Raw genomic sequence first — 140,181 nt, forward strand, 5'->3', positions numbered from 1 at the left:
TACGTGGGGGAGTTCAGGCGTGGGTCACTCGAGACAGCAATAATGATGACAAGGTTTCCCAGCAAGACAATGATGTAGAAGGTCAGGAAGAGGAAAAAGAGGATGAGCTGGATTTCCTGAGTCTGAGAAAGACTCAGGAATATGAACTTTGAGAACTTCGTACTGTTTTCTTGCTCCATCCCACGCCCAATACCTTGGGCACAGAGGGCCAGATGAATGCGGTGGTTTAAGATTCCCAGGCTAGAAGAGCCAACTCCAAGTCCCTGCTCAAACACGAAGCTCACTTGGTGAGGTCGAGACCATTACACTCTCTCAGAATCCCTCACAGGGTTGTTGTGAAGCTGAAAAGGAAGGAACTTTACAATGTAAGTTGCCCTTACATAAGAATCCAAAAAACAAGAAGGGGGATAGAGACGGTTGCTTTTTATTTATAACTGTCAGCCCAATCCTAACTAAACCTCCTGCCCACGCAGCCTTGCCAACAGAGCACATGCTGCATATATGGGGGGACAAACATGGAGGTCTCCTTATGGTAAGGAAACATTCATTCTCTTGCCCTGCGGCTGGTCTGCTGTAATTGGTCTTTTAGGATCTGTGCCAGCCATTTGCTGATGCAGAACAGAGGAGGGTAGTGGCTTCGCTGGGGGGGGGGGAGTGCAGGCCTCAACAGGTGGCACACACATGGGGGGTGTACCACTACTGGGCATAATTTTTAAAATCTTGATGTTTTCGAATAATGCCATCTTGTTATATATCATTTGATGCGTATTTCATGCAGAATTCCCGTCGGAATATCTGTATTCTATCAAAAGTTATAGCCAAAAAACCAGCAGGGCGCTGGGCAATGATGCGTCACCATGCCCACAGCCCAGGGCATTGCCCCACCCCCTGCAATGGAGGAGGTGATGCGCTGGCCTCCACAAAACCCAGCGACCCCACTGGAGGAGAGCAAGGAAGAGGGAAGGGGAGAATGGGGGATAGGATCCTGGCACACATGTCAGCACTGCTGGGATCCACTCCTCCCTCCACCGGTCCACCTGCTGTCCACACCACCCACCCACCCATTGCCCTGTTCCCCTCTGTCATGAATATGTACAGTTCAGGCCTAGTAGCATTGCAAGGCCTGAACCAAGCTAAAACAGTAACACAGAAGTGGCTTGCATTTCCTAGCTGCTAGGATTTACAACTCAATGGAAGGTGATTATGTAGCACCTAGGCAGCCAGAAAGACGCCCATCAAGGATGGAATGCAGCTGCAGATCTCCAGGGGGGAGGGAAGAGCTGAGAGGGCCAGCTTCCAGCCCCACTTCTGGAGGACAGGGTCTTTGTTCCTTGTCAGAGGAAGAGAGGTGAGAGAGGTGGTGGGTGCACATCCTGCCCCACCAGGACCATGTGGCCTCTTAGGTAACTGAGGATCTACAAAAGAAGCTGACCCAGGTGAGAGTCAGGGATTAATAGAGTTAGCCAGTTAGCTTTGTTGTTTTATGCTGATATGTTTCCTAGAAGTTTTTTATGGCTCTAGCATTTGCTGCCTTTTTGTAACTTTTTGTAACCTTATGTATTTAATAAAGTAGAAAATCTTTTTACCATGTTGGTTCATTGTCTGTTGGGGACAAAGGTTCAGAATCCTGCCTAGCCATTCAGCAAGCTACCAAACATCCTCATTGTGGACTAGTAACTTGAGGACTGAGACTTTAAGTAAAGAAAGTGCTCAGTGCCTACAAGGGATATAGTTAAGCCTAGAGGGTCTCGGTTCCCTGGACTGAGGCACTGGCTCTTATAGGGTGGTGGTAGTACTACCGAACAGGGATCTTTGAGGGCTCTAGGGTTCAGAACCAACAACTCTGAGCACCCCAAAACCCTGGGAGTGTGAGACCAAGTCTACGACACCCTCCTCCCCACCCTGTCCCTCCCACTGCCCATCTCCACTTCCGGGCACTGGTGGAGGGTGGCACCTCCAACAGCACTCAAGGCCACCAGCCATGTGGTCTAGCAGCCATTCCAGCAATACTTCCACTAGCAGCTTGGCACTTCTGCCGACAGAAATGCGTTCCGCTGGTAGATCCGTTGGTTAGGATTTGTGTCTAGGAAGAACAAACATGAACTGTTCCAAATTCTGACAGTAGCCAATGCTACATCATTAGGTCTTCAGCACCCCAACTTTGTTTAAAAAGCCTTTTAAAAATGTACCAGATTGCCCCCAAAGAAGAATATAGAAACAGGAAATTATACATATAACAGTGGTTCTCACCCTTTAGCACCGGGACTCACTTTTTAGAAGGAGAATCTGTCTGGACCCACTGGAAGTGATGTCATGACCGGAAGTGAAATCATCAAGCAGCAACATTTTTTACAATCCTAGGCTGTAACCCTACTCACACTTACCCAGGAGTAAGTCCCACTTACTATCATGGTTAAAAGCATATACACAGTAGCCTGTCAAAAGTACAGATCTGTGACAATTCCCCAAATGCAGTCACGTACCAGGGTAGCATCAAGTCTAACATATTAAAAATAAAATATTGAAATGAATATTCAATAAACGACCCATTTAGTGGGTTCTGATGCACATTTTGAGAAAAACTGATAAATACAAGAATCTGTGACAAGAATCTGTGACAAAAACTGATAAATACAAGAATCTGTGACAGAAATCATTTTCTTTAATGCACTTAAAACAAGCAAACAAACAAGAATCGTTTAAGTAGCTGTAAAAACAGGAATTGCTGATTGCTCAGTTAAAAACTTTTTAATGTTAATTGGCTTCTGGATGTCTATGATGGTTTCCAGGGTCATGCAAGTGGGTGGAGAGGCAGGTGTGGCAGAGCCTCCCCACCAGCGTCCTTCACAAAGTGCCATGGCTGGGTGCACGACCCCACATGACCCACGCACTGTGCTCACAACGCGGTGGCACTTTTTTGAAGGGCTCTGGTGGGGAGGCTCGGCCTCACCTGCCTCCCCACCCACCGCCCATCCCCGATCCTATCTGTTCTGTGCTGTTCTTTTCTTGCACATGCTATGTTATAGCTTTCTTTGTCATGGCATGTACTGCCTGAGAAACAAAATGGATTTATCAAATTAATGAATGAATGACTAGGGTTTGTTCCTACTGGTCTCCATCGGAAGGTCACTACCCTTCATTTTCAGGCCAAGAGATGGTTGGATAACCTTTTCTCCTCCACCTTGCAGTAAGATCTGTCTTGTGGTTCTCAGCCATCTGCTGCTGACCCACCAGTTTGACTTGGGGGACCCCAGATCTCATACCTGCCTCTCTTGTTGCCCTTAGATTCCTTTGCCTATAATCTGGTTTTTACTGGGCTCACCCCCCCTTCCATTACATCTTGCTGTTCTTGCATGAAAGAATCCCATGCCCTGAGAATCCCATGCATCAGACAGTGGAAGGACCTGCTATTGGCAGCCGAGTAAAAAAAAGCCGCCCCCCCAGCTAACTTAGGCACTCTGCTCAGGGTGGGTGTCCTGGGATCAGATTCAGAACCAGCCAAACAGAGACATGTTCAGCACTCACCTGCTGATGGCTCTAGGACAGGGGTGTCCAAAGTTTTTGGCAGGAGGGCCACATTGTCTCTCTGACACTGTGTCGGGGGCTGGGGGAAAAAAAGAATTAATTTACATTTAAAATTTGAATAAATTTACGTAGGTTTACATAAATGAATTTATTAAAGATGAACTTATATGAATGAATGAAGGTCTTGCAATAGCTCAAGGCCTATAAAAGGCCTTGCACAAAGCAAGGCTTGCCTTTCCTTTGCTGCCACTGCTGCATCACAGATGTGAAACAGCAAGCAATGGAGGGAGCCCTCATACCACAGCTCATGTGGAAGGTCGAACAGTTGGCCGTCATGCTGAGAGCAGTTGCATCGGGCCAGTGTGGGCTCCAACAAATCTCAGGAGGGCCAGATGCTCATTGGAGACTGGGGGCTCCCTGAGGGCCACACTGAGAGGCCTCAAGGGCCGCAAGTGGCCCCCGGGCCGGGGTTTGGGCACCCCTGCTCTAGGAGAATAGGAGGTAGTTAGCAAGGGGTGGGGAAAGCATGGTGAATGTGTGGGGTGGAGAGAGCAGGATATGTAAGGGAAGAAGGGTGGATCCTGGAAGGAAGGGCTGAAACAAAGACATTGGGACGTTCTTCAACTGGATTCTTGATTTACCTCCTTTGGCCCTAGGTGGGAAGTTTACCTAAGCAACAAGTGGGGCCTGGGGGAACACTGGAAAAGTTAACACAATTCTGCACCCAAGAGCCTTGTCTGAAAAGACCTGCTCCTTTAAAAAGTCCCATTGTACTCTATACTGGCAATTCTTATTAGTGAAGTTGTTTCCCCAGGCAGTCATACCCTCAGGTGATCCCTCTGCTAACCTGACATTTCTCTGCAATTTTTTTTTTTTTGTAACCCAGCTAAATCCAGTAATCCAAATCTTTCCACCCAATGACTTTGGTATGCAAAACTCTCAGCAGGTAAATTAACATGGAATAAAACCTTCCAAGTGTCACAGCTGCCACCTGGCTCTCAGCCTTACTACTTGGTGGCCAGTCAATGGCTTTTGCTCTCCAAACCTGCCTTGTTCACAAGGTGTCCAATCCCCAAACACCACCATCCTGAGTAGCTGAAGCACTAGACTCTTTCCCAAGGCCAAGAGGTTCTGGGTGAAGATCTGACATGGTTAAGAGCAGTCTGGTCAACTGCATGGTCAACTGCTTTGAAACAGATTCAGTCTGATATGACACAGACCTCTTCCTCTCATTCGCACACACTCTGTGTGTGTGTGTGTGAGAGAGAGAGAGAGAACACACATAACATAAGAACAGTCCCACTGGATCAGTCCCATAGGCCCATCTAGTCCAGCTTCCTGTATCTCACAGCAGCCCACCAAATGCCCCAGGGAACACAACTGATAGCAAGAGACCTGCATCCTGGTGCCCTCCCTTGTATCTGACATAGCCCATTTCTAAAATCAGGAGGTTGCACATACACATCATGGCTTGTAACCCATAATGGATTTTTCCTCCAGAAACTTGTCCAATCCCCTTTTAAAGGCATCCAGGCCAGTCGCCATCACCACATCCTGTGGCAAAGAGTTCCACAGACCAACCACACGCTGAGTAAAGAAATATTTTCTTTTGTCTGTTCTAACTCTCCCAACACTCAATTTTAGTGGATGTCCCCTGGTTCTGGTGTTATGTGAGAGTGTAAAGAGCATCTCCCTATCCACTCAGTCCATCCCCTGCATAATTTTGTATGTCTCAATCGTGTCCCCCCTCAGGCGTCTCTAGAGGCCCAAACGCCATAGCCTTTCCTCATAAGGAAGGTGCCCCAGTGAGAGAGAAGGGGGTGAGTTGCCTGCTACTGAAATAGTAAGAGCAAAAAACAACAATCTAACCGGGTATACGTACGCTCTTGGGATGATCCATCAGTCTGCAATGTGTGAGAACTATCAGTCCAGTCATAGAAACTCTGTATATTTAAAATTTAATTTATGACAATTGGCTCTTGGATAATGCTAAGCAAGCTAGTCCAGAGTGATTGTCCCAACACTGAAGTGAAATATAACATTTATACAGATGAAAAGTACTCAGACATTAGGTTCCTTCACCATTACTCAAGCCCATTCCATTGCCCTTGATTTCATTTCCCACCCCAGATCTTGTTTTTTGAGATCATCTTATATATAGCAAGCTTTATTTCATTGTTCCTCAGAGTGTAGATCATGGGATTCATCAGGGGAAAAACCACAGTGTGAAAGATGGCAACCACCTTGTCCAAGGGGAAGGACTGGAATGGGCGACAGTACATGTAGATGGCAGGCGCAAACATGATGAAGACAATGATGATGTGCGTGACACATGTAGAGGCTGTCTTGCTCTTTCCCTTGGTGGAGCTGGACTTCACCTTGGCCAGCAGAGCCCCATAGGAGATGAGGAGGAGGAGGAAGCATATCAAGGTGGCTAAGCCGCTGTTGAAGAACATGACGAACTCCAGGGCATACGTGTCAGTGCAGGCCAACTTGATGATCTGATTGATGTCGCAGAAGAAATTGTCCAGCTTGTTGGGGCCACAGAAGGGGAGATATACGATGGGGATGAACTGAATTAAAGTGTGCATCAGGCCAAGAAGCCACACGGTCATAATCAGTGCCCAGCAGACCCCTTTGCTCACCACGTTCCCATAACGCAGAGGGTGGCAGATGGCCACATACCGGTCAAAGGCCATGCTGATGAGGAGGAGGAATTCTGCGGCTCCCAGCCAGTGCAGGAAGAAGATCTGGGACATGCAGCCCCAATAGGTGATGGCTTTCTGGCGGGAGTACAAGTCCGCCAGCATTTTGGGCGGCGTCACTGAAGAGTAGCAGAGGTCCAAGAAGGCCAGGTTGCCCAGGAAGAAGAACATGGGGGCGCTAAGGCGGGAGCTGCTCCATATGGTCAGGATGATGAGGATGTTCACAGGCAGGATGAGGGAGTCGAAGAAGAGGAACAGGGCGAAGAGAAAGAGCTGCACCTCCCTCCTCTGCGAGAGACCCAGCAGCACGAACTCTTTCACCATGGTGGTGTGGTTCCTCCACTCCATCTTCTCAGGGTTACCTCCTGCAACACATTCCAGGTTTCACATTAACAATGAAGTTCTCGACCCCAGCTTAACAACAACAACAACAACAACAGGACTCAAGGCAGCTTACAACAGATTAAAAACATAATTTAAAACAAATAAAAACATATTAACACATATCATAAAAACAGCAGTCAGATAAAAAATAGGTAAAAAAAGCATAGAGCAGCAGCAAATCATAAAAGAATCAGGCCTGTAAAAAATATTAAAAGATGTTAAAAAGATGTTAAAAAGGCCAAGAACTCAGAAGGCTTGTTTAAACAGAAGGGTCTTCAGGCCTCGCTGAAAGGTCTCAAGAGAGGGGGCCATTCTTAAGTCAAGGGGAAAGGAGTTCCATAGTGTTGGTGCCACTACTGAGAAGGCCCCATTTCTTGCCGCCGCCCCACGTACCTCCCTAGGCGGCGGCACTTGTAAAAAGGCTTTCTCTGATGACCTAAGAGGCGGAGCCGGATTGTATGGGAGTAGGCGATCTGTAAGATACGCTGGCCCAGAGCAGTTTAGGGCTTTAAAGGTCAAAACCAGCACCTTGAATTGGGCTAATTAATTGAACAATTAATATAGTTAATTGAGTTAACTATAACTCCCATCCTGGGAGACAGTCTAGGATGCTGTCTCACCTTCTCCAAGAACTCAAACCTCAGAGATATTGGACTACCTTATGAGTTTTCCAACCAGACATTCAAAACCCATGCGGAAGATTCCAGACTCATGTATTAAGAATTGGAAAAGGTACTTGGTTCAACATAAGATGAGTCGCTGGATTAGGCCATAGGCCCACCTAGTCCAGCTTCCTGCATCTCACAGTGGCCCGCCAAATGCTTCAGGGAGTATAAAAGACAGCAAGACACAACTTGCGTCCTGGTGCCCTTCCCTGCATCTGGCATTCCGAAGTAGTTCACTTCTAAAATCAGGAGCTTGCACATACCTATCATGGTGGACTTTTCCTCCAGAAATTTGTCCAATCCCCTTTTAAAGGCAACTAGGTGAGATGCCATCACCACTTCCTGTGGCAAGAAGGAAAAGCAACAGATATGAAAGGGGAAGACTGGCTGGCAAAGGTTGGTAAAGAGCTTAAGATGCAAATAAAACAAATATCCTGACATGACTAACTGTATATTCAAGTTTACTCATGCTGGCCCAGGGCTCTGGTCCTTTCACTTGCAAAACAGAAAAGTGAGTGGACATTCCTTGTAGAAAGCAGCAACTGCTTTCAGTGGTGGACCAGGGCAAATTCACTCAGCATCCTTGCACTTGTCCTTAGAAATCCTAAGGTTGTCAATGTCATGGTTCCATGACTGGTGTACAGCCACCTGGGAACCTACCTGCTTCTTGACCTAGTCATGTAGGCTTGGAAGCCCAATCAACGGCTACATGTCAGTCCTGGTGAGGGGCTGGTTAGAAAGTTTTTGCTGGACTCAGAGACGAAGATAAGCAATCCACAAACAGTCTGTCTGCTCTGCCATGTGGCCTCTCCACAAAGACAATGAGTTTAAGAAAAGACTCAGGACCATGCTTAATGATGCCTTCAGACCTGTTGCCTTTCTCCAGTATTGGCGACACTCACAACTAGATCTGATTCTTCAGAAACCACTGCAAGGAGCACCACAACATTTTAAAGATCATAACCAAGAGCCTGGATGCGGCACCTGAAAGGCTCACAGACTGATTCTGGCAGAAATGTTTTGAGGGCTAGAGCAGGAAATGAATCCTCAGTGGGCATCTATCTACACACATGCTCGCACTCACCCATGGACAGAGATTTAGAGAAAACTAATGTTAACAGGGGAGCAAAAGAGCCATGAAATGCAAGAGGTACATGTTATGCAAGCTCAAACGTTGACCATCCCTAGCAGCAGTTATTGTCAATCAACATGAGTTTCCTACCAATGCTGGTAGCTTAGTCAAGCTTGCAAGATTGTGTTCTCACCTAGATTTTATTAACTACAAGTGCTGACTGCCACTGAAACAGCCTGCTTCACGCACCTGTGACCTCTCCCTCCTCAGAGGTTTTCAGGAAGAGGCTGAATGGTCACCTGTCAAGGAGGCTACAGCAATTGCCTGTTACAGACCAGGGGGTTGGACTAGATGATCTTCAATGTACCTTCTAACTCTGTGATTCTGTGAATGGAGCTCCCATCTTTATCAATAAAGCAACTTTGGGGTCCCAAATTGCTTTGGGCTGTAGCACTGGTGAGAGATTTAACCTTGTCTCCCCGCATTATAGTCCTGATCCAAATCCTCCTCTGTAGCTGCCGTGAACTTCAAAGGAACAGGCTTTGCACATCATGGCTGTGAGTTTTGCCCTCTACAGCTAGCAGCTTTCAGGGGGGATGAGGACTGGGGGGTGGGGAATCAGCATGGAGCAATGGGTTAAGCTCTTTGAACTACTGTCCAGATTGATCCAGATCTCTCCCTTCCCATGATTGCTTTTTTTTGGGGGGGGGGACGGGACGATGACTCCCATGTCACATATAGTTTGATTCTGACAATTGGGCATCAGTCTTGTTGAACTCAATGGAACTTACCTCTGAGCAAACATGTGCAAGAGCAGGCTGCCACATGGTTACCCCTCTGGATTTTAACAAGGTCACACTCTGTGTGATGGTGGGAGATGTGGTTAGATACAGAGACACTGTTGTCTCTTATTGCTTCATAGCATTCAGGGTGTGGGCTTCTGGTAGAGTTGATGTCTTTTCCAAGGGGCTGAATCAAGGTGGGAATATTGATGTGACAGGCACGTGTGCGGCATCAGGTGCGGTTCCTGATCCATGCACACTGCAAAGATGGGACAGTTCGACTTGAGTTGTCTGAAAGCAATTCTTGGACAAGGTGGATCTCCTCTTTATCATTTATAGCCTACTTTTTCAGTAGGACTTGAACTGATCCACAGAGCAACCCAAGTTGGTCTCCCATTCATTCACTCACCAGAACCAGTTCTGCAAAACTTCATAGGGTTGTGTCTGGTACCTTCAGATGATAACCCTTTAAAAAAAACCATAAAGCTTAAAAACCCCTAAGTTCAGACACTCTTTCCAGGTTCCGATTGGAATTTAGAGGTAAGGGTCAGAGGAGCAAGTAGTGAAGAGGAACTGAGGGGGAACCAAAACAGAAAACTTACCATTTAGACTCTTGATGGGATGAAATAAACCTTTCTCTGACCATAGCATAGCACATCTCTCTTCACTAAGTCAACTCCAGCCTCAAGAGAAGCCCATTAAAAGGATAACAGATCTGCTCTGTGGTTAGCCCTGGAAGGAAGCCAGGGATTGCATTCAGGGAGTTTATTAAAACAGCAACAATTTACAGGTGGTGAGAATGTAAACCTTGAGGGTGGGCAGGGGAAGATCAGAGGAGGGATCAAGATTTCAATTAGATTCATCTCTGCGCATAACATTAAAAAGGTGGCAGAGCAGCTTTTAAACTGATCCCTGGGGGAAGGCCGACAGGAGCTGAGGGGCATCCGGTTCGGGATGGGGAGGTTAGAGAACAACAAGACAAAGGCAGGGTAGGAGAAGAAATTGGGAAAGGTAGGGAGATGGGATGTGATAGACGGTTTGGCACAATGAGAGGATGCGGGGACAAAGGTGCAAATAAGCAGCCCATCCTAGGGCATTCCGTGTATAAATGCTTTTATGCGAATGCCCGAAGTCTACGAGCAAAGGTGGGAGAACTGGAATGTCTGGTGACAAGGGAAAATATTGACATAGTGGGCATAACGGAAACCTGGTGGAATGCGGAGAATCAGTGGGATACCGCAATCCCGGGCTATAAACTCTACAGGAGGGACAGGCAGGGGCGTGTTGGAGGTGGGGTGGCCCTTTATGTTAAGGAAGGGATAGAATCCAGCAAAGTAGAGATTGAAGGTGGGTCCGACTCCACCGTAGAATCTCTGTGGGTTAAATTACCAGGCTTGAGCAGCGATGTAATACTGGGGGTGTGCTATCGTCCTCCAGACCAGAAATCTGATGGGGACCTTGAAATGAGGAAACAGATCAGGGAGGTGACAAGGAAGGACAGGGTTGTAATCATGGGGGACTTCAATTATCCTCGTATTGACTGGGTCAATTTGTGTTCTGGTCACGATAAGGAAACCGGATTTCTTGACGTGCTAAATGACTGTGGCTTAGATCAGCTAGTCACGGAGCCCACCAGAGGACAGGTGACTCTGGATTTAATTTTGTGCGGTACGCAGGACCTGGTTAGAGATGTAAACGTTACTGAGCCATTGGGGAACAGTGATCATGCTGCGATCCGTTTTGACGTGCACGTTGGGGGAAGAATACCAGGCAAATCTCTAACAAAAACCCTTGACTTCCGACGGGCGGACTTCCCTCAAATGAGGAGGCTGGTTAGGAGGAGGTTGAAAGGGAGGGTAAAAAGAGTCCAATCTCTCCAAAGTGCATGGAGGCTGCTTAAAACAACAGTAATAGAGGCCCAGCAGAGGTGTATACCGCAAAGAAAGAAGGGTTCCACTAAATCCAGGAGAGTGCCCGCATGGCTAACCAGCCAAGTTAGAGAGGCTGTGAAGGGCAAGGAAGCTTCCTTCCGTAAATGGAAGTCTTGCCCTAATGAAGAGAATATAAAGGAACATAAACTGTGGCAAAAGAAATGTAAGAAGGTGATAGGGGAGGCCAAGCGAGACTATGAGGAACGCATGGCCAGCAACATTAAGGGGAATAATAAAAGCTTCTTCAAATATGTTAGAAGCAGGAAACCCGCCAGAGAAGCGGTTGGCCCTCTGGATGGTGAGGGAGGGAAAGGGGAGATAAAAGGAGACTTAGAGATGGCAGAGAAATTAAATGAGTTCTTTGCATCTGTCTTCACGGCAGAAGACCTCGGGCAGATACCGCTGCCCGAACGGCCCCTCCTAACCGAGGAGTTAAGTCAGATAGAGGTTAAAAGAGAAGATGTTTCAGACCTCATTGATAAATTAAAGATCAATAAGTCACCGGGCCCTGATGGCATCCACCCAAGGGTTATTAAGGAATTGAAGAATTAAGTTGCAGATCTCTTGACTAAGGTATGCAACTTGTCCCTCAAAACGGCCACGGTACCAGAAGATTGGCGGATAGCAAATGTCACGCCTATTTTTAAAAAGGGAAAGAGGGGGGACCCGGGAAACTATAGGCCGGTCAGCCTAACATCTATACCGGGTAAGATGGTGGAATGCCTCATCAAAGATAGGATCTCAAAACACATAGACGAACAGGCCTTGCTGAGGGAGAGTCAGCATGGCTTCTGTAAGGGTAAGTCTTGCCTCACAAACCTTATAGAATTCTTTGAAAAGGTCAACAGGCATGTGGATGCGGGAGAACCCGTGGACATTATATATCTGGACTTTCAGAAGGCGTTTGACACGGTCCCTCACCAAAGGTTACTGAAAAAACTCCACAGTCAGGGAATTAGAGGACAGGTCCTCTCCTGGATTGAGAACTGGTTGGAGGCCAGGAAGCAGAGAGTGGGTGTCAATGGGCAATTTTCACAGTGGAGAGAGGTGAAAAGCGGTGTGCCCCAAGGATCTGTCCTGGGACCGGTGCTTTTCAACCTCTTCATAAATGACCTGGAGACAGGGTTGAGCAGTGAAGTGGCTAAGTTTGCAGATGACACCAAACTTTTCCGAGTGGTAAAGACCAGAAGTGATTGTGAGGAGCTCCAGAAGGATCTCTCCAGACTGGCAGAATGGGCAGCAAAATGGCAGATGCGCTTCAATGTCAGTAAGTGTAAAGTCATGCACATTGGGGCAAAAAATCAAAACTTTAGATATAGGCTGATGGGTTCTGAGCTGTCTGTGACAGATCAGGAGAGAGATCTTGGGGTGGTGGTGGACAGGTCGATGAAAGTGTCGACCCAATGTGCGGCGGCAGTGAAGAAGGCCAATTCTATGCTTGGGATCATTAGGAAGGGTATTGAGAACAAAACGGTTAGTATTATAATGCCGTTGTACAAATCGATGGTAAGGCCACACCTGGAGTATTGTGTCCAGTTCTGGTCGCCGCATCTCAAAAAAGACATAGTGGAAATGGAAAAGGTGCAAAAGAGAGCGACTAAGATGATTACGGGGCTGGGGCACCTTCCTTATGAGGAAAGGCTACGGCGTTTGGGCCTCTTCAGCCTAGAAAAGAGACGCTTGAGGGGGGACATGATTGAGACATACAAAATTATGCAGGGGATGGACAGAGTGGATAGGGAGATGCTCTTTACACTCTCACATAATACCAGAACCAGGGGACATCCACTAAAATTGAGTGTTGGGCGGGTTAGGACAGACAAAAGAAAATATTTCTTTACTCAGCGCGTGGTCAGTCTGTGGAACTCCTTGCCACAGGATGTGGTGCTGGCGTCTAGCCTAGACGCCTTTAAAAGGGGATTGGACGAGTTTCTGGAGGAAAAATCCATTATGGGGTACAAGCCATGATGTGTATGCGCAACCTCCTGATTTTAGGAATGGGTTAAGTCAGAATGCCAGATGTAGGGGAGGGCACCAGGATGAGGTCTCTTGTTATCTGGTGTGCTCCCTGGGGCATTTGGTGGGCCGCTGTGAGATACAGGAAGCTGGACTAGATGGGCCTATGGCCTGATCCAGTGGGGCTGTTCTTATGTTCTTATGTTCTTATGCCCTGGTTGGCCATAAGCTAGTTTGCTTAGTGGCAGTGGAATTTGAAAGCTAGTTTGAACTCCAGAGTCTGCTGGACTCCTTGCTTTTCTAAAAGCAATGGCTGTATTGAATAATATATTTTTACCTTGGCTTTCTGTCTCAGAGGATCTCTGCAATAAGAAAATCATCAAAATGCAACAAACAAAATTAAAATAACCAACCCAGCCAAGGAAAATCCTAGTAGCAAAACAAATAACCAGGTAAACAGGTGGTCCAAAGGCCCTCTGGAAAACCTTTGGAAAGGCTTTGATGAGCAAAGATGGAAGCTTCATTGCAAGCTTCATTGCCAGCAAAGATGGAAGCTTTATTGCAGCACCTTGCATTGGGTCCTCTATGGCATTCTCTGACTGATAGCATGCTATACTACCACTGATATGGGGGCTTCAGGGTCAATCAGTCAGGTGGACCTTCTGATGGGTGTGGGCCTTGATCAGAGTTCAGCTTGGTCAACTCAGATGCCACTCCTGCATCAATGATGGAACCTTTCTAGGGAGACCTAGCAATGATGGCAGGCCTCCTTAGGAAGGGCATCCCACAACTATGGTGCAGCAGCTGAAAAAGTCCTGTCACATGTGCAAGCCTGCCAAACTTTTGAATAGCACATACAGTGTACAGATACAGCTCCTTCAGTGTCTTTATTCAATCCAATTTCCACTACTCAGTAGCACAACCATGTCTAAACATTACATGATATCAAAATGGAGCTGAATTGCACCCCAGTTGGTTTCAGCTGAGGAAGGAGTGATTTGAGGACTAGACCACATAATTCTGGCAGGTTTCCAGCCAAGTCAAGAAATAAGACAGTGTGGTGTAGTGGTCAGAGCACTGTATTTCTGCTGCTGAGACTGGAGTTCAAATCCCCATTTGGTCATGAAGCTCAGTGGTGACTTTGGGAAACCCACTTGCTCACAAGGTTGTTACGAGAGTTGCATGGAGCAATTTTCACCCATATGAGCTACTCTGCTTTTCTGGGAAGAAGAGTGGGATGAAATGTGAGTGATGATGACTTGCCTGCCTGGCGTGAAGGTTGCAGACATCACTTCTCGTCTAGACAGGCTGGTAGACAGTGCTGGGGAGGAGGTATCGGTTGTGGTGCATGTCAGCACCAACGACATGGGCAAGTGTAGCTGGGAGGTCCTGGAGGCCAAATTTAGGCTATTAGGTAGGAAGCTGAAAGCCAGGACCTCAAAGGTAGCATTCTCTGAAGTGCTACCTGTTCCACGCGCAGGGCCAGCTAGGCAGGTGGAGATCAGGGGTCTCAATGCGTGGATGAGATGGTGGTATAGGGAGGAGGGGTTTAGATTCATTAGGCACTGGGGTACGTTTTGGGACAAGCGGGGCCTGTACAAGAGGGACAGGCTTCACTTGAACCAGAATGGAACCAGACTGCTGGCGAATAACATTAAAAAGGTGGCAGAGCAGCTTTTAAACTAATCCCTGGGGGAAAGTCGACAGGAGCTGAGGGGCATGTGATAGACGGTTTGGCACAGTGAGAGGATGCGGGGATAAAGGAGCGAATAAGCAGCCCATCCTGGGGCATTCCATGTACAAAAGCTTTTATGCAAATGCCCAAAGTCTACGAGCAAAGAGGGGAGAACTGGAATGTCTGGTGACAAGGGAAAATATTGACATAGTGGGCATAACGGAAACCTGGTGGAATGCGGAGAACCAGTGGGATACTGCAATCCCGGGCTATAAACTCTACAGGAGGGACAGGGAGGGGGGCGTTGGAGGTGGGGTGGCCGTTTACGTTAAGGAAGGGATAGAATCCAGTAAAGTAGAGATTGAAGGTGGGTCCAACTCCACCTAGAATCTCTGTGGGTTAAATTACCAGGCCTCAGGAGCGACGTAATACTGGGGGCATACTACCATCCTCCAGACCAGAAACCGGAAGGGGACCTTGAAATGAGGAAACAGATCAGGGAGGTGACAAGGAGGGACAGGGTTGTAATCATGGGGGACTGGCACTAATTGGGTAAGAGGCACTTTTTCAAGTGGGTGCTCCTTTTTTTTAGCAGGGGAGAGTAACTGGCCCACCTCACCCCAGCAGTGTCTGTTCTAGTGGCTATCTGCTGGTATTCTTTTGCATCTTTTTAGATTGTGAGCCCTTTTGGGACAGGGAGCCATTTAGTTACTTGATTTTTCTCTGTAAACCACTTTGTGAACTTTGAGTTGAAAAGCGGTATATAAATACTGTTGATTGATTGATTGTTGACTTCAATTATCCTCATATAGACTGGGTCAATTTGTGTTCTGGTCATGAAAAGGAGACCAGATTCCTTGACATGTTAAATGACTGTGCCTTAGAGCAGCTAGTCATGGAGCCCACCAGAGGACAGGTGACTGGCTTTAATATTGCACGGTACACAGGACCTGGTCAGAGATGTCAATGTTACGGAGCCGTTGGGGAACAGTGATTATGCTGTGATCCGTTTCGACATGCATGTCAGGGGAAGAACACCAGGCAAATCTCTCACAAAAACCCTTGACTTCCGACAAGCGGACTTCCCCCAAATGAGGAGGCTGGTTAGAAGGAGGTTGAAAGGAAGAATCAGCATGGCTTCTGTAAGGGTAAGTCTTGCCTCACAAACCTTTTAGAATTCTTTGAAAAGGTCAACAGGCATGTGAATATGGGAGAACCTGTGGACATTATATCTCTGGACTTTCAGAAGGTGTTCAACACGGTCCCTCACCAAAGGCTACTGAAAAAAACTCCACAGTTAGGGAATTAGAGGGTAGGTCCTCTCCTGGACTGAGACCTGGTTGAAGACCAGGAAGCAGAGAGTGGGTGTCAATGGGCAATTTCCACAATGGAGAGAGGTGAAAAGCAGTGTGCCCCAAGGATCTGTCCTGGGACGGGTGCTTTTCAACCTCTTCATAAATGACCTGGAGACGGGTGAGCAGTGAGGTGGCAAAGTTTGCAGACAACACCAAACTTTTCTGACTGGTGAAGACCAGACGTGATTGTGAGGAGCTCCAGAAGTATCTCTCCAAACTGGTAGAATGGGCAGCAAAATGGCAGATGTGTTTCAATGTACGTAAGTGTAAAGTCATGCACATTGGGGCAAAAAAATCAAAACTTCACATATAGACTAATGGGTTCTGAGCTGTCTGTGACAGATCAGGAGAGAGATCTTGGGGTGGTGGTGGACAGGTCGCTGAAAGTGTCGACCCAATGTGCGGCGGCAGTGAAGAAGGCCAATTCTATGCTTGGGATTATTCGAAAAGGTATTGAGAACAAAATGGCTAATATTATAATGCTGTTGTACAAATTGATGGTAAGGCCACACCTGGAGCATTGTGTCCAGTTCTGGTCACCACATCTCAAAAAGGACATACTGGAAATGGAAAAGGTGCAAAAGAGAGCAACTAAGATGATTACTGGGCTGGGGCACCTTCCTTATGAGGAAAGGCTATGGCGTTTGGGCCTCTTCAGACTAGAAAAGAGGCACCTGAGGGAGGACATGATTGAGACATACAAAATTATGCATGGGAAGGATAAAGTGGATAGAGAGATGCTCTGTTCACTCTCACATAACACCAGAACCAGGGGACATCCACTAAAATTGAGTGTTGGGCGGGTTAGGACAGACAAAAGAAAATATTTCTTTACTCAGCGTGTGGTTGGTCTGTGGAACTCCTTGCCGCAGGATGTGGTGATGGCATCTGGCCTGGATGCCTTTAAAAGAAGATTGGACAAGTTTCTGGGGGGAAAATCCATTATGGGTTACAAGCCATGATGTGTATGTGCAACCTCCTGATTTTAGAAATGGGCTATGCCAGAATGCCAGATGCAAGGAAGGGCACCAGGATGCAGGTCTCTTGTTATCTGGTGTGCTCCCTGGGGCATTTGGTGGACTGCTGTGAGATACAGGAAGCTGGACTAGAAGAGGCCTATGGCCTGATCCAGTGGGGCTGTCCTTATGTTCATATGACAATATAACTACCAACAAGTCCTGTGAAATCTGGATGCATCTAGAATTTGTGAAATGGGAAAATCTCCTGGTGATTACTGAAGGCAACAGAGGTTTCCCTGAGTTAGGTGCCACCCAGGCAGTGGTGCTTACCTGAAGGAGCTCTGCATCCCAGGAGTTTGGGGGTGAAATGTAATCATATCGGTCCTGACCTTCCAGGCTCTCACACTGATTCAAATGTGAAAGAATGCCTCCCTTTGCTGATCTTTGGTCCACTTCAGGCCCAGTCGCCATGCGCTCTCACTAGTATGAGATGAAAACATGGTGACAGCATGCAGCAGCTGGGCCCAAAGCAGCCTGAAGACTGCTGAAGGGTGGTGTGGTGATGTGCTCCTGTTTGGGGGCATCACTGGGGGTCAGAAGCATCTCTAGGGTTTACATCACCCATCACCATAATGGACCACACAGAATAAATTACAATATCATAAGCAGAGACTAAATGCAGTGCAATCACTAGGGTTGGTGTCATCTCCATTAATTAACTTTATTTATTTAAAAGTGTTTTAGTACAGGTCACCCAACAAATCAGTAATCAACAAAAAACCAGTGGTCAACTTCACTCACACCACTGAATAATAGTTCTAGTATTAGCTCTGATCCTTGTAAATGACAGATGACTTATACTAACACTTATTGGTTCCCTGCTGTGTCATAAAAACACCTTATTCATTCTTGGAACAATCAGTTTCATTGGTCAGTTTTGAGTTAAGCAAATCCACTTCTTGTCATGTAAAGCAGATAAAGTTTCTTTTTCTCATTATTTGGCCATAACTTTTGATAAAATATAGATATCTCAACATCGTTTGTCTCATTACATTCTGCAGGAAATTACCTATCAAATGGTATATAAGTTTATGGTATTATTCATAAACACCAAGTCTTCCACAATTTTGACCACTAGTAGTGTCACTGCCCTTGTGAAGGTCACCTGGTTTGGTCTCCCCTTAGCACTCCCCTTAGCAACGCCACTGGGTGAACTATAAGACTTTACCTGATGGCTCTTCGGTGCTGTATTCTGAATAAACCACTGAATACTGGTGAATTTGTACCTGAGTGTGATTTCCCCACCAAGGTACACAAAGTATTGCTGTCTTTCATGGAGCCCAGGAATCGGCCCTTCCTGCACCCGTGGGGAAGCTTCCAGGGGAGGGGGCTAAAACCTTCTTCGGCCCCAGGTCCAGTCTCTATGGGGGTTGTAGGCAGCCTTCCCTGTAAGCTGTGTGGCTCTGTGGACACACAGCGGGAATGGAAGCCCCTCACAGTTTCCCTCTCAGTGCTCTGGTGCTTGGCCATGATGACATCATTGGCAAGCACTCCAGATCCACCCCAAACTGCCACTGTAGGGCTCTGCATACCTTGAAAAAAGTTCAGGGAACACTGGTTGTGGGCCTGGTTAGACCTGCCCTCTGAAGTCAGTTGCTGGCCCCGTTCAGGCCCTCAGTATAGGACAGAATATAAACCCAAATGATGTATTTTGATTACGAGGCCTCTTCAAACTTTCTTATTGTTAGCTTCCCTTTATGGCACCCAAAATCTGTGCTTGCCCAATAACCTCCTAATGGCTTGTATGATCTCTTTGTTCCTCAGTGTGTAGATCATGGGGTTCATCAGAGGGAAGACCACAGTGTGAAAAACTGCCACAACTTTGTCAAGGGAGAATTCTAAGAAAGGTCGGCAGTAGATGTAGATGGCGGGACCAAACATGATGAAGATGATGATGATGTGGGTGATGCAAGTGGAAGCAGCTTTTCTCTTCCCTACAGAGGAGCCCATCTTCACCTTGACCAGCAGGGCTCCATAGGAGATGAGCAGGAGGATGAAACACATCACACTGGACAGGCCACTGTTGAAGAACATGAAGAATTCCAGAGCATAAGTGTCATTGCAAGCCAACTTGACAATCTGGGTGATGTCACAGAAGAAATTGTCCAACTTGTTGGGTCCACAGAAAGGGAGTGGGACAATAAAGATGATCTGGATAATAGAGTGCATGAAGCCTACACCCCAAGAGGCCAAGACCAGAGCCCAACAGACTGCTCTGGTGATAAGACTGGCATAGCGCAATGGGTGACAAATGGCTACATAGCGGTCAATGGCCATAGCAATGATAAGGAAGACCTCAGATCCCCCCAGCAAGTGAAGGAAGAAGATCTGGACTATACAGCCTTTGTAGGAGATTGTTTTGTGACTGGAGAAGAAATCTGCAAGCATCTTGGGTGGGGTGACGGAGCAGTAGCAGATGTCCAGGAAGGCCAGATTGGCCAAGAAGAAGTACATGGGGGAGCTCAGTCGGGGGTTGCTTCGGATGGTCACGATGATGAGGATGTTCCCTGGCAGGATCAGTGAGTAGAAGACAAGGAAGAGGATAAAGAGGAAGAGCTGAACTTCTCTTGCCTGGGAAAGACCCAGCAGTACAAACTCTTTCACGACGGTCTGATTCCTTTGCAGCATCTTTTAACATCCTCATTCTGCAGCAAACACACAGAATTGCAAAGGCAAGTAAAAGACGTCTGTGACATATCCAATCTGCACTTACTCACAAATCCAGTACTCACTCCTCGTAAGGAAATCAAGCCTGCAAAAGTCTGACCTTGATTTCCTTATGAGAAGTGAGTACTGGTGGACTTAGCTGGCTTTGGCAATACCCGTTTATAAAATGCAGGAGCTAAACAGGTGAACACACAGATAATGCTGCTGTCTAATATAGCAGCAGTCCCTCCAAAATCACAGTCTGCCCTTGCTAGCCCCCAAGAATCTCTTTTGGTGTCCGGTTGTAAAACACAGGCTACAAATTATAAATGGGGCAGTAGGTGATTTGCAGCAAAGACGGAGGGCCCAGTCCTATCCAACTTTTGAGAGCTGGTGCAGCTGAAATGCAGCCTTGAGGAAAGGAAACAAATGTTCCCTAACTTGCAGGAGGCCTCCATGATTGCCCTCCCACCACAGGATGCAGTGCATGTCTCATTGGCACGGTTGCAGCGGCGCTGGAAAATTGGGTGGGATTTGCCCTCAATAGGCATAGGGTATTTCCTATTTTAAAAACACCTTTTATTATTATAAGCATTATTTCTGGAGAAAAAAATATCAATTTGCCGATTAAGGGGACCAAAAATAATTGTACCAGGTAGCTCTGTAATCATGAGCCAAAAATCCTGCTATACATTTTTGACTCCTTGTTAATATATTCTATACCATACTGTTTTTTCAGAATTCAAAATTAGTTTTTCATAAACCAGGCACCAACTTTATATCATCCTTACAACAAATAATGGCTATTTGTTTAAACTGTCTCTGAGGCCTTCCATCTTGACCTTTGTCGCATCCCTCCTCCGTGTCAAGGTTTTGTAAAAAGATTTTTTACACAAAGCCAGATTTTCTCCAGATTCGCTCTCTCTTACAAAGACGGAAGGAGAGCACTAGTGATCAGTGGTGTCACTAGGGTGTACATCACCCAGTGTGGGAGGCCAGCATGGCATCCCTATGATGGACCAACTCACATGCAGTGCGCAGGGCAATGCCCAGGCAACGAACAGGGTGTTGTACCATTGCCCAGCCCCCTGCTGGTTTTTTGGCTATAACCTTTGATAGCAAAGAGATATTTAAACATGATTTGTTTCATCACATTCTGCATGAAATTACACAATGAATGATATATAACATGATGGTATTATTCAAAAATACAATGATTTTAAAAATTTTTGGCCACCAGTGGTGTGTCTCCCCATGCGTGTTACCCAATGCGGCTTGCACCCCGAAGACCCTCCTAGCAACACCACTGCAGGTGATCTTTTATCAACCAGGGACTTATCCCAGTGTGTACGACAGTCATCTGGAATGACCTTCCAACTGGGAAGGAGAATCGGTTCAGTGAAGCTGACTTAGGTTCAGAGAAGAGCAAAGGAAGTGCATGATGTGATCACCTTGATCCACTATTGACTCATTACTATAGTGGGACTGGGTTGGATAGCACTTAAAAATATTAATGGGGAAGTCTGACTTTGCTAGCTCAGTGGAACCTCCATGACAAAGGGTGGTCTACCTCTTTCTTGCAAGGGACAAATAGCAGGGAAAAGCTATTGCTTTCATATCCTATCTGTGCATTTCTCAGACACATCTGACTGAGCGCTGCTGGAAACTGAATACTGGAGCACATGGTGGCAAAGGTGGACTTTGGTCCCATCCAGCAAGGAAAGTCTTACATGGTTGAGCCTTGATGTGCATATTCTTGTCACATGGCTAGACTCTCACTTATATTTTGAACTATATCAGGTGCTCCAGTGTGTCCGGAAGGCATAGAAAAACAGAATAGAAAAATCAATGACCTACCAAAGATTATTAACTACACGTGGAGTCTAAGAAGGAGTACACCTCTGAATGCATGATTTGGGGACAAATGGTAGGAGATGTGCACAACCATTATGCCCTGTTTGGGAGCTTCCAAGGGGCAGCCATCTAACCACAACTGGGCAGACTAGATGTAGTATTTTTGAGAGGTGCAATTGTGCCTTGGCATGCAGAGGTGAACCCACAGTTGCCAAAGGGCTTCTTGTCCTCCTTTGCATGTAGTCACGTTAGGACCAATCAGGGCCAAGGAATAGCATGAAGGGCATCAACCACAACAACATCATACAAACTTTGACTAGAGGGGTAGCAAAGGTTAAAAAAAATGAAGTGAAGATTGACATGGAATCAGAGGAGCCTTTGTGAGAGATGGCATTTGAGCAACTGAAGTTCATAACACTTTGCCTCAGTTCATAAGATGACATCTCCCACACAAAGCAGCTTCTCTGCTCTGCTTCTGTGGAGGAACCGAAGTATGAGCTTGGAGGTATCCATGCCATTGTCCAGCCTCAGGGAGCTCCATTACATAATTTTCTCCTACATGGTGCCTTAAGAGGTTAGTAAAGTCCATTCTATGCAACAGGCAGCTATAAGATACATTTCCTCATGATCATGTACTCTCAAGAAAGGGTAGGGCTGTTTATTAAGCTATCAGAAGGCTGTTTCCTGGTTCGTGCTGAAAGGACCACAATAGCCTTTAGTGATGGTTCAAAAGAAAAATCCAGTGGATGGGAAGGTATCAAATCAACAACCAGAAAAAGTGTGAGGAAGAGCTCTAAAATTTCTAGCTATCAGAAAAAAAACCTTAGAGTCACAATTAGGACAAGAAACAGAGAAAGAGGAAGGCAGGCAGAGAGTGTCCAGAAATTAAAAGACAGGAACAAATGACTTACTGCTCAGTATCTGGATAGGAAAAGAGGCCCTTAGCAAATTATGGTTGTCTGCACATCCCAAAACCAAGTTGCTTCTGGACCCTTAAGGAGCACTGATGATGGAAGAACAGATCCAGTCTGTGGTTAGCCCTGGAACCAAGCCCAGCCCAGCACTCAGAGACCTTGTTAAAAAAGTTAGTGGCTGAGTTTGCAGCAGCCCCTCCGGGGACTAGGAACATGACTTAGTTCACCGTTTAATCAGATGATTCTTTTCCTAGTGTCCTATGATTTGGTTCCTGTACTTGAGCCACCTTGATGTGAGTTGTTTGCCCCCCCACCCCCGAGCCATGCACAAAGTGGGTTTTAAACCCAATCCTATCCACACTTTCCTGGGAGTAAGCCCTATTGACTCTAATGGGACTTACTTCTGAGAAGACATGCATAGGATTGGGCTGTTAGACTCCAGTATTCAGGAGAGAGTATCCTGTGGGGCTTTTAGGCTCGGGAAGGGAGTTCGGATGTGGTCATGATCCAGCCACATGCAAGTCTTTTGAAATCCTATTGATATTAATGGCAGGGAGTGAAAATTTGAACCATGCAATGCTGAGCAGCGTCTGCTGATCACTCTCCCTATTCAAGAAAAGAAACTGGAAAATTCTCCCTCACCTTGAATACTTTTGGTTGGGGCATGATTCAGTCGAAGGCATCTTTGTGTATTTGATGCTGCTTCCATGGGGATGGTTTAAGAAAATTATATGGTGTAATGCAGCTCCTTCTTTTGACCATAGGAACTCCTGCTAAGCCAAGCACCCTCCTCCCCCAGGTAGAGACAAGATTTATTAATCAAATACGTTGATGTTTAAGGAATACTTATTATCAGCAAGCTAGAACAAACTAATATGATAGACAAACAATGCAATCCTACCTGACTGAATCCTATCTGAAACTGTATCGTTCCAAAGAATATCAGAGGCCACCTTTCAATAAACATATTAATTCAATGTGATGGTACAAGTGAACAAACAGAACAGGTTAACACTGGAAAAGGCGATATCTCAGGGTTTTTTTTTCTGTTAAAGTTGGTGAGTCTAATTGACCACATGTATTTTGATTTTTAACTCATTTTATTCTTTGGGCTTAAGAACAAGGAGCAACAACACCTGAAAATAAGTCACGTTGGGCTGACAGTGCAATCCTAGACATGTCTACTCAGAAGGAAGTTCCACTGAGTCCATTGGGACCTACTGCCATGTAAGGGCCCAATCCTATCCAACTTTCCAGCACCAGTGCAGCTGCAATGCAGCCTCAGGGTAAGGGAACAAATGAACCCATACCTTGAGAAGGCCTCTGTGCCTGCCTCCCCAACACAGGATGCAGGGCACGCCCCATTGGCATGGTTGCACCGGCACTGGAAAATTGGAAAGGATTGGGCCCTAAGTGTGTACAGGCAACCATGATATCCCCAGATCCGGTATCTGTGGATCCAGTGATCCACGGTTCTCCATGACCTTGCATCCCCCCCCCCCCCCGGCACCAATTCACTTTTATTCTTACCAATAGTGCTAAGAATGAATGTATCTTGCTTTTACAGGGTATTATAAGACTGAACCTTATAGACAACAAGCAGGCAGGCACCCTGCATGCAAGGGGGACATAGGAGAACATTAACAGAAAGTAGAAAGCTTCCTGTTGAAGGTGCAGACTGGGTAAGGCAGTTTTCTGCGATTCTGCCAGGTCCACACTGTAGCTGTCATGCCCAAAATTAACTTGAATGGTTTGTTCTCAAGCTAGACCACTGGTATCAAATTTGGTTTGATAGGCAGAAAGGTTCTGTTGTTTAGGCATGGGCTCAGAATGGCAGAGTTTATACCAGGCTTGGCCAAGCAAGAGGTCTGTGTTTGCCCAACAACCTCCTTTTGGCTTGTTTGATCTCCTTGTTCCTCAGTGTGTAGATCATGGGGCTCATCAGAGGGAAGACTGTTGTGTGGAAAATAGCCACCACCTTGTCAAAAGGAAAGTCCAAGAAGGGATGGCAATAGATATAGATGGCAGGACCAAACATGATGAAGATGATGATGATGTGGGTGATGCAAGCGGAAGCAGCTTTTCTCTTCCCATCAGAGGAGTCCATCTTCACCTTGACCAGCAGGGCTCCATAGGAGATGAGCAGAAGGATGAAACATCATGTTGGACAGGCCACTGTTGAAGAACATGAAGAATTCCAGAGCATAAGTGTCATTGCAAGCCAACTTGACAATCTGGGTGATGTCACAGAAGAAATTGTCCAACTCATTTGGTCCACAGAAAGGGAGTGGAACAATAAGAAGAACTTGGATGATGGAGTATACAAATCCTAAGCACCAGAATACTGCCACCATGGCACTGCAGATGGGTCGACTCACCAGGCTGGCATAGTACAATGGGTGGCAAATGGCCACATAGCGGTCAATGGCCATGCCAAGGAGAAGGAAAACCTCAGATCCTCCCAGCCAGTGGAGAAAAAAGAGCTGAGCCATGCAGGCCTTGTAGGAGATGGTCTGTCAGTTGTAGAAGAGGTCAGCCACCATCTTGGGTGGGGTGACGGAGCAGTAGCGGATGTCCAGGAAGGCCAGATTGGCCAAGAAGAAGTACATGGGGGAGCTCAATCGGGGGTCGCTTTGGATGGTCATGATGATGAGGATGTTTCCTGGCAGGATCAGTGAGTAGAAGACAAGCTAGAGAACAAATAGGAACAGCTGGGCCTCTCTTGCCTGAGAGAGACCCAACAACACAAACTCTTTCACGATGGATTGGTTTCCATTCTCCATCTTGCTGCTGCCATCTTCTACAAAACATGGGGACAGAACATTATAAATAAGAAGAACATTTGATAGAGCTCTGTGCTCTATGGAGTGTGTAGAGGAGTGTGATTGTTCTCTTCTTCTGCTACCTTTAAACCACCCACTCACACTATTGCTCAGGATTTTTAATTAATTTTATTCTTGTTTTTATATACTAATTTTTTTTAAAGTTGTTTCCGTGAAGATTTCAAAATTCCATTATAAAAAGTTCTACCTATTGTAAAAATGTCATTATAATTGTTTTTAAAAATCAAATATGCCTTTTAGGGGTATACCCTGTACATACCTGAAAGTGTATACATATCTGTGACATTGCACTGAAATCTACGTAGAAAGTCTGTCCCATTAGGCAAGACACATCTCTGCTGATGACCAGAAGTACTTAGCTGAAGTGCTAGCTGAATGCTTGGAAGCAGCAACAAAGTTGGCAACTCAGGACCACTTATGTTCTTCAGTGTCCCTTTTCCTTACAGCTCCTCTCTGACTACCTCCTCTGCTTTTGCTCAGTTCTATGATCTCTCTCTCTTTCTCTCTCTCCCCTCCCTCCTTCACAGAGCAAGCTTGATACTGGACTACATGGGCCTATGGCCTGATCCAGTGGGGCTGTTCTTATGTTCTTATGCTCTCTTTGGAGGGTCCTTGAATGGTGAGATGGAAATGAAATAAATGAATTTGTCACCCACCAAATGAAATGCAAACAAGTATATATCTTAACTTGGCCTTAACTTTCTGCATTGCTGTTAACAGATCAAAGCTCCGTCTCATCATTTTTCTTCCATTTTTACTCCAGTATTTCAGCCAGTAGGGTTCTGAAGTGGTGTGCAATAATAAATTAAACAGCCCAATCCTGTTGGGCTGCCCCACTGGTGGAACTAGTGGTCCACCATTACTGGCTGTTGGAAAGCAGCCATAAAACACCCTCCAGCAGCACAAGAGTGGTGCATTGGTGCAGCACCAGCAGGATGACTGCAGATTACTAGCACGTGGTGCCGAACTGCTGGCCACCCGCCAGAGCAAAGCAAAGGGCTGGCAAAGCAGGGCTCTGTAGGTCCCACCCCCCTCCCATCCCTGTTCCTCCTCCTGCAGTGCCCTCTCCCCGCCCTCTCCCTGCCCTGGAACTCCTCCCCCTGCCCCAACCAACCTTATCGCTGCCTGAAGCTCTTCCCTTGTTCCGGGCAGTGTCTGTCCAGTGATGGGCTCAGCGCCAACTGCTGCTGGGCTAGCACCAGTGGTCTCTACACGGAGGGTGCCTTAAATGTGCTTTACAGCATGTTTATGACACCCAGCGCCAGCGGTACACTCGTACTGTTGGCACTAATAAGCTCAAGATTGGGCTCTAAGAGAGCAGGGTCAATAGGAGGAAATGGGGGAGGGCAGGAGGGGCAAAACTGGGTGGGGAGGGTGAGGAACGAGGCAGGGGGTGGATCTGGTGGTGATGGCATCCACTGGATCCTCCAGCAGCAGCTTCCCCACCGCCTTTCTCTCCTCGGAAATATAGCAGCTGAAGAGCCGCTGCAGGTCCAAGGAGACCCACTGCAGGGCAGAAGACCAGCTTTGAGTTAAGGACATCCACTGTACATACCGCAGGTTTTTTTTCCCCCCTCCTGGTTATCTGGTTACAAACTTTGACAGAATACAGATAACTTAATTCAGTTTGTTGCATTGTATTCAGCATTAAATTATCTCTGTAATAACATTTTTGTTTATGCTGTTTGTCTGAAAACAACAGCCATCAGATCTCATCTATACAAATATTCCAAAAGGGATCCACAGTTTTAGCCACTAGTCTACTATCCTTGAAAAAGAACTGAAAAAAGCATTCGTTTATAGGCTCAACTGTTTAATAAGGCCCTTGGGGACAAGTGGCACACCAGGGCTCAGCCTGCATCTCCTCACCTCTGGCTCTCCCAGGGCCAGAAGCAAGAAAGCTGTGAGGATCAAGGGCCCTTGTGCTGCTTGAGGGAGGCCTTCTCTTTGGAGGGAGTAAGAGGTAAGGGGTTGCTCCTCTCTCTCTCTCTCTCTCTCTCCCTCTCTCCCTCTCTCTCTCCATTCTTTGATCTCAAAAGACAAGCATGGAATTTAGGGTATGATGCAGTATTTGAAGGACCTGTGGCGGTTCTCTGTTTAAAATGCACATTTCATAAAATGCATATTTCTGGGCATTATGGCTGTGAAGATAACTTTGGAGGTCTAAGGGCAATTTCAAAAACTGAAGGGAGGCTCAGCTGGATCATCAGAGGTCTGGGCTGACAACATGCCTGCCAAACACCTCCCTTTCCACAGCAAGCATTCCCCAGGAAAATTCCAGATGGTTTTATTAGCTGCTTTTCTCTTCCCCAGTCATGGAGAAGCGCTATCCAGGTTAGATTCCATAGGATCAGAAAGCCTTGGAGACATGACATATCATGCTAATGTTTGTGATCCTTATAAAATACACAAAATATAAAATACATGATAAAATAAATATATAAAATATACATTGTAAAATGAATAAAATTTATCTTTATAAAATACACAAAATATAAAATACACAATAGTGGAAGCAGGCAGGTGCAACTGTAGCAGGTGGGAAATCTCCAGAAAGCCATTCTGCTGGCTCCCTGTCCCATTTGGGGGGGGGGGGGGTGTCCCAGCTAAGGGCACCTGGAACTGTTAAACTCTCTTTGTTTCTGTTCAAAAATCAACAACCATGTCCTCTTAGAGGGAAATTAGGCTGTGTGCCATGGGGTTGTGCTTGGCTGGGACCATCAGAAACTGGAACTGCTTCCAGCCACAGCAAACAATAGAACAAGGGTATGGAGAAGAAATACGTCAATCATCCTCCCCCCAATGTAAGTCACAGGATTTCCCCAAGCCTTTTGGTATTGCACCCAGAGTGCGGACAACAGTTGGCGCAATTTTAGCTTTGACTTCAGTTTCAAATCTTTATATTTTGTGACCTTTTTTTCTTTTTGGTTCTTCAAGTCTGCATCTTCAGGCACTGCAGCATCCACTAACCACGAAGACAAAAAATATTGTATGATGTGCTTGTTTTCAAATGAAGCTGGAATTGAATCCTGGGTTGCCCAAAAACCAGTTAGTGCAGATGTATTCTACTCCTGTGGCTTAGCTGGATCATCCAGCTGTGGTTCTGTGGACCACCCTGCCATCAAATTGCGCAATGATAACAATGTCTCTTAAGAGTACTGGGGGAAAAAATACTATTCTCCTGTTTCACGTCTCCCCAACTGTTTCACTACAGGTCTATGCGCTGTAAGGATGGAACAGGAGAATCATACAGTAGTGACAGAGTTCATCCTCAAGGGATTGTCCCAGGGATGGGAGCTTCAGGTGTTCTTTGCTGCCCTCCTTCTACTCTTCTATGTCATCATCCTACCTGGAAATATCTTGATCATTGTGACTATTTGGAATGAGCCCCGTCTGGGTTCCCCCATGTTTTTCTTCTTGGCTAACCTGGCCTTGATGGACATTTGCTACAGCTGTGTCACACCTCCAAAGATGATGGCAAATCTCTTCTCTGGCTGTAAAACCATCTCCTACCAGGCTTGCATAGCTCAGATTTTTTTCATCCACTTTCTGGGTGCAGCTGAGATCTGCCTCCTTATCGCCATGGCTGTGGATCGATATGTGGCCATCTGCCACCCACTGCGTTATGCTACTGTGATGACCAGACTGATTTGTTGGACTTTAGTGATAGGTTCATGGGCTGAAGGCTTTGTGCACTCCATGATCCAGGTTATTCTCATAATCCCACTCCCTTTCTGTGGCCCCAATGTGCTGGACAACTTCTTCTGTGATGTCACCCAGATCATCAAGCTAGCTTGCACCAATACGTACTCTCTAGAGTTCGTCATGTTTGTCAATAGCGGTCTGGTCACCACCACAAGCTTCATTCTCCTCCTCATCTCGTACGGAGTCCTGCTGGTCAAAGTGAGGAAAGGCTCCACTGAAGGAAAGAGCAAAGCCTCCTCCACCTGTGTCACTCATATCATCATCGTCTTCATCATGTTCAGTCCTGCCGTCTATATCTACTGTTGTCCTTTCCAGGACTTTCCGTTTGACAAGGTGGTGGCCTTCTTCCACACTGTGGTCTTCCCCTTGATGAACCCCTTGATCTACACCCTGAGAAACAAGGGGATCAAAGTTGCCATGAGGAAATGGATAAAGAAGTGAAACTGGGGCTTCTGTGTGAAAGAAAAGCAGGACACACTGATGCAATGCTTGAGTGTTTTATTGTTTACTTTGTGTTTTAATTCTTTGAATTCCACTCTCTGCCTGCCTGACCAAGGAGAATTCGCTGTGGATCACTAGCAGCGGTCTGGTAGACTTATAGAATCTCAAGGCTACTATATCAGCATCTCTTGCTCTTATTAGTTCTAAAAAATAATGGCCCCAATCCTATCCTCCACCACTGGCACCAGAGCAGCCTCAGCAAAAAGCATACACGGCATCCTATGGTGGGATGGTGACCAAAAAGCAAATGGTAGGTGAATTTAAATATTCTTACTTATTTTCCCATAAGCTCTGGGACTGCATATGGATCTCACTGGATATATGCCATCTATTTTGGTGGCGTATGTCCAAGGGGGGAAAGGGAGCTGGGAGGTTTGTAAAAGATGGGACCATTGCACCTTTGCTGCCAGAAGCACCCCTCCTGCCACTTCCCTGCCCTGGTATCTCCCCCCTTCCCACCCAGAAATGCCCCCATTCCTCCCATCGCGGTGGCCTCTTTCTTCCACCAGTGGAATGTGCCATCCACCAATTGTGAAGTTGGCAGGCAGAATTGTCCCATGTATCATACAATGGAACAAAACAAACTTGTTTCAGTCTGACCTGATATACTTTACCTAGGGATTTTAATACAATACCTAGGTATTCTGTAGAATATGCAGCATTTTCAGGTACAGCTCAAAATAAGCTCATTCATCCTGACCTCATGTGCTTTGCCCAGGGATTTTAATACAATGCCTGTGTGCTCTACAGAATGTCTACCATGTTTTTGGCAAAATATTCCAGACAATGTCGTTCAGGGCAATCCTATCTTAAGCTGGAACAGGAGGCCTGCACTGTATCCAGCACAAGATAGGGGCCCAAAGTGGCTCAGCTGGAGGCAAGGAGAAACTCTTTCCCTTACACCTGGGTAAGCCACTGCAGCCCCAATAGGTCTCCTTGGACTTGCGCCACCTCTGGAGGTGAAGCCCGAGGAGAGCGGAGCAGCGTGCAGTTGCTCAGTTAAAGGGGGGCTAGGATCCAGCAAATCAGACAGGTCCCAGCCCTGCCTCCCACTCCCCGCCCACCCGTCCCTGGGACCACCCTCCCCCCACCCTGGAACGCCTCCTTCCCACCTCCTCCCTGCCCTCCCCAGAGCCTTGCGTCAGCCAAGCTTGGCCAACGCAAGCTCCCTCATGAAGTTGGCACAGAGGCGTAATGTTGCAAGATCATGGGCAAGAAAAATCCTGCCTTTCTTGTCAAGTAGTTTTGCATTTAGCATTACAAAATTCTTGGGGCAGCTCAACAGTTCATTGGAAAAAATTGTTCAGAGCATACTACTACTACTACTACTACTAAAAAGAGTAAATTAGAGTAATTCCATTTTTTTCTTAATGATCCAGGCTGTGCTATAGAAGGTATTTCAGAGTTCTACCTTGTAATTGCACTTTTCTCTCCTTTATCCAGGTATTAAAAGCAGGTGATCACAGCAGCAGTCAGTATTAATTCAAAGGTGTGGTTATGCCATGCACACACTGAGGCACAGAACAATTCTGAATGTCTGAATTGTATTCATATGAACACACATTGACCTCTTCATTAAGATATGTAAACTGCTTTAAGGAGACAGAGACTTTTTGTGCATATTGTATTGCCTTTGTTCCCATTCCTACATCTAGAGCATCTATAGAAATGGATCTGCAGGGCAATTCTTCCAGTCTGCAGAGCCCTCTTTTTGGTGTTCATTTGGGATGATTGTCCAGGATTCCTTGCCCAGATGGCAAACCTACCCTTTAGATTTGCCAGGTTTGTCAAAATCAGTCTGGCCACCATCACATGTTTCATCCTCTTCCTCATCCCTTATGAGACCCTCTTGGTCAACATAAGGACCAGTCTCCAACCAAAGGAAGAGCAAAGCTTTCTCCTTGTTAGTCACCTTCATCATGTTCAGTCCTGTCACTGAGATCTACAGTCATCTTTTGGGGTCCTTTCCCCTTAAGAAAGTGTTGACCTTTTTCCACATTCTGGTTTTCTACGTATGAACTCCGTGATGCTGAGAACAAAGAAAGCAAAGCTGATATGGAGAAATTGCTGAAGCCATAAAAAATTGGGGGTGACAAATGAAATAAAATCAGTACATAGTATTTGAGGACTCTATTGAATTTATTTTCTTTAATTCCACTTTCTTGGATGTGTAGACCTGCATCAGATTTATGACATGTTAGGACAAGATGAGATTATAAATCTGCCACTCGTAAATGCTTGTTATAAATTAATTTAAAGTCTATAAGATAATCCTAGAATATAATTCTCCAGAGGATTTTGCATTTCTATTACTAATCGTGTTGGAATGCTGAAGCATCTGTGTTGTAAATTGCCCAAACCACCAATATCCAGGCTAGAAAGTCAGGGTATGGAGGTATTGATTATAACAGGGGTCTTCAACCTTTTGTATGCCACAACCCCAACAAATAAAGAAATGAAGTATGAGACTGGGGACCCACTGTCGATCTGCCTCCCACTCAGGACCCTATCTGCGCACCACCACCCCTTTTGTTGCCCACTCTCCACCCGTTATGCCCTCCCAGCACTGTTCACTGTAGCCAGATATTCTTGTTAGAGCAGAAAAAGTTACCATGAAGTCTGACACTAGTGAACGCTATTTTAGCACAATTGCCAAGAACCTGAGCATGACTGGGATATAATTTCCTGGTACCAAAAGATGTACACCAGATTCTCCCCCTTTACCTGGTGGAGCTCTAGTCCAGAGGTCTTCAAGCTTTTTGCATTCCCTTAAATTGCCGCAACCCCACAGCTGAGGCTTCATGACCCCATTGGGGTCCTGACCCCAAGGCTGAAGAACACTGGCTTAAGACATTGCCAATATGTTGATTTTCCAGTTTTAATCTTCCCAGTTTCAACAGCTCTCAAAACCGCTGTTAGCCACAGAGGGGGAAGCTTACAGGCCAATTGTACCCACACAATTTCCCCTCTGTGGCTAACAGCAGTTTGGGGGGCACTAAGGAGTGGTACACCAAGAAATGCTCAAAGAATTTGACGTTTCTTCCCAGATGCCATAATCCAAATTGGGTCCCCTGTGACTGTTCTTTGAGATACAGGAGAAGTGTGGAGTTCCAATAATCATGGACTGTCCATGGAAAGTATAGTTTGGCCTTATGCCTACTTGTGTTTGTACACACACACACACTTTGTTACCTACTGTTCCACAGCATGTTCTTACCTGCTTTTTCTCTTTCTCCCCGAGTCATAGGGGAACTCTCTTGGTTGGAGGGGGGGTTCACACCACCATGATGACAGCTAGACTTTATATGATTTCCCCCCCCCCAAAGATATTGCTTTACAGTCTGAACTAGGTTCACCCTCACAAAGAAAGGTTCTCATTTCACAAATGGGGGACGGAAAGTGAGTAACCACCAAGGATGGCTCTTTGGGTGTCTAAAACTATAACAAATCTACAAGAACCATTATGGTGTACTGGATAAACACCTTATTTTATCTCATAGAGAAGCCAAAATATTTTGACTCTTTAAGAACGTCAGAACTGATTTACTGGAGAAGGTCAAATCTCCTTCTAATTTTATTTCTTGCTTCATTTTCATCTCAAACTTTTCAGCCTATTGGTCCCCAAAGCACCTTTCAAGGGCAGACCAATCTGAACTTGCGCTGGAACAGCCAGGTCTAGTGGCTTGCACTGTATCCAGCAAGGGGAATATTTTTCCCCTTACCCTGAGTAACGCCCCGGCCACACCTGTAAGGCTACTCAGTTGTGCACCAGCAAAATTGTAAGGCTGTAAGGCTGATTGTAAGGCTGATTGAGCCAGGAACAGGGGTTAGAATTTGGCCTGTGCTACCGTGGCCAATTCAGCACCCCTCCCGTGTCTGATTTGCCTCCTGCACTGCCCCGCTAATCAAATGCCCCCTCAACATCTCCGTTCTACCCTCCCACACCCTCTCCCACCCCTTGCGTCAGACTGCCTCGGTCAGTGTGAACTCAACAGTGCAGAGTCTGGATCTGGCCTCCAAGAGCTGGTTCCAGATGGCCTCCCCAACTCCTGCGGTGGTGTGAACGTTCGTGACACTGAAAAGCCGGTGCAGGATTGCGCTCTAAGATAGGGGTCTGCGAACTACAGCCCCGGGGCCACATCAGGCCCACCAGAAGATTTATCCAGCATTCAGCAACCTGCATGGTTTTTTTTGGGAGGTGGTCAAAAATTAGCAAATTCTCTGACATTTTTATATAATTTTATATCATTTTTATATCAAGTTTAAGCATGGCATTGTTTCTTTGTAATTCTTTCTTTGTTTCTTTGTAATTGTCACATTTCTCTTTTGTTCTGAATCATATCGTGCCGATTCCAAAAAAGATCCCAGTACAACCTATTCATTCATTTAAATTTAATTCATTCATTTAAGAAACTGATTTTTTTTAACCCATGAAAATGTGTAAAATATACAATGTGGCCCTCACTCTGGAGACCCTTGATTAAAATAACAAGGAAGCCACCATCAACATTACATTGATAACCCATCAATGGAAAGCATTGAGAACAGGGGAAAATAAATCTGGAGGTCAAAGTTCAAAGTTCACCTAAAAGGCAGAGGTCTCTTACTGGCCATAGCTATGGCCAGCCTACATGTCCTCTGTGCAGAAGGTGGGACAGGAGTGGAAGGAAATGTTAAAGAAATAAATGAGTGTGATTTTCTGGCATACTCTACTAATCAATATCCTCGAAGAAGAACAAACAGGAAATTTGCTGGGTGGCAACACTTAATAAGGGCCTTGGGGATGAATGGAAAGATCTGCACATTCAGGCACAGCATGACCTTGGAAACACAGCTCCTCATCTTTGGCTCGCTTCGGGCAATATAGTGATGGGAACCTGGAAGACCTGCACTGCCTGAAGGGCTGCTACTGCCGTTTGGAGGAAGCGGGTGGTAAGTGGCTGCTTCATCTCCACTGTCCAGCCATCTTTTTCTTCTGTTATTTCTCTTTCAACTTTCCAGTGTCCTTTGTGCTCTTGCTTGCCCACCTCTTTGCTAAGCACAGGAAAAAAGCGAGGAAAATGGAGAAATGAATGGAGAGGTGCACTGCTGGCCAACCATGGGGCAAGGTGGATTGCATCAGCAGCAAATTACGAGAGGAATGAGGAGGCAGGAGATCTGGGGTGCTCTTCACCTCAAATCTGCCACCGCCCCCCTCCAGCCAGATGCTGGAGCAAGCCCCAGGAATCTGCTTACTGCTTCCTTCCTGAGTGAGAATTGAAACATCCACCACCTTGCCTTGTTTCCCATGCAGTTTCCTTCAAGCTAGAAATCATCTGGCTTTATTTACAGGGACAGTGTGCACCAGTCCATCAAATAAAACCACAAGTGTGGCATGCCTGGGTTTGATGAAACCACGAGAGCAGCATGGTAGGGAGCTTCCTTTTTGTTCTTTTCTATAGTGCCCTTACAGAAGTGGCAATCCTGCCATCAGTGTGGGGCAGTGTGCCCTGGAGTGCCATCCTTGAGAGGTGCAGTGGGTGCATTCTCTCCCTCTGCCTCAAGGCCATTAAAGGGCAGTATTCCTTGGGAAACCTCTTGGATTTCTGTTGTTCTCTGTCCTTCTCCACTCCACTCCATTGTCTTTCAAAGCAATATTGGTTTATCTGAACCACCGTCACTGAGGGAGCGTAAACTGTACAAAATGTTCATTATTTTTAATACTGCAAATGATGATTAAATAGCTGCATGTGTTTTCACGAGACAAACTCAAAGAACACAAAGATTTTTTTCTAAACACAACAACCTACTGTCAAAAGTTTCCATTTAGAATTTTTTTTTCTTTTCTTTGAAAACTTCTGATTTGATATTGCCATGTGCATGCATGGAATTTGGATTCGGCATTTTGAAAATCAATTTTAATTGATTATTGTTAAATTATGACATTATTATTAAATTATTATTTTAGAGAACTAAAAAAACTTATCCTTGGAAAACACAGAGTTTGGCTTGCTGTGAGAGGAGGCAGGAGAGGTTGGGCAGTGAATGTGGCCATGGAAGGAGCAGAATAGAATTATGTATGTGGAAAGCCAAGAACGTTCATAGATAACACTATCTGCCTGAACAGTCTCCCTTTCCATTCATTCACCTACCCACCCATCCACCTACCCACCCACCCACACACTCACACACACTCATACACACACACAGCCCTGTTCAAAAATTATTAGTGTTGTGATTATACAACACCCACCCCAACAAGAGTACCACAGAAACCACTCACACACAGGCAGACCACTCGACCCAAGCAATGAGTAGTTTTCGGTCTCATGCCATCACACCAGATTCAGGGTGGCTTTTGGATGAGTGACCACTTGAAACTTACGATGTTTTTGTAACTGTGACGATACTCAGGGTGTTGCTGAGAAGGACCCAATTCATCTCTGTAAATCTGCAGTACCCCCTACCCTCAGATCATGACGAGCGCACATGTGATGCACTACAGTCATATATGTACAGTAGATGCTTGCTGCCACCAGCAGTGTGAGTTCAGGATACATTTTAAGCCTTCCACCTATCTGTTCACCAACAACCCTCATGCTGAGTCACACAAGGAGGGAGGGCACAAAAGACATTTCTGCTCTTCTGTCCACACATATGCACATGCACAAATGGACACATCTTTTTTGGGGGGTCATATTTTGGCTGAGTTGGAGGGCAATTCGGTCATGAAAGAAAAAAGCAGGCTTGTTTGATCAAATCAAGAAAAAATGTACTGGAGATTAAAATGGGGAAAGGGGAAAAAACAGACACAGAGATGGTCAAATTTTATTACTGAGATTACAGGCAGAGCTCAAAAGAAGCAAAATGCTTCTAGGAAGGCAAGCAGGTAGGAAGCCAGAACGGTAGAAGGACAACTCAGAGAATATTAACAGAGAATGTTGACAGGAAGCAGGGACCGCTTAGTTATAGCCCCCATGGTTTCCAGTATTCGTGGGGGGGGGGGGGAAGGAATGTATCCTCTATGGATATGAGGGGGAGCCTGTACCTTAGTACCCTTTCTGATAATTTCACCTAAAAATGTTAAGCCATCTTTCAGCTGCCCTTTTCCTCTAGTCAAAGTAACTGCAGACTGATTTTGCAGTCTCTCTACTTCCCCTGCTTACCTGGAGAGCTGCCTCCTGCTTTACTGGATATCACATGGCCAAGTATGCACTATGCTAAGCATGTACTTGGGCCCTTGGTGGTGTTTTTCTAATTCAAATAGCAGCCATGTGCATGCATGAAGCATATAGCAGGGACATGTGGTGGGTGGGAAGGCAGGTGAGGCAGAGCATCCCCACCAGAGTCCTTTGAAAAGCGCCACTGCCGTGTGAGGCACTCAAGCACTCAGCCCACATGCTCTGCATGGGTTGTGGTCTGGCCCTCCTGCCAAACATAAGACAGACAGGAACACCCGGCTATGCAGAGACCACTTCCTGTCTTTAGCACGTACTGATGGTACATTGAGTAGCAGTGATTTAGAGCGTAGGATGGGCCATTGATGGGCAGGAAGTTAAGTGAAAGAAGAAAAGGTAGCCTCAGAAGACAAAAAAAATACAGAGTGAAAGGTGAGTCTCAAGCTGGTAATTTATACACACAATTTTTCTCAGGAGCAAAGAATTCTGAAGTCCTTTTCTTACAAGGAAATGATTTCTTGAAATGTGTTTGCTAGAAGGTTATGTCTTCAGAAGCACCAGCTGCAGAATAAATCTTCCAGAACGTACCACCTTGTGACGCCCCCCTCTCTCACATGTGTGTGTGTGTGTGGGGGGGGGGCACCCAAGTTGTTGGATATTGTTTGGAGGAATTTCAAGATTTCCCACAAGTTAGATGCCTATGAAGACACTGCCAATCCCAGTTCTCTGAGGAGTGCTCTGAATTCATAACATTGCCTTTCACATGGAGCTGAAGTTGGCTCCTAGTGATTAGACATCATTACGTAAGCGGAATGCCCAGACATAATTCTCCTAGCTAGCCCACCCACTGATTCCATGTATCTCAAGGTGTATAACGCTGACAATACTGTAGCTGAATCACATGTTCGATTGCAGGACTATGCACTGTAAGGATGGAGCAAGGAAATCACACAGTGGTGACGGAGTTCATTCTCCAGGGGTTATCACAGAGATGGGAGCTGCAGCTGTTCCTCTGTGCTCTCCTCCTACTCTTCTATATCATCATCCTACCTGGGAACATCCTGATCATTGTGACAATATGGAATGACCCCCGCCTGGGATCCCCCATGTTTTTCTTCCTGGCCAGTCTAGCCTTGCTGGACATCTGCTACAGCTGCGTCACCCCTCCCAAGATGATGGCAAATCTCTTCTCTGGCCACAGAACCATCTCCTACCAGGCCTGCATAGCTCAGATCTTTTTTATTCATTTCCTGGGTGGGGCTGAGACATTCCTTCTAATTGCCATGGCTCTGGATCGCTATGTGGCCATCTGCCACCCACTGCGTTATGCCACTGTAATGACCAGGATGGCTTGCTGGACAATGGTGGGAAGTTCATGGGCTGGAGGCTTCATGCATTCCATTATCCAGGTCTTTTTCATCCTTCCACTTCCCTTCTGTGGCCCCAATGAGTTGGACAATTTCTTCTGTGATGTCACTCATTTTGTCAGGCTAGCTTGCACCAATACCTACATGACAGAGTTCATTATGTTTGTCAGCAGCGGTTTGGTCATTGTCATATGCTTCATCCTCCTCCTCATCTCCTATGGGGCCCTGCTGGTCAAAGTGAGGACAGGTTCCAGACTTGGGAAGAGCAAAGCCTCTTCCACATGCATTTCCCACATCATCATTGTGTTTGTCATGTTTGGTCCTGCCATCTACATCTACTGCCACCCATTCCAGAACTTTCCATTTGACAAGACTGTGGCCTTCTTCCACACTGTGGTCTTCCCTTTGATGAACCCCATAATATACACACTGAGGAACAAAGAGATCAAAGCTGCTATGTGGAAATACCTGAAAAAAATATAGAATTTGAAGGAACGAGTCACAGAAAACCAGAACATACTAGGAAAGAAAGGCTTTGCTTTTTCAAAAATGTTGTTCTTATGTTCAAGATTCTTGTAGTGGAGAGTCACACACTAGTGAGTGTCTGGTAACTCTGCAGAAACTCTGTTAGAGGTATGAAATGTGTGGTTGAATCATCTCCACCATGAAGTGCTTGTTACAAATTAATTCAAACAATAGACCCCCAACAGGCCTCCAAACAGTTCTGGGCTGTGTTGGACTATTTGCAGCAGTGACATGCAGTGGGTGGGGTGGCAGGGCCCCCCCACTGGAGTCCTTCGAAAAGCGTCATTGCAATTTGAGGTGAGCAAGCGCTCACAGCACACATGCAAAAGTGCATGGGTTGTGTGTGCTTGCGTGCCTCACACGGTGGCGGCATTTTTTGAAGCCTCTCCTCCCTCCCCACTCATCACACAGTCCTTGTGTTACAGTAATAATGCCCTATGATTTACTCAGTAACTGTAATTACTTGCCAAGATTACCAAATCTCAGCATTGACAAAGACTTGAAGCGCATATATGTTGCATTCCTTGAACATAAAATGTGGGATATGCTCTCTCATAATGATAATAATGAAGAGTATTCATAATAAATAAAATCATACAAGAGTTCAGTGTATAATTTTCAATCTATTCTATGAGTCATTTTGAAAAGCAGTGTTAGGAATGAGCAGGCATAATCTGTGGAGAAACCCCCTTTTAGAGAGTATTTCATGTTAAACCAGAGCTTACTTGAAAGCTGTGACTGATGCTGAGGTTGATCCACATCCATCACTCACGTCTCTTGGTAACATCTCATTGGAGCAGGCATGTGGCGGAATGTCACTGTGCTCAGCATTTTTCCATTCACTGCCATGCAGTAGCCCATGAAGTAACATTGGGGGGGGGGGGAGGAAATGCTACACCAGATGGCATCACATAAGATGTTTGCATCACCAGATGTGACCAGGAAATGTGTAGGTAATGAGGCAAACCTACCTCACAGGGATATTGTGAGACTAAGGGTGCAATCCTAATGCGCCCTTGGGACCCCGCTAGTCCCTTGTGCCTGCCCAGGAGTGTCACAAAAGTGCCATAAAGCACTTTTGCGCCACTCAATGGGCAGATAGGCTGGTGTACAGATGTGCACTAGCCTCCCTGTGCCAATGTGGGCCCAGGGAGAGGGTGAGCTCAGCCAATGCAGGGGTCTGGGGTAGGGTGTGGGGACGGCAGGGAGGAGGTGGGAGAGAGGTGTTTTGGGGCGGGAGGAGGGCAGGCGTTCCCAGGGGTAGTCAGATGGGGAGCAGGATGCGGGCCATGATCCAGTGGTTATGCCGGATCCTAACCCCATTCCCAGGCGTCCCAGGACAGTCCTGAGCTGCTCCAATTTGTGCTACCTCTTAAAGTGGTGCAGATCGGAATAGCCCCATTGGGGCTGCTGTGGCTTTACCAGGGTAAGGGGAAGCAATTCCCCTTGCCTCGAGCTGAACCACTTTCAGACCTGACGCCTGCTTACCTGTCTCAGACCCCCCTCCCCCAGCCAAACCTGTAGCAACCATCAACACAGTGCAACAAAGAACCAAAATGGGGGGGGGGGCAAGAAAAACACAGGAAAAGCATGAAATTAGGGGAAAGCTTTTCTGCTCATTAAGCTTAAAAGAATTCACTGCTCAGCTATCAGTTGGCAATGCTTCTTGGCAAACTAACAAAGCATCTAGCTAGCTAACCACAGACATTGGCGAGAGATAAACTTTAGAAGGCAACACATATTTTAGTTAGATAAAGACAAGGCTATTCCTTTTTTTTGAAAGTAAGGAGGAGGCGAGAAGAAGTAGAAAGTACCAGGGAAAACTTCTGCCTTTGAAAGCTCTCTTTGTTTGAATTGCAACTAAAAGAGATAACAACGAGCAGATGGGCATCATTTGGCAGAATACCCATCTTAGCAAAGACAGTCTACCTGTTCTTTCATGCTTTTTAGGGCAAAAGACAGTGTCATTACCTTAGCTAGAAGCCTTACATTAAAACACTGAAAGAATTTTTTTAGAAGCTGTTTGTAACTTTCACAGAAGTCTCACAGAAGCTGGGACTTTGAGTTTCAAAAACTGTGTTAATAAGGAAGAGACACATATAAGTAAAATAGTCTTTGCCCTAAAGTGTAACCAACATATATGGAGACATAGTAGTCAATAGAAATAAGTTTTAACTGCTTGATTCTATTAAAAGCAATAAGGCTTAAGTTTGACTAAAGATGCTTGAGTCTCAGAGTCTGGAATGAACTCAGATAAGCAAATACCAGTTTGGACAGACAACTTTGGCAGAGGCAGATGTCTTGGCAAAAGCATTCACTAAGCCTGTATCTCTGTAGCCTGTATTGTAATGCTTTAGAAACATGTTTGGATTAAAACAAGAGAAAGGAACACAGAAGAGATAAGACAGGTAGCTCAAGCAAGGCTATCCTAATCAGGAAGAGTCTGAGGGAGATGTATGCCAAGAAATGGGTCTGAAGTTCTGCCAAATGGTCAATGCCAGGTCAGTCCTGGATAAAATAATGTTACAGCACACTCTACTGGTTCTTGAAAACTTTGTAATTCAATATGTTTAATTGTTTAATTTTACCTTTTATGGAAACTGTAACCTGAAGCAAGCCTATCAGGTGCCTCTAAAGTTATTTATAGCCTATTAAACGTCAGCCCCATCTATGATGTCAAACTTCAGCCAATGAGAAGTCTACATTTTCCTAGAATTGTATAAAAAGTGTCCCACTCCTTTGAAGAGTGCTTTTTCTGGATTTGAGCTGAGTCTCCCAGAGGCCACAGACGTGTCTTGTTGAAACAATAAAGAACCTTCATAGCCTTCCACCTCTCAGTGTCTTGCTTATTTGGTCTCAGCGGCACTGGACAGACCCACCCCTGTCTACCAACAGGTGCTGCCTTTCTGGGCAGGGTACAACAGCCCCAATCCTGCCTTGGACGCAGCGCAGGCCTGCTGCCCTGCCTACTCCAGGGCAGGTTAGGATCACGCTGCACAGTTCTATAACTTGTATAGCAGCATTTCTCAAACTGCGGGACTGCACTCTTAGCCGCTTGATCATATATCAGAGTCAAGTCTAACTGTAGCAGGCACCTGGAGTGACACCATTCCTTAACACCAGTTGCTGGAGACCCATTGCGGGGAGGAGACCCACTGCAGGGTGGGAGGCTTACAGAGGGTGAAGGGGATTTAAACCTCTTTCCCTTCCTAAGTCTCCTGCTCTGCCCACCCCCTGCAGAATACAGCATGCTTGCTTGGCGCCTGGGGGAGGGCGGGGATTGGGGAATTGGGCCCAAAATGTGAAAAGGCCACAATCAAAATGACCTTTTAAATCCCTCAGCCAAAATGATGAGCTGCACAAGAACAGATCTGGACGTTGTCCACTGCTGTGTCACAACAAATATCATGCCCTTCCAGGTTTCCCATACATTTTATCCAAGGCATGATAGAAATGGGCAACCTGGTTGTATTTAGCATCTGGGCAGCAACCAGAACAAATTTTGAAACAAATAATTATGAAACAGAGCCAGCTGTAGAGAGGTTGGGCAATGGGGCCCAATGGGACCCTATGCCTGGATGGGACCCGCGCTAGGGGGACAAATGGATCTCCTGCAGCCACAGCCAGCAACTCATTCTTCATTCTCTGGCATGCCAAGGTGTCACAAGGTTGGTGTGGCTAGCAGGGCTTCGCCACCATTGGAGGACCCTCACGCCCACCCTTGTGTCCTATTGGCCTGAAATCCCCCCCCCTCCGGAAGCAATTATTGGTGACACGCTGATGTTATCATGTCACCACTGCCTACTTCTGGGAAGATGCACTTCATGCCAGGTCCCATCAGTCAGGGCCTGCCACTCATCATTGTGAGCAGAGGGGCTGTGCAATGGGGAGCCTGCAAACAATATTTGAAATTGTGCCCAACAGCTCCAAAGGCCGGCCCTGCTAGGGAAAGAAACACAAAATCGGATTCTCTCACACATGCTGCTCAATAGTATCTTTGAAACAGAACGGGGAAAGCTATAGTTTTTGCTATACTTTTTAATAAGACCCCAGGGGACAGATGGAAGAAGCTCAGCATGCCTCTCCCCACCAGCTTCTGGCTCTCCTAAGGCTAGAAGCAAGATAGCTATGAGGATCAAGAGCCCTTGTGCTGCCGAAGGGCTGCCATCTCTTTGGAGGGAGCAAGAGGTAAGGGGCTGCTTCATTTTCTCTCTCTCCTTTTTAATTTTATTTCTTCTCCTTGTTCCTCTTCCTTTCTTGTGAGTCACAATTAGGGCTTCCAACTCAGAAGCGATGCCTGGATATATTTATTTTTTCACCTTGGTGTACTGTAGAGTTGAAAATTACTGGAGACCCTATTAAAATCTCCAAGATTACCTGGAGAGTGATGCTGATTCCTGAGGACTTTAGGTCAATCCAGGAAAGCCTCCCCCCCAAAAAAAAAGAATGAAGGGGATGAGCATTCTATTCCTACCCCTCAAGATAGATCTTTCTTTCTTTCTTTCTTTCTTTCTTTCTTTCTTTCTTTCTTTCTTTCTTTCTTTCTTTCTTTCTTTCTTTCTTTCTTTCTTTCTTTCTTTCTTTCTTCTCCACTCAACTGACAAAAATCTTTATATTTGCTGTTTTTAACAGTGCAAATGATGACTTGACAATTATGTACATTTTTATGAGTGAAAAATTCAAAGAAAAAAATGTATTTTTTTCCCCTTGGGAAGAGCAAATTTTACAAGTAATATAGATTTTTTTTTAAAATTCCTAGTTTTTCATGAACAACATATGTGAGTTTGTATGTATCTGTTCTGTGATTCTTTGGTCATAGAGTATAAGCATGGAATTTAGTGTCAGATGCAGTATTTTTAGAACCTGTGGCATTTCTCTTTTTGAAATGCACATTTCATGCAGGTTCCTGTGTGCAGGTATTATGGCAAGCAGGGTTTTTTTTCTAATGGAATGCAGGGGGATGGAGTTCCGGCACCTTTTTGCAGGGGCCCCTCCCCTTCGGAGGCATTCCAGGAGGGGGAAGCAAAACAGAGGCATTCACTGGGTGGGTGCTGGGGGTGCAGGGTGGGCAGGTGCCTGGCCCCTGCCTGACAGCACAACGACCCCCTCCTGCCTCCATCTCCAAGCTCTTGCCTGAACCCAGCCCGCCTCCCCTCCCCCCGCGCTCTCCTTCCCTGTGCAGATTTCAAGCCGGTGGAGGGCGCAGGGGACACGCGCTGATGCTGAGGAGGAGGACAGACAGCCAGCCAGCCAGCCAGGGAGATGGGCTGCAGCACCCATGGAACACCCAGGTATTGGCTTGGTGGAGGAGGAGGGGAAGACAGCTGGCTGGTGCAGCCCCCGTGCCAATCTGCAGCACGAGCCTAGGCATGTCTACTCAGAAGTAAGTCTCATTGTGCTCAATGGGGCTTGCTCCTGGGAAAGGGTGCATAGCCTTGCAGCCTGAGAGCCCAAGCCTATGCATGTCTACTCAGAAGTAAGTTCCATTGTGTTCAATGGGGCTTACTCCCGGGAAAGTGTCATAGCCTTGCAGCCTGAGTAGATAGGCAGAGGAGGGGCTCTGAGGCTGCAGTCCTCTCCACACTTTCCTGGGAGGAAGCCCCACTGCCACTACTGGGACTGACTTCTGAGGAGACAGGCACAGGATTGGGCCCCGAGGCTGCCATCCTATCCACAGTAAGCCCCATTCACTATAATGGAACTTACTTCTGAGTAGACAGGCACAGGATTGGACTCTAAGGCTGCCATTCTATCCACAGTAAGCCCCATTCACTAAAGTGGACTTCTGAGTAGACATGCATAGGATTGGGCTCTTAGGCTGCAATCCTAGGCACTTTCCTGGGAGTAAGCTCCATTGACTAGAATGAGACTTACTTCAGAGTAGACATGCCTAGGCTTGGGCTCTTAATCCTAGCAGAGATATATAGCTGCACCCATTTTCACATGCTAAGGGCAGGTGAAAAGGGATTCTACCTGTGTACAACGTGCTGTCCAGCCTTGCCAGAGATCCTCCTCATCCTTCCCCCACAAGCATGCCCTCCGCCAGCCAGCGTTTGCAGCTCCTCTCCAGCAATGCACAGCAGCTGCTCAGGGCAGCAGAGAACATACAATTGCATGCCAAGCACCTTCCCAAAGACACAGAGTATTCTGATACCTGAATTAAACCATATTTAATCGCTTGTTTGCAAATGTAGCTGTTTCTATGTGCACCTAAGGACCCCTCTCCTGTAAGAATTCCTTTTTTGTTCTTACTTCCACAGTTGCTTAGAGTAATTTTACTACATGGGACTCATGTAAGCCATTTTTCGGAATCCATTCACTGCTTCCTCTCCTCGAAGTAGTGCCACACTACATACTACACAATATAAGTGCACCTGTACAGTATTTTTCCCCATGTGTAGAAAAAGTAGCTAGGGGGAAGGGGATGTGGAGATTGACAGCCCAATCCTATGCATGTCTACTCAGAAGTAAGTTCATCTTTAGGGGGGAAGCACATAAAAATATTTTATTTCTCCAATAAAAAATGGTTTAAAAATAAATAAAAGGATTAACAAGTTGTGAGTTCCTGCACTTTTTTTTTTATTACTTTTTTTACAAAAAAAGCACTGATGGCAAGTATTACTGTATTTCAGAGAGAGCTGGTCAGCTGGCAGTCATAACATAGTTCTGGGTAGATGATCAACACTGTGAAGTGGGGGGGGGGGTGGAAGCATAGCACCCAAAAGTGAGTAAGACCCAGTCAGAGTTGAAACCTCAACTTGGGGGTTGTTGTCTTTAAAAAAATCTCTCTCAAGAGCAATGATTTCTGAAGTTTTTGGCTTACCAAGAAAAGTGCTTCCTAAGATCATGTCATATGAAGGTACAGTCGTCTCTTGTAAGATGATTACCAAATTAGACCACACCTCAAAGAAATCTTCCCTATGGCTCTCTCTTGTCTCTCTTTGTGTTTTGGGTCATAAGTGAGCCAAGTCCTTTTATTACAGGGGATGGCAAAAGTCTCCCAAAGTTGTCAGCTGATCTGAACATCTGAGGGCCATTTCACACATGGCAAAGATGTGAATCTGTGTGTTGATTCAAGTGGAAACTGCAGCTAATCCAACACTCTGGCAAGGGCATTGCTGTAATTCTTATGCATAGCCCACTAGATGTTGGTGGCTGGATTTAGACTGTTGAATATCAGGTCCTAGCCAAGAATCTGGGATATGCACAGATATTTCCATAAAATGGGTGCTGTTCCAACTAGGACTGCTTTCTGTAGCAGGTGTGAGTGATTTCATTTACACCTATGACCCTCAGGTGTTTTTCTGAGTCTTTTAGTTTGTGCCTAGAGGGCTGACAACACTTGATACAATTTTAGCCTTGACTTCAGTTTGCAAATGTTTATATTTCATGATCCTATTCTGTTCTTTCTCTTCAATCTTACATCTCCAGGTATTGGCATATCTACTATTAATAGTTTACATATCTATAAACCACTTTAAAACAAAAAAAAATTGTATGGCTATTTGATATAGAGAAACAGGATTTGCAAGCTGCAGCCCGTAAGTCTTGTTCGCCTCTATATATTGGTCTTTCATAGCCCTCTGATTTGGGTTCAAGCTATCTACCGTTCATGTGTTCACCTCAGATTCGTAGAGCCTTTACGCAGGGTAGGTTTAATATCCTACCTACAAATGTACTAAGAGCAAGATTTAATAGACCATTGGGGAGTCCCCAGTCATGTTCTTGCGACTGGACCTCAAAAGAGTTTTTGACCCATGTACTTTTGTATTGTACCCACTATATTGATTTACGCCATCGATTTCTGTATCCATTCCTGGAAAAATTTCATAGTTCAGATAAAGGCTTGGTCCGGTACTTGTTGGATGGGAGAAATGAGAAATGAGCCACTCATCAAATGTTGCAAAATATTTATTTAAGGCACTGTCGAGGTGTAAATTTCTCTGTATTTGTTTGCCTGATCAATGATTGGTGGCTACCCTGAATGTTTTAATTTTGTTTTCTTGATGGATTGTTTATGCCAATAAAGGCGGAATGAATGAATGAACAATACAGGTCAATTTAAACTAAAAAGGACCATGTTGCTGTTAATAAAACTGAAAGATATCTATTGTATGGTGAAGCAATGATGAGTTGACATAAAAAAGACACGGAGCCAGGGTGTCAAGTTTGAGTGTCAGAGGCGAAAAGCTGCTTCTCTGAGCCAGTCCCTCAACCTTTTATTTTATTCTATAGCACAAGGCTTGGATTACTCTCAGTCACAGATAAGATGCTCTTTCTCAAGCAAAAACACATTCCTAACAAATAAGCTCTAACTTCTGAACACTAACCCTTATCTCTAGAACTATAACTCATCCCTGTTTCACTTGCACTGGGCCTTTCGCTTTCAGCTTCTCATGAGCAAAGCCCATTCCAAGGTTTGCCTCGGATGGAAGGAGGGGGGTGGGTGTGCCCGCCTAATGTTGCCATGTCTTGCAAAAAGCTCCAGAGCCCAGTGCCTCTACATTACTATACTGCTGTTACACTACAGCAGGGGTCGGCAACCCGCGGCTCTGGAGCCGCATGCGGCTCTTTCAGCTGTCTGCTGCGGCTTCTCAGGGGGTGACAGGAGGCACCTGTGTTGGGAGGGCAGGCTGCTTCCCTCCTCCCCCTGAGCTCACTGCCCTCCTCTCCCTTCACCCCCACCTGCCCCACATTGGTTTCCCTTTTCAATTTTGCCCGCTCTGCAGGCTTAAGCTCCCTGTTTTTCCCTGCCCCAACTCTCCAGCAGGACACCCTCCTCCCTTGCGAGCCCTTGCAGCCCACCTTTCCCTGAGCAGGTCCCCACTTACTGCAAGGAGAGGCTTTTCCTCCACAGCAGAGGAGACATCCTGTGTGTCTACTGAGTAGTAAGCCCCATTACATCGGATGAAGCTTACTCCCAGGAAAGTGTGCCTGGGATGGCAGTCTTGGAGCCTGCTCCTATGCATGTCTACTCAGTTGTAAGCCCCATTACAGTGGATGAAGCTTACTCCCAGAAAAGGGTGCCTGGGATGGCAGCCTTGGAGCCTGCTCCTATGCATGTCTACTCAGTTGTAAGCCCCATTACAGTGGATGAAGCTTACTCCCAGGAAAGGGTGCCTGGGATGGCAGTCTTGGAGCCTGCTCCTACGCGTGTCTACTCAGTTGTAAGCCCCATTACAGCGGATGAGCTGCCCCCCACCTTCCCCCCCCAGCTCTGGCTTCTTCTCTTCCCCACCTCTGGAGTCTGTGTCCTTTTTTCCTTCCAGCAGGGTGCCTCTGGAAGGTGGGGGGAGGTCTTTAGTATCCATGTAAGATAAGCAGATGTCATAACCGCCATAGGTATTGGAATCCTGGAAGATCTGGTGAGGAGGTAGATGTGGTGTCAGCAGTGGCCCCTTTAAGGGTAAAGCCTGGGCATCCCGCAGAGTGTGCTGCACAGCTGCAGTCACATGAAGGCAATAGGGCCCTGAGGCAGGAAGGGGGGTGTGGGTTATAAAAGGAGTGCAGGTTGGAGAGGAGACTGACTGGGCTTATTGACTTGGATACTCTGACTTACTTTGGAATCTGACTTTGGACTGTGACTTGGCTTATTGGCTTTGGACTCTGCCCTGGATACTCTGACTGACTTTGTGACTAAGGGATTGCTGGAGACACTGAAGTGTGGCTGCTGTGCCCAAGACCTGCTGAGGACCCAGGGTCTGCTGTAGTGGTGGGAGGCTGCTGGCAGGAGAGAGGACCTCTGCAGGTTGAACAGGCGAACTACCCTGGAGGTGGGGTCTAGCAGGACTGCAGGGCAGAACCAGGGTCATTTGTTGGGGGAAAGAAGGGGAGCTAATTTGCTTAAAGTGGGCATAAATCTCCAGGCAGAGAATGGCCTTGGAATCAGGCAAAACACCATAGAGGACCAGGCATCTGAAAACACAGGACAAGAATGTATGACAAAACTAACTAAAAGCTATAAGAGGGGGCTGCATTATAAAAATGGGACCTATAAGAGCATAAAGGGGGGGGGAAACTATATATGCAGTGTTATCTCCATTTTAGATGTCAAAAGGGTTTTGTGGCTCCTGAGGTTTTTTTTCCTCTGGAAAATGGATCCAAATGGCTCTTTGAATGTTTAAGGTTGCCGACCCCTGCACTACAGTATGGCATGCTTGTTCTCAGATTCAGGTGAAATTGAATCCTGGTTTACATGAAAACCACCTAGTCCAGATGTATTCTTATCCTGCAGCTTAGCTGGATCACCCAGCTGTGGTTCTCTGGACCACCCTGCCATCAGATTGCGCACTGATCACAAGGTCTATTAAGAGTACTGAAAAAAATAAATACTTTTTTCCCTTTTCATATCCCCACAACTGTTCCACTGCAGGTCTATGCTCTGAAAGGATGGAACATGGGAATCATACAGTGGTGACAGAGTTCATTCTCCAGGGACTGTCACAGAGATGGGAACTTCAGGTGTTCTTTGCTGTCCTTCTCTTACTCTTCTACATCATCATCCTACCTGGAAATATCCTCATCATTGTGACTATTTGGAATGACCCTCGTCTGGGATCCCCCATGTTTTTCTTCTTGGCCAGCCTGGCTTTGCTGGATATTTGCTACAGCTGCGTCACCCCTCCGAAAATGATGGCCAATCTCTTCTCTGGCCTTAAAACCATCTCCTACCAGGCCTGCATAGCTCAGATTTTTTTCATCCATTTTCTCGGTGGGGCTGAGATCTGCCTCCTTGTTGCCATGGCTGTGGATCGATACGTGGCCATATGCCACCCACTGCGTTATGCTACTTTTGTGACCAGACTAGTTTGCTGGTTCTTAGTGCTATGTTCATGGGCTATAGGTTTCGTGCACTCCATGATCCAGATTATTCTCTTAATCCCACTCCCTTTCTGTGGCCCCAATGAACTAGACAACTTCTTCTGTGATGTTACTCAGCTCATCAAGCTTGCTTGCACCAATACTTACCTATTAGAGTTTGCCATTTTTGTCAATAGTGGTCTGGTCACCACCACTTGCTTCATCCTCCTCCTCATTTCATATGGTGTCCTGCTGGTCAAAGTGAGGAAGGGCTCCATTGAAGGAAAGAGCAAGGCTTCCTCCACTTGTGTCACTCATATCATCATCGTCTTCATCATGTTCAGTCCTGCTATCTATATCTACTGTCGTCCTTTCCAGGACTTCCCCTTTGACAAGGTGGTGGCCTTGTTCCACACTGTGGTCTTCCCCTTGATGAACCCCATGATCTACACCCTGAGGAACAAGGAGATCAAAGCTGCTATGTGGAGACGGATGAAGAAGTGAAATTGGGGTTTCCGTGTCAAAGAAAACCAGGACACACTGATGCAATACTTGACTCAATTAATTTTTGGAAGGTTAAGTAGAGGATTGAAACATATCCCTTAAGCAGTTGTTACATATTAATTCAAACAGATCCCAGTTCTCCAAACTGTTCTTTGCTACATTAGACTAACTATGTATTTACTCAGTAACTGTAATTACTTGCCAAAGGTACCAAATTTCAGCATTGGGAAAGACTTGCAGGGATACCGCAATCCCGGGCTATAAATTCTACAGGAGGGACAGGGAGGGGCGCGTTGGAGGTGGGGTGGCCTTTTATGTTAAGGAAGGGATAGAATCCAGCAAATTAGAGATTGAAGGCAGGTCCGACTCCACCATAGAATCTCCGTGGGTTAAATTACCAGGCCTCAGGAGCGACGTAATACTGGGGGCGTACTATCACCTCCAGACCAGAAACTGGAAGGGGACCTTCAAATGAGGAAACAGATCAGGGAGGTGGCAAGGAGGGACAGGGTTGTAATAATGGGGAACTTCAGTTATCCTCATATAGACTGGGTCAATTTGTGTTCTGGTCATGAAAAGGAGACCGGATTCATTGACATGTTAAATAACTGTGCCTTAGAGCAGCTAGTCATGGAGCCCAAAAGAGGACAGGTGACTCTGGCTTTAATATTGTGCAGTACTCAGGACCTGGTTAGAGATGTCAATGTTACGGAGGCATTGGGGAACAGTGATCATGCTGCGATCCATTTCGACTTGCACGTCGGGGGAAGAACACCATGCAGATCTCTCACAAAAGCCCTTGACTTCCGACGGGCGGACTTCCCTCAAATGAGGAGGCTGGTTGGAAGGAGGTTTAAAGGGAGGGTAAAAAGAGTCCAATCTCTCCAGAGTGCATGGAGGCTGCTTAAAACAACAGTAATAGAGTTCCAGCGGAAGTACATACCGCAAAGGAAGAAGGGCTCCACTAAGTCCAGGAAGGTGCCCGCATGGCTAACCAGCCAAGTTAGGGAGGCTTTAAAGGGCAAGGAAGCTTCCTTCTGTAAATGGAAGTCTTGCCCTAATGAAGAGAATAAAAAGGAGCATAAACTGTGGCAAAAGAAATGTAAGAAGGTGATATGGGAGGCCAAGCGGGACTATGAGGAACATTAAGGGGAATAATAAAAGCTTCTTCAAATATGTTAGAAGCAGGAAACCTGACAGAGAAGCGATTGGCCCTCTGGATGGTGAGGGAGGGAAAGGGGAGATAAAAGGAGACAGAGATGGCAGAGAAATTGAATGAGTTCTTTGCATCTCTCTTTACGGCAGAAGACCTCGGGCAAATACCGTTGCCCGAACAGCCCCTCCTGACCAAGAAATTAAGTCAGATAGAGGTTAAAAGAGAAGATGGGGACCCGGGAAACTATAGGCTGGTCTGTCTAACATCTATACCGGGTAAGATGGTGGAATACCTCATCAAAGATAGAGTCTCAAAACACATAGACGAACAGGCCTTGCTGAGGGAGAATCAGCATGGCTTCTGTGAGGGTAAGTCTTGCCTCACAAACCTTTTAGAATTCTTTGAAAAGGTCAACAGGCATGTGGATGCGGGAGAACTCATGGACATTATATATCTGGACTTTCAGAAGGCCTTCGACATGGTCCCTCACCAAAGGCTACTGAAAAAACTCCACAGTCAGGGAAATAGAGGACAGGTCCTCTCATGGATTGAGACCTGGTTGAAGACCAGGAAACAGAGAGTGGGTGTCAATGGGCAATTTCCACAATGGAGAGAGGTGAAAAGCGGTGTGCCCCAAGGATCTGTCCTGGGACCGGTGCTTTTCAACCTCTTCATAAATGACCTGGAGACAAGGGTGAGTAGTGAGGTGGCAAAGTTTGCAGATGACACCAAACTTTTCTGAGTGGTGAAGACCAGATGTGATTGTGAGGAGCTCCAGAAGGATCTCTCCAAACTGGCAGAATGGGCAGCAAAATGGCAGATGCGTTTCAATGTAAGTAAGTGTAAAGTCATGCACATTGGGGCAAAAAATCATAACTTCAAATATAGGCTAATGGGTTCTGAGCTGTCTGTGACAGATCAGGAGATATATCTTGGGGTGGTGGTGGACAGGTCGATGAAAGTGTCGACCCAATGTGTGGCAGCAGTAAAGAAGGCCAATTCTATGCTTGGGATCATTAGAAAAGGTATTGAGAACAAAACAGCTAATATTATAATGCCGTTGTACAAATCAATGATAAGGCCACACCTGGAGTATTGTGTCCAGTTCTGGTCACCACATCTCAAAAAGGACATAGTGGAAATGGAAAAGGTACAAAAGAGAGCAACTAGGATGATTAGTCTTCCTTATGAGGGCACCTTCCTTATGAGGAGAGGCTACAGCGCTTGGGTCTCTTCAGCCTAGAAAAGAGGTGCCTGAGGGGGGACATGATTGAGACATACAAAATTATGCAAGGGAAGGATAAAGTGAATAGAGAGATGCTCTTTACATTCTCACATCAGAACCAGGGGACATCCACCAGAATTGAGTGTTGGAAGGGTTAGGACAGACAAAAGAAAATATTTCTTCACTCAGCGTGTGGTCAGTCTGTGGAACTCATTGCCGCAGGATGTGGTGACAGCATCTGGCCTGGATGCCTTTAAAAGGGAATTGGACAAGTTTCTGGAGGAAAAATCCATTATGGGTTACAAGCCATGTTGTGTGTGTGCAACCTCCTGATTTTAGAAATGGGCTATGTCAGAATGGCAATGCAAGGGAGGGCACCAGGGTGCAGGTCTCTTGTTATCTGGTGTTTTCCCTGGGGCATTTGGTGGGCTGCTGTGAGATACAGGAAACTGGACTAGATGGGCCTATGGCCTGATCCAGTGGGGCTGTTCTTATGTTCTTATTCTCTCTTTGGAGGGTCCTTGAATGGTGAGATGGAAATGAAATAAATGAATTTGTCACCCACCAAATGAAATGCAAACAAGTATATATCTTAACTTGGCCTTAACTTTCTGCATTTCTGTTAACAGATCAAAGCTCTGTCTCATCATTTTTCTTCCATTTTTATTCCAGTATTTCAGCCAGTAGGTTTCTGAAGTGGTGTGTGATAGAAGGTGACAGAATGACCAGGGTAATATGCCATTAGGGCAAATGCTTAAAAGCTTAAAAGCCACACTATTTTCATTTAGGGGAAAGCTTAAAAATTGAAAACTGGCTGCTCTGCTGAATTGGCAGCTCTGCTAAATGTCAAGGTTGCTACTGGCAAGAGATAAATTTTAGAAGAACAACACTTATTTTAGACAGGGCTATTCCGTTTGAAAGTAAGGGGGAGGCGAGAAGATAAGAGGAAGAAATAGAAAATACCAGGGAAACTTCTGCCTTTGAAGGCTCTCTGTTTGAATAGCAAACTAAAACAGATAACAATGAACAGATGGGTGTTATTTGGCAGAAGAATACCCATCTTAGCAAAGACAGTCTACAGTTTTATTCTTTCATGCTTTTTAGAGCAAAGGACAGTGTAGCTAGAAGCCTTACATTAGAACATTAGAAGACTTACTTTAGAAGATGGTTGCTATTTTCACAGAAGTCTCACAGAAGTGCCAAGGATATCACCATGCTTGCCTGACAGTTATTCTTCCAAGCTTTAAAATAGTCTTTGTCCTTAAAGTGTAACCAACATATATGGAGATATGGTAGCCATTAAAAGTAAGTTTTAACTGCCTGATTTTATTAAAGGTCTGGCTAAAGCATAAAGCCATATAGAATAGCGAAAGCCATTTCCATCTAAAAATCATAGTTAGTTTCACAGAAAAGCTGCTTAGAAAGCTATTTTGCTAGTTTCACAGACTTTGGAATTTGGAAAAGGGAGTTGCATCTCAAAGATAGATAAAACTGCTTCTTGGCAGAAGTATACGGCCAGCCAAGCTGGGAAAACACACATAAATGCAACATTGTAGTAAGAAAAGTCTTAGTATTATCAGTTGGCAGGCTGAAATAGGGTTCAGCTGGCTGGACACAGACATCTGCAGAGACGAGTTTAGAAAAAGAATACATTTAATTACATAAGCAAGAACATTCTTGAGGAAGCCTTTGTTTGAATTGTAACTGAAATGAAATGAATGTCAAAGGAGGTTGGTGTAGGTTTGATTAGGAAGGTGCAGAGAGAGGGGGGGAGAAAGCAGAATATATGAGTAATTTGTTTGAAGGTAAATGGGAGAATCCTATATGCAGTGAAAGTTTAGCTTGTTTTATGTTAGAATATATGAAAAATCACAAGAAGCTGGCTGCCTTAAATGTACTCAAAGTACATAGAGTAAAACTGTTAAAGAGAAGTTTAAAGGACCTTGCTTAACAGAGGTTGGCAGAGAGCCCCACAATGTTTTGCTGAGAACAGGACAAGGAACGCAGGAGAGATAAGACAGGTGGCTCAAGCAAGGCCATCCTAATCAGGAAGGGAAGATGTATGCCAAGAAATAGCTCACTCTACTGGTTCTTGAAAACTTTGTATTCAATATGTTTAATTGTATAATTTTACCTTATTTGGAACCCTGTAACTTGAAGCTCACCTATCAAATGTCTCTAAGGCTATCTACAGCCTATTAAGAGTTAACCCCATCTATGATGTCAAACTTCAGCCAATGGGAAGTTCAAATCTACAAACAAAGGACCCAAAATATTGTAAAGGGTCTGGTTAAGATTGATACTCGCTCTCAATGCTTTGGACAGGAGTCCCATGAGATGCCCGTTGCTAGCAACGAAATAAAAGTTTGCAGATGATCACCCTTGACTACTGAGTCTTGCTTTTGAAACTTGCAACACCTTGCAACAGTGTGCAATAGTAAATTAAACAGCCCAATCCTGTTGGGCTGCCCCACTGGTGGAACTGGTGGTCCACCATTACTGGCTGTTGGAAAGCAGCCATAAAGCACCCTCCAGCAGCACAAGAGTGGTGCATTGGTGCAACACCAGTAGGATGACTGGAGATTACTAGCACGTGGTGCCGAACTGCTGGCCACCTGCCAGAGCAAAGCAAAGGGCTGGCAAAGCAGGGCTCTGTAGGTCCCACCCCCCTCCCATCCTGGTTCCTCCTCCTGCAGTGCCCTCTCCCCGCCCTCTCCCTGCCCTGGAACTCCTCCCCCTGCCCCAACAAACCTTACCACTGCCTGAAGCTCTTCCCTTGTTCCAGGCGGTGTCTGTCCAGTGATGGGCTCAGCGCCAACTGCTGCTGGGCTAGCACCAGTGGTCTCTACACGGAGGGTGCCTTAAATGTGCTTTACAGCATGTTTATGACACCCAGCGCCGGCGGTACACTTCTACTTGGGCTCTAAGACAGCAGGGTGGATAGGAGGAAATGGGGGAGGGCAGGAGGGGCAAAGCTGGGTGGGGAGGGTGAGGAACGAGGCAGGGTGGTCGTAAGAGGGGGTGGATCTGGTGGTGATGGCATCTGCTGGATCCTCCAGCAGCAGCTTCCCCACCGCCTTTCTCTCCTCGGAAATATAGCAGCTGAAGAGCTGCTGCAGGTCCAAGGAGACCCACTGCAGGGCAGAAGGCCAGCTTTGAGTTAAGGACATCCACTGTACATACCGCAGGTTTCCCCCCCCCCTGGTTCTTTGGTTACAACCTTTGACAGAATAACAGAATACAGATAATTTAATCCAGTTTGTTGCATTGTATTCAGCATTAAATTATCTCTGTAATAACATTTTTGTTTATGCTGTTTGCCTGAAAACAACAGCCATCAGATCTCATCAATACAAATATTCCAAAAGGGAGCCAGAGTTTCAGCCACTAGTCTACTATCCTTGAAAAAGAACTGAAAAAAGCATTCGTTTATAGGCTCAACTGTTTAATAAGGCCCTTGGGGACAAGTGGCACACCAGGGCTCAGCCTGCATCTCCTCACCTCTGGCTCTCCCAGGGCCAGAAGCAAGAAAGCTGTGAGGATCAAGGGCTCTTGTGCTGCTTGAGGAAGGCCTTCTCTTTGGAGGGAGTAAGAGGTAAGGGGTTGCTCCCCCCCCCCTCTCTCTCTCTCCATTCTTTGATCTCAAAACACAAGCATGGAATTTAGGGTATGATGCACTATTTGAAGGACCTGTGGCAGTTCTGTTTTTAAAATGCACATTTCATAAACTGCATATTTCTGGGCATTATGGCTATGAATCTACACTGTGGATATAGCAGGGACGTGCGGTGGGTGGGGAGGCAGGTGAGGCAGAGCATCCCCACCGGAGTCCTTTGAAAAGCGCCACTGCTGTGTGAGGCACTCAAGCACTCAGCCCACATGCTCTGCATGGGTTGTGGTCTGGCCCTCCTGCCAAGCATAAGAGGGATGAAGAGACAGACAGGAACACCCGGCTATGCAGAGACCACTTCCTGTCTTTAGCACGTACTGATGGTACATTGAGTAGCAGTGATTTAGAGCGTAGGATGGGCCATTGATGGGCAGGAAGTTAAGTGAAAGAAGAAAAGGTAGCCTCAGAAGACAAAAAAAATACAGAGTGAAAGGTGAGTCTCAAGCTGGTAATTTATACACACAATTTTTCTCAGGAGCAAAGAATTCTGAAGTCCTTTTCTTACAAGGAAATGATTTCTTGAAATGTGTTTGCTAGAAGGTTATGTCTTCAGAAGCACCAGCTGCAGAATAAATCTTCCAGAATGTACCACCTTGTGACGCCCCCCTCTCTCACATGTGTGTGTGGGGGGGGGGGGCACCCAAGTTGTTGGATATTGTTTGGAGGAATTTCAAGATTTCCCACAAGTTAGATGCCTATGAAGACACTGCCAATCCCAGTTCTCTGAGGAGTGCTCTGAATTCATAACATTGCCTTTCACATGGAGCTGAAGTTGGCTCCTAGTGATTAGACATCATTACGTAAGCGGAATGCCCAGACATAATTCTCCTAGCTAGCCCACCCACTGATTCCATGTATCTCAAGGTGTATAACGCTGACAATGCTGTAGCTGAATCACATGTTCGATTGCAGGACTATGCACTGTAAGGATGGAGCATGGAAATCACACAGTGGTGACGGAGTTCATTCTCCAGGGGTTATCTCAGAGATGGGAGCTACAGCTGTTCCTTTGTGCCCTCCTCCTACTCTTCTATATCATCATCCTACCTGGGAACATCCTGATCATTGTGACAATTTGGAATGACCCCCGCCTGGGATCCCCCATGTTTTTCTTCTTGGCCAGTCTAGCCTTGCTGGACATCTGCTACAGCTGCGTCACCCCTCCCAAGATGATGGCAAATCTCTTCTCTGGCCACAGAACCATCTCCTACCAGGCCTGCATAGCTCAGATCTTTTTTATTCATTTCCTGGGTGGGGCTGAGACATTCCTTCTAATTGCCATGGCTCTGGATCGCTATGTGGCCATCTGCCACCCACTGCGTTATGCCACTCTAATGACCAGGATGGTTTGCTGGACGATGGTGGGAAGTTCATGGGCCGGAGGCTTCATGCATTCCATTATCCAGGTCTTTTTCATCCTTCCGCTTCCCTTCTGTGGCCCCAATGAGTTGGACAATTTCTTCTGTGATGTCACCCATTTCGTCAGGCTAGCTTGCACCAATACCTACACGACAGAGTTCATTATGTTTGTCAGCAGCGGCCTGGTCAACGTCATATGCTTCATCTTCCTCCTCATCTCCTATGGGGCCCTGCTGGTCAAACTGAGGACAGGTTCCAGACTTGTGAAGAGCAAAGCCTCTTCCACATGCATTTCCCACATCATCATTGTATTCATCATGTTTGGTCCTGCCATCTACATCTACTGCCGCCCATTCCAGAACTTTCCATTTGACAAGACTGTGGCCTTCTTCCACACTGTGGTCTTCCCTTTGATGAACCCCATAATATACACACTGAGGAACAAAGAGATCAAAGCTGCTATGTGGAAATACCTGAAAAAAATATAGAATTTGAAGGGACGAGTCACAGAAAACCAGAACATACTAGGAAAGGAAGGCTTTGCTTTTTCAAAAATGTTGTTCTTATGTTTAAGATTCTTGTAGTGGAGAGTCACACACTAGTGAGTGTCTGGTAACTCTGCAGAAACTCTGTTAGAGGTATGAAATGTGTGGTTGAATCATCTCCACCATGAAGTGCTTGTTACAAATTAATTCAAACAATAGACCCCCAACAGGCCTCCAGACAGTTCTGGGCTGTGTTGGACTATTTGCAGCAGTGACATGCAGTGGGTGGGGTGGCAGGGCCCCCCCACTGGAGTCCTTCGAAAAGTGTCATTGCAATTTGAGGTGAGCAAGCGCTCACAGCACACGTGCAAAAGTGCATGGGTTGTGTGTGCTTGTGTGCCTCACGCAGTGGCGGCATTTTTTGAAGCCTCTCCTCCCTCCCCACTCATCACACAGTCCTTGTGTTACAGTAATAATGCCATATGATTTACTCAGTAACTGTAATTACTTGCCAAGATTACCAAATCCCAGCATTGAAAAAGACTTGAAGTGTATATATGTTGCATTCCTTAAACATAAAATGTGGGATATGCTCTCTCATAATGATAATAATGAAGAGTATTCATAATAAATAAAATCATACAAGAGTTCGGTGTAATATTCAATCTGTTCTATGAGTCATTTTGAAAAGCAATGTTAGGATTGAGTGTTTATGCCAAATAAAGGTTTTGATGTTGTTGTTGTTGTTGTTGTTGTTGTTAGGATTGAGCAGGCATAATCTGTGGAGAAACCTCCTTTTACAGAGTATTTCATGTTCAACCAGAGCTTGCTTGAAAGCTGTGACTGATGCTGAGGTTGATCCACATCCATCACTCATGTCTCTTGGTAACATCTCATTGGAGCAGACATATGGCGGAATGTCACTGTGCTCAGCATTTTTCCATTCACCGCCATGCAGTAGCCCATGAAGTAACATGGGGGGGGGGAGGGAATGCTACACCAGATGGCATCACATAAGATGTTTGCATCACCAGATGTGATCAGGCATTTGGTGGGCCACTGTGAGATACAGGAAGCTGGACCATGGGGCAAGGTGGATGTGTCTTTTAATTCTTTGAATTCCACTCTCTGACTGGGGAGAATTAGTTTTGGAACAGTAGCATCTGCCTGGTATCTCTACATTAACTGCAGATTTACAGGATCTCAAAGCTACTTTGTCAACATCTCCTCCACCTTTCAATAGTTATCTACTACAGTATATCTACTGTTGTCCTTTCCAGGATTTCCCCTTTGACAAAGTGATCTGCCTTCACACTGTGGTCTTTCCCTTTATGAACCCCATGATCTACAGCTTGAGGAATAAGAAGATCAAAGTTGCTATGGGAAAAGATTGCTGAAGAAATATAAAATTTCAGGGCCCAAATGGAAGAAAACAGTCTAGCAAATGTTTATTGTTTTATTTTGTACATTAATTTCACTTTCTTGAATTAATGATGTCGTTTCATATGAGCATCTGTATTGTAACTGTGTAGAAAGTATGTAAGATATATGGAGTGTTATAGCTAAATAGAATTTGGATGTTTCTTCTACCCCATGCACTTTACAAATTAATTTGTAAATAGAACAGCCTTCCACATGGTGCTATGGTATGTTGGACTAACCATGTAACAGAGCCGTAGCATCTTTGAAGTAACTGTTAAAATAATCAGACCATAAGGCTTGAAAAGACACCCACTACACAACAATGGAAATATAGGGTGTACTCCTTTTGTTTCTATCTAATACTAATTAGTATTTGTGATAAACAAGGATAACTGAAGTGTATCTTCTTCCAATCTAATCTACCCATCATTATGTTGGGAATGGTCAGGTGTAATCTAGGGAGGAAAAACCCCATAGTATTAACTTCAGAGCAAGAGTTGATATTTTGTTATATTCATATAAGGACTAACCTGAATGCCATGACCGATGTTGCACCATCCATTTTTCTTGTGCATCTCCTGATTGCATCTAGTTGAAGCAGATGCATGACGGGATGTCCTAGTAGTCGGCAACCTTCAGTCTCGAAAGACTATGGTATCGTGCTCTGAATGGTGGTTCTGGAACAGCGTCTAATGTGGCTGAAAAGGTTGATTCGGGAGTGACAATCCCTTCCACGCTGGAAGCAAGTGCAGTCTGTCCCTGGTCTGTCTCCCTGGCTATGAGCCTTCCTTCTTTGCCTGTTGGCCAAGTGTCTCTTCAAACTGGAAGAGGCCATGCTGTACAGCGTGCCTCCAAGTGGGCCGCTCAGATGCCAGGGTTTCCCACCTGTTGAGGTCCACTCCTAAGGCCTTCAGATCCCTCTTGCAGATGTCCTTGTATCGCAGCTGTGGTCTACCTGTAGGGCACTTTCCTTGCACGAGTTCTCCATAGAGGAGATCCTTTGGGATCCTTCCGGCCATCATCCATTCTCACAACATGACTGAGCCAACACAGGCGCCTCTGTTTCAGCAGTGCATACATGCTAGAGATTCCAGCTCGTTCCAGGACTGTGTTGTTTGGAACTTTGTCCTGCCAGGTGATGCCGAGGATGCGTCAGAGGCAGCGCATGTGGAAAGCGTTCAGTTTCCTCTCCTGTTGTGAGCAAAGAGTCCATGACTCTTTTTACACTCTCACATAATACCAGAACCAGGGGACATCCACTAAAATTGAGTGTTGGGTGGGTTAGGACAGACAAAAGAAAATATTTCTTTACTCAGCGTGTGGTCGGTCTGTGGAACTCCTTGCCGCAGGATGTGGTGCTGGCGTCTAGCCTAGGCTATAAAAGGGGATTGGACAAGTTTCTGGAGGAAAAATCCATTACGGGGTACAAGTCATGATGTGTATGCACAACCTCCTGATTTTAGAAATGGGTTATGTCAGAATGCCAGATGCAAGGGAGGGCACCAGGTTGAGGTCTCTTGTTATCTGGTGTGCTCCCTGGGGCATTTGGTGGGCCACTGTGAGATACAGGAAGCTGGACTAGATGGGCCTATGGCCTGATCCAGTGGGGCTGCTCTTATGTTCTTATGTTCATGACTCGCTGCAGTACAGAAATGTACTCAGGACGCAAGCTCTGTAGACCTGGATCTTGGTATGTTCCGTCAGCTACTTGTTGGACCAGACTCTCTGTCCTAGCATTTCCCCATATCACCCAATACACAGCAGCTAAGGATGTAACATGGGGCTGGGAAATGCTAAACACAACTGTGCCACATGTTTGGTTTTTTCATTGTTACCAGGGCATGTGAGGGAAGGTCAAATGTGCGAATTGGAAGCTATGCTTTTCAGGGATTGTCTAGATTAGCTGCGAGCATTGCAGAACTACTGCTTAACTGTTCTTGCTGCTTAACTGAAATAGTGGCAAAAATATTAAATATTGCCTTTCAATCTTGTTCTTGGTTTTTGTTTTTGTTTTTGTTTTTTTTAATCTAGTACAGAAATTATTCCAGAATTCCACCTTTTTCTATATGGTTTTGTGATGAGCAAAGGGTTCAAATCCCACAAGTTCTGCCATGAAGTTTGCCTGCTGATTTTGAATTGAATGTAGTTTCCTGGTTAACCTTGGATCAGTTCTTCTCTCATCGCCAAGCCTACTCCACAGGGCTGTTGTAAAAATAAAATGAAGTAAGCTATGGCAATGTACAGTACCCTGAGCTCACCGGACACAGGACAAGATACAGATGTAATTACTAATATATTCTATTTTTTTTTTAAGGAAAATATTTTTAAGGAGACTGTTGGAGACTGCGCTGGCCTGCAACTGCCAGTCGTGACCATCATACATGACTGCCAAGTTAGAGCAAGGCCTTTAATAGTCTCCATGTGTTTCCTGCTGTTTCCTGGGCATTATTTTAAATCTCCCCCCCCCCCAATTGCCTCTGAACAACTTATGTCAGAGTTGTGTCGCTGGCTTGGTCTGTATGTTTTCACTGTGCAAGAGGTATGTTCTCCTGTGGTTCTACATGCCTGTATTATTATGTATTATAGTTCTCATGTGTATTATAAATAAGCTCAGTAAAATACATTCATTCATAAAAGTTCTATGTATTATACTTCTATGTAAAACTATGTATTATAGTTCTCATGTGTATTATAAATAAGCTCAGTAAAATTCATCCATTCATAAAAGTTCTGTCTCTAATGTATTCATTTATGTAAATTTATTCAAATTTGAATTTAAATTATTTCTTTTTTTTCCCCAACCCCCAACACAGCATCAGAGAGATGATGTGGCCCTCCTGCCAAAATGTTTGCCCGAGTCTAAAGGCACGGCTCGATCATGCACTCAGGAACCATGTGTAAAATCGTGTGCAAATTGACACAGTAGGCCAAGCAATTGGTGTGCTCCTGGCTGTTTTCATTAGGGACTTATTTGAAGTTGTGTGTCTGGATTGTGTTGTCTGCATGTGGAAAAGGATCAGGGCAGATGAATTCTCACATTGTGACTTGGTTGTGCTCTGAGAAGTAGATGTTGTAAATATGAAGCTATTTTTTCAGTAAATCGAAAATAAAATTTATGTTTTCACAATGGGATCATTTTATTTCTGCTCTTTAAATGTAATTGTTGTTGTTGTTGTGTTAATACATTCTTGACCAACAGGAAGCACTCAAAGTCAAACTACATGTCCTGAAATGGTGTTATTGAGAGTTGTGCTTAGGACCAGAAATGTTCAATCACCAATCCTAACAGTTTGAGGCGGCGGATTTCAATGGAGAAATGGCATGGGGGAAAGCTTTAGCACCTCTGCAGTTTTGATCTTGCACCTGCAATCCTATCCTTCCTTCCTCCCCAATATCCCATTCAAATCATTCAAAGGCAGTAGCTAGCTCATTGGACTGTGAACCCCCCCCCCCCGCCCCCAGTTTTCAGAAGCAGGAAATTCACCTGCCTTTCACTGCAAAAACTGTGAAGGAAGCAGAAAAGCTCACATCTGGGAAGACATGATAGTCCCAAGACACTGATGGGCTGCATTTGGCTGAGTGGGTCACGAAGCCTGTCCTCCATGTTTTGAAACACCTGGGATATGGCTTACAGGTGCCAGGGTAGGTACAAAAGTGATGCCTTACTTTTGGACTCCAACTTCTGCTCCATGGGAAGGCTGGGTGCAATACTCTGAAATCTCTTGCAAATAGATATTGAGGACCCCATTGGGGCCATGCAAATGACCATGCCATGACCGTCCCCCCCCCACTGCCATTTGACCCGGAAGCGATGCTGTTTTGTTTAGATGTCTGCCCACATCGGGATGCTAACAAAGAAAAAATAAAATTTTTATTTAGGATAATAGTAAGAGATGCAAAACAAGATATAAACCATCTCCCTTTGCTTCTGCTTTGGAACTGTTCTATTCAACTGTAGTAGTGGCCTGCTTGGGCAGCCTCACAGTCTCCGTGTGGCTTGCAGTTGTCAGGCGACATGTTGAAGATCTGACATGTTGTCAGACGACATGTTGAAGGACATGGGCAGGAGGTCTGGTCTAGAGGGTAGAGCCTCCATTTGCCTGAAGATAACATCCACAAGGTCACTAGTTCAAGGCCACCGGCACCGTGTGACCTTGAAGCAGCTGACAAGCTGATGCGGAGCTATTCCATCTGCTCTGAGCGTGGGAGGATGGAGGCCAGAATGTGAAACCAGATCAGATAGAAACACCTGAAAGTTGTGGTTCTTGAAAGAAAGAACCTTCTTTCATTTGTAAAAATCCCTACGGGGATTTAAATAAGCCTGCCTATGTAAACCGTCTTGAATAAAGACCAAGAAAGGCGGTATATAAATACCTGTATTATTATTATTATTATGTTGAATCTTCTGGATGCGTAATCCTCTCAAACTGCTTTTCCAGAAGCATCCTTAGATAGCACTTATGTGGTGTGTTCTGAGGATAAGTTTTGTTCAGATTTGGGTCCAGACCAAAGGCTGCTGCCTCTTGTCTACCTTCCTGCCCCGGAGGTGGACTGTACTGTCTGTGGCACTCGTTGCTTGCTTTTTAATGAGGTCTCTTGAGAACGATGGAAGTCAGGTGTCTTTGCCATGACTCTCAGGGGTCATTACTTACTATGGTGATTTCCACAAGACAGCGTCGTGATGATATCACATGATGTCACGTCTGGGTTCTCCCCTTCAAGAGGAGCCTCCACAAGAGAAGGAATGGGGTGTGTGAAGTCACCAGCGCCTCCTCTGTAACTAGGGCAAAGCCTAAAGGGCAGTCATGTGCCCCCTCTTGGCATAGCACCTTGGGCAAGTGCCCCTCAGGCTCCGCCCTAGTTATGCCCCTGCATGTTTGCCGTCTTGTGGTGTTATTCATGGTTTGAGCAACTTCTGCTTTTCCCAATGGACCAGTAAGCAATAGACCTTGCTTGGATCAAGTCCACTGGACTGTGAAGCCCACCTAATTGTCAGGAGTGGGAAATCCAGGAACTCAGGTGACGGCCCTTCCAGTCCCACAAGTGAAACCTGGTTAATGCTCACAGGTGATTAAAAACAGGGTCACATACTTCACTTTGCACACGTGCCCAGGTCAGACATCAGGACCATCTAATGCCCCATGAGGGCTCAAGTTGCAGCCACTGTGGGTGTTGGACCAGGAACCTGAAAGAGCATGAGGACGTAGGAGACGGAAGGAACCCAGATAAGTTGCATCAGTTTTGGTTCAATTTGCCCCTTGCATTTTAGCATTCTTGTCACCTTTTGCTGCCACCCCTTTTTATTCCTCCTTGTGCTAGTTTATCCCTGTCTTATTTTTTTTCTCTCTGCATCTTTCCCTCTCTTGTTTTGAGATTTTGCAGCTTCTGTAACCCTTGAGAGTCACTGTGTAACATTTGCCCTGGTGACAGCGCCCCCCCCACCACAAACTCCCTAAGAGCAGAAACAGCACCTCCTAAGAGAATGAGCACTCGATTCCCACACACACAGAGATACACACTTTTTTCTCTCTTGATCTGCTGCCTCTGTTCAACCTGCCCTCTGAGTAGGTATATTAGCCCCATGCCAGTTTTAGGCAGATGAAGCCACTTGACCGAATGGCTTCGTTCTAATGCTGAGTTGAACTTCAGATGAAACTCCAGGTGCTTCTGTTAGAGAGCGCAGGAAGGTGACAAATCAAAAGACTGAAGAGCAGTCAGTACAGACCTCTTATATACATAGTATAGTATATAAGCATACCATATAAGCTTATATACACTGTATATAGTTCTAGTATAGGAGAGGTTCATGTTCTTTCTGCGAAGGAATAACATAAGAACATGAACTTGCCATACTGAATCAGGCTGTGACCATCCAGCCTAGCATTCTATCTTCTGATAGGAACTAGTTTGGCAGTACGCAGAGTTGTACTTCCCGGGGGGAAGGCCGGAGCCTTCCCGCACACATCGGAGGAGGCCACCAACAAAGGTAAGGCAGTGGGGAAGGCGGGATAGAGTGGGGGAAGGTGGGGCAGGGAGGATGGAACAGGGGTGAAGGAGGTTGGAACTTGGCAATGATGGAGGTGGCGGAGAGTGTGTCAGGCCAGAGAATGGGATGAGAATCCTAACCCCCTTCCCAGACCTGATCCACCAACTTAGGTCAACGCAGAGTTGTGCCAGCAATTTTGCTGCTGCAGGTCCAAGCAGAATCCCCGCCATGCATGCTGCGGACTCTTACCCATGGGTAAGGGAATGAATGTTCTACCCCTCTCCATAGGATGCAGCAGTAACATTTTTGACGCTGCTCACCCGGGGGGGGGGGATAATATTTATTTTTCACTGCCCTTTCTCCAAAGAGCTCAGGGTGGTGTACACAGCTGTTCCCCTCCTTTTGTCCTCAGAACAACCCTGTGAGGTAGGTGAGGCTGAGAGAAACTGACTAGCCCAAGGTCACCCAGGAAGCTTTGTGGCTGAGGGGGGGGGGGGGTTTGAACCTGGATCTTCCAGGTCTAAGTCCACCTCCCAAACCACTACACCACTCTGGCTAATAGGATTGGGCTCTTGGTCACTGGTTGATGAGACCCAAAGTAGATGTGGGTTGGAGGTTCCGTGATGGGAATTCTTGATGATTGTTCACATCTCGAAATGTGACTGAGGAGTGGAAGGATCAGGGCTAACGAGAACCAGACAGAGAAGAAAAAGAGCCATGAGCTGGCAGGAGGTGATGCTTCACTGAAATAAAATTACTTTCTTTGGGAACCTGAAGCAGAATGAGAGCCCAAGCCTATATGTGTCTACTCAGAATTAAGTCCCATTATAGTACATTAGGCTTACTCCCAGGTAAGTGTGGATAGGATTGCTGTCTATGTCACTGCTGTCTCCTTAAAAGAGTGTATCTGGAAGGGAGTTCAGACCCGTTTTGCTAAGTACAGGGTGTGAAAAAAGAACCTAGCTTAAAGCAAAAGCAGGTCCTGGAGTTGACACTGGTTCAGAATGGTGGTGGTGCCCTCTGCCCACCCAGATCCCCACTGCTGTTTCTCACAGTGCAGCTGGAGATGCTTGAAACTGTGCCACATGGCACATGCTCCATACAGGGAGTGAACCATACTGTGTCTACTAACTTGGCGTGTGGATCATCCCCCACTGTGTGGCTAGTCTCCACACCATCACAATCCAACCTGGATCAGCTGTGCTTGTAAATTTCTAACTAAAGTAAATATTACAAAGACATCACATGTCCCCAGTGCTCTCACCAGAGGGACTTGCAGCCATGTTCTTGAAGCTTTTCACCACGGCCAAGTGGATAGTGTGCATCATTAAAAATCTATCATGATGTGTTTGTGTCTGCTGGGTGTTACTTATGACACTGCTACCATGTGCAGCTTTCATGTGCAAGGAAAGCGCCCTACAGGTAGACCACAGCTGCGATACAAGGACATCTGCAAGAGGGATCTGAAGGCCTTAGGAGTGGACCTCAACAAGTGGGAAACCCTGGCCTCTGAGCGGCCCGCTTGGAGGCAGGCTGTGCAACATGGCCTTTCCCAGTTTGAAGAGACACTTGGCCAACAGACTGAGGCTAAGAGGCAAAGAAGGAAGGCCCATAGCCAGGGAGACAGACCAGGGACAGACTGCACTTGCTCCCAGTGTGGAAGGGATTGTCACTCCCGAATTGGCCTTTTCAGCCGCACTAGATGCTGTTCCAGAACCACCTTTCAGAGCGCGATACCATAGTCTTTCGAGACTGAAGGTTGCCAACTACCATGTGCAGCTACTTGAATCTGCTTCAAGGGGACAAACAGCTCCTAAAACAAACTTCCAGAAACTTCCTTTTTTCCCTTCCTTTTTTCAATTTCCTTCTCCACAGTGAGTGTGATTATAGATACATTCCAGTTTGACTTTAGGCAAAGAGCCATCAAATTTCCCATAAAGAAAGCACATATTATTCATCACCATCAACTTACCAAGCTATCAAAAAACACAGACAGGTTTAAATTTCTACAACAGTGGTTCTCAAACTTTTAGCACGGGGACCCACATTTTAAAATGAGAATCTGTCAGGACCCACTGGAAGTGATGTCATGACCCAAAGTGACATCATCATGCAGGACAATTTTTAACAATCCTAGGCTGTAATCCTTCCCACACAATTAACCAGGAGTAAGTCCTCTTTACTATCGCTGTTAAAAGCATATACATAGTAGCCTGTTAAAGGTACAGATAACATTTTTCCAAATGCAGTCACATATACTATGCAGCATCAAATCTAATAGATTAAAAATAAAATATTGAAATGAATGGGGATGCACCTGAAATTGGCTTGTGGCCCCCCCTAGTGGGTCCCAACCCACAGTTTGAGAAACATTGCACTACAAGGTTAGAAACTTTTTTCCCTTATGACAACAGGACCTTTTAGCTGATACCCTTGAATCAATTCTCTTCATATTTGCAGAAAACCTTAAACATAGATAACCACAATTTGGAGAGTGAATGGTTCATTCAGAAGGTGAATCATTGCTTTTCTTAGTGCAGATGAAACCTGGAATGCGGTTGTCTGCCATGTTTTTTATGTGGAGTCACATGGTTTATTTGTAGTTGTTGTGTTGTAGCTCTGGAGGCACTGACTGTTAGTTCTCAGCCAAGAGTGTAGCAGATAACATAAATATGACGTCTTTGTGTTGAATTAACTTGGGAGCGCCGTGGGAATAGCTCATTGCCATCTCTTCTCTCCCTTTCCCTTTTTCTTGTTGACAGGCAAGAACTGAATGGCGTGGGGAAACAAGACTGTTGTGACTGAGTTTGTCCTCCTTGGCTTCTCCCAGTCATGGGCAGTCCAGCTCCTTGGATTTGTGGTCTTCTTCCTCTATGTGGCCACCATCTTCAGCAACCTTCTCATCCTCTTGGCAATTTTCCAAGCCCACCATCTTTTCAATTCACCTATGTTTTTTCTGCTGAGTCATCTGGCTTGCTTGGACCTCTGCATGTCTTCTTTTGCCACCCCCAGGGCTCTCTTTGATTTCCTTGTCCAGCGCCAGGCCATTTCCTTCCAAGGCTGCATGGCACAAATCTTCTTCCTCCACCTCTTTGGTGGTAGTGAGATGCTCTTGCTGATGGCTATAGCCTATGATCGGTATGTGGCCATCTGCAAGCCTTTACACTATGCTTCCCTTATGAGTCGGCACCATTGCCTGTTTCTTGTGCTGGCCTCCTGGACTGGTGGTTTCCTCCATACCAGTGTGCAGTTGGCCTTCATCATTAATGTCCCTTTTTGTGGGCCCAACCAGGTGGAGAGTTTCTTCTGTGATCTACCCTTGGTCATCAAATTGGCTTGTGCTGATATCTATCCCCTACAAGTCATGATGATGACCAACAGTGGCATCATGTCACTGGTGGGTTTTATCACTATACTTCTCTCCTATGGACTTATTCTTTCTGCAATCCATTCCAGGGCTGCCTCTGAGGGGACCTCCAAGGCTCTTTCCACATGTACTTCTCACTTAATTGTGGTCACCATGTATTTTGGGCCCTGTATATTTATTTACCTGCGCCCATACACCCACTTTACAGTTGATAAAGTGCTTTCCATCTTCTACACAACCATCACTCCCCTGCTAAACCCAATCACGTATGCCCTGAAGAACAGGGAGATGAAGGCTGCCATCAGGAGGTTGTTAGGAAGATGTTCTGGACAGGTTTCAGCTCAGATTCTCACCATCCTGACAGGAGAGCTGGCCTCTTGGAGGGACAAGAGGAATTGTCTTCCAGAACTTAATTAATTCTCACCATTTGTAAAATTTAAGACATTATACAGCTAGGGGCTAACGGGAAATAAATCACCAAGACAGCATGGCAATACAGCAGGGGTGCCCAAACCCCGGCCCTGGGGCCACTTGCGGCCCTCAACGACTTCCAGTCTGGCCCTCAGGGAGCCCCCAGACTCCAATGAGCCTCTCGCCCTCCGGAGACTTGATGGAGCCCGCGCTGGCCCAACGCAATTATTCTCAGCGTGATAGCCAACTGTTCGACCTCTTGCGTGAGCTATGGGACGAGGTCTCCCTCCACTGCTTGTTGTTTCATGTTTGTGATGCAGCAGCGGCAGCAAAGGAAAGGCCGGCCTTGCTTTGTGTAAGATCTTTTATAGGCCTTGAGCTACTGCAAGACCTTCATTCATTCATATAAGTTCCATCTCTAATATATTCATTTATGTAAATTTATTCAAATTTGAAATGTAAATTAATTCTTTTTTTTCCTGGCCCCCAATTTAGTGTCAGAGAGATGATGCAGTCCTCCTGCCAAAATGTTTGGACACCCCTGCAATACAGCATAAGAATAAAAATAAAAACCATTGAAAACACTTAAAAATGATACAGGAGCTGATTAAAATATAAAAATAACAACAACATAAAACAATAATATAAAAACAGCAGTTGTAAAAAGAGTCCCTTAGAGGTTCCTTTTCCCTCCTCGGATGCCAAGTAAAATCAGTTTTTAAGAGATTTTTAAGAAATAAGAGATTAAGTTTTTAATCTCCGCTGGAAACCTGAGGGTGTTCTATCCTCATATGTTTCAGTATTTGATTCTAGAGATGTGGTGCCATAACAGAAAAGGCCCTGCACCTTGCTGCCACCCCCCCCCCCCTGGCTTTTCACCATATGCCTTAGATAAGGCAAAGCCTAGCTGAGGAAGCCCTGTCTGTGGGGAAAAGAAAGTGCTTCCAGGACCTTTGTATTAGGGGCAAGCTTCTAGCAGCTTCTCTGGGAGTGGTTATATAAATCCCAGAAATGCCAACACCCCTTTGATTTCACCAGTGAACAAGGAACTACATAGAGAGTAACTCCGCTGTATCCAGCCCAATCCTAAATTGTGCTGTCACAGCCGGGGCGGGTGGCCTCCACTGTATCCAGTACAGTTCAGGAGCAGGTTGGAGGTTCTGGGGATATAAGGAGGTAAGGGGATATTTTTCCCCTTATGCCAAGTAATGCCCCAGCCTGACCTATGGGGCTACTCAGATCTGCACCCGCTAAACAGCACATGCAAGTCCAAGCATCCTCCTTTAAAGCCAACAGGGCCAGGATGGGGGTTAGGATACAGCTGAGGCCTGCTTTGTTGATCCCGTCCCCTCCTAGGCCTGATCCACCCACGTTCCACCCTCTCTCACCCCAAAATGCTTTGCACCATCTCCAATCCACTCTCCTGCCACCCCTCCACCGCCTGGCATGACTCTTACCTCCGCCAGCAGCCGGTCTTCAGGATGCAGTTTTGGCAAAGAAGCGCAGGCTTCCCCACCAGCTCTGCCTACTCGCACGGTGCTATAAACATGCTTTACAGTAGATTTATGACACTCAGCACATCACTGAAATAGGATTGCACTTTGAATGGGAGGCCGGCTATGACCCACATTCACTACCAAGGGTACTTTGGAGGAAGGGTGAGATCCAAATGTAACAAAATAAGTGGAGGGCAATAAATGGAGTGCAAGATTCTGTGTAAAACCTTAGAGCCCAAGACACTTTCTAGGAGCCACGAAAAACCACAAAAAAATGAGAAACATACAACTGCGGGGGGGGGGGGTCCAATTCTTTCAAGTGCCAGGAACAAGGAAGCCCCTGAATGTTTGCAGCCCTGGTCTGGCCCCTCCAGCTGCGTGCTCCAGCTTGCATTTTCTGAGGGGTGGGGGTATTTAAACTGCCCTTATGGTATTCCATAAGTCTCCACCAAATGTATTTCATTATTAAAAGATTTATACTCTGCTTTACCTCCCATTATGGAGGCGCTCAAGAATATCAGGCACTGATATCAGGCATTCCCTCAGTATCAGGGAATATCAGGCATTCCCTCAAGCAGCAAACTTTTGGGCTTGAAATCATGTCTAATATTTTTAAGTGAAGTTAAATCACTTATAACTTCAGTCCAATAACACATGTTACAGCAGTTAACGACACCTAAATGTTAAGATAGTCTGAGCATGTACTCTTCCTTTAAATGTCATACAAAGCAGTGGACCGTGGAGCTTCCAGTAAACAAACTAAACCACACAAAACTCATGCCAGCTCACCACTGATTGTAAACCAATCTAATTTCCTAACTTGGATCAAACTCACTGTGGTAAAGTGACCTCAGTTGCATCCCCCCCCCCCCCAATCTCTTCCTAGGGGAAAGGAAGGTGGAAAGAAGCACATTTACAATTTGTTCAGTTCTCATTTTTTAACAAGGTCCCCAGGTAGGCAGCTGACCTCCAGGGGCATCACAAGAGCAAGACTATTTCTTACATCAGCAGTGCACCTTCTGGGCCCGGGAAAGAAACTGATGTGAATAATAAGTGATATTATTGATCTATGATCAGACCGGGGTTTCCCTATCCTATTCCTGTCCGAGGATATGAATGGTAAGCAACCCTTGAAAACCATCCATTTTTCTGTCTCTTTCACTTTCTTCTCATCAATCCCAGTTACGATTGTGCTCTAAGGGCACAATCCTAACCAACTTTCCAGCACTGACCTAGCCACAATGCAGCCCCCAAATCAGGTAACAAATATGCCCTTACCTTCAGGAGGCCTGCTTGACCTTCTCCCCTCTGAAGGATGTAGTGCATGCCCCATTGGCACAGCTATGTCAGTGCTGGAAAGTCGGTTAGGATTGCACTTTAAGTCTCTTGTGCTCTCTCCTCCACAACACTGACTCCTTCAGCAATTCACCTCTCAGGAAAGCATGGAGCATGCAACGATAATGCATTGGGCATGTAACAAAAATATGCCGGAAAGCACGTTTGCAACTCCTTGTGAGCAGACTAGGCCAGTGCGAGGACACACATCAGTCTCCTTGTGCTCGATCCCCCATGGGGCAAGGGTAAGTTTGCCCCAGCTAGGCTGGCCAGCATAGGGGGCTGAGGAGGGTGGCAGGAGGTTGGAAAGGGGCATTTCGGGGAAAGGGAAGAGCAGGCTGGTGGGCAGACCTGGACCTGGAGAGGGGTGGAACTAGCCTGGGTGACCTAAGCCGTATTCTAACACACACACCCAGCCAGGGCCTCTCCAACCAGCATGGAAGCACAGTGTCAGCCCATGCGGGCCTCCATACTGACTATACAACAAGAACGCAATCAAAAATCATTTATTTAAAAAATTTATACTCCACCTTTCTGGAATCTCAAGGCAGCTTACATAATGCGAAACAATAAAACAGCAGTATTCCTTGGAATATTATCTATTGCAGTGTTTCTCAAACTGTGGGTCGGGACCCACTAGGTGGGTCGCGAGCCAATTTCAGGTGGGTCCCCATTCAATTCAATATTTGATTTTTAATATATTAGACTTGATGCTCCCATGGTATGTGACTGCATTTGGGGAAGTGTTACAGACCTGTACTTTGAACAGGCTACCGTGTATATGCTTTTAACAATGATAGTCAATGAAACTTACTTCAGGGTAAGTGTGGGTAGGATTACAGCCTAGGATTCTTAAAATTTTCCTGCTTGATGATGTCACGCCCGGTCATGATATCACTTCTGGTGGGTCCTGGACAGATTCTCATTCTAAATCGTGGGTCCTGGTGCTAAATATGTGAGAACCACTGCTCTGTTGTGATATTCAAATGGTTGCTCTGCCCGTGGACTCCGTAGCCTATTTCAACAATGAACACCCTTTGTGCAGGCACACTGATATGTGTGTTTAAATTCATTTGGACTAGTTGAGAATTACCTTTTAAGCCTCTTTTTAGCCACCTTGATTGGGTTCTTTATATCATTGAAAGGCAGCACATAAATTCTCAAAGTAAACCCCAGCCTTCGAGCGATTGTAGCAAAATACCAAGAGGGCCCTTCAACTTTTATTCTCTAAATTCTTCCAACTTCTTATCTGCTTTGCTGATTCCTTCTTTTTTCCAGTCTGAGGAGAACAGACAGCCTTGATAGCCCTATGCTATCCACACTTTCCTGGGAGTAAGCCCCATTGACTCTAATGGGACTTACTTCTGAGTAGACATGCATAGGATTGGGCTGCCTGGCTGCAATCCTAAACTTACCTGGATCCTAAACTTACCTGGAAGTAAACTCCATTGGGAAGAATGGGACTTACTTCCAAGTAAACATGCCTGGAGTTATGTTGCAACTGCCCTCCTAGGCACCCTTTCATTGGGGTATGTTTCACTAAACATAGTGAGCCTTGCTTCCAGTATCAACTTGCTCTGTGGAGGAAGAGGGAGGGGGGAGAGGGAGAGAGAGAGAGTGAGATCCAAGGAATGAGCAAAAGCAGAGGAGGTAGTCAGAGAGGAGCTGTAAGGAAAAGGGACACTGAAGAACATAAGTGGCCCTGGGTTGCCACCTTTGTTGCTGCTTCCAAGCATTCTGCTAGCACTTCTGGTCTAAGTACTTCTGGTCACCAGCAGAGATGGGTCTTGCCTAATGGGACAGACTTTCTACGTAGATTTCAGTGCAATGTCACAGATATGTATACACTTTCAGGTATGTACAGGGTATACCCCTAAAAGGCACATTTGATTTTTAAAAACATTTATAATGACATTTTTAAAATAGGTAGAACTTTTTATAATGGAATTTTGAAGTCTTCACTGAAACAACTTTTAAAAAATTAGTATATAAAAACAAGAATAAAATTAATTAACAAATCCTGAGCAATAGTGTGAGTGGGTGGTTTAAAGGTAGCAGAAGAAGTGAACAATCACACCCCTCTACACACTCCATAGAGCACAGAGCTCTATCGAATGTTCTTCATATTTACACTGTTCTGTCCCCATGTTTTGTAGAAGATGGCAGCAGCAAGATGGAGAATGGAAACCAATCCATCGTGAAAGAGTTTGTGTTGTTGGGTCTCTCTCAGGCAAGAGAGGCCCAGCTCTTCCTATTTGTTCTCTACCTTGTCTTCTACTCACTGATCCTGCCAGGAAACATCCTCATCATCGTGACCATCCGAAGCGACCCCCGATTGAGCTCCCCCATGTACTTCTTCTTAGCCAATCTAGCCTTCCTGGACATCTGCTACTGCTCTGTCACCCCACCCAAGATGCTTGCTGATTTCTTCTCCAGTCACAAAACAATCTCCTACAAAGGCTGTATAGTCCAGATCTTCTTCCTTCACTTGCTGGGGGGATCTGAGGTCATCCTTATCATTGCTATGGCCATTGACCGCTATGTAGCCATTTGTCACCCATTGCGCTATGCCAGTCTTATCACCAGAGCAGTCTGTTGGACTCTGGTCTTGGCCTCTTGGGGTGTAGGCTTCGTGCACTCTATTATCCAGATCATCTTTATTGTCCCACTCCCTTTCTGTGGACCCAACGAGTTGGACAATTTCTTCTGTGACATCACCCAGATTGTCAAGTTGGCTTGCAATGACACTTATGCTCTGGAATTCTTCATGTTCTTCAACAGTGGCCTGTCCAACATGATGTGTTTCATCCTCCTCCTCATCTCCTATGGAGCCCTGCTGGTCAAGGTGAAGATGGGCTCCTCTGAAGGGAAGAGAAAAGCTGCTTCCACTTGCATCACCCACATCATCATCATCTTCATCATGTTTGGTCCTGCCATCTATATCTATTGCCACCTCTTCTTGGACTTTCCTTTTGACAAGGTGGTGGCTATTTTCCACACAACAGTCTTCCCTCTGATGAACCCCATGATCTACACACTGAGGAACAAGGAGATCAAACAAGCCACAAGGAGGTTGTTGGGCAAACACAGACCTCTTGCTTGGCCAAGCCTGGTATAAACTCTGCCATTCTGAGCCCATGCCTAAACAACAGAACAGTTCTTTCTGCCTATCAAACCAAATTTGATACCAGTGGTCTAGCTTGAAAACAAACCATTCAAGTTAAGTTTGGGCATGACAGCTACAGTGTGGACCTGGCAGAATCGCAGAAAACTGCCTTACCCAGTCTGTACCTTCAACAGGAAGCTTTCTACATCCTGTTAATGTTCTCCTGTGTCCCCCTTGCATGCAGGGTGCCTGCCTGCTTGTTGTCTATAAGGTTCAGTTTTATAATACCCTGTAAAAGCAAGATACATTCATTGTTAGCACTATTGGTAAGAATAAAAGTGAATTGGTGCCGGGGGGGGGGTGCAAGGTCGTGGAGAACCGTGGATCACTGGATCCACAGATACCGGATCTGGGGATATCATGGATGTCTGTACACACTTAGGGCCCAATCCTATCCAATTTTCCAGTGCCGGTGCAGCCATGCCAATGGGGCATGCCCTGCATCCTGTGTTGAGGAGGCAGGCACAGAGGCCTTGTCAAGATATGGGGACGTTTTTTCCCTTATCCTAAGGCTGCATTGCAGCTGCACTGGTGCTGGAAAGTTGGATAGGATTGGGCCCTTACGTGGCAGTAGGTCCCAATGGACTCAGTGGAACTTCCTTCTGATTAGACATGTCTAGGATTGCACTGTCAGCCCAACGTGACATATTTTCAGGTGTTGTTTCTCCTTGTTCTTAAGCCCAAAGAATGAAATGACTTAAAAATCAAAATACATGTGGTCAATTAGACTCACCACCTTTAACAGAAAAAAAAACAAACTTGAGATATCACCTTGTCCAGTGTTAACCTGTTCTGTTCGTTCACTTGTACCATCATATTGAATTAATATGTTTATTGAAAGGTGGTCTCTGATATTCTTTGGAACGATACAGTTTCAGATAGGATTTAGTCAGGTAAGATTGCATTGTTTGTCTATCACAGTGATGGCGAACCTATGGCACGCGTGCCACAGAGGGCACTCAAAGCCCTTTCTGTGGGCACGCGCACTGTCGCCCCAGTACAGAGTTTCAACTCTGAGTTTGAAGCCCCAGAAAGCCACGGGGCGGCAGCTCTGGAGGCCCGGTGGGGTGTTGACTGCGAGGGGCGGGCGGCAGCGGCTCTCCATGGCCCGGCCCCCTCCTGTGACCCCGGGCTTCCTCGGCTGGAGTGGGGATGAACTGACAGCACCGGGGCTTGGTGCGTGCTGGCTGTCGGGCTGAGTGGCCGGCTGCTGGGGGCTGCTGTCGGCTGCCTTGATTGGTCAGTGGGTCTGTGGGCAGGGTGGTTGCTAGAGCGCCTGCCTCCGCCATGAACAAGCAGCAGCAGCAGCAGCAGCAGTTGGCCATCCAGGCGGAGATCCAGCGCTTAGATCTGGGAGCATGTCATCGCCATCGAAGCTGGGTCGATGCTCCTCAGTCGCTCTCGGGCTCTCTGTCCTGGCACGTTCACTGGCTGCCTGGGGGCTTCATCCCCGCAAATTGGGCATCAGGTGGAAGCTTCAGGCTGCAGTCCTGTCCACACTTGCCTGGGAGTAAGCCCCACTGACTATAATGGGGCTTACTTCTGAGTAGACAGGCATAGGCATGAGCTCTGAGGCTGCAGTCCTGTCCACACTTTCCTGGGAGTAAGCCCCACTGACTATAATGGGGTTTACTTCTAGGTAGACAGGCCCTTAGAGCTCAATCCTACACAACTTTCCAGCACCAGTGCACCCCAAGGTAATGGACCAAATGTTCCCATACATTGAGGAGGCTTCTGTGACTGCACCCCCCACCACCACCACCACAGGAAGCAGTGCATACTTCATTTGCACAGCAGCAGCAGCAATGGAAAATTGGATAGGATTGGGCCCCAAGTCTGTAGTTGTCCTCGTTCCACCCCCACCTCTCTTTCACTTGGGCATGAATCTGGTGCAGGCTTTCTCAGAAGTAAGCCTTTTTTCAACTGAATTCTGAGTAAAGTGTCACAGGATCACTCTGCACATTCCCTGTTCAGTTGTGCCTGCTGCCCTATTCCTTTGCTGTTGTATTTATACAGGGGGTGGTAATAAGTATTAATAAGTATTTATGCAGCACTTCAAAAATGCTGACCTGTCTTGTCATTGTCTTGTCCATACCTGCATTGCCTTGTCTTGTCTTGTCCATACCTGCAGTAACTCTCAGGTAGGTCAGTATTATTATCCTCCTGTTGCAGATAGTTGATGTCTCTTAGCCACTACACTACACTTGCTAAGGTTCATTTCTCCCTAGGGAGTGGAAATGCCCTTCTTATTCAGTGTAACTTTGGTACCTTCCTTATGTTTAACCTTGTCTAATTGGCTCCTAGGCAAAAAGTCATCTTTTAAAGTAGGGGAGAGCAACTGTTTACCCTCTTTACCTGCGTGAAACACTTGAGAGGATAGAAGGGATGACAAAGGACAGCAGTGTGGAATTCTCTGCCAAATAATTTTAAGTCAATGAAAGTACTTGGGATTACTTTGTTTGGATCATCTTATGCTTGTGAGCAGCTGTTTTCAGCTTTGAATGATATCAAATCTGACACCAGAAACAGACTAACAGATTACCTGAGTGCTGCATGTGTTGCTCTCAAACTTACAAAGTATGAACCAAGGTTAGACAAATTATCAGCATGCATACAACAGCAAAAATCACATTAATGGTTCAAAAGCAGGCCAAATGCAAACTTTGACCTTTCAATAAAAGGTTGTATCATTGAAAGCTCTGTTATTGTGTTTTTCTTTAAAGACAAAAGATGTTAATGTACGATTTGTTTTTTCTAAACTAAAACCTCAGTATTCAGGTTTAATTGCCATGTTGGCACTTCACAATAAATAAGTGGGTTTTGGGTTGAAGTTTGGGCACTCGGTCACTAAAAGGTTTGCCATCACTGGTCTATCATATTAGTTTGTTCTAGCTTGCTGATAATGAGTATTCCTTAAACATCAACGTATTTGATTAATAAATCTTGTCTCTACCTGGGGGAGGAGGGTGCTTGGCTTAGCAGGAGTTCCTATGGTCAAAAGAAGGAGCTGCATTACACCATATAATTTTCTTAAACCATCCCCATGGAAGCAGCATCAAATACACAAACATGCCTTCGACTGAATCATGCCCCAACCAAAAGTATTCAAGGTGAGGGAGAATTTTCCAGTTTCTTTTCTTGAATAGGGAGAGTGATCAGCAGACGCTGCTCAGCATTGCATGGTTCAAATTTTCACTCCCTGCCATTAATATCAATAGGATTTCAAAAGACTTGCGTGTGGCTGGATCATGACCACATCCGAACTCCCTTCCCAAGCCTAAAAGCCCTACAGGATACTCTCTCCTGAATACTGGCGTCTAACAGCCCAATCCTATGCATGTCTTCTCAGAAGTAAGTCCCATTAGAGTCAATAGGGCTTACTCCCAGGAAAGTGTGGATAGGATTGGGTTGTGAGCAAGGTGTTTTCAAACTCACTTTGTGCATGGCTCGGGGGTGGGGGGGGCAGACAACTCACATCAAGGTGGTTCAAGTACAAGAGCCAAATCATAGGACACTAGGAAAAGAATCATCTGATCAAACGGTGAACTAATTCATGTTCCTAGTCCCCCGAGGGGCTGCTGCAAACTCAGCCACTAACTTTTTTTAACAAGGTCTCTGAGTGCTGGGCTGGGCTTGGTTCCAGGGATCTGACTGGATCTGTTCTTCCATCATCAGTGCTCCTTAAGGGTCCAGAAGCAACTTGGTTTTGGGATGTGCAGACAACCATGATTTGCTAAGGGCCTCTTTTCCTATCCAGATACTGAGCAGTAAGTCATTTGTTCCTGTCTTTTAATTTCTGGACACTCTCTGCCTGCCTTCCTCTTTCTCTGTTTCTTGTCCTAATTGTGACTCTAAGGTTTTTTTTCTGATAGCTAGAAATTTTAGAGCTCTTCCTCACACTTTTTCTGGTTGTTGATTTGACATCTTCCCATCCACTGGATTTTTCTTTTAAACCACCGCTAAAGGCTACTGTGGTCCTTTCAGCACAAACCAGGACCAGCAGGAACTAGAAGGAAACAACCTTATGATAGCTTAATAAACAGCCCTACCCTTTCTTGAGAGTACATGATCATGAGGAAATGTATCTTATGCTATAGCTGCCTGTTGCTTAGAATAGACTTTACTAACCTCTTAAGGCACCATGTAGGAGAAAATTATGTAATGGAGCTCCCTGAGGCTGGACTATGGCATGGATACCTCCAAGCTCATACTTCGGTTCCTCCACAGAAGCAGAGCAGATAAGCTGCTTTGTGTGGGAGATGTCATCTTATGAACTGAGGCAAAGTGTTATGAACTTCAGTTGCTCAAATGCCATCTCTCACAAAGGCTCCTTTGATTCCATGACATTCTTCACTTCTTCACTTCTTTTTTTAACCTTTGCTACCCCTCTAGTCAATATTTGTTGTTGGTTGTGGTTGATGCCCTTCATGCTATTCCTTGGCCCTGATTGGTCCTAATGTGACTACATGCAAAGGAGGACAAGAAGCCCTTTGGCAACTGTGGGTTCACCTCTGCATGCCAAGGCGCAATTGCACCTCTCAAAAATACTACATCTAGTCTGCCACTCTGTGCCCAGTTGTGGTTAGATGGCTGCCCCTTGGAAGCTCCCAAACAGGGCATAATGGTTGTGCACATCTCCTACCATTTGTCCCCAAATCATGCAGTCAAAGGTGTACTCCTTCTTAGACCCCATGTGTAGTTAATAATCTTTGGTAGGTCATGGATTTTTCTATTCTGTTTTTCTATGCCTTCTGGACACACTGGAGCACCTGATATAGTTCAAAATATAAGTGAGAGTCTAGCCATGTGACAAGAATATGCACATCAAGGCTCCACCATGTAAGACTTTCCTTGCTGGATGGGACCAAACGCCACCTTTGCCACCATGTGCTCCAGTATTCAGTTTCCAGCAGCGCTCAGTCAGATGTGTCTGAGAAATGCACAGATAGGATATGAAAGCAATAGCTTTTCCCTGCTATTTGTCCCTCACAAGAAAGAGGTAGACCACCCTTTGTCATGGAGGTTCCACTGAGCTAGCAAAGTCAGACTTCCCCATGAATATTTTTAAGTGCTATCCAACCCGGTCCCACTAAAGTAATGAGTCAATAGTGGATCAAGGTGATCACATCATGCACTTCTTTTGCTTTTCTCTGAACCTATGTGAGTCAGCTTCACTGAACTGGTCTGATTCTCCTTCCCATTTAGAAGGTCATTCCAGATGACTGCCGTACACACTGGGATAAGTCCCTGGTTGATAAATGATCACCTGCAGTGGTGTTGCTAGGAGGGTCTATGGGGTGCAAACCGCATTGGGTAACACGCATGGGGGGGACACACCACTGGTGGCCAAAAATGTTTAAAATCTTTGTATTTTTGAATAATACCATCATGTTATACATCATTCAATGTGTAATTTCATGCAGCATGTGATGAAACAAATCATGTTTAAATATCTCTTTGCTATCAAAGGTTATAGCCAAAAAACCAGCAGGGGGCTGGGCAATGGTACAACACCCTGTCCGTTGCCTGGGCATTGCCCTGCGCACTGCATGTGAGTTGGTCCATCATAGGGATGCCACGCTGGCCTCCCACACTGGGTGATGTACACCCTAGTGACACCACTGATCACTAGTGCTCTCCTTCCGTCATTGTAAGAGAGAGCGAATCTGGAGAAAATCTGGTTTTGTGTAAAAAATCTTTTTACAAAACCTTGACACGGAGGACGGATGTGACAAAGGTCAAGATGGAAGGCCTCAGAGACAGTTTAAACAAATAGCCATTATTTGTTGTAAGGATGATATAAAGTTGGTGCCTGGTTTATGAAAAACTAATTTTGAATTCTAAAAAACCAGTATGGTATAGAATATATTAACAAGGAGTAAAAAATGTATAGCAGGATGTTTTGGCTCATGATTACAGAGCTACCTGGTACAATTATTTTTGGTCCCCTTAATCGGCAAATTGATATTTTTTTCCTCCAGAAATAATGCTTATAATAATAAAAGGTGTTTTTAAAATAGGAAATACCCTATGCCTATTGAGGGCCAAATCCGATCCAATTTTCCAGCTCTGGTGCAACCGTGCCAATGAGACATGCACTGCATCATATGGTGGGAGGGCAATCACGGAGGCCTCCTGCAAGTTAGGGAATGTTTGTTTCCTTTCCTCAAGGCTGCATTTCAGCTGCACCAGCTCTCAAAAGTTGGATAGGACTGGGCCCTCCGTCTTTGCTGCAAATCACCTATTGCCCCACTTATAATTTGTAGCCTGTGTTTTACAACCAGACACCCAAAAAGATTCTTGGGGGCTAGCAAGGGCATGCTGTTTGATTTTGGAAGGACTGCTGCTATATTAGACAGCAGCATTATCTGTGTGTTCACCTGTTTAGCACCTGCATTTTATAAACGGGTATTGCCAAAGCCAGCTAAGTCCACCAGTACTCACTCCTGGTAAAGAAATCAAGCCTGCAAAAGTCTGACCCTTTCTACTTCCCCAAGCTACAGGAAGTGTTAAGGTCAGACTTTTGCAGGCTTGATTTCCTTACGAGGAGCGAATACTGGATTTGTGAGTAAGGGCAGATTGGATATGTCACAGACGTCTTTTACTTGCCTTTGCAATTCTGTGTGTTTGCTGCAGAATGAGGATGTTAAAAGATGCTGCAAAGGAATCAGACCGTCATGAAAGAGTTTGTACTGCTGGGTCTTTCCCAGGCAAGAGAAGTTCAGCTCTTCCTCTTTATCCTCTTCCTTGTCTTCTACTCACTGATCCTGCCAGGAAACATCCTCATCATCGTGACCATCCGAAGCGACCCCCGATTGAGCTCCCCCATGTACTTCTTCTTAGCCAATCTGGCCTTCCTGGACATCTGCTACTGCTCCGTCACCCCACCCAAGATGCTTGCTGATTTCTTCTCCAGTCACAAAACAATCTCCTACAAAGGCTGTATAGTCCAGATCTTCTTCCTTCACTTGCTGGGGGGATCTGAGGTCATCCTTATCCTGAGCCATTGATCTTGGCCTCTTGGGGTGTAGGCTTCGTGCACTCTATTATCCAGATCATCTTTATTGTCCCACTCCCTTTCTGTGGACCCAACGAGTTGGACAATTTCTTCTGTGACATCACCCAGATTGTCAAGTTGGCTTGCAATGACACTTATGCTCTGGAATTCTTCATGTTCTTCAACAGTGGCCTGTCCAGTGTGATGTGTTTCCTCCTCCTCCTCATCTCTTATGGAGCCCTGCTGGTCAAGGTGAAAATGGGCTCCTCTGATGGGAAGAGAAAAGCTGCTTCCACTTGCATCACCCACATCATCATCATCTTCATCATGTTTGGTCCCGCCATCTACATCTACTGCCGACCTTTCTTAGAATTCTCCCTTGACAAAGTTGTGGCGGTTTTTCACACTGTGGTCTTCCCTCTGATGAACCCCATGATCTACACACTGAGGAACAAAGAGATCATACAAGCCATTAGGAGGTTATTGGGCAAGCACAGATTTTGGGTGCCATAAAGGAAAGCTGGCAGTAAGAGAGTTTGAAGATGCCTGGTATTCAAAATACATCATTTGGGTTTATATTCTGTCCTATACTGAGTGGGGCCGGCAACTGACTTCAGAGGACAGGTCTAACCAGGCCCACAACCAGTGTTCCCTGAACTTTTTTCAAGGTGTGCAGAGCCCTACAGTGGCAGTTTGGGGTGGATCTGGAGTGCTTGCCAATGATGTCATCATGGCCAAGCGCCAGAGCACTGAGAGGGAAACTGTGAGGGGCTTCCATTCCCGCTGTGTGTCCACAGAGCCACACAGCTTACAGGGAAGGCTGCCTACAACCCCCATAGAGACTGGGCCTGGGGCCCAAGAAGGTTTTAGCCCCCTCCCCTGGAAGCTTCCCCACGGGTGCAGGAAGGGCCGATTCCTGGGCTCCATGAAAGACAGCAATACTTTGTGTACCTTGGTGGGGAAATCACACTCAGGTACAAATTCACCAGTATTCAGTGGTTTATTCAGAATACAGCACAGAAGAGCCATCAGGTAAAGTCTTATAGTTCACCCGGTGGCATTGCTAAGGGGAGACCAAACCAGGTGACCTTCACAAGGGCAGTGACACTACTAGTGGTCAAAATTGTGGAAGACTTGGTGTTTATGAATAATACCATAAACTTATATACCATTTGATAGGTAATTTCCTGCAGAATGTGATGAGACAAACGATGTTGAGATATCTATATTTTATCAAAAGTTATGGCCAAATAATGAGAAAAAGAAACCTTATCTGCTTTACATGACAAGAAGTGGATTTGCTTAACTCAAAACTGACCAATGAAACTGATTGTTCCAAGAATGAATAAGGTGTTTTTATGACACAGCAGGGAACCAATAAGTGTTAGTATAAGTCATCTGTCATTTACAAGGATCAGAGCTAATACTAGAACTATTATTCAGTGGTGTGAGTGAAGTTGACCACTGGTTTTTTGTTGATTACTGATTTGTTGGGTGACCTGTACTAAAACACTTTTAAATAAATAAAGTTAATTAATGGAGATGACACCAACCCTAGTGATTCCACTGCATTTAGTCTCTGCTTATGATATTGTAATTTATTCTGTGTGGTCCATTATGGTGATGAGTGATGTAAACCCTAGAGATGCTTCTGACCCCCAGTGATGCCCCCAAACAGGAGCACATCACCACACCACCCTTCAGCAGTCTTCAGGCTGCTTTGGGCCCAGCTGCTGCATGCTGTCACCATGTTTTCATCTCATACTAGTGAGAGCGCATGGCGACTGGGCCTGAAGTGGACCAAAGATCAGCAAAGGGAGGCATTCTTTCACATTTGAATCAGTGTGAGAGCCTGGAAGGTCAGGACTGATATGATTACATGTCACTCCCAAACTCCTGGGATGCAGAGCTCCTTCAGGTAAGCACCACTGCCTGGGTGGCACCTACCTCAGGGAAACCTTTGTTGCCTTCAGTAATCATCGGGAGATTTTCTGATTTCACAAACTCTAGATGCATCCAGATTTGGCAGTGTTGGTAGTTGGTACCAACTACATGTTGGTAGTTATATTGTCATAAGAACATAAGAACAGCCCCACTGGACCAGGTCATAGGCCCATCTAGTCCAGCTTCCTGTATCTCACAGCGGCCCACCAAATGCCCCAGGGAACACACCAGATAACAAGAGACCTGCATCCTGGTGCCCTCCCTTGCATTGGCATTCTGACATGATCCATTTCTAAAATCAAGAGCTTGCACATACACATCATGGCTTGTAACCCATAATGGATTTTTCCTCCAGAAACTTGTCCAATCCCCTTTTAGAGTGAGGGACCATGTCGAACGCCTTCTGAAAGTCCAGATATATAATGTCCATGGGTTCTCCCGCATCCACATGCCTGTTGACCTTTTCAAAGATTTCTAAAAGGTTTGTGAGGCAAGAGTTACCCTTACAGAAGCCATGCTGATTCTCCCTCAGCAAGGCCTGTTCATTTATGTGTTTTGAGATTCTATCTTTGATGAGGCATTCCACCATCTTACCCAGTATAGATGTTAGGCTGACCAACCTATAGTTTCCTGGGTCCCCCCTCTTTCCCTTTTTAAAGATTGGTGTGGCATTAGCTATCCTCCAATCCTCTGGCACCATGGCCGTTTTGAGGGACAAGTTGCATATTTTAGCCAAAAGATCAGCAACTTCATTCTTTAATTCCTTAATAACTCTTGGGTGGATGCCATGCGGGCCCGGTGACTTATTGATCTTTAATTTCTCAAGGAGGTCTGAAACATCTTCTCTTTCAACCTCTATCTGACTTAATTCCTTGGTCAGGAGGGGCCGTTCAGGCAGCAGTATCTGCCCAAGGTCTTCTGCTGTGAAGATAGATGCAAGGAACTCATTTAATTTCTCTGCCATCTCTAAGTCTCCTTTTATCTCCCCTTTCCCTCCCTCACCATCCAGAGGGCCAACCGCTTCTCTGGCGGGTTTCCTGCTTCTAACATATTTGAAGAAGCTTTTATTATTCGCCTTAATGTTGCTGGCCATGCATTCCTCATAGTCTTGCTTGGCCTCCCATATCACCTTCTTACATTTCTTTTGCCACAGTTTATGTTCCTTTTTATTCTCTTCATTAGGGCAAGACTTCCATTCATGGAAGGAAGCTTTCTTGCCCTTTAGGCCTCTCTAACTTGGCTGGTTAGCCATGCGGGCACCCTCGTGGACTTAGTGGAGCTTTTCTTCCTTTGTGGTATATACTTCCACTGGGCCTCTATTTTAAGAGGGCCTCCATGCACTCTGGAGAGATTGGACTCTTTTTACCTTCCCTTTCAACCTCCTTCTAACCAGCCTCTTCATTTGAGGGAAGTCCGCTCATTAGAAGTCAAAGGTTTTTGTGAGAAATTTGCCCGGTATTCTTCCCCCAACATGCATGTCAAAACGGATCACAGCATGATCACTGTTCCCCAATGGCTCTGTAACATTGACATCTCTAACCAGGTCCTGTATTAAAGGACTGCAATATTAAAGGACTAACCAGGACTGCAATATTAAAGCCAGTCACCTGTCCTCTGGTGGGCTCCATGACTAGCTGCTCTAAGGCACAGTCATTTAGTATGTCAAGGAATCCGGTCTCCTTTTTGTGACCAGAACACAAATTGACCCAGTCTATATGAGGATAATTGAAGTCCCTCATGATTACAACCCTGTCCCTCCTTGTCACCTCACTGATCTGTTTCCTCATTTCAAGTTCCCCTTCCGGTTTCTGGTCTGGAGGACGATAATATGCCCCCAGTATTACATCGCTCCTGAGGCCTGGTAATTTTATCCCCAGAGATTCTATGGTGGAGTCGGACCCGCCTTCAATCTCTACTTTGCTGGATTCTATCCCTTCCTTAATGTAAGCGGCCACCCCACCTCCAACATGCCCCTCCCTGTCCCTCCTGTAGAGTTTATAGCCCAGGATCGCGGTATCCCAATGATTTTCCTCATTCCACCAGGTTTCCGTTATGCCCACTATGTCAATGTTTTCCCTGGTCTCCTTCTGGTCTCCTTCATTATCTTTTCAAAATCTCTACAATGTTTAGCTTGGTGTTCTACAAAATATTCATTTGCTTTGTGAGATTGCAAGGCTTATTCATTCATTCATTCATTCATTCATTCATCATCATCATCATCATCATCATCATCATCATCATCATCATCATCATCATCATCATCATCATCATCATCATCATCATTCAGTATAGTCAAGTAATATGTATTTATAATAGGATCCAAACTGCATCTAAATTGCATCTTCCTCTGAAGGCAAGTCTCCATGCTTCAATGGAATGTCACGCAAGGAAGGGGACCTTGGGGTACAGCTGAAAGGAGGTTCAGATGGCACGAATGGTCTCCATTTTCTCCTGCCTGTGAAGTTGATTAGACAGAAAAATGATGATGAATTCAAGGTCCGCTAATGAGCTTCGTGACTGATAAGAGAAATGAACCAGTTTGTGTTTTGTGTTAGGGTTAGATTGGAAGATTACAGATTTCACTCTTCTGCTGAATGATTTCATTTATTACAAATACTCTTCATTATTAGGAGTGGAGGGAATACACACCACATTTATGCATAAGGAATGTACATGAGCTTTAAGTCTTTCCCAATGCTGAAATTTGGTACCTTTGGCAAGTAATTACAGTTACTGAGTAAATACATAGTTAGTCTAACATAGCACAGAACAGTTTGGAGAACTGGGATGGGATCCATTTGAATTAATATGTAACAACTGCTTAAGGGCTATGTTTCAATCCTCCACTTAACCCTCCAAAAATTAATCGCGTCAAGCATTGCATCAGTGTGTCCTGGTTTTCTTTGACACGGAAACCCCAATTTCACTTCTTCATCCGTCTCCACATAGCAGCTTTGATCTCCTTGTTCCTCAGGGTGTAGATCATGGGGTTCATCAAGGGGAAGACCACAGTGTGGAAGAAGGCCACCACCTTGTCAAAGGGAAAGTCCTGGAAAGGACGACAGTAGATATAGATGGCAGGACTGAACATGATGAAGACGATGATGATATGAGTGACACAGGTGGAGGAAGCCTTGCTCTTTCCTTCAATGGAGCCCTTTCTCACTTTGACCAGCAGGACTCCGTATGAGATGAGGAGGAGGATGAAGCAAGTGGTGGTGACCAGACCACTATTGACAAACATGGCAAACTCTAATGCATAAGTGTTGGTGCAAGCAAGCTTGATAAGCTGAGTAACATCACAGAAGAAGTTGTCTAGTTCATTGGGGCCACAGAAAGGAAGTGGGATTATGAGAATAATCTGGATCATGGAGTGCACGAAACCTCCAGCCCATGAACCTAGCACTAAGGACCGGCAAACCAGTCTGGTCACAAAAGTAGCATAACGCAGTGGGTGGCAGATGGCCACGTATCGATCCACAGCCATGGCAATAAGGAGGCAGATCTCAGCCCCACCCAGAAAATGGATGAAAAAAATCTGAGCTATGCAGGCCTGGTAGGAGATGGTTTTAAGGCCAGAGAAGAGATTGGTCATCATTTTCGGAGGGGTGACGCAGCTGTAGCAAATGTCCAGCAAAGCCAGGCTGGCCAAGAAGAAAAACATGGGGGATCCCAGACGAGGGTCATTCCAAATAGTCACAATGATGAGGATATTTCCAGGTAGGATGATGATGTAGAAGAGTAAGAGAAGGACAGCAAAGAACACCTGAAGTTCCCATCTCTGTGACAGTCCCTGGAGAATGAACTCTGTCACCACTGTATGATTCCCATGTTCCATCCTTTCAGAGCATAGACCTGCAGTGAAACGGTTGTGAGGATGTGAAAAGGGAAAAAGTATTTATTTTTTTCAGTACTCTTAATAGACCTTGTGATCAGTGCGCAATCTGATGGCAGGGTGGTCCAGAGAACCACAGCTGGGTGATCCAGCTAAGCTGCAGGATAAGAATACATCTGGACTAGGTGGTTTTCATGTAAACCAGGATTCAATTTCACCTGAATCTGAGAACAAGCATGCCATACTGTAGTGTAACAGCAGTATAGTAATGTAGAGGCACTGGGCTCTGGAGCTTTTTGCAAGACATGGCAACATTAGGCAGGCACGCCCACCCCCCTCCTTCTGTCCGAGGCAAACCTTGGAATGGGCTTTGCTCATGAGAAGCTGAAAGCAAGAGGCCCAGTGCAAGGGAAACAGGGATGAGTTATAGTTTTAGAGATAAGGGTTAGTGTTCAGAAGTTAGAGCTTATTTGTTAGGAATGTGTTTTGGCTTGAGAAAGAGCGTCTTATCTGTGACTGAGAGTAATCCAAGCCTTGTGCTATAGAACAGGGGTGCCCAAACCCCAGCCCTGGGGCCACTTGCGGCCCTCAAGGCCTCTCAATGCGGCCCTCAGGGAGCCCCCAGTCTCCAATGAGCCTCTAGCCCTCTGGAGATTTGTTGAAGCCCACACTGGCCCGATGTAACTGCTCTCAGCGTGAGGGCAAGTGTTTGACCTCTCGCATGATCTGTGGGTTGAGGGCTCCCTCCACTGCTTGTTGTTTCACGTCTGTGATGCAGTAGCAGCAGCAAAGGAAAGGCCAGCCTTGCTTTGTGCAAGGCCTTTTATAGTCCTTGAACTATTGCAAGACCTTCATTCATTCATAGAAATTCATCTTTAATATAGTCATTTATGTAAACTTATGTAAATTTATTCAAATTTAAATGTAAATTAATTCTTTTTTTCCCCGGCCCCCTGACACAGTGTCAGAGAGCTGATGTGGCCCTCCTGCCAAAAACTTTGGACACCCCTGCTATAGAATAAAATAAAAGGTTGAGGGGCTGGCTCAGAGAAGCAGCTTTTCACCCCTGACACTCAAACTTGACACCCTGAGTTTTATGTCAACTCATCATTGCTTCACCATACAATAGATATCTTTCAGTTTTATTAATAGCAACATGGTCCTTTTTAGTTTAAATTGACCTGTATTGTTCATTCATACAATTCATACAATGCAGGCCTTTGGAACTGCAACAGAAGGCATCTATCTCCGGACCAGATCAGACGGAAAGCTCTTCAACCTCTCCAGACTGAGAGCAAAATCCAAAGTCCAGCTGAAATGTCTGCGTGACTTCCTCTTTTCCGACGATGCAGCTGTCACTACCCACTCTGCCAAAGATCTCCAGCAGCTCATGGATCGTTTTAGCAAGGCCTGCCAAGATTTTGGACTGACAGTCAGCCTGAAGAAAACACAGGTCATGGTTCAGGATGTGGACTCACCTCCCTGCATTACAATCTCTGAGCATGAACTGGAGGTTGTCCATGACTTTGTGTACCTTGGCTCAATGATCTCCGACACTCATTCTCTCGATACCGAGCTAAACAAGCGCATCGGTAAAGCAGCTACCACGTTTTCCAGACTCACAAAGAGAGTCTGGTCCAACAAGAAGCTGACGGAACATACCAAGATCCAGGTCTTCAGAGCTTGCGTCCTGAGTACACTTCTGTACTGCAGCGAGTCATGGACTCTTCGCTCACAACAGGAGAGGAAACTGAGCGCTTTCCACATGCGCTGCCTCCGACGCATCCTCGGCATCACCTGGCAGGACAAAGTTCCAAACAACACAGTCCTGGAACGTGCTGGAATCCCTAGCATGTATTCACTGCTGAAACAGAGACGCCTGCGTTGGCTTGGTCATGTCGTGAGAATGGATGATGGCCGGATCCCAAAGGATCTCCTCTATGGAGAACTCGTGCAAGGAAAGCGCCCTACAGGTAGACCACAGCTGCGATACAAGGACATCTGCAAGAGGGATCTGAAGGCCTTAGGGATGGACCTCAACAAGTGGGAAACCCTGGCCTCTGAGCAGCCCGCTTGGAGGCAGGCTGTGCAGCATGGCCTTTCCCAGTTTGAAGAGACACTTTGCCAACAGTCTGAGGCTAAGAGGCAAAGAAGGAAGGCCCATAGCCAGGGAGACAGACCAGGGACAGACTGCACTTGCTCCTGGTGTGGAAGGGATTGTCACTCCCGGATTGGCCTTTTCAGCCACACTAGACGCTGTGCCAGAACCACCTTTCAGAGCGCGATACCATAGTCTTTCGAGACTGAAGGTTGCCAATACGGTGTTCATTCATTCATTCCACCTTTATAGGCATAAACAATCCATCAAGAAAACAAAATTAAAACATTCAGGGTAGCCACCAATCATTGATCAGGCAAACAAATACAGAGAAATTTATGCCTCAACAATGCCTTAAATAAATATTTTGCAACATTTGATGAGCGGCACTCATTTCTCCCATGTAAATGAAAATGAAAACACTTACACCTGCTACAGAAAGCAGTCCTAGTTGGAACAGCACCCATTTTATGGAAATATCTGTGCATATCCCAGATTCTTGGCTAGGACCTGATATTCAACTGTCTAAATTCAGCCACCAACATCTGGTGGGCTATGCATAAGAATTACAGCAATGCCCTTGCCAGAGTGTTGGATTAGCTGCAGTTTCCACTTGAATCAACACACAGATTCACATCTTTGCCATGTGTGAAATGGCCCTCAGATGTTCAGATTAGCTGACAACTTTGGGAGACTTTTGCCATCCCCTGTAATAAAAGGTCTTAGCTCACTTATGACCCAAAACACAAAGAGAGACAAGAGAGAGCCATAGGGAAGATTTCTTTGAGGTGTGGTCTAATTTTGTAATCATCTTACAAGAGATGACTGTACCTTCATATGACATGATCTTAGGAAGCACTTTTCTTGGTAAGCCAAAAACTTCAGAAATCATTGCTCTTGAGAGAGATTTTTTTTAAAGACAACAACCCCCAAGTTGAGGTTTCAACTCTGACTTGGTCTTACTTTTGGGTGCGATGCTTCCATCCCCCCCACTTCATAGTGTTGCCCATTTACCCAGAACTATGTTATGACTGCCAGCTGACCAGCTCTCTCTGAAATACAGTAATACTTGCCATAACACCTGCGCACAGGAACCTGCATGAAATGTGCATTTCAAAAAGAGAAATGCCACAGGTTCTGAAAATACTGCATCTGACACTAAATTCCTTGCTTATACTCTGTGACCAAAGAATCACAGAACAGATACATACAAACTCACATATGTTGTTCATGAAAAACTAGCAATTAAAAAAAAATCTATATTACTTGTAAAATTTGCTCTTCCCAAGGGGGAAAAAATACATTTTATTCTTTGAATTTTTCACTCATAAAAATGTACATAATTGTCAAGTCATCATTTGCACTGTTAAAAACAGCAAATATAAAGATTTTTGTCAGTTGAGTGGAGAAGAAAGAAAGAAAGAAAGAAAGAAAGAAAGAAAGAAAGAAAGAAAGAAAGAAAGAAAGAAAGAAAGAAAGAAAGAAAGAAAGAAAGAAAGAAAGAAAGAAAGGTTGATCTTGAGATGTAGGAATAGAATGCTCATCCCCTTCATTCTTTTTTTTTTTTTTTTTTTTTGGCTCTCCTGGATTGATCTAAGGTCCTCAGGAATCAGCATCACTCTCCAGGTAATCCTGGAGCTTTTAACAGGGCCTCCAGGAATTTTCAACTCTACAGTACACCATGTTGGAAAAATAAATATATCCAGGCATCGCTTCTGAGTTGGAAGCCCTACTTGTGGCTCACAAGAAAGGAAGAGGAACAAGGAGAAGAAATAAAATTAAAAAGAAGGAGAGAAAGAAAATGAAGCAGCCCCTTACCTCTTGCTCCCTCCAAAGAGATGGCAGCCCTTCGGCAGCACAAGGGCTCTTGATCCTCATAGCTATCTTGCTTCTAGCCTTAGGAGAGCCAGAAGCTGGTGGGGAGATGCATGCTGAGCCCTGGTGCCCAGCTTCTTCCATCTGTCCCCTGGGGTCTTATTAAAAAGTATAGCAAAAACTATAGCTTTTCCAGTTCTATTTCAAAGATACTATTAAGCAGCATGTGTGAGAGAATCCGATTTTGTGTTTCTTTCCCTAGCAGGGCTGGCTTTTGGAGCTGTTGGGCACAATTTCAAATATTGTTTGCAGGCTCCCCATTGCACAGCCCCTCTGCTCACAATGATGAGTGGCAGGCCCTGACTGATGGGACCTGGCATGAAGTGCATCTTCCCAGAAGTAGGCAGTGGTGACATGATAACATCAGCGTGTCACCAATAATTGCTTCCGGAGGGGGGGGATTTCAGGCCAATAGGACACAAGGGTGGGAGTGAGTGTCCTCCAATGGTGGTGAAGCCCTGCTAGCCACACCAACCTTGTGACACCTTGGCATGCCAGAGAATGAAGAATGAGTTGGTGGCTGTGGCTGCAGGAGATCCATTTGTCCCCCTACCATGGGTCCCGTCCAGGCATAGGGTCCCATTGGGCCCCATTGCCCAATCTCTCTGCAGCTGGCTCTGTTTCCTAATTATTTAAATCCCCTTCACCTTCTGTAAGCCTCCCACCCTGCAATGGGTCTCCTCCCCACAATGGGTCTCCAGCAACTGGTGTTAAGGAATGGTTAGACTTAACTCTGATATACAATCAAGCGGCTAAGAGTGCAGTCCCGCAGTTTGAGAAATGCTGCTATACAGGTTATAGAACTGTGCAGCGTGATCCTAACCTGCTCTGGAGTAGGCAGGGCAGCAGGCCTGCGCTGCGTCCAAGGCAGGATTGGGGCTGTTGCTCCCTGCCCAGAAAGGCAGCACCTGTTGGTAGACAGGGGTGGGTCTGTCCAGTGCCGCTGAGACCAAATAAGCAAGACACTGAGAGGTGGAAGGCTATGCAGGTTCTTTATTGTTTCAACAAGAAACGTCTGTGGCCTCTGGGAGACTCAGCTCAAATCCAGAAAAAGCACTCTTCAAAGGAGTGGGACACTTTTTATACAATTCTAGGAAAATGTAAACTTCCCATTGGCTGAAGTTTGACATCATAGATGGGGCTGATGCTTAATAGGCTATAAATAACTTTAGAGACACTTGATAGGCTTGTTTCAGGTTACAGTTTCCATAAAAGGTAAAATTAAACAATTAAACACATTGAATTACAAAGTTTTCAAGAACCAATAGAGTGTGCTATAACATTATTTTATCCAGGACTGACCTGGCATTGACCATTTGGCAGAACCTCAGACCCATTTCTTGGCATATATCTCCCTCAGACTCTTCCTGATTAGGATGGCCTTGCTTGAGCTACTGTTGCAAGGTGTTGCAAGGTTCAAAAGCAAGACTCAGTAGGCAAGAGTGGTGATCGTGTCCAAGCCTTTATTCCATTCCCATCAACCAACATCTCAAGGGAGTCCTGTCCAAGCTTTGAGTAACCTCTCCAGTCTGAATCTCTCTCTTTTATTACAATTTGGGTCCTCCTTTTGAGATGTGTACACTTCTTATTGGCTGGGGGATTGACATCATACATGGGGCTTTGACATCATAACTGGGGCTTTACTTTTCATTGGCTAGAGATTGGTGAGTTTCCAGTTACAAGTTGACAAATAAGGCAAATCCATACATTTAAACATATACAATTCAAAGATTTCAACAACCAGTAGATGGTACTGTAACCTTATTTTTACTCAGAACTGGCTTTTTGGCCCTTATCTTTTGGCATACAAATTGCAACGACTTCGTTTTTTGTTGCAAGGACCTTTTGCTGACATTGGTTTTTCTGTTCTCAGCAAATTCTGTAAGGTTTTTTTCCCAACCTTTATTTTTATCCTTTTAATTTTATGCTTTTAATTTTATGTAACCTGGGGATGTATACTGATATACCTTCAGTGTACCTTCATATACTGTAATACAAAACAAGCCAAAACTCTCATTATAAGGAAAGATTTAAAAGAAATCTTTCTCTTATTCATTTTTTAACCCACATTACTTTTGCTCTGTCAGCTTTTTAGAACTTTTTCATGAGATTCGGTTATCTCTCGCCAAACGAACATACTGAAACCTTTCTGTATATCAGTGTTGCAAACCTATGCGTGTTCTCCCATCCTGCTCTCATTTATCTATCTTTGAAATGCAACTTACTTTGCCATTGACGTAAGGCGTTTGTGGGCTCAGCTAAAAAAACTGCTGTCTATGCTTCTCTGGGAAACTGACATGATTGAAATGGCTTTATTATGTCTTCTTAAACCTTTTAATGAAGTTAGGCAACTAAAACTCCTTATAATAGCTCTTATATGTTGGTTACACCTGTTAGGGACAAAACTGGTTTTAAATATTGAAGAATAAGTAGAAATAAGCAAACTAGTGTTTTCCTTTGATATTTCTATGTGATTTTGTGTCATACTTACTAATATACCTCTCCCAGCATTTGTATGGAATCTTTTGCTCTTAAAAAGCCTTAAAAATAATATTTCTAAACTGCAAGCTAATTTTCCCTTAGGTGGACACTCTCTGCCTAACAGAAAATCCATTGTTCTAACTGTTATTAGACCCCAAGTGTCAGGTAAACTGAGAGTTTAGCATCTGGGCAAGTTCAGCAGCAGGGCGAGGAGGCCAGGGCCCCAGACACTGCCCTTCCTCTTCCCTTGAGAAGAGGGCTGCTATCCAGTGTAGGGTTTTTAAAAGGACCCCTAAATAAAACAACAACAACAACAAAAAAGCTATGCAGTCAGACAGCCAGCAGCAGGGTGGGGGCTATCCAGTGTTCTGCATCGAGTGCCACATGTATGATTATATGCCTCTGGGGCATAAGTCATGGGTGTGTCCTCGGTGCAAGGAGCTCCAGGGTCTCAGGGAACGCGTCCGCTCCCTTGAAGCCTTGGTGGCCAACCTGGAGAAGCACAGGCAGGCAGAGGAGGACCGTGGGGAGACTTCCGGGGACGATCAGGCTTCATCCCAACCTCAGGCGTGCAGCTCCTCAGCTGCCCGGGTGGGAAGTCTCGGGACTGGAGGACGTCATCCTGGAGAAGAGGGAAACAATCCGCTGGGGGGACCCCTTCTCCAGGGGATGGGCCCGTATCCGAACGCACTCAGGATACTCTTCGGTGGGAGGGGGGTCGGGGGCTTCTTGTAGTGGGGGATTCGATTATTAGAAACATAGAGAGGGGGGTTTGTGACGGATGTGAGGACTGCATGGTGACTTGCCTGCCTGGTGCGAAGGTTGCGGACATCACTTCTCGTCTAGACAGGCTAGTAGACAGTGCTGGGGGAGAGGTAGTGGCTGTGGTGCATGTCGGCACCAACAACATGGGCAAGTGTAGCTGGGAGGTCCTGGAGGCCAAATTTAGGCTTTTAGGCAGGAAGCTGAAAGCCAGGACCTCAAAGGTAGCATTCTCTGAAGTGCTACCTGTTCCATGCGCAGGGCCAGCTAGGCAGGAGGAGATCAGGGGTCTCAATGCGTGGATGAGACGGTGGTGTAGGGAGGAGGGGTTTAGATTCGTTAGGCACTGGGGAATGTTTTGGGACAAGTGGGGCCTGTACAAGAGGGACGGGCTCCACTTGAACCAGAATGGAACCAGACTGCTGGCGCATAACATTATAAAGGTGGCAGAGCAGCTTTTAAACTGATCCCTGGGGAAGGCCGACAGGAGCCGAGGGGCATCCGGTTCGGGACTCCTCATCCCTATGGGATGAGGATGGGGAGGTTAGAGAACAACAAGACAAAGGCAGAGTAGGAGAAGAAATTGGGAAAGGTAGCGTGATGGGATGTGATAGACGGTTTGGCACAATGAGAGGATGCGGGGACAAAGGAGTGAATAAGCAGCGCATCCTGGGGCATTCCGTGTACAAATGCTTTTATGCGAATGCCCGAAGTCTACGAGCAAAGGTGGGAGAACTGGAATGTCTGGTGACAAGGGAAAATATTGACATAGTGGGCATAACGGAAACCTGGTGGAATGTGGAGAATCAGTGGGATACCGCAATCCCGGGCTATAAACTCTACAGGAGGGACAGGGAGGGGCGTGTTGGAGGTGGGGTTGCCCTTTATGTTAAGGAAGGGATAGAATCCAGCAAAGTAGAGATTGAAGGTGGGTCCGACTCCACCGTAGAATCTCTGTGGGTTAAATTACCAGGCTTGTGCAGCGATGTAATACTGGGGGCGTGCTATCGTCCTCCAGACCAGAAATCGGATGGGGACCTTGAAATGAGGAAACAGATCAGGGAGGTGACAAGGAGGGACAGGGTTGTAATCATGGGGGACTTCAATTATCCTCATATTGACTGGGTCAATTTGTGTTCTGGTCACGATAAGGAAACCGGATTTCTTGACGTGCTAAATGACTGGCTTAGAGCAGCTAGTCACGGAGCCCACCAGAGGACAGGTGACTCTGGATTTAATATTGTGCGGTATGCAGGACCTGGTTAGAGATGAAAACGTTACTGAGCCATTGGGGAACAGTGATCATGCTGCGATCCGTTTTGACATGCACGTTGGGGGAAGAATACCAGGCAAATCTCTAACAAAAACCCTTGACTTCCGATGGGCAGACTTCCCTCAAATGAGGAGGCTGGTTAGAAGGAGGTTGAAAGGGAGGGTAAAAAGAGTCCAATCTCTCCAGAGTGCATGGAGGCTGCTTAAAACAACAGTAATAGAAGCCCAGCAGAGGTGTATACCACAAAGAAAGAAGAGTTCCACTAAATTCAGGAGGCTGCCCGCATGGCTAACCAGCCAAGTTAGAGAGGCTGTGAAGGGCAAGGAAGCTTCCTTCCATAAATGGAAGTCTTGCCCTAATGAGGAGAGTAAAAAGGAACATAAACTGTGGCAAAAGAAATGTAAGAAGGTGATACGGGAGGCCAAGCGAGACTATGAGGAACGCATGGCCAGCAACATTAAGGGGAATAATAAAAGCTTCTTCAAATATGTTAGAAGCAGGAAACCCGCCAGAGAAGCGGTTGGCCCTCTGGATGGTGAGGGAGGGAAAGGGGAGATAAAAGGAGACTTAGAGATGGCAGAGAAATTAAATGAGTTCTTTGTCTTCACGGCAGAAGACCTCGGGCAGATACCGCTGCCCGAACGGCCCCTCCTGACCGAGGAGTTAAGTCAGATAGAGGTTAAAAGAGAAGATGTTTCAGACCTCATTGATAAATTAAAGATCAATAAGTCACCGGGCCCTGATGGCATCCACCCAAGAGTTACTAAGGAATTGAAGAATGAAGTTGCAGATCTCTTGACTAAGGTATGCAACTTGTCCCTCAAAACGGCCACGGTGCCAGAAGTTTGGAGGATAGCAAATGTCACGCCTATTTTTAAAAAGGGAAAGAGGGGGGACCCGGGAAACTATAGGCCGGTCAGCCTAACATCCATGCCGGGTAAGATGGTGGAATGCCTCATCAAAGATAGGATCTCAAAACACATAGACGAACAGGCCTTGCTGAGGGAGAGTCAGCATGGCTTCTGTAAGGGTAAGTCTTGCCTCACGAACCTTATAGAATTCTTTGAAAAGGTCAACAGGCATGTGGATGTGGGAGAACCCGTGGACATTGTATATCTGGACTTTCAGAAGGCGTTTGACACGGTCCCTCACCAAAGGCTACTGAAAAAACTCCACAGTCAGGAAATGAGAGGACAGGTCCTCTCATGGATTGAGAACTGGTTGGAGGCCAGGAAGCAGAGAGTGGGTGTCAATGGGCAATTTTCACAATGGAGAGAGGTGAAAAGCGGTGTGCCCCAAGGATCTGTCCTGGGACCGGTGCTTTTCAACCTCTTCATAAATGACCTGGAGACAGGGTTGAGCAGTGAAGTGGCTAAGTTTGCAGACGACACCAAACGTTTCCGAGTGGTGAAGACCAGAAGTGATTGTGAGGAGCTCCAGAAGGATCTCTCCAGACTGGCAGAATGGGCAGCAAAATGGCAGATGCGCTTCAATGTCAGTAAGTGTAAAGTCATGCACATTGGGGCAAAAAATCAAAACTTTAGATATAGGCTGATGGGTTCTGAGCTGTCTGTGACAGATCAGGAGAGAGATCTTGGGGTGGTGGTGGACAGGTCGATGAAAGTGTCGACCCAATGTGCGGCAGCAGTGAAGAAGGCCAATTCTATGCTTGGGATCATTAGGAAGGGTATTGAGAACAAAACGGCTAGTATTATAATGCCGTTGTACAAATCTATGGTAAGGCCACACCTGGAGTATTGTGTCCAGTTCTGGTCGCTGCATCTCAAAAAAGACATAGTGGAAATGGAAAAGGTGCAAAAGAGAGCGACTAAGATGATTACAGGGCTGGGGCACCTTCCTTATGAGGAAAGGCTACGGCGTTTGGGCCTCTTCAGCCTAGAAAAGAGACGCCTGAGGGGGGACATGATTGAGACATACAAAATTATGCAGGGGATGGACAGAGTGGATAGGGAGATGCTCTTTACACTTTCACATAATACCAGAACCAGGGGACATCCACTAAAACTGAGTGCTGGGTGGGTTAGGACAGACAAAAGAAAATATTTCTTTACTCAGCGTTTGGTCGGTCTGTGGAACTCCTTGCCACAGGATGTGGTGATGGCGTCTAGCCTGGACGCCTTTAAAAGGGGATTGGACAAGTTTCTGGAGGAAAAATCCATTATGGGGTACAAGCCATGATGTGTATGCGCAACCTCCTGATTTTAGAAATGGGTTATGTCAGAATGCCAGATGCAAGGGAGGGCACCAGGATGAGGTCTCTTGTTATCTGGTGTGCTCCCTGGGGCATTTGGTGGGCCGCTGTGAGATACAGGAAGCTGGACTAGATGGGCCTATGGCCTGATCCAGTGGGGCTGTTTTTATGTTATCTCTATTGTTCCTCAAGCATTTTGTCCGCTTGCTTGCAGTTTTCAAACAGAACAGTTTTTTTTTTTTTTTTCATTTTTCACATAAAGACAGAGAAAATGGCTTTTTAAGCTTCCACTCAAAGCATAGCATGTCAGGATGGACCCCCTATATTACCTTCTATCACTACCTGTCTTATCTCTTCTGGATTCCTTTCTCTTGTTTTAATCCAAACATATTTATAAAGTGTTACAATACAGGCTACAGAGATACAGGCTTAGTGAATGTTTTTGCCAAGACATCTGCCTCTGCCAAAGTTGTCTGCCCAAACTGTTATTTGCTTATCTGAGTTCATTCCAGACTCTGAGACTCAAGCATTTTTAGTCAAACTTAAGCCTTATTGCTTTTAATAAAATCAAGCAGTTAAAACTTATTTCTAATGACTACTACGTCTTCATATATGTTGGTTACACTTTAGGGCAAAGACTATTTTACTTATATGTGTCTCTTCCTTATTAACACAGTCTTTGAAGCTCAAAGTCCCAGCTTCTGTGAGACTTCTGTAAAAGTAACAAACAGCTTCTAAAATAATTCTACCAGTGTTTTAATGTAAGGCTTCTAGCTAAGGTAATGACACTGTCTTTTGCCCTAAAAAGCATGAAAGAATAACAATCTTTAAAACTTTAAGTGGACACAGGTAGACCGTCTTTGCTAAGATGGGCATTCTTCTGCCAAATGACGCCCATCTGCTCGCTGTTATCTGTTTTAGATGCAATTCAAACAAAGAGAGCTTTCAAGTGCAGGAGTTTTTCCTGGTACTTTCTACTTCTTTTTGCCTCCTCCTTACTTTCAAAAAAAAAAAAAAAAAAAAAGAATAGCCTTGTCTTTATCTAACTAAAATATGTGTTGCCTTCTAAAGTTTATCTCTCGCCAATGTCTGTGGTTAGCTAGCTAGCGCTTTGTTAGTTTGCCAAGAAGAATTGCCAACTGATAGCTGAGCAGTGAATTCCTTTAAGCTTAATGAGCAGAAAAGCTTTCCCCTAAGTTCATGCTTTTCCTGTGTTTTTCTTGTCCCCCCCCCCCCATTTTGGTTCTTTGTTTCACTGTATTGATGGTTGCTACAGGTTTGGCTGGGGGGGGGGTCTGAGACAGGTAAGCAGGCGTCAGGACTGAAAGTGGCTCAGCCCGAGACAAGGGGAATTGCTTCCCCTTACCCTGGGTAATGCCACAACAGCCCCAATGGGGCTATTCCAATCTGCGCCACCTTAAGAGGTAGCACAAATTGGAGCAGCTCGGGACTGCCCTGGGCTACCTGAGAATGGGGCTAGGATCCGGCATAACTACTGGATCATGGCCCGGCTCCCACTCCCCATCTGACTACCCCTGGGAATGCCTGCCCTCCTCCTGCCCCAAAACACCTCTCTTCCACCCCCTTCCTGCCATCCCCACGCCCTACCCCAGACCCCTGCATTGGCTGAGCTCACCCTCTCCCTGGGGCCCGCATCGGCAAAGGGAGGCTAGCGCACATCTGTACACCAGCCTATCTGCCCATTCAGTGGGGCAAAAGAGCTTTATGGCACTTTTGTGACACTCCTGGGCAGGCACAAGGGACTAGCGTGGTCCCAAGGGTGCATTAGGATTGCACCCTTAGTCTCACAATACCCCTGTGAGGTAGGTTTGCCTCATTACCTACACATTTCCTGGTCACGTCTGGTGATGCAAACATCTTATGTGATGCCATCTGGTGTAGCATTTCCTCCCCCCCCATGTTACTTCATGGGCTACTGCATGGCAGTGAATGGAAAAATGCTGAGCACAGTGACATTCCGCCATATGTCTGCTCCAATGAAATGTTACCAAGAGACGTGAGTGATGGATGTGGATCAACCTCAGCATCAGTCACAGCTTTCAAGTAAGCTCTGGTTTAACATGAAATACTCTCTAAAAGGGGGTTTCTCCACAGATTATGCCTGCTCATTCCTAACATTGCTTTTCAAAATGACTCATAGAATAGATTGAATATTATACACTGAACACTTGTATGATTTTATTTATTATGAATATCTTCATTATTATCATTATGAGAGAGCATATCCCACATTTTCTGTTTAAGGAATGCAACATATATGTGCTTCAAGTCTTTTACAATGCTGGGATTTGGTAATTTTGGCAAGTAATTACAGTTACTGAGTAAATCATATGGCATTATTACTGTAACACAAGGAATGTGTGATGAGTGGGGAGGGAGGAGAGGCTTCAAAAAATGCCGCCACCAGCATTAGGGGTCTATTGTTTGAATTAATTTGTAACAAGCAATTCATGGTGGAGATGATTCAACCACACATTTCATACCTCTAACAGAGTTTCTGCAGAGTTGCCAGACACTCACTAGTGTGTGACTCTCCACTACAAGAACTTTGAACATAAGAACAACATTTTTGAAAAAAAACAAAGCCTTCCTTTCCTAGTATGTTCTGGTTTTCTGTGACTCGTCCCTTCAAATTCTATATTTTTTCAGGTATTTCCACATAGCAGCTTTGATCTCTTTGTTCCTCAGTGTGTATATTATGGGGTTCATCAAAGGGAAGACCACAGTGTGGAAGAAGGCCACAGTCTTGTCAAATGGAAAGTTCTGGAATGGGCGGCAGTAGATGTAGATGGCAGGACCAAACATGATGAATACAATGATGATGTGGGAAATGCATGTGGAGGAGGCTTTGCTCTTCCTGAGTCTGGAACCTGTCCTCACTTTGACCAGCAGGGCCCCATAGGAAATGAGGAGGAAGATGAAGCCTACGATGATGACCAGGCCATTGCTGACAAACATAATGAACTCTGTCATGTAGGTATTGGTGCAAGCTAGCCTGACGAAATGGGTGACATCACAGAAGAAATTGTCCAACTCATTGGGGCCACAGAAGGGAAGTGGAAGGATGAAAAAGACCTGGATAATGGAATGCATGAAGCCTCCAGTCCATGAACATCCCACCATCGTCCAGCAAGCCATCCTGGTCATTAGAGTGGCATAACGCAGTGGGTGGCAGATGGCCACATAGCGATCCAGAGCCATGGCAATTAGAAGGAATATCTCAGCCCCACCCAGGAAATGAATAAAAAAGATCTGAGCTATGCAGGCCTGGTAGGAGATGGTTCTGTGGCCAGAGAAGAGATTTGCCATCATCTTGGGAGGGGTGACGCAGCTGTAGCAGATGTCCAGCAAGGCTAGACTGGCCAAGAAGAAAAACATGGGGGATCCCAGGCGGGGGTCATTCCAAATTGTCACAATGATCAGGATGTTCCCAGGTAGGATGATGATATAGAAGAGTAGGAGGAGGGCACAGAGGAACAGCTGCAGCTCCCATCTCTGTGATAACCCCTGGAGAATGAATTCGGTCACCACTGTGTGATTTCCTTGCTCCATCCTTACAGTGCATAGTCCTGCAATCGAACATGTGATTCAGCTACAGCATTGTCAGTGTTATACACCTTGAGATACATGGAATCAGTGGGTGGGCTAGCTAGGAGAATTATGTCTGGGCTTACGTAATGATCTCTAATCACAAGGAGCCAACTTCAGCTCCGTGTGAAAGGCAATGTTATGAATTCAGAGCACTCCTCAGAGAACTGGGATTGGCAGTGTCTTCATAGCCATCTAACTTGTGGAAAATCTTGAAATTCCTCCAAACAATATCCAACAACTTGGGTGCCCCCCCCCCACACACACACATGTGAGAGAGGGGGGCGTCACAAGGTGGTACATTCTGGAAGATTTATTCTGCAGCTGGTGCTTCTGAGACATAACCTTCTAGCAAACACATTTCAAGAAATCATTTCCTTGTAAGAAAAGGACTTCAGAATTCTTTGCTCCTGAGAAAAATTGTGTGTATAAATTACCAGCTTGAGACTCACCTTTCACTCTGTATTTTTTTTGTCTTCTGAGGCTACCTTTTTTTCTTTCACTTAACTTCCTGCCCATCAATGGCCCATCCTACGCTCTAAATCACTGCTACTCAATGTACCATCAGTACGTGCTAAAGACAGGAAGTGGTCTCTGCATAGCCAGGTGCTCCTGTCTGTCTCTTCATCCGGGTTATGCTTGGCAGGAGGGCCAGACTATGCTTGGCAGGAGGGCCAGACCACAACCCATGCAGAGCATGTGGGCTGAGTGCTTGAGTGCCTCACAAGGCGGTGGTGCTTTTCAAAGGACTCCAGTGGGGATGCTCACCTGCCTTCCTGCACCTGCACCTGCACTCCCACCCACCGCACCCAGACTGCGAAATCAGCCTGCAGTTACTTTGACTAGAGGAAAAGGGCAGCTGAGAGACGGCTTAACATTTTTAGGTGAAATTATCAGAAAGGGTACTACGGTACAGGCTCCCCCTCATATTCATAGAGGAAAGATTCCTCCCCCCTCCCACGAATACTGGAAACCATGGGGGCTATAACTAGAAACTAAGGGGGCCTAAATCTGTGGTCCCTTCTTCCTGTCAGCGTTCTCTGTTAATATTCTCTGAGTTGTCCTTCTACCGTTCTGGCTTCCTACCTGCTTGCCTTCCTAGAAGCATTTTGCTTCTTTTGATCTCTACCTGTAATCTCAGTAATAAAATTTGACCATCTCTGTGTCTGTTTTTTCCCCTTTCCCCATTTTAATCTCCAGTACATCTTTTCTTGATTTGATCAAACAAGTCTGCTTTTTTCTTTCACGACCGAATTGCCATCCTACTCAGCCAAAATACACCCCCCCCCCAAAGATGTGTCCATTTGTGCCTGTGCCTATGTGTGGACAGAAGAGCAGAAATGTCTTTTGTGCCCTCCCTCCTCGTGTGACTCAGCATGAGGGTTGTTGGTGAACAGATAGACTCTCAACTGGGTGGAAGGCTTAAAATGTATCCTGAACTCACACTGCTGGTGGCAGCAAGCATCTACTGTACATATATGACTGTAGTGCATCACATGTGCGCTTGTCATGATCTGAGGGTAGGGGGAACTGCAGATTTACAGAGGTGAATTGGGTCCTTCTCAGCAACACCCTGAGTATCGTCACAGTTACAAAAACATCGTAAGTTTCAAGTGGTCACTCATCCAAAAGCCACCCTGAATCTGGTGTGATGGCATGAGACCGAAAACTACTCATTGCTTGGGTTGAGTGGTCTGCCTGTGTGTGAGTGGTTTCTGTGGTACTCTTGTTGGGGTGGGTGTTGTATAATCACAACACTAATAATTTTTGAACAGGGCTGTGTGTGTGTGTGTGTGTGTGTGTGTGTGTGTGTGTGTGTGTGTGTGTGTGTGGGTGGGTAGGTGGATGGGTGGGTAGGTGAATGAATGGAAAGGGAAACTGTTCAGGCAGAGAGTGTTATCTATGAAAGCACTTGGCTTTCCGCATACATAATTCTATTCTGCTCCTTCTGTGGCCACATTCACTGCCCAACCTCTCCTGCCTCCTCTCACACCAAGCCAAACTCTGTGTTTTCCAAGGATAAGTTTTTTTAGTTCTCTAAAATAATAATTTAATAATAATGTCATAATTTAATAATAATCAATTAAAATTGATTTTTAAAATGCTGAATCCAAATTCCATGCATGCACGTGGCAATATCAAACCAGAAGTTTTCAAAAAAGAAAAGAAAAAAAAATTTCTAAATGGAAACTTTTGACAGTAGGTTGTTGTGTTTAGAAAAAAATCTTTGTGTTCTTTGAGTTTGTCTCGTGAAAACACATGCAGCTATTTAATCATCATTTGCAGTATTAAAAATAATGAACATTTTGTACAGTTTACACTCCCTCAATGATGATGGTTCAGATAAACCAATATTGCTTTGAAAGGCAACAGAGTGGAGTCGAGTGGAGAAGGACAGAGAACAACAGACATCCAAGAGGTTTCCCAAGGAATACTGCCCTTTAATGGCCTTGAGGCAGAGGGAGAGAATGCACCCACTGCACCTCTCAAGGATGGCACTCCAGGGCACACTGCCCCACACTGATGGCAGGATTGCCACTTCTGTAAGGGCACTATAGAAAAGAACAAAAAGGAAGCTCCCTACTGTGCTGCTCTCGTGGTTTCATCAAACCCAGGCATGCCACACTTGTGGTTTTATTTGATGGACTGGTGCACACTGTCCCTGTAAATAAAGCCAGATGATTTCTAGCTTGAAGGAAACTGCATGGGAAACAAGGCAAGGTGGTGGATGTTTCAATTCTCACTCAGGAAGGAAGCAGTAAGCAGATTCCTGGGGCTTGCTTCAGCATCTGGCTGGAGGGGGGCAGTGGCAGATTTGAGGTGAAGATCTCCTGCCTCCTCATTCCTCTCGTAATTTGCTGCTGATGCAATCCACCTTGCCCCATGGTTGGCCAGCAGTGCACCTCTCCATTCATTTCTCCATTTTCCTCGCTTTTTTCCTGTGCTTAGCAAAGAGGTGGGCAAGCAAGAGCACAAAGGACACTGGAAAGTTGAAAGAGAAATAACAGAAGAAAAAGATGGCTGGACAGTGGAGATGAAGCAGCCACTTACCACCCGCTTCCTCCAAACGGCAGTAGCAGCCCTTCAGGCAGTGCAGGTCTTCCAGGTTCCCATCACTATATTGCCCGAAGCGAGCCAAAGATGAGGAGCTGTGTTTCCAAGGTCATGCTGTGCCTGAATGTGCAGATCTTTCCATTCATCCCCACGGCCCTTATTAAGTGTTGCCACCCAGCAAATTTCCTGTTTGTTCTTCTTCGAGGATATTGATTAGTAGAGTATGCCAGAAAATCACACTCATTTATTTCTTTAACATTTCCTTCCACTCCTGTCCCACCTTCTGCACAGAGGACATGTAGGCTGGCCATAGCTATGGCCAGTAAGAGACCTCTGCCTTTTAGGTGAACTTTGAACTTTGACCTCCAGATTTATTTTCCCCTGTTCTCAATGCTTTCCATTGATGGGTTATCAATGTAATGTTGATGGTGGCTTCCTTGTTATTTTAATCAAGGGTCTCCAGAGTGAGGGCCACATTGTATATTTTACACATTTTCATGGGTTAAAAAAAATCAGTTTCTTAAATGAATGAATTAAATTTAAATGAATGAATAGGTTGTACTGGGATCTTTTTTGGAATCGGCACGATATGATTCAGAACAAAAGAGAAATGTGACAATTACAAAGGAACAAAGAAAGAATTACAAAGAAACAATGCCATGCTTAAACTTGATATAAAAATGATATAAAATTATATAAAAATGTCAGAGAATTTGCTAATTTTTGACCACCTCCCAAAAAAAAAACACGCAGGTTGCTGAATGCTGGATAAATCTTCTGGTGGGCCTGATGTGGCCCCGGGGCTGTAGTTTGCAGACCCCTATCTTAGAGCGCAATCCTGCACCAGCTTTTCAGTGTCACGAACGTTCACACCACCGCAGGTGTTGGGGAGGCCATCTGGAACCAGCTCTTGGAGGCCAAATCCAGACCCTGCACTGTTGAGTTCACACTGACCGAGGCAGTCTGACGCAAGGGGTGGGAGAGGGTGTGGGAGGGTAGAACGGAGGTGTTGAGGGGGCATTTGATTAGCGGGGCAGTGCAGGAGGCAAATCAGACCCGGGAGGGGTGCTGAATTGGCCACGGTAGCACAGGCCAAATTCTAACCCCTGTTCCTGGCTCAATCAGCCTTACAATCAGCCTTACAGCCTTACAATTTTGCTGGTGCACAACTGAGTAGCCTTACAGGTGTGGCCGGGGCGTTACTCAGGGTAAGGGGAAAAATATTCCCCTTGCTGGATACAGTGCAAGCCACTAGACCTGGCTGTTCCAGCACAAGTTCAGATTGGTCTGCCCTTGAAAGGTGCTTTGGGGACCAATAGGCTGAAAAGTTTGAGATGAAAATGAAGCAAGAAATAAAATTAGAAGGAGATTTGACCTTCTCCAGTAAATCAGTTCTGACGTTCTTAAAGAGTCAAAATATTTTGGCTTCTCTATGAGATAAAATAAGGTGTTTATCCAGTACACCATAATGGTTCTTGTAGATTTGTTATAGTTTTAGACACCCAAAGAGCCATCCTTGGTGGTTACTCACTTTCCGTCACCCATTTGTGAAATGAGGACCTTTCTTTGTGAGGGTGAACCTAGTTCAGACTGTAAAGCAATATCTTTGGGGGGGGGGGAAATCATATAAAGTCTAGCTGTCATCATGGTGGTGTGAACCCCCCCTCCAACCAAGAGAGTTCCCCTATGACTCGGGGAGAAAGAGAAAAAGCAGGTAAGAACATGCTGTGGAACAGGAGGTAACAAAGTGTGTGTGTGTGTACAAACACAAGTAGGCATAAGGCCAAACTATACTTTCCATGGACAGTCCATGATTATTGGAACTCCACACTTCTCCTGTATCTCAAAGAACAGCCACAGGGGACCCAATTTGGATTATGGCATCCGGGAAGAAACGTCAAATTCTTTGAGCATTTCTTGGTGTACCACTCCTTAGTGCCCCCCAAACTACTGTTAGCCACAGAGGGGAAATTGTGTGGATACAATTGGCCTGTAAGCTTCCCCCTCTGTGGCTAACAGCGGTTTTGAGAGCTGTTGAAACTGGGAAGATTAAAACTGGAAAATCAACATATTGGCAATGTCTTAAGCCAGTGTTCTTCAGCCTTGGGGTCAGGACCCCAATGGGGTCATGAAGCCTCAGCTGTGGGGTTGCGGCAATTTAAGGGAATGAAAAAAGCTTGAAGACCTCTGGACTAGAGCTCCACCAGGTAAAGGGGGAGAATCTGGTGTACATCTTTTGGTACCAGGAAATTGTATCCCAGTCATGCTCAGGTTCTTGGCAATTGTGCTAAAATAGCGTTCACTAGTGTCAGACTTCATGGTAACTTTTTCTGCTCTAACAAGAATATCTGGCTACAGTGAACATTGCTGGGAGGGCATAACGGGTGGAGAGTGGGCAACAAAAGGGGTGGTGGTGCGCAGATAGGGTCCTGGGTGGGAGGTAGATCGACAGTGGGTCCCCAGTCTCATACTTCATTTCTTTATTTGTTGGGGTTGTGGCACACAAAAGGTTGAAGACCACTGTTATAATCAATACCTCCATACCCTGACTTTCTAGCCTGGATATTGGTGGTTTGGGCAATTTACAACACAGATGCTTCAGCATTCCAACACGATTAGTAATAGAAATGCAAAATCCTCTGGAGAATTATATTCTAGGATTATTTTATAGACTTTAAGTTAATTTATAACAAGCATTTACGAGTGGCAGATTTATAATCTCATCTTGTCCTAACATGTCATAAATCTGATGCAGGTCTACACATCCAAGAAAGTGGAATTAAAGAAAATAAAGTCAATAGAGTCCTCAAATACTATGTACTGATTTTATTTCATTTGTCACTCCAATTTTTTTATGGCTTAGCAATTTCTCCATATCAGCTTTCATTTCTTTGTTCTCAGCATCACGGAGTTCACATGCAGAAAACCAGAATGTGGAAAAAGGTCAACACTTTCTTAAGGGGAAAGGACCCTAAAAGATGACTGTAGATCTCAGTGACAGGACTGAACATGATGAAGGTGACGTACAAGGAGAAAGCTTTGCTCTTCCTTTGGATGGAGACTGGTCCTTATGTTGACCAAGAGGGTCTCATAAGGGATGAGGAAGAGGATGAAACATGTGATGGTGGCCAGACTGATTTTGACAAACCTGGCAAATCTAAAGGGTAGGTTTGCCATCTGGGCAAGGAATCCTGGAAAATCATCCAGATGAACACCCAAAAGAGGGCTCTGCAGATTGGAAGAATTGCGCTGCAGATCCATTTCTATAGACAGGGCTTTTTTTCTAATGGAACGCGGGGGGACGGAGTTCTGGCACCTTTTTGCAGGGGCCCCTCCCCTTCGGAGGCATTCCGGGGGGGAGCAAAACAGAGGCCTTCACTGGGTAGGTGCTGGGGGGTGCAGGGTGGGCGGGCGCCTGGCCCCTGCCTGACCGCACAACGACCCCCTCCTGCCCCATCCCCAAGCTCTCACCTAAGCCCAGCCCACCTCCCCTCCCCCTGTGCTCCGCTTCCCTGCGCAGCTTCCAAGCTGGTGGAGGGCGCGGGGGACACATGCCGATGCCGAGGAGGAGGATGGACAGCCAGCCAGCCAGGGAGACGGGCTGCGGCACCCATGGAACACTCAGGTACTGGCTTGGCGGAGGAGGAGGAGAAGGAAGCTGGCTGGTGCAGCCCCCGTGCCAATCTGCAGCACGAGCCTAGGCATGTCTACTCAGAAGTAAGTCTCATTGTGCTCAATGGGGCTTGCTCCTGGGAAAGTGTGCATAGCCTTGCAGCCTGAGAGCCCAAGCCTATGCATGTCTACTCAGAAGTAAGTTCCATTGTGTTCAAAGGGGTTTACTCCTGGGAAAGTGTCATAGCCTTGCAGCCTAAGTAGATAGGCAGAGGAGGGGCTCTGAGGCTGCAGTTCTCCACACTTTCCTGGGAGGAAGCCCCACTGCCTTTACTGGGACAGACTTCTGAGAAGACAGGCACAGGATTGGGCCCTGAGGCTGCCATCCTATCCACAGTAAGCCCCATTCACTAAAATGGACTTCTGAGTAGACATGCATAGGATTGGGCTCTTAGGCTGCAATCCTAGGCACTTTCCTGGGAGTAAGCTCCATTGACTAGAAGGAGACTTACTTCAGAGTAGACATACGTAGGATTGGGCTCTTAATCCTGGCAGAGATATATATCTGCACCCGTTTTCACATGCTAAGGGCAGGTGAAAAGCGATTCTATGTGTGTACAACGTGCTGTCCAGCCTTGCCAGAGATCCTCCTCATCCTTCCCCCACAAGCATGCCCTCCGCCAGCCAGCATTTGCAGCTCCTCTCCAGCAATGCACAGCAGCTGCTCAGGGCAGCAGAGAACATACAATTGCATGCCAAGCGCCTTCCCAAAGACACAGAGTATTATGATACCTGAATTAAACCATATTTAATTGCTTGTTTGCAAACGTAGCTGTTTCTATGTGCACCGAAGGACCCCTCTCGTGTAAGAATTCCTTTTTTGTTCTTACTTCCACAGTTGCTTAGAGTAATTTTACTACATGGAACTCATGCAAGCCATTTTTCGGAATCCATTCACTGCTTCCTCTCCTCGAAGTAGTGCCACACTACATACTACACGCTACAAGTGCACCTGTACAGTATTTTTCCCCATGTGTAGAAAAAGTAGCTAGGGGGAAGGGGATGTGGAGATTGACAGCCCAATCCTATGCATGTCTACTCAGAAGTAAGTTCATCTTTAGGGGGGAAGCACATAAAAAATATTTTATTTCTCCAATAAAAAATGGTTTAAAAATAAATAAGTAAGTAAGTAAGTAAATAAATAAATAAATAAATAAATAAATAAATAAATAAATAAAAGATTAACAAGTTGTGAGTTCCTGCACCTTTTCTTTTACAAAAAAAGCACTGTCTATAGATGCTCTAGATGTGGGAATGGGAACAAAGGCAATACAATATGCACAAAAAGTCTCTGTCTCCTTAAAGCAGTTTGCATATCTTAATGAAGAGGTCAGTGTGTGTTCATATGAATATAATTCAGACATTCAGAATTGTTCTGTGCCTCAGTTTGTGCATGGCATAACCACACCTTTGAATTAATACTGACTGCTGCTGTGATCACCTGCTTTTAATACCTGGATAAAGGAGAGAAAAGTGCAATTACAAGGTAGAACTCTGAAATACCTTCTATAGCACAGCCTGGATCATTAAGAAAAAAATGGAATTACTCTAATTTACTCTTTTTAGTAGTAGTAGTAGTAGTAGTAGTAGTAGTAGTAGTAGTAGTATGCTCTGAACAATTTTCTCCAATGAACTGTTGAGCTGCCCCAAGAATTTTGTAATGCTAAATGCAAAACTACTTGACAAGAAAGGCAGGATTTTTCTTGCCCATGATCTTGCAACATTACGCCTCTGTGCCAACTTCATGAGGGAGCTTGCGTTGGCCAAGCTTGGCTGACGCAAGGCTCTGGGGAGGGCAGGGAGGAGGCGGGAAGGAGGCGTTCCAGGGTGGGGGGAGGGTGGTCCCAGGGACGGGCGGGCGGGGAGTGGGAGGCAGGGCTGGGACCTGTCTGATTTGCTGGATCCTAGCCCCCCTTTAACTGAGCAACTGCAAGCTGCTCCGCTCTCCTCGGGCTTCACCTCCAGAGGTGGCGCAAGTCCAAGGAGACCTATTGGGGCTGCAGTGGCTTACCCAGGTGTAAGGGAAAGAGTTTCTCCTTGCCTCCAGCTGGGCCACTTTGGGCCCCTATCTTGTGCTGGATACAGTGCAGGCCTCCTGGCCTGCCTGTTCCAGCTTAAGATAGGATTGCCCTGAACGACATTGTCTGGAATATTTTGCCAAAAACATGGTAGACATTCTGTAGAGCACACAGGCATTGTATTAAAATCCCTGGGCAAAGCACATGAGGTCAGGATGAATGAGCTTATTTTGAGCTGTACCTGAAAATGCTGCATATTCTACAGAATACCTAGGTATTGTATTAAAATCCCTAGGTAAAGTATATCAGGTCAGACTGAAACAAGTTTGTTTTGTTCCATTGTATGATACATGGGACAATTCTGCCTGCCAACTTCACAATTGGTGGATGGCACATTCCACTGGTGGAAGAAAGAGGCCACCGCGATGGGAGGAATGGGGGCATTTCTGGGTGGGAAGGGGGGAGATACCATTTTCCTCGCTTTTTTCCTGTGCTTAGCAAAGAGGTGGGCAAGCAAGAGCACAAAGGACACTGGAAAGTTGAAAGAGAAATAACAGAAGAAAAAGATGGCTGGACAGTGGAGATGAAGCAGCCACTTACCACCCGCTTCCTCCAAACGGCAGTAGCAGCCCTTCAGGCAGTGCAGGTCTTCCAGGTTCCCATCACTATATTGCCCGAAGCGAGCCAAAGATGAGGAGCTGTGTTTCCAAGGTCATGCTGTGCCTGAATGTGCAGATCTTTCCATTCATCCCCAAGGCCCTTATTAAGTGTTGCCACCCAGCAAATTTCCTGTTTGTTCTTCTTCGAGGATATTGATTAGTAGAGTATGCCAGAAAATCACACTCATTTATTTCTTTAACATTTCCTTCCACTCCTGTCCCACCTTCTGCACAGAGGACATGTAGGCTGGCCATAGCTATGGCCAGTAAGAGACCTCTGCCTTTTAGGTGAACTTTGAACTTTGACCTCCAGATTTATTTTCCCCTGTTCTCAATGCTTTCCATTGATGGGTTATCAATGTAATGTTGATGGTGGCTTCCTTGTTATTTTAATCAAGGGTCTCCAGAGTGAGGGCCACATTGTATATTTTACACATTTTCATGGGTTAAAAAAAATCAGTTTCTTAAATGAATGAATTAAATTTAAATGAATGAATAGGTTGTACTGGGATCTTTTTTGGAATCGGCACGATATGATTCAGAACAAAAGAGAAATGTGACAATTACAAAGAAACAAAGAAAGAATTACAAAGAAACAATGCCATGCTTAAACTTGATATAAAAATGATATAAAATTATATAAAAATGTCAGAGAATTTGCTAATTTTTGACCACCTCCCAAAAAAAACCATGCAGGTTGCTGAATGCTGGATAAATCTTCTGGTGGGCCTGATGTGGCCCCGGGGCTGTAGTTCGCAGACCCCTATCTTAGAGCGCAATCCTGCACCGGCTTTTCAGTGTCACGAACGTTCACACCACCGCAGGAGTTGGGGAGGCCATCTGGAACCAGCTCTTGGAGGCCAGATCCAGACTCTGCACTGTTGAGTTCACACTGACCGAGGCAGTCTGACGCAAGGGGTGGGAGAGGGTGTGGGAGGGTAGAACGGAGATGTTGAGGGGGCATTTGATTAGCGGGGCAGTGCAGGAGGCAAATCAGACACGGGAGGGGTGCTGAATTGGCCACGGTAGCACAGGCCAAATTCTAACCCCTGTTCCTGGCTCAATCAGCCTTACAATCAGCCTTACAGCCTTACAATTTTGCTGGTGCACAACTGAGTAGCCTTACAGGTGTGGCCGGGGCGTTACTCAGGGTAAGGGGAAAAATATTCCCCTTGCTGGATACAGTGCAAGCCACTAGACCTGGCTGTTCCAGCGCAAGTTCAGATTGGTCTGCCCTTGAAAGGTGCTTTGGGGACCAATAGGCTGAAAAGTTTGAGATGAAAATGAAGCAAGAAATAAAATTAGAAGGAGATTTGACCTTCTCCAGTAAATCAGTTCTGACGTTCTTAAAGAGTCAAAATATTTTGGCTTCTCTATGAGATAAAATAAGGTGTTTATCCAGTACACCATAATGGTTCTTGTAGATTTGTTATAGTTTTAGACACCCAAAGAGCCATCCTTGGTGGTTACTCACTTTCCGTCCCCCATTTGTGAAATGAGAACCTTTCTTTGTGAGGGTGAACCTAGTTCAGACTGTAAAGCAATATCTTTGGGGGGGGGGAAATCATATAAAGTCTAGCTGTCATCATGGTGGTGTGAACCCCCCCTCCAACCAAGAGAGTTCCCCTATGACTCGGGGAGAAAGAGAAAAAGCAGGTAAGAACATGCTGTGGAACAGTAGGTAACAAAGTGTGTGTGTGTGTACAAACACAAGTAGGCATAAGGCCAAACTATACTTTCCATGGACAGTCCATGATTATTGGAACTCCACACTTCTCCTGTATCTCAAAGAACAGTCACAGGGGACCCAATTTGGATTATGGCATCTGGGAAGAAACGTCAAATTCTTTGAGCATTTCTTGGTGTACCACTCCTTAGTGCCCCCCAAACTGCTGTTAGCCACAGAGGGGAAATTGTGTGGGTACAATTGGCCTGTAAGCTTCCCCCTCTGTGGCTAACAGCGGTTTTGAGAGCTGTTGAAACTGGGAAGATTAAAACTGGAAAATCAACATATTGGCAATGTCTTAAGCCAGTGTTCTTCAGCCTTGGGGTCAGGACCCCAATGGGGTCATGAAGCCTCAGCTGTGGGGTTGCGGCAATTTAAGGGAATGCAAAAAGCTTGAAGACCTCTGGACTAGAGCTCCACCAGGTAAAGGGGGAGAATCTGGTGTACATCTTTTGGTACCAGGAAATTATATCCCAGTCATGCTCAGGTTCTTGGCAATTGTGCTAAAATAGCGTTCACTAGTGTCAGACTTCATGGTAACTTTTTCTGCTCTAACAAGAATATCTGGCTACAGTGAACAGTGCTGGGAGGGCATAACGGGTGGAGAGTGGGCAACAAAAGGGGTGGTGGTGCGCAGATAGGGTCCTGAGTGGGAGGCAGATCGACAGTGGGTCCCCAGTCTCATACTTCATTTCTTTATTTGTTGGGGTTGTGGCATACAAAAGGTTGAAGACCCCTGTTATAATCAATACCTCCATACCCTGACTTTCTAGCCTGGATATTGGTGGTTTGGGCAATTTACAACACAGATGCTTCAGCATTCCAACACGATTAGTAATAGAAATGCAAAATCCTCTGGAGAATTATATTCTAGGATTATCTTATAGACTTTAAATTAATTTATAACAAGCATTTACGAGTGGCAGATTTATAATCTCATCTTGTCCTAACATGTCATAAATCTGATGCAGGTCTACACATCCAAGAAAGTGGAATTAAAGAAAATAAATTCAATAGAGTCCTCAAATACTATGTACTGATTTTATTTCATTTGTCACCCCCAATTTTTTATGGCTTCAGCAATTTCTCCATATCAGCTTTGCTTTCTTTGTTCTCAGCATCACGGAGTTCATACGTAGAAAACCAGAATGTGGAAAAAGGTCAACACTTTCTTAAGGGGAAAGGACCCCAAAAGATGACTGTAGATCTCAGTGACAGGACTGAACATGATGAAGGTGACTAACAAGGAGAAAGCTTTGCTCTTCCTTTGGTTGGAGACTGGTCCTTATGTTGACCAAGAGGGTCTCATAAGGGATGAGGAAGAGGATGAAACATGTGATGGTGGCCAGACTGATTTTGACAAACCTGGCAAATCTAAAGGGTAGGTTTGCCATCTGGGCAAGGAATCCTGGACAATCATCCCAAATGAACACCAAAAAGAGGGCTCTGCAGACTGGAAGAATTGCCCTGCAGATCCATTTCTATAGATGCTCTAGATGTAGGAATGGGAACAAAGGCAATACAATATGCACAAAAAGTCTCTGTCTCCTTAAAGCAGTTTACATATCTTAATGAAGAGGTCAATGTGTGTTCATATGAATACAATTCAGACATTCAGAATTGTTCTGTGCCTCAGTGTGTGCATGGCATAACCACACCTTTGAATTAATACTGACTGCTGCTGTGATCACCTGCTTTTAATACCTGGATAAAGGAGAGAAAAGTGCAATTACAAGGTAGAACTCTGAAATACCTTCTATAGCACAGCCTGGATCATTAAGAAAAAAATGGAATTACTCTAATTTACTCTTTTTAGTAGTAGTAGTAGTAGTAGTATGCTCTGAACAATTTTTTCCAATGAACTGTTGAGCTGCCCCAAGAATTTTGTAATGCTAAATGCAAAACTACTTGACAAGAAAGGCAGGATTTTTCTTGCCCATGATCTTGCAACATTACGCCTCTGTGCCAACTTCATGAGGGAGCTTGCGTTGGCCAAGCTTGGCTGACGCAAGGCTCTGGGGAGGGCAGGGAGGAGGTGGGAAGGAGGCGTTCCAGGGTGGGGGGAGGGTGGTCCCAGGGACGGGTGGGCGGGGAGTGGGAGGCAGGGCTGGGACCTGTCTGATTTGCTGGATCCTAGCCCCCCTTTAACTGAGCAACTGCACGCTGCTCCGCTCTCCTCGGGCTTCACCTCCAGAGGTGGCGCAAGTCCAAGGAGACCTATTGGGGCTGCAGTGGCTTACCCAGGTGTAAGGGAAAGAGTTTCTCCTTGCCTCCAGCTGAGCCACTTTGGGCCCCTATCTTGTGCTGGATACAGTGCAGGCCTCCTGTTCCAGCTTAAGATAGGATTGCCCTGAACGACATTGTCTGGAATATTTTGCCAAAAACATGGTAGACATTCTGTAGAGCACACAGGCATTGTATTAAAATCCCTGGGCAAAGCACATGAGGTCAGGATGAATGAGCTTATTTTGAGCTGTACCTGAAAATGCTGCATATTCTACAGAATACCTAGGTATTGTATTAAAATCCCTAGGTAAAGTATATCAGGTCAGACTGAAACAAGTTTGTTTTGTTCCATTGTATGATACATGGGACAATTCTGCCTGCCAACTTCACAATTGGTGGATGGCACATTCCACTGGTGGAAGAAAGAGGCCACCGCGATGGGAGGAATGGGGGCATTTCTGGGTGGGAAGGGGGGAGATACCAGGGCAGGGAAGTGGCAGGAGGGGTGCTTCTGGCAGCAAAGGTGCAATGGTCCCATCTTTTACAAACCTCCCAGCTCCCTTTCCCCCCTTGGACATACGCCACCAAAATGGATGGCATATATCCAGTGAGATCCATATGCAGTCCCAGAGCTTATGGGAAAATAAGTATTTAAATTCACCTACCATTTGCTTTTTGGTCACCATCCCACCATAGGATGCAGTGCATGCTTTTTGCTGAGGCTGCTCTGGTGCCAGTGGTGGAGGATAGGATTGGGGCCATTATTTTTTAGAACTAATAAGAGCAAGAGATGCTGATATAGTAGCCTTGAGATTCTATAAGTTTACCAGACTGCGGCTAGTGATCCACAGCGAATTCTCCTTGGTCAGGCAGGCAGAGAGTGGAATTCAAAGAATTAAAACACAAAGTAAACAATAAACTACTCAAGCATTGCATCAGTGTGTCCTGCTTTTCTTTCACACAGAAGCCCCAGTTTCACTTCTTTATCCATTTCCTCATGGCAACTTTGATCTCCTTGTTCCTCAGGGTGTAGATCAAGGGGTTCATCAAGGGGAAGACCACAGTGTGGAAGAAGGCCACCACCTTGTCAAATGGAAAGTCCTGGAAAGGACGACAGTAGATATAGACGGCAGGACTGAACATGATGAAGACGATGATGATATGAGTGACACAGGTGGAGGAGGCTTTGCTCTTTCCTTCAGTGGAGCCTTTCCTCACTTTGACCAGCAGGACTCCGTACGAGATGAGGGGGAGAATGAAGCTTGTGGTGGTGACCAGACCGCTATTGACAAACATGACGAACTCTAGAGAGTACGTATTGGTGCAAGCTAGCTTGATGATCTGGGTGACATCACAGAAGAAGTTGTCCAGCACATTGGGGCCACAGAAAGGGAGTGGGATTATGAGAATAATCTGGATCATGGAATGCACAAAGCCTTCAGCCCATGAACCTATCACTAAAGTCCAACAAATCAGTCTGGTCATCACAGTAGCATAACGCAGTGGGTGGCAGATGGCCACATATCGATCCACAGCCATGGCAATAAGGAGGCAGATCTCAGCTGCACCCAGAAAGTGGATGAAAAAAATCTGAGCTATGCAAGCCTGGTAGAAGATGGTTTTACAGCCAGAGAAGAGATTTGCCATCATCTTTGGAGGTGTGACACAGCTGTAGCAAATGTCCATCAAGGCCAGGTTAGCCAAGAAGAAAAACATGGGGGAACGCAGACGGGGCTCATTCCAAATAGTCATAATGATCAAGATATTTCCAGGTAGGATGATGACATAGAAGAGTAGAAGGAGGGCAGCAAAGAACACCTGAATCTCCCATCCCTGGGACAATCCCTTGAGGATGAACTCTGTCACTACTGTATGATTCTCCTGTTCCATCCTTACAGCGCATAGACCTGTAGTGAAACAGTTGGGGAGACGTGAAACAGGAGAATAGTATTTTTCCCCCAGTACTCTTAAGAGACATAGTTATCATTGCACAATTTGATGGCAGGGTGGTCCACAGAACCACAGCTGGATGATCCAGCTAAGCCACAGGAGTAGAAAATAAGAAAATACATCTGCACTAACTGGTTTTTGGGCAACCCAGGATTCAATTCCAGCTTCATTTGAAAACAAGCACGTCATACAATATTTTTTGTTTTCGTGGTTAGTGGATGCTGCAGTGCCTGAAGATGCAGACTTGAAGAACCAAAAAGAAAAAAAGGTCACAAAATATAAAGATTTGAAACTGAAGTCAAAGCTAAAATTGCGCCAACTGTTGTCCGCGCTCTGGGTGCAATACCAAAAGGCTTGGGAAAATCCTGTGACTTAGATTGGGGGGGGGGGGATGATTGACGTATTTCTTTTCCACACCCTTGTTCTATTGTCTGCTGTGGCTGGAAGCAGTTCCAGTTTCTGATGGTCCCAGCCAAGCACAACTCCACAGCACACAGCCTAATTTCCCTCTAAAAGGACATGGTCGTTGATTTTTGAACAGAAACAAAGAGAGTTAAACAGTTCCAGGTGGCCTTAGCTGGGACCCCCCCCCCCCCCAAATGGGACACGGAGCCAGCAGAATGGCTTTCTGGAGATTTCCCACCTGCTACAGTTGCACCTGCCTGCTTCCACTATTCCACTATTCCACTATTGTGTATTTTACATTTTGTGTATTTTATAGGATAAATTTTATTCATTTTCCAATGTATATTTTATATATTTATTTTATCATGTATTTTATAAGGATACATTTTGTGTATTTTATAAGGATCACAAACATTAGCATGATATGTCATGTCTCCAAGGCTTTCTGATCCTATGGAAACTAACCTGGATAGCGCTTCTCCGTGACTGGGGAAGAGAGAAGCAGCTAACAAGACCATCTGGAATTTTCCTGTGGAATGCTTGCTGTGGAAAGGGAGGTGTTTGGCAGGCAGGTTGTCAGCCCAGAGCTCTGATAATCCAGCTGGGCATTCATTCCTTCAGCTTTTGAAATTGCCCTTAGACTTTCAAAGTTATCTTCACAGCCATAATGCCCAGAAATATGCAGTTTATGAAATGTGCATTTTAAAAACAGAACTGCCACAGGTCCTTCAAATACTGCATCATACCCTAAATTCCATGCTTGTGTTTTGTTTGAGATCAAAGAATGGAGAGAGAGAGAGAGAGGAGCAACCCCTTACCTCTTGCTCCCTCCAAAGAGAAGGCCTCCCTCAAGCAGCACAAGGGCCCTTGATCCTCACAGCTTTCTTGCTTCTGGCCCTGGGAGAGCCAGAGGTGAGGAGATGCAGGCTGAGCCCTGGTGTGCCACTTGTCCCCAAGGGCCTTATTAAACAGTTGAGCCTATAAACGAATGCTTTCTTCAGTTCTTTTTCAAGGATAGTAGACTAGTGGCTGAAACTCTGGCTCCCTTTTGGAATATTTGTATTGATGAGATCTGATGGCTGTTGTTTTCAGACAAACAGCATAAACGAAAATGTTATTACAGAGATAATTTAATGCTCAATACAATGCAACAAACTGAATTAAGTTATCTGTCTTCTGTCAAAGTTTGTAACCAAATAACCAGGAGGGGGGAAAAAAAACTGCAGTATGTACAGTGGATGTCCTTAACTCAAAGCTGGCCTTCTGCCCTGCAGTGGGTCTCCTTGGACCTGCACTAGCTCTTATAGCTGGTATATTTCCAAGGAGAGAAAGGAGGTGGGGAAGCTGCTGCTGGAGGATCCAGCGGATGCCATCACCACCAGATCCACCCCCTGCCTCGCTCCTCACCTTCCCCACCCAGCTTTGCCCCTCCTGCCCTCCCCCATTTCCTCCTATCCACCCTGCTGTCTTAAAGCCCAATCTTGAGCTTATTAGTGCCAACAGTACGAGTGTACTGCCGGCGCTGGGTGTCATAAACATGCTGTAAAGCAGATTTAAGGCACCCTCCATGTAGGGACCAGTTGGTGCTGAGCCCATCACTGGACAGACACCGCCTGGAACAAGGGAAGAGCTTCAGGCAATGGTAAGGTTTGTTGGGGCAGGGGGAGGAGTTCCAGGGCAGGGAGAGGGTGGGAAGAGGGCACTGCAGGAGGAGGAACCAGGATGGGAGGGGGGTGGGACCTACAGAGCCCTGCTTTGCCAGATTTGATGCTCTGGGTTGGGCTGAAAAGCTGGACAACAAGCTCTTCCAGTGTGCGCCTGCAAAATAGCCAGGATGGACTGGAGGAGACCCATGATGGGGCCTGCATCCTTACCCAGCGGAAGGGAAGAAATGTCCCCTTCCCCTGAGGAGACTCCAATGGCTGCTGCAGTGCCCATAGGATGCAACAATAGCCATTTTGGCACTGCTGCTCCTCTGGGCTCCGGGGAGCATAGGATTGGGCTACCCCCTGCTCTGGCGGGTGGCCAGCAGTTCGGCACCACATGCTAGAAATCTCCAGTCATCCTGCTGGTGCTGCACCAATGCGCCACTCCTGTGCTGCTGAAGCATGCTTTATGGCTGCTTTACAACAGCCAGTAATGGTGGACCACCAGTTCCACCAGTGGGGCAACCCAACAGGATTGGGCTGTTTAATTTATTATTGCACATCACTTCAGAACCCTACTGGCTGAAATACTGGAGTAAAAATGGAAGAAAAATGATGAGACAGAGCTTTGATCTGTTAACAGAAATGCAGAAAGTTAAGGCCAAGTTAAGATATATACTTGTTTGCATTTCATTTGGTGGGTGACTAATTCATTTATTTCATTTCCATCTCACCATTCAAGGACCCTCCAAAGAGAATATAAGAACATAAGAACAGCCCCACTGGATCAGGCCATAGCCCCATCTAGTCCAGCTTCCTGTATCTCACAGCGGCCCACCAAATGCCCCAGGGAGCACACCAGATAACAAGAGACCTGCATCCTGGTGCCCTCCCTTGCATCTGGCATTCTGACATAGCCCATTTCTAAAATCAGGAGGTTGCACATACACATCATGGCTTGCAACACATAATGGATTTTGCCTCCAGAAACTTGTCCAATCCCCTTTTAAAGGCATCCAGGCCAGATGCCATCACCACATTCTGCAGCAAGGAGTTCCACAGAATGACAGAATGCTGAGTAAAGAAAGATTTTCTTTTGTCTGTCCTAACCCTCCCAACACTCAATTTTAGTGGATGTCCCCTGGTCCTGGTGTTATGTGAAAGTGTAAAGAGCATCTCTCTATCCAGTTTATCCTTCCCATGCATAATTTTGTATGTCTCAATCATGTCCCCCCCTCAGGCGCCTCTTTTCTAGGCTGAAGAGGCCCAAACGCCGTAGCCTTTCCTCATAAGGAAGGTGCCCCAGCCCCGTAATCATCTTAGTCGCTCTCTTTTGCACCTTTTCCATTTCCACTATGTCCTTTTTGAGATGTGATGACCAGAACTGGACACAATACTCCAGGTGTGGCCTTGCCATCGATTTGTACAACAGCAATATAATATTAGCTGTTTTGTTCTCAATACCTTTTCTAATGATCCCAAGCATAGAATTGGCCTTCTTTACTGCCGCCGCGCATTGGGTCGACACTTTCATCGACTTGTCTACCACCACCCCAAGATCCCTCTCCTGATCTGTCACAGACAGCTCAAAACCCATTAGCCTATATGTGATGTTTTGATTTTTTGCCCCAAAGTGCATGACTTTACACTTACTGACATTGAAACGCATCTGCCATTTTGCTGCCCATTGTACCAGTTTGGAGAGATCCTTCTGGAGCTCCTCACAATCACTTCTGGTCTTCATCACTCAGAAAAGTTTGGTGTCATCTGCAAACTTAGCCACCTCACTACTCACCCCTGTCTCCAGGTCATTTATGAAGAGGTTGAAGAGCACCAGTCCCAGGACAGATCCTTGGGGCACACCGCTTTTCACCTCTCTCCATTGTGAAAATTGCCCATTGACACCCACTCTCTGTTTCCTGGTCTTCAACCAGTTCTCAATCCATGAGAGGACCTGTCCTCTAATTCCCTGACTGTGGAGTTTTCTCAGCAGCCTTTGGTGAGGGACCGTGTCGAATGCCTTCTGAAAGTCAGATATATAATGTCCATAGGTTCTCCCGCATGCACATGCCTGTTGACCTTTTCAAAGAATTCTAAAAGGTTTGTGAGGTAAGACTTTGCCTTACAGAAGCCATGCTGATTCTCCCTCAGCAAGGCCTGTTTGTCTATGTGTTTTGAGATTCTGTCTTTGATGAGGCAGTCCACCATCTTACCCGGTATAGATGTTAGGCTGACCGGCCTATAGTTTCCCAGGTCCCCCCTCTTTCCCTTTTTAAAGATTGGTGTGACATTTGCTATCCTCCAATCTTCTGGCACCGTGGCCGTTTTGAGGGACAAGTTGCATATTTTAGTCAAGAGATCAGCAACTTCATTCTTCAATTCCTTAAAAACACTTGGGTGGATACCATCCGGGCCTGGTGACTTATTGATCTTTAATTTATCAATGAGGTCTGAAACCTCTTTCAACCTCTATCTAACTTAATTCCTTGGTCAGGAGGGGCCGTTCAGGCAGTGGTATTTGCCCGAGGTCTTCTGCCGTGAAGACAGATGCAAAGAACTCATTTAATTTCTCTGCCATCTCCAAGTCTCCTTTTATCTCCCCTTTCCCTCCCTCACCATCCAGAGGGCCAAACACTTCTCTGGCGGGTTTTCTGCTTTTAACGTATTTGAAGAAGTTCTTATTATTCCCCTTAATGTTGCTGGCCATGCGTTCCTCATAGTCTCGCTTGGCCTCCCGAATCACCTTCTTACATTTCTTTTGCCACATTTCATGTTCCTTTTTATTCTCTTCATTAAAGCAAGACTTCCATTTACAGAAGGAAGCTTCCTTGCCCTTTATGGCCTCCCTAACTTGACTGGTTAGCCATGCGGGCACCTCCTGGACTTAGTGGAGCCCTTCTTCCTTTGTGATATACACTTCCGCTGGGCCTCTATTACTGTTGTTTTAAGCAGTCTCCATTTCTCCCATCCAACAAGTACCGGACAAAGTCTGTATCTGAACCATGAAAGTTTTCCAGGAATGGATATAGAAATAGATGGCGTGAATCAATATAGTGGATACAAAGCAAAAGTACATGGTTCAAGGACTCTTTTGAGGTCAGGTTGCAAGAACATGACTGGGGACTCTCCAATGGTCTATTAAATCTTGCTCTTAGTAGGTAAGATATTAAACCTACCCTGCGTAAAGGCTCTACGAATCTGAGGTGAACACATGTAGATAGCTTGAACCCAAATCAGAGGGCCATGAAAGACCAACATATAGAGGCGAACAAGACTTATGGGCTGCATATCGAATAGCCATACAATATTTTTTGTTTTAAAGTGATTTATAGATATGTTAACTATTAATAGTAGATATGGCAATACCTGGAGATGTAAGATTGAAGAGAAAGAACAGAACAGGATCATGAAATATAAAGATTTGCAAACTGAAGGCAAGGCTAAAATTGTACCAAGTGTTGTCGGCCCTCTAGGCACAAACTAAAAGACTCGGAAAAACACCTGAGCATCATAGGTGTAAATGAAATCACTCACACCTTCTACAGAAAGCAGTCCTAGTTGGAACAGCACCCATTTTATGGAAATATCTGTGCATATCCCAGATTCTTGGCTAGGACCTGATATTCAATTGTCTAAATCCAGCCACCAACATCTGGTGGGCTATGCATAAGAATTACAGCAATGCCCCTGCCAGAGTGTTGGATTAGCTGCAGTTTCCACTTGAATCAACACACAGATTTACATCTTTACCATGTGTGAAATGGCCCTCAGATGTTCAGATCAATTGATAACTTTGGGAGACTTTGGGAGTCTTAACTTTGGGAAACTTTTGCCATCCCCTGTAATAAAAGGACTTGGCTCACTTATGACCCAAAACACAAAGAGAGACAAGAGGGAGCCATAGGGAAGATTTATTTGAGGTGTGGTCTAATTTTGTAATCATCTTACAAGACACGACTGTACCTTCATATGACATGATCTTAGGAAGCACTTTTCTTGGTAAGCCAAAAACTTCAGAAATCATTGCTCTTGAGAGAGATTTTTTTAAAGACAACAACCCCCAAGTTGAGGTTTCAACTCTAACTTGGTCCTATTCACCTTTGGGTGCTATGCTTCCACCCCACCCCCACTTCACAGTGTTGCCCATCTACCCAGAACTATGTTATGACTGCCAGCTGACCAGCTCTCTCTGAAATACAGTAATACTTGCCATAATACCTGCGCACAGGAACCTGCATGAAATGCGCATTTCAAAAAGAAAAATGCCATAGGTTCTTAAAGTACTGCATCTTACAGTAAATTCCATGCTTTGTGACCAAAGAATCACAGAACAGATACCGGTACATACAAACTCACATACGTTGTTCATGAAAAACTAGCAATTAAAAAAAAATCTATATTGTAAAATTTGGTCCTCCCAAGGAGGAAAAAAAAATACATTTTATTCTTTGAATTTTTAACTCATAAAAATGTACATAATTGTCAAGTCATCATTTGCACTGTTAAAAACAGCAAATATAAAGATTTTTGTAAGTTGAGTGAAGAAGAAAGAAAGAAAGAAAGAAAGAAAGAAAGAAAGAAAGAAAGAAAGAAAGAAAGAAAGAAAGAAAGAAAGAAAGAAAGATCCATCTTGAGGGGTAGGAATAGAATGCTCATCCCCTTCATTCTTTTTCTTGGTCCTCCTGGATTGACCTAAAGTCCTCAGGAATCAGCATCACTCTCCAGGTAATCCTGGAGCTTTTAATAGGGCCTCCAGGAATTTTCAACTTTACAGTACACCATGATGGAAAAATAAATATATCCAGGCATCACTTCTGAGTTGGAACCCCTAGTTGTGGCTCACAAGAAAGGAAGAGGAACCTGGAGGAACAAGGAGAAGAAATAAAATTAAAAAGAAGGAGAGAGAGAAAATGAAGCAACCCCTTACCTCTTGCTCCCTCCAAAGAGATGACTTCACTTCTTTGTCCGTCTTCACTTCACTTTCACTTCTTTATCCGTCTCCACATAGCAGCTTTGATCTCCTTGTTCCTCAGGGTGTAGATCATGGGGTTCATCAAGGGGAAGACCACAGTGTGGAACAAGGCCACCACCTTGTCGAAGGGGAAGTCCTGGAAAGGACGACAGTAGATATAGATAGCAGGACTGAACATGATGAAGACGATGATGATATGAGTGACACAAGTGGAGGAAGCCTTGCTCTTTCCTTTAATGGAGCCCTTCCTCACTTTGACCAGCAAAGCCAGGTTAGTCAAGAAGAAAAACATGGGGGATCCCAGACAGGGCTCATTCCAAATGGTCACAATGATCAGGATATTCCCAGGAAGGATGATGGCATAGAAGAGGAGGAGAGTAGAGAGGAACAGCTGCAGCTCCCATCTCTGTGACAGTCCCTGGAGAACGAACTCTGTCACTACTGTATGATTTCCATGTTCCATCCTTACAGCGCACAGACCTGTAGTGGAATAGTGGCGGAGATGCAGAATTAGAAAATACTACATCTTTTTTCCCCTAACTCTTGACAGAATTTGTTATAATGCAAAGAATCATTAAGCTCAGGAGGAGAAGTATGGCTGGGAGGTCCAGCTAGATTGCAGTTCACTTCTTAGCGGATGCTCAGTGAGAAAATCCAGATGTTTAGCTATGCCATGTGTTCAATATCCAGTGTGAGCAGTAATTTTATAAAATCCAAATGTTAACTGAAGTCAAAAGTTAGTGGTAGAGCAATAAGTGAAAGAAGAGAAATACCCCCCCCCCCCCACACACACACACAGACATACAGCCTCTGTTCAAAGAGTTACTAGTGTGTGTAACTTCAGAAAATAAGCACATTACCAATCAAAATTGCAGGAATAAATGACGCCCAGAGACTGAGCACAGAGAAAAAATTCTAGAACACATTTGCCCATTTTACAGACAGCAAATGCTAAGATAAATTCCACAGAGAGTCTGTGAATCCATGGCAGGAAACTCAAATGCAAACACAAGCTCCCCTCTATCACAGTTACAACATGAGCCTATGTATGTTTACTCAGAAGTAAGTTCCACTGAGTTCAATGGGGCTTACTTCTGACATGGGGTCAGAACTTCTGAGTTCAATGGGGCTTACTTAGTTCTCAGAAGTAAATTCCACTGAGTTCAATGGGGCTTACTTCTGCACTGTGGGTTCCCTTCTACAGCAAACAGCAGACAGAAATACAGTCATGCATCGAGAGTCATGCCCCCATGCACACCCATGACAGTGAAGTGGGACAGAACCAACCAGCCACTCCCCAGAGCTGGAGAGGGATCTATGAATTCCACCCAGTGCCCTTAGACTACACACCAAAGCTTGAGTCTGTCTAGCTGAAAAGGGTATCAGAAAACCCTGTTACACACTTTACCTTTCCTGCACTGGCTAGCAAGAAGGAGATGGGTGGGTAGGGGAGCACTGGAGATGCAAAGAGTGACAAAGCCTGGAGATAAGCACGCCCCTTACCTCCTGCTCCCTGCAAAGGGCTGGCAGGCTGTCCTTCTGGCAGCTCAAGGTTTCCTTCTCCCTGTCACTATATAGCTTCTGGCCCTCTGCGAGCTGGGGGCGGGGGAGGAGGGAGGGAGGGGTGCTTGAGGACACTCTGTGCCCTGCCATGCAGCTCTTGCCATTTGTCCCAAGGGTCTAATTAAAAAGTTAGCACCAAATGAAGTTCTGTTGTCAGGATATTGATTACGGTATGTTCTGCTGTCAGCATTATTGTCCTGATTATGACCAGATCTATGACAGGCAACCCCACTTTGCATTTAAGACTTCCTTCCAGGCTTGTCCCAGCTGATTCAACAAGCAAGAAGAGTAGCTATCTCGATCAAGCCCTTTCGGAGAGCTCTAGTGCAGGCAACTGGTTGGCCATTGTTGACAACAGGCAGAACTATCTCCAGATACGTCTTCCTGTTAATCCTTTCACTGACAGATAATAAATGTGGTTTTGATTGTGGCTTTATTGTATTTTTATTTATTGTATTTTTGTATTTGTATTTTGTATTTGTATTATTTATTGTATTTTTATTACAGTAACTGTTACCCTGCACATGCCTGATCTTGTCTGATCTTGGAAGCTAAGCAGGGTCAGGCCTGGTTAGTACTTGGATGGGAGACCACCTGTTGGAATACCAGGTGCTGTAGGCTTATACCATAGTCTTTCGAGACTGAAGGTTGCCATCCATGTATTTTTATTAACTTGGGAACCAGCTGGTTGGAAAAAAAATTAGATAAAAAACCACAGGGATGGAAAAACAGGTTTCTTGATCACACAGTGAAGGCTGCCAGCATGTACAACTGTATGCGCAGGGCTCTTTTTCAGACTTGCAGCTGAGTGCATGGACGATGAGCAGGCATTTTCCCATTCCTCCTTATGGGGTTCACTGAATGTGTGAAAGGGCTACCAAAAACCTCACGGATTCCCTCTTGTTGCTGTCAATAGCGAAACTGGCCATTGTGGGAAATAGCAGATACTTTCACCTCTGCATAGAATTTGGGATAGTTCCCAGGAACAGCCCATCCATGAGGCCACCTGAAATGGTCGTCTTGGGCAGGAGATTGGTGGGGGGGGGTGTCCATCTCTGTCTGAATACTTGTCTGCTCTGCTTCTCCTTTCTTTTCACTCGCTGGGTTGAGAAAGAAAGAGGGGGAGAGAGAGAAGAGGAAATGTGGTGGGGGGTGAGAATGCTGAGCAAGAACATTGAAAGGGGCAGAGGCTGGTACATCACCTGGTAAGGGGAAGCAACATTTGGTATGTAGCCTCAGGTATCAGGAGTCCTTGGGTTGACCCTGGCAGTCATACATAGCTCAAGGCGTATCATGCCTAATGCAGCCATGTAGCCATATGTGGGGACATCCATGTGGCATATGTAATTCCTCACCCTTCCCATTATCTTCACAAAAACCCTGTGAGGTGGGTTAGACAAAGATAGTGAGTGGCCCCAGATTGTGGTGTAGACTTCCTGGCTAAACTGAATTTTGTGTCTGGATCGTCATGGTCCTAGCCTGACATTCTGACTTCAAAGGACTTCCCGTTTTAACCCTGTTATTTCCATTATAATCTCAGCACCAGACTGCGCTACCCAATTCTGTATATGTTTAACCAAAATCAAAACCAACACTCTTCCCAGAGTATTGTACTCATTTGTGGGTGTGGATCTTGGCAGCAGTGGGACGCAACAGATCTGCCCCCTTTCTCAGCCCAGGTCTGCCCCTTTCCTCTCCTTGGACTTACGCTAACTGCACTATATGCTGTTCAGAACCACTTTTCAGAGCGCAACACCATAGTCTTCCAAGACTGAAAGATGCCAATGATGAATGACAGATGGTATGAATCTAAGAAGACCCATAGGTAGCGGTGGGTGAAAATGGTGATAACAAAATTAAAACACATAACACTTAACACCACTTTTTGTACTTCTCATTTTTGTAAAAAAACAACAAAAAACCTTTAAAATCTGCAAAGAGGGTGTTTTATTTGGTGTTTATTTTATTTATTTATTTATTTATTTATTTATTTATTTCTTTAAAACTGTAGTAGCCTAGTACACTTTTAAAGAGATCATGATTTATATTTTTAATGTAAAATTTGAATAAAAACACACAACATGCTTTGTGCCTTCTACCTTTGGAAAACACCAAAATCTGCAAAAAAATAAAACTGTTTTCACCCACCTCTACTCATAGGTGACTAGAAGGCCTACCAAGGAGAAAGTAAAAAAGGCATTTATTTACCTCTCATTGGCCTTCTGGTCACCCCATCCCACTGCTCCGTTGGATTGGGCTGTTAGAATCTTTACCCAACATCTAGATTTCTGGGAGCAAGGAGATATTTCTGAGCATTCCTTGTTTTGGCACCCTATGTCACCCGCAACCTTACTGTAAGTGCTGGCATCTAGAATACACGTAAATCAAAAAGGCAAATTTCTCTCTAACCACTGATGAGCTGATGTTGCAGGTCATAATTTTTATATCATTGATTGAAACTATTGTAATGGCATGTTTCTTGTCCATTGCCTTTTTAGTATGATGACTGGCTGCTCAATTGATTGATTGATTGAAAAAAAACACAAATAATTTGTTCCAATAAGCCTTTATATTGGTCAGATTAAAATATTTTCAGATTTTTGTTTCTCACTTATTTTTGTATTTTTATTTGGTGGCAATGCCCATGCCCAAGATCGGTTTTCCACCTTCCTCTTCTGTTTGTATGACCCAGGAAGAATTAGAATTTACATAATAAATATAGAAGAGAACATTCTAGAACATTCAGATCTAGGAGAGAACATACTGGATCACATTTACTGAATGAAACTGATTCTACCCTATATGGCAACCACTTCCTAGTCAGTATCTCCTCATGGAAAGTAAATTTTTTAGAGATGAGGCTCTTCCCTTTTCATGCATGTCACACTGTCATATTCCCCTCTGAACTTACTTCCTTGATTCTCAGCCTTCTCATGGCTGACTTAACCTCCTTATTCCTCAAGGTGTAGATCATAGGATTCAACATGGGTGTGACGCTGTTGTACAGGACAGAGACGAGCTTGTCTACTGAGAAGGTGGAGAAAGGTCTGGCATAGATGAAGATGCAGGGCCCAAAGAACAAGGTCACCACGGTGAGGTGGGAAGCGCAGACACTGAGGACTTTGTGCCATCCTTCAGGGGAACGGATCTTCACCAGGATGGTGGTGTAGGAAGTCACCAAGATGATGAAGCAAGTGGTGGAGATAAGGCCACTGTTGAAGACCATGAGGAGCTCTATGACATAGGTGTCAGTGCAGGCCAACTTAATGACCGGTGGGACATCACAGAAGAAGTTGTCCACCTGGTTTGGCCCACAGAATGGCAGTCTTAAGGTGAGGACAGTCTGGACTGTGGCATGGATGAAGCCTCCAGTCCAAGAAGCTGCCACCAGCCAGCTGCAGATGCTCCTGTTCATGATACTGGGATAGTGCAGAGGCTTGCAAATGGCCACATACCTGTCATAGGCCATGATACTAAGGAGGAACATCTCAGCAGCAAGGACCACGTGGATGAAAAACAGCTGAGCCATGCAGGCATCAAAGGAGATGTTCCTCTTCACAGCCAAGAGGTCCATCAGCATCTTGGGGGCAGTGACACTGGAGGTGCAGATATCTAGGAAGGAGAGGTTTCCCAGCAGAAAGTACATGGGCGTACGTAGCCGAGAGTCAGACATTACTGTCACTATGATGAGGGTGTTTCCTACCAGTGTGGTTGAATAGACCAGCAGGAAGATGACAAAAAGGGTGATTTGGGACTGCCACGTTGGAGAAATAGCTGCCAACAGGAACTCACTGACCCTTGTTTGGTTTCCTTTCAGACTCCCCATTTTTCCTGTAAAGGTGAAATACACATCCCAGATAACATAACAGCCTCCTTGGCCTCCATGTACAGTAAATGTAGGCATCATAAATCATTGGGCCCATAGCAACAGGATGAAATTCAACAGAGACAAATATGAGGTTCTGTCCGTGAGTACAAAAGAAGAGGCACAAGCAGAGAAACAGGAGCACCCAAGATAAAAAGAGACCTGCATCCTGGTGCCCTCTCTTGCATCTGGCATTCTCACACAGCCTACTTCTAAAACCAGGAAGTTAGGTACACCCATCATCATAACCTGTGATGGACTTTTCCTCCACAGATCTGTCCAATTCCCTTTTCAAGGTATGCATCTAGGCCAGGTGCCCTCACCACATCCTGTGGCAAGGAGGATGAGGGATGAAATGGACACGGGGACCAGAGGGCTGGTCCAGAGGGCTCAAGTATTATGGCAATGACAGTTTTTAGTAGATGATTTACTGCAGTGTTTTCAACCTTTTATGCACCACAAAAAAAAAAAAAAATGAATGAATGAATGAATGAATGAATGAATGAATGAATGAATGGACTGGGGACCCACTGCTGTTATAATGTCTTTAAGCAGCTTCAAACCTTCCAAAAACAATTTAAACATTCTTTTCCTTGCAGCTTCTTTTTGATAATTCCCCTCCCCTTTTTGAGAAATGGAATCTTCTGGAATTAAACGCACAATGCGTTAACACATTATGGAGAGGGAGGTAGAACATGCCACATGGGAGATGCTGTTTTGGGTGGAACACAGTATTTTTCTCATAATGGTTTGTTCCTTCTGGAGGTGAATGTGTGGCTGGGTCAGAGTGCAAGTGTGCAAATTCATTATCAAAATAATAATGGTCTCAGTAATGAAGGATGAGCAGTAGGATGAATTATGCCTGGTTAGAAGGATAGTGTGAGGCTTCTCTTAAGGACCATCAAACAACAGCATGAACTTCTTTTTAAAAAGGTGCAATTTTTGAGGACCAAACTGGAGATAGCAGAACAGGAAGGAAAAATGGGACATACTGGGAAGTTTGGGTTCTTATGGATTGCACACACACCAAAAAGAAATGTGATCTGGCTGCAGTCTTAAGAATGGAGCAGTCTAGAAATACAAACAAATATAATGAGCAAAACTGTAGCATATGTCTTTAAGTTAAGGAAGTACAACAAGCAATTTAACACCAACATCAGGATCAATGTGCCCAGACACAGGATGACTTAAAAATGAAATGTCATTGAATTAGAAGTGGATACAACATTTGGAGGTGTAGGATATTCAACCAGCATGTGCTTTGTTAGGAAATGGATTTGTTCTTAAATTTTACAGTGGATTATTTTTCTTTAAATGGCTCCCATTTCTGTTCATCCAAAGTCACATCAACAGGACTACGTAAACTTCCACCACAGAATAATTTTTCGCAACAGGCACAATGGAAATGGAAGCCCCCCCCCACACAATATTAATGCTCAGTGTGTATCTTATTAAAAGTGCTACACGAGAATGAGTGGCATTACCCCAATGTTATTTGAAGGAGATCATTTGAAGCCAGGGACATGCAGTGGGTGGGGTGGGGGGGGCAGATGAGGCAGAGCCTCCCCATTGGAGTCCATCAAAAAGTGCCGCTACTGTGTGAGGTGCATGAGCACTCACAATCCATGTGCAAAAGCCATGTGGATTCTGCAGAAGCGTGTGGATTGTGAATGCTTGCACACCTGACGGGGCGCTTTTCAAAGGCCTCTGGTGGGGTGGCTCTGCCTCTATGAAGAACACATGGGTTGTGAGTGCAGAGCGCATGGGTTGAGTGCTTGAGCGCCTCGCAGTGGCGCTTTTTGGTTAGGAAGCTCTGCCTCACCTGCCTCCCCATCCACCTGTCCCTGTTCTAAGCCTACTCATCTTTGGATACGGGTCCAGGGGCAGGATTCAGACCAACTGGCATTTGGCTCACTTCAGACTGGCTGCTCGCGGACTTAGTCCTGCTTGGGAATCCTGCAGTGTGCAAGAGCCCAATCCTCTGCATGTCTGCTCAGAGCTAAACCCCATTATAGTCAATGGGGCTTACTCCCAGGAAAGTGTGGCTAGGATGCAGACTCAGAGCGCATTCCTCTGCGTGTCTACTCAGAAGGAAGCTCCACTATAGTCAATGGGACTTACTCCCAGGAAAATGTGGATAGGATTGTCGCCTGAGAGCGCAATCCTATGCACGTCTACTCAGAAGTAAGCCCCATTATAGTCAGTGGGGCTTACTCCCAGGAAAGTGTGGCTAGGAGGCAGCCTCAGAGCGCATTCCTCTGCGTATCTACTCAGAAGTAAGCTCCAGTATAGTCAATGGGGCTTACGCCCAGGTAAGTGTGGCTCGGAGAGCAGGGCGCGTGTGGGTGCAGGGACTGGAGGGACCGGAAGGTCTCTGCCCCGCGCCGCTGCAGTGGACGGAGGAGGCGCAGCTCCGCTTGAAGCGGGCGCAACGCAGAGGCGCCCCCGCCGAGCCGCGCGTGGCTCCCCGGGATCGCCGGCCAGTTGAAGCAGGTCCGCCTCGCGCCCCGGCCGGTTCGAGCCTCGGCCCCGCGGGCACAGCAGAAGGGCCACTCCGCGGGGCGGGGCGCGCCCCCCGACTCTGAGCCCACCTCTGCGCCCGCGCCCCGGACGCGTGCCGGGGGCGGCCCGGCCGGTCCTCGACGCCCCGGACAGGTGACAGGACGACCCCTCCCTGCCACGGGCGCTGGAAAAGACCCCCGGGACTGCACCGTCCGCCCGGGCCAGCCTTTCTTCATCATCATCATCATCATCATAATCATCTTAATCAACACCACCATCATCTATTTATTACCATCATCATCATCATCACCCCCCACCACCATCATCTTCATTATCTATTTATTTATCATCATCATCATCACCACCACCACCACCACCACCACCACCATCTATTTATTTATTTAATAGATGAATAGTTATTAATTAATAGATGATAAATAAATGATTAATCCCCCCCACCACATCTCTCTCTCTCTCTCTCTCTCTCTCTCTCTCAGCGTATTTGTTTCATCAGCCCTGCCAGGCTTTCCTTTTCTCTACTTACTTCGGTGTTCCAGAGGATCCGTGTTCCCAGTCAATCACTTCTTGAATGAGGAGCGGTGTGGCTTGATGACTTTGTATCCTCTTTCCCTAGTATAATGAAGCCAGCAAGAGCAATGAAAAAACTCTGCTGAGTTTATGTCTTTGGATCTTGACAAGGCAAACTGGCACTATGGACATCTTGGTTGCAGAGGGAGTTTCTTTGCAAAGTTACTGCTCTGAGATCCCCCCTGGAGTTCAGAGCTCTAAACTTGGAGAACTTACTACCAGAAGCAAAGCCAGCTCCACCTCTGCATCATCCGTAGTTAGTTTGCAGTAACAAAAACCAAAAGAGTGGACTACAGGACTGAGCAAAGTTTTCATGTATCAGGTGTGCACCGCTTAACAACCTTTCCTTTAACAATGGACCGCAAATATGGCTGTCGTCAAAGCACAGTAAAGATGCTTTTAATGTGGCAATTCTGTCTCCCATAGCCTCCAGCAGAGTGCCTGTTTACATAACAGAGAAGCTCTTAATGCAAAGGTGAAGCAATCTGTCTCCAGTAGCCTGTGCAGCCAGCTAGTGTCTGGCAGGCAGTGTTTGTTAACACAACAAAGGCACTAGATTGGCCTGAATGTTCACTTAGTGACCTAATCACATAACAAGAGGGATAGGAGAACGTATCCCCTGTTAACATATTAAGTGGCGCACAACTGTAATTTTTTTGCTGAAAAGTGAGAGCTTCATGGGGGGAGCTTTCATGACACGGGTCCCCTCACCTTTTTTGTCACTGTCACCTCTTTCTGTGATCTGGTCAGGGACATGCAGTGGGTAGGGAGTCAGTGAGGCAGAGCCTCCCCAACAGAGTCCTTCGAAAAGCCCCGCTTCATGTGAGGTGTGCAAGCACACACAACCCACATGGTGCTTTTCGAAGGACTCTGGTGGAGAGGCTCTGTCTCACCTGCCTTTCAACCCACCGCACCTCCCTGGATCTGGGTAGTTGTTGCCTGACAACCCTTTTATTTCTTTTATTTGCATGACACATTTGAGTACATGTGTAGGTGGCACTGAGTGCCTGAGAGGAAAGCAGAACCCGAACCAGTAACGGGTCTTTAGGATTGGACTGATGGCAAGAGGTTTCAGGTCCTATAAGATGAAAGGAGGTGCCTGGGTTTGCCCAGCCTTAACCCACTCCGGCCTCACTCAGTCGCCCCCCCTGGTGTCCTTGATGGGTGTTTGGAACCTGCAGGGGTCTGGGCTTGGGCTGCACCACCACCAGAGAGCAATGGATGAGTTAACTTGCTGGCCCAGGTGGCACAAAGCGTTTTGAGGCATGCCTCTTCTAGCAGCACCTGTGACGTCACCTGCCCCATTCACTTCCGGCTGCAGCAGGGGAGCCGTGAGTGGGCTGCACTTGCTCGGCAGCCACGCTACAGGCCAAGCTGTGGTGATGCAGCATGAGGGATATCCCCTGGGGCATATCCCAGAGGGGGATATGAGGGAGGAGAGGGAGCCAGGGGTCAAGAGGGAGCACTATTTGGGCAGGGGCAGAGGGCGGTAGAGGAGGGACTGTTCAGGGGGCTGTCTTTATTTCAATTCTTACCTGGCCTAGGAGGAAAGCTCAGTCTGGGTAGGCCTTGGCCACAGTAGCAGCAGCAAGTGATGCTCCAGGAGAACGCCCACTGTTGAGGTGGAAGCAGGGTGATGAAATCTTCATCCTGACCGTGTCTGAGGCCCATATAAGACAGCCCTCCTACAGCCCAAGGACTCAGAGAGAACTCGTCCAGGCAGCATTGCTTGTAACCTGAACCCTGGGCCCCCTCTACTTGGATTTCAGGTTGCCCACTGGGGCCCAAAGCACCAACTGTGACAGGAGGGCAACACCTATAATTTGCTTGTGCAGACAAAACCCCCCCCCCACACACACACACTATGGGTGACTTTGACCCTGTGAACAAAAGTCACACCTTGAGCATTTCCTGATTTGAAGTAAACACAGTGAGACAAGAGAAAGGTTTCCAACCCTAACGGCTCCATGGCTAAACTGAACCAGGGAGACCATCTGAATTAAGCAACAGACCTCCAGAGATAGCGGCTGTACCTTTGGTAGGGTGCAAAACACTAGCAGCGCCCACATAGGGCTGGGGGGGAGCAAGCAGGGGTCATTAAGTCACAGAAGAGGGTTCCTTGAAGAGTTCACCCCACAAATATAAACCCATAGGTTTCTGTGGGATAAAAGGGAATAAATGGTGGGGTTGCAGGACCCCTGAGGGTTCTTCATTCCCCCTTTTGGTATCACTCTGCTAGTTTTATTGTCCATTGATCTGCTGGTGTTGTGTAAAACATCCCACTCCGGTCAGTACTCAATAACCATTGTGCCAAGCTGGCACTCAGGACTGGTAACCAAATACTCCCTTCTCTTTCCCAAGCTTTACCCTCTCTTCCCCACTTCCCTTGCTTGAGTGCAGCTGAAAGCCACTGTGCCAGCATGAGCTGGACCACTATACTTTGTGGGCTGCCTTGCAACATAGGGCCTGCTTGATACAGTCATACATCCCCTTGAAGTTGCGCAGGTGAGCTGCTATCTGTATCTGGGAGCAGAGCTGGAGCCAGTAGTCGTTAGCACATCTCCTGGCAGTCTGCTGGACTTTGCGGAGAGCAGCTCGGAGGACCTGCAGGTTGCGCTCACTGGGACAGGCCTTGTATGCTGCTTGAGCTCTCCTCTTTTCCTCAATGACTGGTGTCAACTCCTCAGAGTGGGCTTCAAACCAATCTGCCGTCTTGTTGGTCTTCTTGCCAAATATGGACAGGGCGTTGTTGTAAACGGCATTCTTGAAATGTTCCCATATGTTGGATGTGTTTGCGTCGGCCAGGCCTGGAAGAGATTCCTCAAGCGCTCGTGCAAATTCCTCCACTTTTCTCTGATCCTGGGTATCAATGCGAATGGTATCAATGCGAGGTCTTCCTTCTTTTTCGTGTGGTACAGTCGTTTTGTTTGCAGTTTCACTCTGCTGCACACCAGGGAGTGGTCAGTGTCACAGGCAGCACCCTGATAGCTGTGTGTGATCTTGATGCTGGGAAGGCTGGAGCATCTGGTGAGAATCAGCTGGTGCCAGTGCTTTGATCTTGGGTGTCTCCAAGAGACTCTATGTTGGGGCTTTGTGTTGAAGAACGTGTTGCTGACACAGAGACTGTGATGACAGCAAAACTCTAGCAGGTGTTGGCCATTTTCGTTCATCTTCCCAGTGCCGAACTGACCTATGCAAGTGGGCCATGAACTGTGATCAGCACCAACTCTACCATTGAAATCGCCGAGGATGAACAATGGCTCTTTTACGGGGATCTTGTTTGGGATTTTCTTCACTGTCCTGCTGAAGCATGCCTTTGGAACCACAACAGAAGACATCTATCTCCGGATCAGATCAGATGGAAAGCTCTTCAACCTCTCCAGACTGAGAGCAAAGTCCAAAGTCCAGCTGAAATGTCTGCGTGACTTCCTCTTTGCCAACGATGCAGCTGTCACTACCCACTCTGCCAAAGATCTCCAGCAGCTCATGGATCGTTTTAGTAAGACCTGCCAAGATTTTGGACTAACGATCAGCCTGAAGAAAACACATGTCATGGTCCATGACTTTGTGTACCTTGGCTCAGCAATCTCCGGCACTCTTTCTCTTGATACCGAGCTAAACAAACGCATCGGTAAAGCAGCTACCACGTTTTCCAGACTCACAAAGAGAGTCTGGTCCAACAAGAAGCTGACGGAACATACCAAGATCCAGGTCTACAGAGCTTGCGTCCTGAGTACACTTCTGTACTGCAGCGAGTCATGGACTCTTCACTCACAACAGGAGAGGAAACTGAACGCTTTCCACATGCGCTGCCTCCGAGGCATTCTCGGCATCACCTGGCAGGACAAAGTTCCAAACAAAGTTCCAAAGTCCTGGAACGTGCTGGAATCCTTAGCATATATGCACTGCTGAAACAGAGACACCTGCGTTGGCTCGGTCATGTCGTGAGAATGGATGATGGCCGGATCCCAAAGGTTCTCCTCTATGGAGAACTCATGCAAGGAAAGCGCCTTACAGGTAGACCACAGCTGCGATACAAGGACATCTGCAAGAGGGATCTGAAGGCCTTAGGAGTGGACCTCAACAAGTGGGAAACCCTGGCCTCTGAGCAGCCTGCTTGGAGGCAGGCTGTGCAGCATGGCCTTTCCCAGTTTGAAGAGACACTTGGCCAACAGTCTGAGGCAAAGAGGCAAAGAAGGAAGGCCCATAGCCAGGGAGACAGACCAGGGACAGACTGTACCTGCTCCCAGTGTGGAAGGGATTGTCACTCCCAAATCGGCCTTTTCAGCCACACTAGATGCTGCTCCAGAACCACCATTCAGAGCACGATATCATAGTCTTTCAGGACTGAAGGTTACCAACGGCAACGGTTGCAACATACCCCTTGTCCCAGGTAAGCAGCTCTGGCTCCATTGGTGGCCATTTTGGGAGTGCTGCTGCATGAGGAGAACAATAAAGTTGTAATTAGTCTGTGGAACTCCCTGCCACAGGATGTAGTGGTGGCAGCTGACCTGGATGCCTTTAGAAGGGGATTGGACAAATTTCTGGAGGAAACGTCCATCACAAGTTACAAGCTGTGATGGGTATGTGCAACCTCCTGATTCTAGAAGTAGGCTGCATCAGAATGCTAGATGCAAGGGAGGGCACCAGGATGCAGGTCTCTTGTTGACTTGTGTGCTCCCTGAGGCATCTGGTGGGCCATTGTGAGATACAGGAAGCTGGACTTGCTCCCTGGAGCATTTGGTGGGCCACTGTAAGACACAGGAATGGACTAGATGGGCCTTTGGCCTGATCCAGCAGGGCTCTTCTTATGTAACTTTTGTGTGAGCTTTTTCTCCTCCCCTCTTGTCAGACACATTCAACAAACTCCATATCTTTCTGGTGAATTATTTTAACAAGGGATTCCGAAATATTTTTGTGGGGCCTGTGAATAGATGAGGAATGATAGTTCTGAGTAGGGTATGGAAACATTTTCCTACTTCTTTGTGGTTATAAGTGAAAGAAGAGAACAAACAATGTATGAAATAAGGCACTACCAATCATATCAATGGGCTGTTGGATTTCTTTATTATACTGTTATCCCACCATTCCCCCAAAGAGCATTGGGTGGCACCTGAGATTCTCCCCTGCCTGTTTTCTCTTCACAACCACCTGTGAGACAGGCCACACTAGTAATTGTCCCAAGATCACCCACTGAGCATTTCACAACCAAGCAAGGATTCATACCGGAACCAACATGGTTTTAATGTAGTGGAAGAACTTAATGACCTTTTTCTCAGAGGCAAAATAAATAACATTTGAATAACTGACATACTCAGGTTTAGAGATGTATGAACATGTCTTTCACTGCAACCAAAATCCAGTGCCCTTTATGTCTCCAAGAAGAGAGGGAGGGTAGTTCACCTGGACTACACATGCTGAATTGACTCTTCTCCCTTTCTAGGTAAATAGTAGGGAGGTTTTGGGCAAGCAAGTTGCTTACGGACAAAAAAAGTTTTTATTTTCTTTAGAAAATAATAGAGCATGGGGGGAGCATGTAAAATGTAATGTAACTGTGGCAGGGTTAAGAGGCATTAAAATTTCCCACTCACTACCAACGCAGGCCACTATTCACAGTAAGAGAAGAATGTCAGTTGAAAGCCAATTGAAACTTTTCCCTACTGAAAACAGTGCTGGAATGTGACTGCAATGGGAGCTACATAACAAAGTCCCCCTATCCTCACCATAGTGCCATATTTCACCCCCCCCCAATTCTTTTTTAAAAAGGAAAACACACTTTCAAAGTGCATTTTGACCCTGAATATGTACACTTTAATATTTACTTACTAAAATATACTCTATAAATACAAATATTTGTTAATAAGAAACCTCTAGGTCAGGGAACATTTTGTGTGGGATGCCACTGAACTTTCTTGGACAAAACATAGTTGATTTTCCTTGAAATTAACCAGGTTATATCGGTTTTAAGGTGAAAACATCATTGCTAGTTGTTTTTTCTCTCTAATTCTTAGACATGGGTACCCAGCAGAGGATGCCAGGATATAATCATTGATAATTTAAGAACTGAAAATGGGACATTTTTCTGTGGTTGTATTTCAATTACCGTATTTTTCGCTCCATAAGACGCACCTGACCATGACACACCTAGTTTTTAGAGGAGGAAAACAAGGAAAAAAATATTCTGAACCAAATAGTGTAATAAAATATTTAATAAGCTATAACAGAATAACATTTGAACCATGTAAAGTGAACAGCAGTCAACAGTGGCATTAAGAACCATTATCACTGTCATTAACAAATGGAGAGACTTAAAGGTTTGAGTACTCTAGTTTTCTGGAAACCCCAAGAACTCATCATCGCTAGAGTCAGAATTTATGAAGCTCACAAAAGCAGGTGCACACAAATAGGGGATCACATTATCTTTCTGCTACAATGATGTTCTGCCAAATTCCAAACCACTGGGCCTCATGCCCGCTTAAGGCTGATCAATCCCCCTTGTGCAACTCACCAGTGCAGCAAGCAAATGTGAGTCCAGTTCCAGTCCACAGATGCCAAGTAAATCAGTCCTGTCAATCAGAGTTACCAAATCAGAGTCCAGAGCCAATAAGCCAAATTACAGTCCAAGGTCAGGTTCCAGGTAGGTCAGTCAAATCCATCAGGGTATCCAAGTCCAGTCACAATCCACAGTCAGATTCCAAATTCAATAAACCCAGTCAGCCTCGTCTCCTACTTCCAACCTGCACTCCTTCAAAACCCACAAACCCTTTCTGCCTCTGGTACTCCTTATATCCCTGAGGGCCCTATTGCCTTCCAGTGGCTGCAGCTGTGCAGCACACTCTGCTGGATGCCCAGGCCTTACCCTTAAAGGGGCCACTGCTGACACCACATCTACCTCCTCACCAGATCTTCCTGGATTCCAATACAAGGGGGGGGGGAGCAGATCTCTATACAGACCAGTGCAAAAACAGGGGAAAGGTGTGGGGAAGGGAAGATCTCTGTATAGACATCACAGCAAGACCAGTGCAAGACCCCTTGCACACAGAACCAACAGATGGAAGTGGGGGGGGGGGCAGATCTCCATACATACCAGTGCAAAAGCAGGGGAAAGGTGTGGGGGAGGGAAGATCTCTGTATAGACATCACAGCAAGACCAGTGCAAAACCCCTTGCACACAGAACCACACAGAACCGTCAGGTGCTCACTCCCTGGGCTCCCTGGACTCACTCCCTAGGCTCCCTCCCTGGGCTCACAAGCCTGCCAGGGGCTCACTCCTAGGGATGCTTGGA

The 140,181-nt window shown here is 45.7% G+C and overlaps 11 protein-coding genes and 3 pseudogenes across 11 annotated transcripts; 7 read left to right on the plus strand and 7 right to left on the minus strand.

Annotated features, from left to right (window-relative positions):
- Window positions 1-5,639: 5,639 nt before the first annotated feature.
- LOC136653825 (olfactory receptor 4N2-like) lies at window positions 5,640-6,578 on the minus strand. The gene has a single exon (XM_066630706.1). It carries the CDS (start codon window positions 6,576-6,578, stop codon window positions 5,640-5,642), a length of 939 nt encoding a protein of 312 aa, XP_066486803.1.
- A 12,186-nt stretch (window positions 6,579-18,764) lies between these two features.
- On the minus strand, window positions 18,765-19,697 carry LOC136653826 (olfactory receptor 4N2-like). Its single transcript, XM_066630707.1, has one exon. It carries the CDS (start codon window positions 19,695-19,697, stop codon window positions 18,765-18,767), a length of 933 nt encoding a protein of 310 aa, XP_066486804.1.
- Window positions 19,698-24,323: 4,626 nt separating this feature from the next.
- Window positions 24,324-25,266, minus strand: LOC136653827 (olfactory receptor 4N2-like; annotated as a pseudogene).
- Window positions 25,267-28,557: 3,291 nt separating this feature from the next.
- Window positions 28,558-29,472, plus strand: LOC136653828 (olfactory receptor 4N5-like). The gene has a single exon (XM_066630709.1). The coding sequence runs from the start codon at window positions 28,558-28,560 to the stop codon at window positions 29,470-29,472; it is 915 nt and encodes a 304-aa protein (XP_066486806.1).
- An 8,149-nt stretch (window positions 29,473-37,621) lies between these two features.
- Window positions 37,622-43,801, plus strand: LOC136653829 (olfactory receptor 4N5-like). Its single transcript, XM_066630710.1, has 3 exons — window positions 37,622-38,514; window positions 42,205-42,239; window positions 43,764-43,801. Exons 1-3 carry the CDS (start codon window positions 37,622-37,624, stop codon window positions 43,799-43,801), a joined length of 966 nt encoding a protein of 321 aa, XP_066486807.1.
- Window positions 43,802-48,970: 5,169 nt separating this feature from the next.
- Window positions 48,971-49,987, plus strand: LOC136653830 (olfactory receptor 4N5-like; annotated as a pseudogene).
- Window positions 49,988-56,865: 6,878 nt separating this feature from the next.
- LOC136653831 (olfactory receptor 4N5-like) lies at window positions 56,866-57,783 on the plus strand. Its single transcript, XM_066630711.1, has one exon. The coding sequence runs from the start codon at window positions 56,866-56,868 to the stop codon at window positions 57,781-57,783; it is 918 nt and encodes a 305-aa protein (XP_066486808.1).
- A 10,178-nt stretch (window positions 57,784-67,961) lies between these two features.
- LOC136653832 (olfactory receptor 4K14-like) lies at window positions 67,962-68,972 on the plus strand. The gene has a single exon (XM_066630712.1). The coding sequence runs from the start codon at window positions 67,962-67,964 to the stop codon at window positions 68,970-68,972; it is 1,011 nt and encodes a 336-aa protein (XP_066486809.1).
- A 4,998-nt stretch (window positions 68,973-73,970) lies between these two features.
- Window positions 73,971-74,915, plus strand: LOC136653833 (olfactory receptor 4N2-like). Its single transcript, XM_066630713.1, has one exon. The coding sequence runs from the start codon at window positions 73,971-73,973 to the stop codon at window positions 74,913-74,915; it is 945 nt and encodes a 314-aa protein (XP_066486810.1).
- Window positions 74,916-79,705: 4,790 nt separating this feature from the next.
- LOC136653835 (olfactory receptor 4N5-like) lies at window positions 79,706-87,742 on the minus strand. The gene is made up of 2 exons (XM_066630714.1): window positions 86,832-87,742; window positions 79,706-79,838 (listed from the first exon to the last, which is right to left on the minus strand). The coding sequence occupies exons 1-2, from the start codon at window positions 87,740-87,742 to the stop codon at window positions 79,706-79,708; spliced, it is 1,044 nt and encodes a 347-aa protein (XP_066486811.1).
- Window positions 81,617-82,473, plus strand: LOC136651197 (olfactory receptor 4N2-like; annotated as a pseudogene).
- A 13,347-nt stretch (window positions 87,743-101,089) lies between the features above and the next one.
- Window positions 101,090-102,013, minus strand: LOC136654334 (olfactory receptor 4N5-like). Its single transcript, XM_066631297.1, has one exon. It carries the CDS (start codon window positions 102,011-102,013, stop codon window positions 101,090-101,092), a length of 924 nt encoding a protein of 307 aa, XP_066487394.1.
- Window positions 102,014-116,379: 14,366 nt separating this feature from the next.
- Window positions 116,380-117,294, minus strand: LOC136653836 (olfactory receptor 4N5-like). Its single transcript, XM_066630715.1, has one exon. The coding sequence runs from the start codon at window positions 117,292-117,294 to the stop codon at window positions 116,380-116,382; it is 915 nt and encodes a 304-aa protein (XP_066486812.1).
- Window positions 117,295-128,821: 11,527 nt separating this feature from the next.
- Window positions 128,822-129,766, minus strand: LOC136653837 (olfactory receptor 4Q2-like). The gene has a single exon (XM_066630716.1). It carries the CDS (start codon window positions 129,764-129,766, stop codon window positions 128,822-128,824), a length of 945 nt encoding a protein of 314 aa, XP_066486813.1.
- Window positions 129,767-140,181: the final 10,415 nt, after the last annotated feature.

The sequence above is a fragment of the Tiliqua scincoides genome, chromosome 5 (genome assembly GCF_035046505.1).
Source record: "Tiliqua scincoides isolate rTilSci1 chromosome 5, rTilSci1.hap2, whole genome shotgun sequence".
NCBI lineage: Eukaryota > Metazoa > Chordata > Lepidosauria > Squamata > Scincidae > Tiliqua > Tiliqua scincoides.

Bases quoted from the DNA above. Each gene is read 5' to 3' on its own strand.
- LOC136653829 (XM_066630710.1), top strand. From the start codon at position 37,622: ATGGAGCAAGGAAATCACACAGTGGTGACGGAGTTCATTCTCCAGGGG. The intron at 38,515-42,204 runs GTGGAAATACCT...CTGCAGCCACAG, and splicing joins AAAGAGATCAAAGCTGCTAT to CCAGCAACTCATTCTTCATT. The intron at 42,240-43,763 runs GTGTCACAAGGT...TTCCCTGTGCAG, and splicing joins TCATTCTCTGGCATGCCAAG to ATTTCAAGCCGGTGGAGGGC.
- LOC136653835 (XM_066630714.1), bottom strand. From the start codon at position 87,742: ATGGAACATGGGAATCATACAGTGGTGACAGAGTTCATTCTCCAGGGA. The intron at 79,839-86,831 runs GTGAAATTGGGG...ATGGTGGCAAAG, and splicing joins ATGTGGAGACGGATGAAGAA to GTGGCGTTTGGTCCCATCCA.
- LOC136654334 (XM_066631297.1), bottom strand. From the start codon at position 102,013: ATGGAGCAAGGAAATCACACAGTGGTGACCGAATTCATTCTCCAGGGG.
- LOC136653836 (XM_066630715.1), bottom strand. From the start codon at position 117,294: ATGGAACAGGAGAATCATACAGTAGTGACAGAGTTCATCCTCAAGGGA.
- LOC136653832 (XM_066630712.1), top strand. From the start codon at position 67,962: ATGGCGTGGGGAAACAAGACTGTTGTGACTGAGTTTGTCCTCCTTGGC.
- LOC136653831 (XM_066630711.1), top strand. From the start codon at position 56,866: ATGGAGCATGGAAATCACACAGTGGTGACGGAGTTCATTCTCCAGGGG.
- LOC136653826 (XM_066630707.1), bottom strand. From the start codon at position 19,697: ATGCTGCAAAGGAATCAGACCGTCGTGAAAGAGTTTGTACTGCTGGGT.
- LOC136653828 (XM_066630709.1), top strand. From the start codon at position 28,558: ATGGAACAGGAGAATCATACAGTAGTGACAGAGTTCATCCTCAAGGGA.
- LOC136653825 (XM_066630706.1), bottom strand. From the start codon at position 6,578: ATGGAGTGGAGGAACCACACCACCATGGTGAAAGAGTTCGTGCTGCTG.
- LOC136653837 (XM_066630716.1), bottom strand. From the start codon at position 129,766: ATGGGGAGTCTGAAAGGAAACCAAACAAGGGTCAGTGAGTTCCTGTTG.
- LOC136653833 (XM_066630713.1), top strand. From the start codon at position 73,971: ATGGAGAATGGAAACCAATCCATCGTGAAAGAGTTTGTGTTGTTGGGT.